The sequence below is a fragment of the Chelmon rostratus genome, chromosome 20, assembly GCF_017976325.1.
Source record: "Chelmon rostratus isolate fCheRos1 chromosome 20, fCheRos1.pri, whole genome shotgun sequence".
In the NCBI taxonomy this organism is placed as follows: Eukaryota; Metazoa; Chordata; class Actinopteri; order Chaetodontiformes; family Chaetodontidae; genus Chelmon; species Chelmon rostratus.
This window is the reverse complement of record NC_055677.1, coordinates 10,137,384-10,268,121: the sequence shown is the minus strand read 5'-3', so window position 1 is coordinate 10,268,121 and position 130,738 is coordinate 10,137,384. Positions and strand designations below refer to the sequence as shown.

Here is a 130,738-nt window from a genome sequence, read left to right as displayed (position 1 = left end):
ATATAAATATGTGAAGTAAAAGTAAACAAATAAACAACCATACACCCTTAAAAACTAAAGAATAAACCATGAAAGGTGAGCCAACATGAAATCTGCAAAACTATTTAGAAAAATGATTGATCTTTTTTGTCAGGATTTTCCAAATTTTATTCCATAATACCAAAGTGAAACGATTTTTTGATGAAAGAGAAAGTGAGAATGATTTTTTTTGTTTGTTTGTTTTTTTTTTTTTGCATCACACCTGGGACTTGATTTTATTGAACTACAGCATCTGAATAAATCAGCTGCAAAAACTGTGTGTAGTTCTTGGGAACTCTGGGGAAAGCACTCCTGGAAATCGTTGCTCTTCACTGTGCTCAGCTAAACTTTCATTCAAAGCACAGAAGCAGAACACTTCCGCCTTTTAAAAGAGACTTTGTAGAGTACGACAGAGCGAGTGGGGCTGTTGTAAAGGTTTCCTGCGGACTAACACTTCTTAGCCTCTCCATTTCCCACTCCACATCCCTGTTCCAAAACCACAAACTGAGCCATAATTTCATCCTTTTTGTCAGCAGGTGAACCTCACTGTCATGTGGCTAATGTCTTAGCCTTAAAATAAGACAGTCATTATTTTTGTGCTGCCGTCTAACTTACACAGCTAAATCCATGAATAAAACATATTTTTATGAAAGAGCCGCTGAAGTTCACCTATGCAAAGTGTAAAAGTCGTGGTGGGTCACTAATGACATCCTTGTGGGCGCTTTAGGACTAGTTTGGCTATTTTAAGAGAGACTGTTGTGTCTGTGATGATTCATGGCCATGTGTTCTCTGTGACTTTGCATTTCGTTATTGTTGTGGGTGCTGCTGATGTTTCAGCCAGCTGGGTCGGGCTGTTTTATGTGGAGACGGGGAGGTCAGACACACAGTTAGCTGCAGGGGAGAGAAAAAACAGCTGGGCGAAAACGGGACGCCGCCTGCGGCTGGAGAAAGGCCAGGCACCCCTCATGTCTGCCTTGGTATGTGTGTGAGCGCACATGCGATCGTGCCACGGTTCACGCATGAATATTTGTCTTCATTTGTACATGGTTAGACACAGTTTTTAATCTAATTTGCATGTAACCTCTGTTCTGTTCCTCGCCGCTGACGTCTGCCTGGCTTTGGGAATGAGATGGCAGCCGCTGGTTAGAGGAAACCTCCTCGGCTACACATCAGGTACTCATTAAGTGTCCAGTAGAAGCACTGTCTTTCCTGATTTAGCTGACAGATCAACAGCATAAGAGGAAATGAGAGCAAAACAGAGCCCAAGGGAATCTGGTAAAAGGCAAAGGTTAAAAAAAAAACTGAGATAACAAAAGAGGGGCGTTGTGCAACAGAGGAACAATTTCCTCTCTGGGACTGAGTGAAAAGGAGATTGTTAGCTTTTAACGATCGACTTAGGTTGCTCTCACACTCTTTACATTGTACAAGCGCACAGACACACTTCTCTCAACTGGGAAGCATTGTGGAACGAAAGTCATGTATTTGTGCTCATCGATTAAACATTGCTCCCCGGGGTCTTTCAATCTGCAGATTTAATTAACAAGTTTCACAGGACTAACAGACAGCAGGGGCCTGCAGCTGGGAGAGCGAGAGTGGATTACAGCGGCGGGGAGAAGCAGAATATGAAAGAAACGGAAGGTGTGGGAGACAAAAAGGCAGTTGGTATGAGAAATGGACGGAGCCTTGGGAAACAGAAAAGAAAGGACACTGAGCTAAAGAAGTTTTAGATTAAAGTGGGAAAAAGTACGAGTACAAACTACTGAAGGGGTGTTTCAAATTCAGTAGCGTGCAACAGTCGCGCACTTAGTTAATCATTAGACATTATGGGAAATGCACTTAATCACTTTCTTGCCCAGAGATGAGAAGACCACTCAAACTGTATTTTATATATGAGGCTACAGCCAGGAGCTGATTAGCTTAGCATAAAGACTGGGAAAAGGGGAAAGCGTGGCAAATCCACAGATTAAAATAGATACTGTATATTCATGAGTGAGCTAACAATATACAATATAATAACAATATATCTTTTCTAGGTCATTAGTGAACATAGAGGTGACCTTAGAGGTGACCTTTGGAGCCAGGCTAGCTATTATCCCCTGTTTCCAGTCTTCATAATAAGCTAATTTGTTGGCTGTGGCTAGCGTACACATATAAGAGTGGTATCAATCTTTTTATCTAACATTCCGCGAGGAGGTGAATAAGCGTGTTTCCAAAAATGTCAACTATTTCTTTAAGTCCAGTCTTGATTCCAAATATATATACAGGCTACAATCGGTAAGAGGACCACGGGAGCTGAGGGAAACTGAGCTATCTGTCCTACACTTAAATGATTCAGAGAAAAAGTTTTCAGCGACGATTTCTTGACGATCAGTTAGATGAGATGATTGATAACAACTCTCACATCTGTAGCGTTAATATCCAGCTAAAGCCAAGCACTGGATTGATATCAATCCCATGCCTGTATGCTAAATATGCTATATAAGAGGCTAGGAACCCATTCCCAGGCAATGAGTGGAGACTCCAGGAGGTTACTGTTCCCAACCAAGAAATAGACTGGCACATAATCCCCTGTAAAACACCGTATTCTTTGTATGAATCAAACAAACGAGATATAACAGCTCTATTAGTGAGCTAACATGTTGATGTATTTTGTTACGTTTGAGCTAGCTTGCTGTTTTCCAATGCTAAGCTAACAGCCTCTTGGCTGTAGCTTCATATTTAGCCTATAGTTATGAGAGTGGTATCAATCTTCTAATCTGACTCTCAGCAAGAAAACAATTTCACAATTGTTGGACTATTCCTTTAAGTCTAATCTCAATTCCAGCTACATGTGGACTGCAGGAGCATTGTGCAGGGAGAGGTCAATATCGCTTCGCAGTAGCCACCACCTGTGCATCATCACCAGCCAATCAATACGTGAGAGCCTGACACAAATGGACAGAGCGCACATGATTGGAAAGCCGAACAAGCTGGATGTGGAACAATTAAGAAATGTTGACATAAGAGAAGGCAATAAATGAGGAAGAAATTAAGGTTTGTACGTGGAACCAGTTACATATGGCTCTCCGACTCTGTATCCTGATGCTGGAGTCACATGTGCACACCCCTCACAGAGAGTAAAAAGGGGGGCAGGGGAAAACTGAAACTGAGAGCAAGCAGGGTAGATAGCCGAGAGGTCTACCCTCACCACCTTGTGAGGGTGTGATAAAAAAACTAGACAGACTCTGGGGTCTGGAGAGGAATCCTGGTCAAGTCTTCCTTCCCAAAGCAGCAGCAGCCTGTTTAAAATGGATGAGGAGCTTGAAGACGAAGTGTGCAATTATAAGTCATTATGGCAGCACAGGTCGAAACGTGATGCAATTATACAATATTTAATGCTGCATATACTTTGACCTCTATATGAAGAAATATAATCAACAAGCCTTTACGTGACCAGCTCTCTGTTTCTCTTGCTTCATATACAAGCAGACCCAATTTTCCTCACGCACCACTCACGCAGCAAGTCGCTCCCTGTCATCCCTGCCAAGGTGGTAGGGAGGTCTCACTTTAATTGCCCAACAGATTGACAGAATAAGGGGAGCCCAGGTGCTGAGGGTCCAGAGTGAGAAAGGTGTGACCATGCATACAATGCATCACTTATGCATGCCAACACCAGATTGAATGTGTGCCTCCAGTTAAAGAGCACAGCTTATCTGTAAGTGCAATTTGCAAGATACAGTACATCCCACAGATTGAAATAATCATTTCATTTCGTAATTTCCTCCAGAATTACTGGTTTATCGGGGGAGATCCAGGAGCTTATGTTTTGAGGGAGTTTAACGCATTCAGCTGCCTCCCGGTAAGAATGGAGAGGGGACTGGTCCTCAGGTGAATCCTAATAGGTGCAATGGGGCTGTTCTGCCTCTATCTTTGTCTCCCACATCCCCTCTGCTCATTAACTCCAAGAGCAGCTCCTCGGTCAAGACCTGGCTTGCAGATAATAATCACACAGTCGCATTGTAATGGTAATTCTAAAGAGTGCAGCATTTGCCCTTTAATCTCTTCCACGGGAGAGGATCTAGAGAAATGCTGAAAAGGAGCACTTAGCCTGAAGAGGTTGACTGCACATTGACTGCTACACAACGCTTCAAGTGTGACTGGGTGTGAACTATTTCTGTGTGCCGGCATTTGACTAGGTGCGTGCATGTAAATGTGCAAACTGGGTGTGACAGTTTCTCAGTTTTTCGGGCGATGCCTCAGTGCAAAGCTCTGAACTGACTGCTCACACAGCGCATACAATGAACTACAGATGGAGGTCTTCATGCTGCACAAATGTTAGAACGTTTGCCACAAGCTGTTCTTGTTTCATCTCAGCAGCTCTGATAGATAAAGAACAGCATTGTTTCAAGCTTCTTGATATTAAAGGTATCTTAATGAAGTACTTCACTTTGAAATGACCCTTTTCCGTCTTATTTACTGACAATCTGCATTACCAATCATCTAGAACTAATTATATTTAATCACGCTGAATAGTTTCCTCAAATCCTCAGCACTACTTACGTATGTTAGTCCCGAAACCCATGAACGACTATCTCCTCTCGAGGCCTCCATTCCTGCTTTTGTTACCACCTTATCACAGGAGTGAGATAAGTACAGCAGGGAATTCGTGAAGGAGATATGAGGGGGCAGGGGGCGGGACCACACCTTTCAAGAGTTCATTGGCAATACAGCGTTCAGGCGTCACCTGTGCAGGAGCATGTGGTATTTGCATGCTATGTCAGGGTACCCGGACTGCTGCTGCTGAAGATAAACCCCCACAAAGTCGTTTTGTTTTAAAACAAACTAGGGTGAGAATAACCATAAAAAAGCAGATGATTTAAAGACAACAACTTATTTTAATTTTAATATAATTTTAATTTATTTCGTCTAACCATTACAGTGTTTTTATTTTTGTCATAGATATCTTTCATTCTTTTCTTGACAGAAATAGGCTTCCGTACAAATGAGATGTCTAGTTTCCTATGACTGAATATTACTGAATATATGTCTGAATTTCACTACTTTTAGGCCAACAAAAAAATAAAATAAGTGTGTTCTGTTTGTTTGAAAACAATCTTTACACCGCAAAGACAATCCCTTTAAAAAACAGCCTTCAAATTGGGCCCCACTTGTCGACGTTCGTGCAGTCGCTGGGTGGTGGGAATTATTGAGTGTGACACATCAATGGCTGATTGATGCCTTATTTTTTCCCACCGTTACTCTGGGAGCTCTGCCTCTGATTGGCTAGTATTAACTGCCTCCGTTAGTTATATGTAATCATTACATTTCGCTCAACCAGGGATGCTGCCCTCTCAGGCAAGATCCACGCCTCCTCTCTCTCTTTGTCTCACACATACACACAAACACGCACACACATCCTTTATTTTATACACTTGTGGGGACTTCACATTGACTTAGAGGCATTTTCTAGAAACTTACCCTAACCTTTACCATAACCACGTCTTGCCTTACCCCAGCCTTGATGTAAACCTAACCTTAACCCCACCTTAACCCAAGTCTTCACCCTAAAGTTTAATGAGTAACATTATGGGGTCCAGCATTTTGGTCCCCCAATCTTACAAAAATGACCTGATTATGTCTGAATGAAACCTTCCAATGCTCAAGGCCATCAGCTTTACCTGGATTATACATATTTTTCACTTTATGTAGTCCAGTGCGAATGTGTGGGATATGCGTTATTGCTCTCTCTAATTGGTTGACAAAGGGCCTTAACTACCAACCTGGCCACATTTGGCATTCATTAGCAATCTAATGAAATTAAATTGTCACCGGGGCAACTGCACACACACAGATTTATGTGCGCACACACACACACACGCACACACACACACTGCACTGACTTAAATCCATTCCCTGACCTGTCCTAACCATTACCACTACATGACTAACCATACCCCTTAACCTAGAGCCAAATCGTTTTATGACTAAAGGAATAATTCAACATTTTGGTAGAAGATTGATACCACTCTTTCAGCCTTTATTGAATATGAAGATAGAGCCAGCAGCCAGTTAGCTTAGCTTAGACTAATCACAATCCACCTACCAGCACCTGCAAAGATCACTTATACCTTGTTCATGTTATTTGGACTCTAATTAAGAGGAAGCGAGTCAGAAAAAAAATTACACGTCAGCTTCTGATTTGTAATTCTGAATTGGAGATATTGGAAAGATATAAAGTTAACAGACCGCTAGCAACAAGGATGAAAATTCAAGTCTCCTCACGGTTCCCACACTGTTTTTCCCATTTTTATTTTTATTATTATTTTTACACTATTTTTTTTAAACACATGGAGTACAATGTGTTTATTTGTCAGCTTTTGTGTTGCTGGAATTTGGATTTTGTTTGCATCAGACAGAACCAAGCTAGCTGTTTCCCTCTGTTTCCAGTCTTAATGCTAAGCTAAGCTAAGCTAAGTGTCTGCTGGCTGTGGCTACATATTGATATTATTGACTATACTTCACATGTTACATCTTGTGCAGTCAAAATGCTCCAATTAATTTCCCCCCACTGCAGGATTGGATCCCTCCCAACACCTGACCTATGAACCTCAAAATGGCATCAAATTAACAGTAACAATGTTGACGACAGGGAGTGACAACGAGGGGAGGATGATTATCATGCTGCTTTGACACACTGGTGGGAGGAAACAAGTGGGAGGCTTTGGTTGAAGGGGAGAGGGACAGACTGAATGTCATTTAAGGCGTGTCGCCACCCCTGTCTATAATCAGCATCTTTATCCATCATCATTAGGAACTGCTAAAGACTGCAAGTGTCCATCACATCTGGTTGTCCACCCACTGAAACCTGAACTGAACCTCCCATATCCGTGAAGACAAGGGGAAGATGGAGGAGCAGACTTGCTATTTCTGCAGGAACTGGAGTGGTGGCACGTTTGGTCATCAACTTATCTATGCCTTGCGTGTTTTGCCTCCTCGGTCACGTGTAGAAACTAGAGACTATAGAAGCTAAAAGTTGAAGAGCGAAAAAACAGGAGTCAGACCACGTCTTGAGCAATTAAACAATAAGCAGCCATCACTCATGCGAGCGCCCTCTTCCCTCTGAAGCCCGCTGATAAACATGCAAGCGCTGCTTCACATTCATCTGTCCCTTCCTCTGATGTGCCATCCCTGAGTAGCAGGGTGAGCGGTGCAGCTAAGCCCTCCCTCTGCCTTTCACTCATGGTTGGGCCCCTTCATTTTCAAACCTCTCTGCTCACTTCGAGCTGATTACACATGTTCCATCATGTCCTCCTCATAAATGCGCACAGACGTGAAGAAGGAAAGAACCTGTTTGTGCTTGCACAGACATGCACTTATCAGACTCATGCATGCCACGCAAGTAATGTATCCCCAAAGCTCGTGTATCTATCCATTCAGGCGTATATACATATACAAATGCTGCACAGCACAGCAGCAAGAGGTAGCAAGCACAGTTAGTACCAACTCGCTCTCACTACTCACAACTTTATCACATGTGGACGCTTGGTCAGGAGCGTTAGCCTCATTTTCGTAGACTTCTATAGACAGCCTGTTGCCTCTCCCAACGCATCAAAAGACAAAGCAGAAAGAGCAAGAAAAGTCTGCCTATGGAGGAGGTCGGGGAGGCTGAGTGGGTCAAGCATTTTGTACCCAGGAGACCGGGGTTTGTGTCCCACGTGAAACCAAAAATGAAGGTTGATTTATTTTGTAAGTGAAGTAACTTAACGCACCGAATTTAATGCACATAACGAACATGCTTATTTTAAGTGAAACACAATCTTTTCCTAAACCTAAACGAGTAGTTTTGTTGCCTAAACCTAACCAAGGTGTGATTGTTTCAACGGCGTTAACCACATGTTTACTGTAGTTCTTTGTAAGCTCCATTTTGAAAGCATGAAAGTGTAAGTGCATGTTGAAAATTGACCCCGAAGGCAACCCAGTGCCTTAAAAAATGATGCTAAGGGGTTCTGAGTGAGCGTCAGATCGTTGGTTCTCAAACCTCCTTCAGGTAGCAAACCAACAAACCCTTGTCCTCCTACACCAAGTAAACTTTTAATATGCCTTTAACAATATTAGAGAAATTTTCAACACAAGACACGAGGCTCCACCACCACACTGAGCGCAAACCCAAGAGCAAAACAACTTCCTCATAATTTGATCCTGACTGACACATTCTCTTGATTAGCATTACCCGTTTTTCCATTTCCTGCTTGTCAAAAAAATTACTTTACATTTTTCTACGTAAGTTGAATCTCGCTAACATGAAAGCGCTCTTGTTTGTCATCATTCACACATTAATGAGATTCATTCAGCTTTAGTTCTGCTCCATATTTTCCCACATCATTCACACGCCCCCCCGTGATGCCAGCAATCCCCCATCGGTGTGGCCCACCCTTTGTGTTAGAAGTTGAAATGAAATGAAATTGATTTCGATCTACATTCATGGTCCCCTGAAGATGAATTTTAATGTTTTTGGGGGCTGATGAATCTTTTCTCTTGCCACCAGAAGGACAAAATTTCCACTGTTAGCTATATCAAATTTATGGCACTCCAGAGACCCCATAAACAAGGAAGAAAATTATTATGTATATTATGTAATTAAGTGGACTTGTATAAAGAAAGCAAAATATATCAATTTCTAGAGAGCACCATAAGAATCTATATATTAAAAAATGACTGAACATTGACCTTATAACCAGTAAAGAAGTCTTTTTAGCTTTATTCAAGCAATGAATTGAAAAATGTGATCTGTAATAAACTGGATTCTTGTCTTTCAGTCTGACTGCTTTGGGGTAAACTTGAAAGACAAAAAGATCTGATCACATTGAACAACACTTAGCTTCACGAGGAGGATGTAGATGTGTGAACTTTGAACAGTCGGTACCCAACAATGAAAATCTACAATAGTGGGCGAGTGCTGTGACCCTGCACCCGTGTGCTGACATTGTGAAAAAGATCACATCTGTAATTTCGTAATATTTTCCTATATTTTCTTAGAGAGAACCATGTGATTTATTAGTAATTATAGGGGGAAAAAACAACACAAATTCATCATTCATTTATTATTTGAAAACCTGTTTTCCCTATAATTATTGTCATTCTATATCTCTTTCCAGCCTAATTTCTTGGAAATTCGTTAAAAAAATAGATGTTTTGGAAACTAGTTGAAATATTCTCACTACGCTCTCTGACTAAATCTCATACTTACTAAATCACATAATTTTAGATACCGGATAAGCTCATGGAGGTCGTGCATCACCTTCAGGTTAAAGTGTCGACTTAGTGCGCAAGATGTCTTTTAAGGTAAAAAGCAGATTGCCTAGAATTTGGTTGAGCACATTCATGCTCCCAAAGTTGTTTTTAATGACCCGCTAACCTTTCCTCTAGCAGCATCTGAGGACAAATGATACATTTTCTTCAGCCTCACTGCTGATAAGAATGCACAATATCATCAGTGCGTTTGATCATCGAGCTGCTTCATATTATTGAAAGTAATGAACATTGCATCCTCTGGAGGTCTATAGAGTGGCTCTGGGCCTTTGGGGTTTTAGGCGTATATGCAGTTCATTTACAGTAAGAGGGGAAAATAATTATTATGTCTGAAAGACTGGATGTAATCTAGAGGCACATGTGCATCCTAAAGTGCATCTTTCATGAAATTCAAATTAAATTAAATTCAAGCAAGGAACAGAAGAGCAAGCACCTCATCTGATCACCATGGAGCCTCAGCGTCAGTTTGTTTACGTCTCACGATCACAGCCCTGTAAATCACATGTATGCTAGTCTCTACGTCGTATTAAATATTGATTTCAGCTGCATGAAGACAGAGGAGTTTTTCAGAGAAGGAATACATAAATTAATGCTCTGGGATAGTAATGTTTGCCTTATGATGATGGATCCATAAATACAGACATGCACACACACACACACACCTGGTGCGTCATTATCAAAAGTAGTCTCAATGGAAACAAGGCAGAGTCGACGCTAAGTGTCAGGGGAGCAGGTGTTTATGCATCTCAGAGATATAGGCGTGCTTGAGATGTAGGCAGAGAAAGACCGATCCCCCCTTTCTTCTCATCCCTGCGGCTATTGAGCTATCCTCAATCCATCTTCATTTTTTTACTCCTACAGCCATCTTTGATCCTTGCTTTTTCAGTTCATTTCATTCTGTTTTGGCTTTATTCCTTCCTGCTCAGCTCCCCCGTGGACCCTTATCTTGTTGTGCTTTTCTCTCCAGATTCATCCTCCTGGGGTGTCATTGTTGCACCTCTTTTATGCCTCTAAATCTCGCCCTTCATAATATCCTGTTTTCTCAGCTTGGCTCCTCTCGTGCTCCACTTTTATCCACCGTACGTATCTCTCGGTGTCTCCCATCACCAGCAAACATTAAAACACACTCATGCATACATGAGCTGTGTAGTACTGTATGTGTATTGATAGATGATTGCAAGCCTGGAAAGCATTTCATCTTTTTTTATTATTATTTACAAGACACTGCAGTAAATGTTCTGTCCACGACAGACCTGCCTGCCACCTGGTTTACAATCCTGCTTGATTGGTTATGATGGCCTCTGCCATCATTAGAACAGCCAGCAGGCTGCTCTAAGTCAGAGGAAGGTTTGCCAATAAACAATCCCTTTAAAAAACACTGAAAATGTTTCTACTGTGCATTACATCAATATCTCACATTTTTAATTCTAATGAATCCACACTGAGCACAATGCCTCCACATCAATATATATGACAATCTTCAAAATGATTGTGAGTCTTGGCAGGGACCAATACAGTTCCTCCAGCACCATTCAAGTGAACACCCTTGAAATTTGATTTGTGCATGCACTGGTGTGTAACTGATGGTCGTTATGAAGGAGGGCGTGAGTGGGGGAGGTGAGTAACATCAGTTAATCCACACAGCGCGCTCAAGATGAAGTGGCCCGCAGCTCGACGATCAATTTGCCAGCCTTAAAGCAGCTACAAGGAACTTTGATTCTGTGCCGATTTTGACGGTACCTAAGGAAAAACGCTTCCCAGAACGAGCACTGCATTTCCCATGAGCATCACCGCCTTGTGCCGTAGAGATTCACGTCAGGCTCCTATGTCATTCTATTCTATTTCTCAATAGGAACCTGCTCACTATACATTAACCCCTATTTATCTTATCTTAGAAAAAGCCAGGCTTCTCGCCGATGGTCTTATTCGCTCATGTAGGTCGTATAGAGGCATCAGTATTAAAGTGAGATCATTTCATAACTGGTTAAAAAGTCCTTGTAGCTGCTTTAATGCACCACTGTTGTGCCAAAGAGCTTCGAAACTTACCTCGATTGGAACGAGCAGTACTTATACTGTACAAGACATATTCACAAGACAGTTCAACACCTTGTGCTGTCATTAAGACTGTATGCATGTGAAAATGTAAGTCTTATCTGAGGAGTAATACTGTTGAAAAGGACTCTCGGCTCTGCTGAGAAACAAAAGTTTGAGTCTGTTTAGGAGTAAAAATCCTCTTTTGTTTGATTTATTGCACACCAGCATCTGTTCTTTTTTCTTGCCTCACCTTGCTGTTATTGTAAAACTCCTGCACACAAACGCAGGTTTGTGTCCCATGACCATGACCAGTGCACAGCTGTGGTCACTGCTACCACATGCACCACGACGGAGTTGTAGCATGAGTGCACAGCCTCATTTCCATTTTAATTTCCTGGCACTCCGTCCCCCTCAGCAGCTGAGGATCTTGATGAAGGCCCGTCTGAACTCGATGTTGAAGGTGGTGTAGATAACAGGGTTTAGGGCACTGTTGACATAGCCCAGCCAGGTGAAAGCACTGTAAAGCCCGGGAGGCACGTAGCATGTCCTGCAGTGGGTGTTCAGAATGTGAGTCACAAAGAAAGGCAGCCAGCAGATGAGAAACACCCCTGGAGCAGCCAGACAGCAGAGACATATGGAGAGAGGAGGAAACCAAGAACACAAGAGCAAAACTGTAAGGAATGGATTAAACAGTGTCTCCTGTAGCATAAGCTGCAAATGCTAGCATGCTCGGCTAACTAGCTTACTACAAACAGCTTGTGACCAGGTAATACTTCTAAAGTTAGCTAATAATGTATGCAACATTAATATGTAATTCCGTATTAAATGTAGTCATTAGCTATATTAATTATTATGTGGGGTTATAGGTGAAAACCCATTTGCATATAGAAAGCAGAATAAACAGTGTGTCTGCTCTTAATATAAGCTATAAATGCTAGCATGCTCAGCTAACTTGCCAACGACAGTAACCGAGGGTTACTTCCAAAGCCAACAACTGGCTAATGATGTATAATAATTAATGTACATTATCTCAATGTGGAGTTACGTTCAACGTTTACGGAGGTTTTTAGCCAAACTTGTTACCCAAAATTTCCTAAAATCATTGTAAAAGTAAACATCATTTTTTGAGTATAAATCTAACCTGTGTCGTTAGAATAAATAACACTGCAAAATCAATTTTTTAATTAATTATTCTGTACTATAATACTAAGCCTAACCAGCTCTACCCTGTAATACATGAACAAAGTTGATTCTTTATATCATCTTCTAATGTTATCATTAACTGGTGAGGATGCTGCCTTTGTACTTAGCTTTAGCGTTAGTTTTAAGGCAGTTTAACGTGTGCAGCTATTTTGGTATGTCAAATTATGGCAAATCTACTGTTATCTTTGAAAACTGCGTGTGTTGTGCTAGAATAAAAAAAGCTTGATAAGCATGGCCACTGGCTTAGTGAAGGGTCAATTAATACAACTTTCCCAATTAACCTGTACTTTGTGTGGTATTCATATGCAATACTTGAAATCACATAATATACCAAGCAGCAGCCAACAGGTCGTAATGTATTATGTATAAATGACCGCAGCACAGTTGAAACACTCATTAAATTTGAGCACTATAATTGGGGTTACAACATCAGAGCAAAGCAGTGGTCAGTTGGCTGAAAAGCAGATGGGAACTGGGCCACGCTGAGATGATTTTCTACAGTATGTGTGTGCCACAGTTGTCACTGATGTCGCTGTAGTGAAATCAGACACCTCTGATTACATTTTTGTCAGCGAGACGTATGCTGTGCCAGAGCTAACTTGTCCAGGCTTCTAGCAACCTGGCTGATAATTGGAGCGTGTGGAAGCTGTGTCAGGAGCTTCAGCGTGTGTCTGGACACATGCTGTGAACCCAAAGCCAGCCAGACATTTTTTTTTCTGACATGCATCTTGATTTATTGTGCCTCTGCAAAATATGCAGAAAATGCACACGGAGTAAGCAAATGTGCTGGTGCCATCGTGGGCAGGCGAGAACGCAGTACAGGTGACCAGGTGCATTTGGCAGAAAACTCAGGAAAAATAAAAATGGACTAAGTAGCCCTGTCGTATATTGCATCTGTAAATGTGCATGTATGAAGTGTTACCATGACCTTTACATTTTCATTTCCTCATCTTATCCCACTTAAGACAGTCTCCACTCACCAAGCACAATGGCCAGCATCTGAGTGGCCTTTTTCTCCCGTGCGTGCATGCTCCTGAATCGTGGATTGTTGTTATGAGAATGAGGCACCGGCCGCAGTGACGTGTGTGTTCGTCCATTGGACAGATCCTTCACCTCGCAGCTCATCCTGACAGGAGGCTGTCCATGCTGGCTGTTCCCCTCCGCCTCCTCCTCCTCCCCTCGCTCCTGCTCCAGATCCAGCTCGGTGCGACCGCAGGAGGCGTGGCTGATGCTGCAGCAGTTGTGTGTGTCCACTTGGGGCAGCACAGAGTTCTCCACAGGTCCCGTCTTTGGCCGTTTGCGCCACAGGCACCCTGACAGCAGGCTGGGCTTGGAGGTATCTGAGGGCTCTACACCCTGCTGTCCGGACAAAAGAGAGGTGATTATTGGCAAATTGTGCAGTGAGAGAGATACAGTGCAATCAGCACAAACGTTGAATTATATGCGATCATATTTAATGTGATAAAATGTCATGTCATTAAAGCTGCAGTAATTACTATGTTTATATAAACAATGGATCCACTGTGAAAGGTGTCAGCTGTAGGGACGAACCAGCATCAGAATTATCCGTGTTTCCATCTTACTGTTTCCTTTTGTCTGACCTCCATCTTTCACATTTTGGTTTACTGTCACTAACTCCAACAAGAAGCAAAGTCCAGCAGAAAAATCTCTGATAAGCCTACAGTGCTGCATGCTACCTGATGAGCATCAAAAGGGAGACAAAGTTAGCGGCTACCTGGTGATTCATAATTTAGCATAAAGTGAGAGCTGAGAGTGAGGAGTTGGCAAACTGGTCAAGGAGTGAATAATGGACTTGTCAGGTGTAAATAGTTAACTGTTGGCTAACTTGTCTGCCACAATTTTGAAAAGGTGATGTTGTGTCAATGATGTCTTGTCAGCTTGGTCTACTGGCCCCAATTTTCAAAAACATCATTGCTGCTTTAACGTTTGAATTAGATCACAGTTCACTGCTCTACCTCTACAGATTAGTTTTATTTTATCCTGTTTTTAACCTCGTGTGGAAAATGTTTGAAGCTGAGTGGTACTCCAGTAAGCCAACAAAGTGGTGAGTAGGGCTCAGAACGTTGGAGTTAATGGCTAAAAGTGGTGGCAAAGCTCTTCCTCCACTCTGAGTTTTTAAATCGCAGATACACAATTAGTATTCAGCGCACATTAATGCAGCTGCAGCACATGTGCATCACCTGTGAATGCAATATTTACATTTTTATAGTTTATTGACCTCTCTTACCAGCAAATACTTCCACTTTTTGAAACATTAACAAATACAGCTGCAGTGAGTAATAACAAGCATCAGTTTTCAGTATTGTGCAATATGGCCAGAAACATGAAATCTTCAGTCTTCTCTCACTCACACACTCATCTCATCACATATTCTCCGCAGGGGAAAAATTACACATTGTTATTCCCGCTGCATTTGAACAAGTCTGTGGATTACGCAGGTGCTGCAGTGCGTCACCCACAGACTTTGCTCAGCTGACTATTGACCAGGTGACAAGAAGCCACTTGCCAGAATCACAATTTCCAGCTCCTTCTCAGACCTCTGGGCAGCAACTACACAGCGGACCGGAACGGAAATCCCAAGCGTGCATGAACATGTGCACGGACACGCTCGCATGAAAATGTCAAAACAGAACGGCCTCGCGTGCCACCATGTCACAATATGGCAACACGGTCAATACAGAGAGCTAGTCAAGCATTGGGGTGCACTGCGTTCAGCAAAACTGGAGCACTGCAAAAAAAAAAAAAAAATCAATTGAAGAATCTCACGGTTGTGTTGGATCTCTGGTTGAAAAGAACACCTACCACTTTAATCCGTATAGGTGACAGGTCTTGCTTTGCCTTGGGAGTCTCCTCTTGTAGACAAGTCTCCTAGGGGAGCAGAGGGAAGTTCAAGATTGAAAATATTATCTCAGCACACATCCCCCATCAAGCTACAGGTGCAGAATGTGTTCTGCATTCCACCTGGAGACACACTGATTCATCTCTATTCAACTCACAGGATGTATTTATTAAGCTTCAAACAAATCTCGCTCAGTGTCACAGAGAAACTACATCAAGGGAATGAGGATTCACTTCTGTTATATTTTCAGTCACTTTCACCACTGAAGTAAACACTGTGCGACTCAATTAAAGGTCAGACATAAAGATAGCCGCATTTGAAAGCAGAAAAAAACTGAAAGCCTCCAACTTCATATCATATGTTCCTTCAGTTGACTGAGTCAGAGCCCTATTATGTTATTTCAAAACATTTTTCCATTATAATTCTCTCAGCCTGAACTCCTCCAGGGCTTTTATCTTACAACGGGTGTCTCCACTCACGGATGAGATCCCAAACTGGGGCTCAACCACAACCAATTATCTGTAACCTGCTGTTAAAATAGAGGACTTCACTGTGGATTTGTGTGCACTGAAGGGGAAAAATGGAGTGGAATGAATCCAGCCACATTACACTGGAAGCCCCTGGATATGCCAAAGCCGGTCAAGCTACTGACTTGAATTATCAACGTCTTTTAATACACAATATTTTAAAAATAGGGTAGATGCACAGCTCGTGACCTGATGTCTCCTTGCCCGCGGTGAAAAGATAAAGCCATCATTTGTATGATAGATCTAACTAGGGCAAATATTAGAGTGATGGATGTGATCAAAGAACTGACAGCTGGTTGAAAACTAAATTCGGATCTATCTATCTATCTATCTATCTATCTATCTATCTATCTATCTATCTATCTATCTATCTATCTAAAACACATCTTAAAACAATTCTTTCTTTAGCTGTCTTGATTTAAGTTTTATTTTGTGATCACATATTTACGTATGTATTGTTTGTATTTCTCTCTTCTGTTATTTTCCTCTAACACTGGTATGTTGCTGTGCTAATGAGCTTGAAGTTCCTGATTAAATGTACTATTTCGAGCCATTTTGATTAGGAACAGCTTCAGTTTTACAGCCTGGTCAGCTGATTAAGAACCGTGCGATACATTTACATTTCACCTTTGACCTGTGATCATCTGAAAGGCTGCTGCAATACATTTACAGAGCAGCCTCACGAAAAGTCATTTACTCTCGTATTAGGGCAAAATTATATTCCTGAGATTCTTCTGATGACTCCTCTGACCACATTTACCTGTGACTTATAAAAATGCATGCCCATGAGAAAAACAGCTTCTTCTTGGCCAATTTTACTCAGAGTTTCTGACAGCAGCTGTATTTTTATACTTTAATTGAACCAGTTATGAGGCTTTGCAGGAGGTTTTGCTGGCGAGGTATGTGCACGTAAAAGGAAAAGGAAAGGCGAGCGCGTCCAACAGAAAAGGTGCCACGTAAAGGTGAAATGTAATTTGCAAGTCGTTTTGAGTATGCATAATGTGAGCAAATGTGAATGTGGCAGGGAGACTGTATCTACATGAGAAATATAAGGATGGTGCAAGGAGAAAAACTTGGGGCTACAAAGAAGCAGCTTATTAGGAGCTAAAGAAAATGTCAGCACTATTCTGAGCCTGGCCACTATGGATTTGTGACTCTACATCATCAAACCTAGAGGGATTGATAATGGTGGATAATGGTATTTATCTTGGTCTGTAGATGACTGGATAACTAATAATTAATTGTAAATAATGGCTTTTTAAGGTTAAAAAACATCTATTAAAGTGTTTTAGATATCAGTTATACGCTGTTAAGTCAACTTTGATTGCCGGGATGTCAAAACTCTCTCTGGTTGTTGAGTGATCAATAGTCAAGCCATTAATAAGTCTGTAACAGAGGCGAGAGATGATGATGCTTTCAGGGAAAGCGTGGCAGACAGAGCAAAATAGAGTTTTCAAAACTTCTAGTGTGACTATGTCGTTTGTTTTTATTTAGTCATTTATTTTGGGTCTTTTCTTATAAAAATATGAAGCTATTTTTTATTAATCACAGAGGTTGAGAAAATTCATGGTCCTGAAGAAACCTTTCAGATAAATCAGATAAAGTCATAGTGACTAGATCATTTGTTAATGGTGAGAAATAGGAATTCATGATACATCCTGCATTATTTCATGCATTAAATAAATTAAGTACATGATCTGTACCCTGGTTATAAAATGTTACCAAATGTACAACTGTGTCAGAAAATAAACTTTAATAGGCCTGTAGATCCACTTACTGCGTACTTACAAGCTACCTGTTAAAGTACACCTGATATGCCCACTTGTTTGAGTGTGTTTCCAATATCGGGCTTTCCTCTCAGCGTCTCGATATGTAAACTGTTGTGCAATTCAGGAAATCCAGACACACACGGTATTAGCTTTTTCGCCATTTTGGCTTCTGTTCCTGCCTTTCTGCCTCATTTCTACTCGACACGCAGGCATTCGTCAGAAGCTTTGCTCGACATAGTGAAAAGCCAACACCAAAAAATGAAGTGTCTCACCACAGAGGGTGGAGTTAAGCCTGGCTGCACCTTTCCGCTGGCCTGGCCGAAGGTGATCCTCTTCCGCCTCATCCTGAGGAAGACGTAGATGCGAATGTAGACCAGCAGAGTGACAATAAACGGCAGGTAGAAGGACACCACCGAGGAATAGATAACAAAGTCGGGGTTGGAGATGGAGCACACCATGGGGTCATCTGAGTCAAAAAGGAAATATCATCATGCAAAACACTCTCAAAATCACAGGATAATAAAAGAGACAGTCGGTGTGATTTACAGCCAACCTCTGACCCTGACGCATGCTCTCCATTTTGAAAATGACCTCGATGGCTTGTCCTCTTTCATATTCTGCATTAAAACTGAATTGCACGCTGCTGCACACATACACCCACTGCTGTACGGTGGAGGGGTGATTGATTTGATGATAATTGCACCATAAATTCAGGATAGGAGGCCATTTGACATGATAATGATAGTATATAGACTAATCATTCAATGAAAATTCTAGTGTTATACATATCCATCAAGTGCGCTAATAGTGCTGTAAATTGGAGCTTGAGAAGAATGACGTGCTCTGACCACAGCTGATAAACGCACGCTGCATGTGAATGGCATGAACAAACTGAAGTGATTTGCTTCTCCCTGGATGTTCCCCTGGATCAATTCCACAGATCTCAATACACAGAGAGATTTCTAACCACTCTCAGTTTCTAATTATGTAGCCATTTTGTTTGGTACTTATACTGTATTTGTCTCGTCAAGCTGCCTTTTTCATTTCGATTCTTTTGAGGGATGTTGAAGGATTCTGGATGTGATGTGAACCCACTGGTCCCTCCTTCCAATACTGATGCCTGTTGACAAAACAGTGGGATTCCTGCAATCACCATCCATTGTTATGCATTGATTGTAAGTGGACTCCACCAAATGCCTGTATCTCTGTGAGTAGCTTTACATTGTGTCAGACTAATGCGCTTCATTGTGTGCGTGCAGTCATGCGTCTGTGCTGCTGGGTTTTTAAATTAAAAGGCGACTAGTGATGTCTCCCGCATTTTTGAGTCCATTTATTGTTCGGTGGATGATTCTTCTCGTTCCCACGTCACACTGGCCAAATACAGAAGATGTGATTTTGTCAGCAGAGCAAATTTTCAATTATGTAGAGCATAAATAATCCCGTGGGCACGCCTCAAAGAGAGACTTGTGGTATATGACACCATCTCTGCCCCTACAGCAACTTCATTTAACCAGAATTCAATGCATGCATTATTCAAAAATTAAACATTGACATTGCCTTCATGCAACATCTGCGACTGGAGAGCCACAGTTAACCTTGGAGTCAAAGCATTTAAATAGCTTAATAAAGTATAAATTTGCTTCTTCTGTTGCGTTACGCACTAATGGTCCCAGCCTGGTACACGCACATGTCTTTCAAACTCAGCGGCTCCAGTTTGTATGTGAAGTTTGAAGTGTCAGTTCTCATCATTATTTTCTCAGACTTGACAAAGCTGACAGTCACAGGAGACATTACACAACACGATCAGAGGTTGGGTGCTGCAGTACTCTTCACGACTAGCAAATTGACTTGTGCTAAATTGGTGGAGTGCACCTTTAAATCCCAATTTAATTGGGATTAAATTCCTGCTCTGCGTTCTATTCTGCATTCTGGCCGACTTGAATCTTCGCTATGATGCATCTATAAAGAAAGACCTATTCAAAGTGTTGTCGACCTGACCTGTGGTGTTGAAACCAAACAGCAGGGGACAGGAGACAGCGAAGGCCAGGACCCACACGGTGGCAATCATCACAAAAACTCTCTTCCTGGAGCGATGGGTGGTGTTGTACAGGACGGGCATCACCACTGCAGTGTACCTGCACACACACACGCACACACAAATTAGAGTCCGTCAAGCTTTGAAAATGTGTGCACAGGGGATCGGTGGTGACATTTGAGTGAAGAGAAAAGTGCTGAAATAGTCGTGTACAGTAAAAGGGAATAATTAGAGGTGGAAAAAAAGCATGAAAAGAACTGGTCTTTGGGGATGCCAAGAAATGCACTGCTGAGAGAAAGCGGATAACATAAAGACCAACAATGGAGCAGCAAAGCAGGCATTTCTATTTCAAAACAATTTGGGTATTCAGCAATAAACCTAGTGGAGCTTTGATTTAAGAGTTAATCAGCACACTATATGCCAAGAGTGTATAATGAGCCCGGGAAAACTGGGTTCAGCAGTGGCTCAGATGCAGCATCCAATTATGCTGGACCCCAACCCAAAATGGATGTGATGTTATGTTGTTTAGAGCCAGATAACTGCCATGATTGTTTATCCTCATCAGACTAATTACACTGGTCCCTCTCTGGGCAAAACACAGGGCGAAACCCGGAGCACAGGCGTTCACTAAAAATACTCTTCTCTCCCTGCGTTACTCTCTTTACCCTCCCGTCATGTTGTTGTCTGGTTGAATAAAAGCAGAAACGAGAGAGTGGAGAGGTAAAACATAATTTACATGATTTATTGATCAAGTGCTGCTTTAAGTTATACTTTTAGTTGAGGATGAAAACAAGGCTCCTCAGCTCCGAGTCACCCCTCAAAATATGACCTATGCTGTAAATACTCTCGCAAAGACACTTCACCTTCAAGTTTGATGCAAAAACTTCTTTTTTTGGTGTATTTATGCTGCGTCTGAGTCGCCTGGTCTGACGTTTCCTTTTAACTGGAGACAAATCTTCCCTGCTATCACAGCAGCGATAGCTATGAACTTATAAATAAACAATGCTGTCAAAAAAGGTAGGTAGGCGGGTGTATTATAAACTATCAGTGACAGAAAGCCCCTGGTGCTTCTCTTTGCTTTAGCACCTCACAGAGCGGGTGATACTGTAGCAGTGTTGTGGACTCATCTAATCATCAATCACTGACAGCCACAAGCCTCCAAAAGGCTTCAGCCCTTAGTAGCAAATGATGTACCGTATGCAACAAACGCTGCAGGCCAAATGTGTTACCAGACATGTAACAGTACATTAAGTCTTACTGTACACGACTACGACATGATTAACCTGTTTGCGGGCCCCATTTCTTCATTGTGTGTGTACCGTGTTGCCTTTAAGTTCCCATTAAGACCCAGTCTTGGCTGCAGTTTTTTTTCATGTGTGTGTATTAATAAATGTGTGGCAATTTAAGATGCAATAACACAACATTCATCATCACCTTTTAAGTACAAACAGCTTCTTATTTACACATCCAGCTCCTGGAGTAGGTGCGTTTCTATCTGATATTAACTCTCCTTTTGCTCTGTTTTTTGTCACCACCAACTCCTGAGGAATATGTTTGGCTCGTTAGGTGCTAAATGTTCCTCTGTGTTCACCAGCTAGTCTCCAGCTATGTCTGTTTGCCGTTTGTGTACAGAGAGTTTTTAAGAGGTTTTTCATTGAAAACAGCTGCCTGCTACAGCCAAAAACAGTGCCATGAGAGTGAGGACAGTGGATCAAACAGTTAGGTTGTGGGCTGGACAGCTGAACGAGCTATAAAGCTCTGTAAAGCTGAGGGGAGGTGCAGATTCAGGTGATAATTCTCCATAGGTTCATCACTACGAGTGACCCCTTTCACATATTGTCACATTGTTTTCACACTGTCATTTGATAAATTGGAATAATAAGGTGTTAAAATGAGCATTTCACATTCTATATGGCATATAATCAGACCACCCATTTCTTCTAGTACTGAAGAGGTGCAAATCCGTTTGCAAATTTGCAATTAATCAAATTACCTAAAATCAGTAAATGCACAGTAAACCAGTGATTTCTGGGGCTCCTGTGAAGCTGTTGCTTTGCCCTGTTGGCAATTGAGCTTTGTACATGACGACACCAGCATCTTATGCTTCTATTGGAAAACAAGAGGAGGACTCGGTCCTGCACACATGCTGGACAAATACATTCCCAGAACACCTGAGGTCGTGCTGTAGTGCTTTATTGATTCTGCATAGTTGAACTCTTGAGGCCTGCGGGTTGAAAGTTCAAAGCCTCTTGAGAGCCATTAAATATTCACTGTGATACAAGAAGAAAACTGAGCAAATAAATAATGTAAACACTAGATTCACATCTACAGGAAAGGTTCAACCTGATGGCAAAGCACAGCTCCTCCTGCGTTAATGCAGACAAATGCGCAGCAATTAGAAGTAAACATATCCGAGAAGCAGTTGTTGAACAGCCAATCAAAAACACACAGTTTACACAAAATCTCTTCTTTCATGTGCCTTCCTCACTGCCTCTCATTCTGTCACCCGCTGACACACACAATACATGCATTTATCAAGAGGATGTATCCAAATGGGGAAAATAGCGTCTTTCTCCAGGAAGTTTTGAAATTTCTATGAGGTGAGCTGTACAGAAGAATATAATATATAATAAGACCTTGAAATATGGAAATCTCACACGGATGACATTTATTCTCGAGATGTCGTGGCAACATCTGTAGTCACACACAACAACTGCAGCAAGACGGTAAACAGACACCCATCCCCACGCACACGCTGCACACTCACCTGTCAATGCTGATAGCACACAGGTTGAGGATACTGGCGGTGCACATCATCACATCCAGCGTGACAAAGATGTTACAGTAGAGCCGGCTGAAAAGCCAGGCGCCGCCGACCACCTGCACAGGACAGACAGGCATATTAACAATGCTCACGTTTCTCTTCCCCTTCTTCACCGTGAAGTGTGAAACACCTATCGGGTGCACACATGAGCGCACACACTCGCACATGTGACAGAAAGGCAAGCTGGAAGAACACTACCACATTCACCCATGTATATTACATTTAAGCATTTCTGCTAAAAGGGATATTCATTAGGCAAAATTTATGCATGAAGCAGCAAATATGTTCAACATACAGCACTTGAAGGGTTCATTTGGAAAAACAGTTATCTCCGCTTTGATTTATTTTCCTAAATCACGTTTTTTTTATTGTCCACTCCGGGGAATATCAATTGTTTCCATAAGATATGTTGTTTTTCACTTTTCCTAAATCAGATTTTTTTTATTGCACAATCAAAGAAAGATCAATCAAACTGGTGTTGGTTTATTCAGCTTAAGAATGGCTTTTATCTGTTTTTGCAAATGAGCTCTTCACAGGTGCTCGACATGGTAAAGTGTTTCGTGACGGACAACAAACATAATGTTGTTAACAGGAGCAGAATCAAGTGAGCGTGTCAATCTAATTGTCCTCAAGAGAGTTTACAACTCTCAGAGAGGACATTAACCCCAAGATAAAACAATGACACCCACAACCATCCCCTCCACCTCCACCCCTCACCCCCAGCAGAGTCCTGCTCAGACCGACAGGCTTTCACTTAGGCTCCATAATGCCTGGCAATAACTGTCTGACAAAGATAAATGGGATCCAGCCTCCATCGCCTGAGTACTGAATCTCTTAAATCCGAGCTGGGAATATACACCTACCTACACAGAGAGGCGGCAGGGACACATGGGAATATGCACACACACACACACACACACACACACACACACACACACACACACGACATAAATAGACAGCAATCTCTCTCTCATAGACCAGAGTTGAAAGCAACACATTTGTTTTTTTATGGATACTAATGTGGAAACATTTATTACTCTGCTCATTTACAAACTTAAGCTAAGCTCCCCACAACATGCCTAACCTTAACACAAATCCCAATGATAACCTAACCTCAGCCCAGACCCATTTATAGTAATTCCTCTTTTAAAACAGCTCTCCACCAATTTTACACATAAAAATCAGTTTACTTGTCATGGTTTGTGGCGCTCAGCATGTGGAAACAGCTGCATAATGTCTTCTGTGGCTCTGCAGGAGCTTTGTCAAGTCTGAGGAAATGAACCAGCTGATGTCACTGGCACATCATCAGGGTTGCTTCGTTTTGCCTGACACGAATCGGGGGCATTCAATTTGAAGGATGCGGACGTTGAGCAGGCAGGGATGGTGTAATCAAATATACTGTTCACTTACATTGTGGCAAGTGTAGTAACCAGCATTTTGGGACCCAGACTAGCACTGTGCCCAGATTCCATACTCCATACTAATTCTAAGCACGTTTTGGGTTTATGGCATATTCACATATACTTTAAAAAGTTAGGACTTATTAACAAATGCTGGATTAATGAGTGTGGTGTTGATGCACGCTATTGATCCCCAATGCACTGTGCAAAACAAATGGAGGAGCTGCTCTGCAAAAAATGTAAACAAATTGCAGGCAGTGGTGAGATAGAAACCTTAGAAAACAAAAAAAGGTAAAGTGTGATGATTTATTTATGTACCTACTGCAGAAACAGTAGTCTACGGCAATTAGTGTAGTATATGTAAACTGCATGCAATTAGTTTGTAGCATAGAATTGGGACAGTGTAGGGATAATAATCATGATACTGCTGCTACATGCATTTTTAAACTCTCTTGCAAATCTTTAACTTTATGGAAGCTTAGTGCTAAATTCCCACAGTAGCTCTTTAATTGCAATCCGTAACCCACTTTCCAACCCAAAACTAGACGTTTGGTCTTCTCAATTATAGAAACATTAATACATTATATACAGTCCGTCGCATGTACACAGTATGTACTCGGTCACCCCCACAGAGACTGAGAGGAAAAGACTGAGGCAAATATGTGGGAACATATTGAATTGTGTGCACATTGTGGGAATATGGTGATGCCTCTGCAGACACTTCACATTGACTGTGTATGAATGTATGTGATCAATTTTGTCACAGCGGTGAAGTGTTGTAAATGTCTCAGTAAAAAGACACAGCAGGGGCAGCAATTGTTAGGACACTGGGGCAGGAGATATTGGATTGTTAGAGGGAGAGAACCTATGTTTCCACTGCTTTCCATTAAGAAAAAAATTGCAGGATGTTTTGGGTTAAATCATGAGGAAACAGCTGGAGATCATAGTGAACTTTAGTTTTGAGACTACTAAGTACATTTGTATCATGTAATGCTGTGTTTTCTGTCAGATCTTACTGTATTTCAAATAATAAAACTGATCAAATCTGGACCTGAAAGAGGAGTATGGAGCTGTGTCTGTAGCCACGCTTTTGCTGAGGGAGAGCAACATCATTTAGGATGACTTGTGGAAACCTAGTGCTCAGTCACTGCTGCCAGTGCAAACACTTCCCTTAAGTACAAGTCATATATCAACTGCACCATCCAGGGATTAGATGGCTTGCTCAAGGGCACGTATTTAGTACCTATGGTAGAGAGAGATACTCAGTCACTGTGCCATGACTCGCCTGCAGAAGCAAACCAGCAACCCTCTGGTCACAACAAGCTAATCCCCCTGTCCTTCAGATTAGAGCTCACAGGGTGATGGAGCTCGCAGTGCCAGTGTTGGGAGTTGTAAATCTCTCTCCCCCCGACTCTGAGCTAATATGGTTTTTCCCAGCCTTATCCAAGATATTCCTGGCCATTACATTCCTGCTACATTAATGCATATTGTTCCTTTGTGTCGTGCTATCTTTTAAAGATCTTTTCCTTGTTGGATTGAAAATCTCCCCTTTGAATCTGAAATGAAAAATGTAGCACATGCTCTTACAGCATGACTGCTCGCATGGAAGTCAAACTCATGACTGAATCCCGCTGAGGTTCCTGGCTACCTTAATTTACCTGTCACAGGATATAATCATCTTTACTTTGTCTGCTTCTGCTCACTGAGTGTCTTGAAAACATTCTCTGTGGTGGAGCTGCCGTTGAAGCTCCTGCACACTGTGAGAAATATGGCTTTCTGCTGACAGAGAGCAAACTTCAGGCAGCAGGGTGGCTCCGTGTTAAAGTAAACTGGACTTCAACCAGATGATTTTTAGATCTCATGTGGGCAAACACCATCCCTTGAGAAATACACTCTGCAGCCCCAAGCTTTGAGGATGCTTTTCCACACACACACACACAGGCCTGTAGACGGCTCTGCAGTTCATTTTCAGTGTGCAGTGCATTACTTTGATGAAAAGCAGATGCCTGCAGGTCATGTGCGCCGTTACAATTAATGGAGCTACTGAACAGCAAGTGACACAAGGATGGAAGCTGAGAATATTAACAATTAGCAGACGAACTATGCCACACTTGAATAATCTGTTAAGCGCGAATGAACATTAACAGCAACAGTAAAAACAACAATAAAGAGCAATTTGTCTCCACAGAGGTTTGACAAAAATGAAATTCACAGGTTTTTTTGTAATTTGAAGCTCAGCCAGCTACCCAAAACAGATGAAGTCATTATTTGTTAATATTCAATATGTTCCTCAGCATTAATGCATAATCTACATGAATAGTGAAGCACTACCTAACTGCCTTTCATCATCATTAGTCTCTCCCTATCACCCACACAGTTTTCACCACGTAATAAGCTCCAAATGACACTCATCCTTTCTCTCCTGACTCCAGCTCCTTTTCTCGGTGCAAAAGTCCACTTTGTCTCCATCACAACTTCCTGTCCTTTTTTCCTCTCCTCTCTTCCCCTCTGCAGTGTCAGCTCCTCGCTCACTGCCAAGCATCTGCATCTCTTCCACATCCTCTGTACTCTCCTCTTTCTTACTCTTCTTTGCTTCAGAGCTCTAGATCAGTGCTTTCCAACCAGGGGCACTTGTAACACAATCAGTAGGCAACTTCTGCAGCTGCTACCAGGGTGTAGCCTAAGCAGAATAATTGAGGGTGTGATTAAAAACCAGATTCACATACTTTTCTTTAGGGGAGAAAATAGCCTAAACATCCAATTAGGACTGCAAATAGTGTGATGCTGATCTTCAGTGAATTTACCACCATAATTACCAGTAAACTGCCAGCTGTAATACCTTAAGGCCAAGTTTTACAAAAGAGATTGCATGAAAAACAGTTAGCGAGAAAGCAGACAAGTCACAATTATTTGCAACTAATGCATAAACTTGTGAAAAAAATCATCAAAAGTGATGGTTAAATAATTCATATAATTACCTCAAATTAAAGGATAAACAGTTGAAATAATTGGCAAAAAATAAATTGTTAAAATAGATAACTAAAAGTCAGGATAAAATGCATAGCATAGCTTAGTTATGCATGACTAGCCTTTTTTTAATGTTCACTTAGCATAACATAAGCTAATCCTATCATGAACTAATGTATCACTCCTTTCCCTCTGTGGAGAGCTTCTTTTTCTATGGGCATTTGTCTTTTGTGTGTAGTTTATATATTTCTGATGATAAACGATTGACAGATGACAGTTGACAAATGACTGGCAACATTGATAAAAACAGCTAGTAAGTGATCCTCCAAAAAATGGCGGCGCTGCCCCAGAATGCTCAGTAATTCTCATTCCCTATTGATTCCCGTTCAGATATTTAGCTAAGGGATAAACAGTTGAAATATTAAACTAATGGATAAACAGTTGAATTAATTAGCTAATGGATAAAAAGTTAAAATATTTAGCTAATCGATAAACAGTTGACTGAGTCAGCTAATTGATAAACAGTTGAATTAGTTAGCTAATAGATAAACAGTATATACTATTAGCTAAATTGACGGATGAATGGTTGAAATAGTTACCAAAAAGTAACAAATGAATGACTGAAAAAGTAGCTAACTGATGAATGGTTGAAATATTCAGTTAATGGATAAACAGTTTAACGTGTTTGCTAAAATTTATGGAGGAATGGTTGAAATAGTTATCTTATGTTAACTAGCTTAAATTACTAAAAGTAATGGCTAAACAGTTCAAACAGTTATCTGACAGTAATGATCAAACAGTTGAAAGGCGTTAAATTAGCTAAAAGTAAAATATAAATAGTTGAAACAGCTAAAAGTAATGATTGGAATGTCTTAAAGTAGGCTAGTGCATAAATTGCTTGATCTCCAAGTGTTGGTGGAAATGCAAACTTGACGAAACCAACCTAAACACCAGCAATTCAACTATTTGAAAAAGGATTATTCTAACAATATCCAATTGTATGTTGTGGTACTTAACATCCACTTTGAAATAAATTGAAATGAACGAAATGAAATGTGATGTACCCCCGTTCGTCAGGCAAGAGGATGGGGACCTCTAGTCCGGATCAATCACACTGGAGTTTTATAAATACAGACACCCTGACCTCCTCACCTCCAGGTACACAGCCCAAGGCATGACCAGCGATGCCACCAGCAGGTCGGCCACAGCCAGGCTGACCACCAGGTAGTTAGTGGTCGTTTGGAGGGAACGCTCCCTGAGCACAGCCAGACACACCAGCACGTTTCCAAACACGATGGCCAGGATGAGCAGGGAGTACAGCATGGCGTAGTAGTTACGTTCATCCTGCCCCCATGCCTCTGAGCTCTCATTCCTCTCGTCCCATCCGAGACCGTCTGATTCGTTCCAGGGCCTCTCTGCACTGCTGAACATCGCCATGGAGGCGTCCCGGTGGCATGGGAGGTGAGATGTTTGGCAGACCTGCCAAAGGAAAAGAGCATAGTTTGGTGTTAACCCATCCAGCATGTGCTCCAACTCCCTCTGACAGACACACTGTAAGATTTCTCACGTCTCATTAGTCAGATGAACTTGCAGCAGACTGGCCATCAGATGATGGTGGTGGGATGATTTCAGGTGAGAGGACTACTGGGAAGCATCTGGCTCCTAGCAACAGTTGTCAGACGAACAGATAAATAAAACTGAAAGCTGAAATGCATCCCAGCAGTGGTGCACATCAGTCTTGTTAGCTCTATGCGAGCACACGTGGTGCACTTTTCCTGAATGAAAAATTGAAGCACATATTGATGCCTCCTCAGGATACAGCTCACTGGCTCCCATAAAGACAGCCTGCATAGAGACTCAGCAGAACTGCATGCTCTTAACAGCAACTTCATTGATAGTGTAATCACTTTATGACTATTCCAGTCAGCCCTTCATATGAATCCCCTCCTGTAAATGCTTTTCATAAAACAGCAACAGAAACTGCAAAGCAGAAATGGGGACTTTAATGAGGGGCTGGAAGTGTGCCTTTGAGTGGTGTCGGTAAGGTTAGCTCATCAGGGAGGAGTAATAAGTCAGTGCAGCCACCCTGAGAGGTCCGGCTGGCTCTGGTGCCGGGCTCTGCTCCTTGCACTCCATCCTCCCTCTCATTTATTCCCAATCCTCCCCATCTGGCCCTAATCCAAACACCAGTGCTGTGGTGATGCTCACACCTGTGCCTAGATGTTAAAACAAACTGATCCGTCTTACTCAGCTCCTCCCTCCCCTTTCTGTGACAGAAACAGGGAGAAAGACACGGGGAAGCTGGGGCCATTTTTAGATCTGGCTCAAACCCAGGAAGCTTTTAAAGATTTCCTCAGTCTATAATTCCTCTCAGTTCCTCTGTGGCTCCGGTATCATATGGTTGCCCACTAGAGAATCTGAAGAAGCAAAGAAACAACAGCCACTGATACCTCACAATCACCTTGAAAACTCCTAATGGGAGTGCAACACTGAGATTATGGCAAAATTAAATGTGACAGGTCATGAGGAATAAAGCCACACACACACACACATTTTTAGTATGAGGGCACTGACAGCCTACAAGGTCGCACAGTGCTCCAGTGAATGGCTTTCTTATACTTGTAGATCAAGTGCTAATTGAAACTGATTTTCCCTCCTCATTCTTTGGTTCCCCAGACCTCCCTAACATATTAACTACCACCTGATCCTGCTCACTTGGTCTCAGTGTGCAGGACTGTGACCTGCTGCGAGTGTGTGTGAAATGGCACTGGACCCTTGACATGCACGCGCGCGCATGTACTTAGTTACATTATCAGAATATAAATAGTAAAATAATTGCGGGTACCATAACTGCTGGTTATGCAGACAGAGACGACCCAACTGACAGCTACTGATTTATTATAGCAGCCAGGGTATATTAATTTGCGGGAGTCATACTTTAATGATAAAATTCAATTAAAGCTCGTGATAGCACACCTTATCAGGCTTCACAATTACGCTTCCAGAAAGATTGGGGTCAAACCCACTTGCAAAAGGGAATAACTACGCAAAAAACGAGTTTCACATATGGTCACACATCAGAGCACACGCTGAATGAAACCATTAACAGACAAAGCAGCAGATAAGAATTTAATTGACGGCACAAAAACATGGAGCAGAAACAAGGAACGCATTTCAAAAATGGAGTTTAATGCTGCTCCACTTGCTTTTTTCCCCAAACAAAGTGAACAGACTTACATACCTGTTAAGTGTTTACCAGTGAAGAATTCATCAGATGCCATCGAGGAAAAGCACCATCCGTGCAGAGGTAAAAGTTATCCTGTCGTCGCGTCCAGGTCCGCGAGGAGAGCGGGAGGAGCGCGCGGTGCCATTGAGCACACGCGAATGTGAACATGGTGAGCTCTCACAGATGAACCCGCGGCGCACTCGCGTACTTCCCCCACAGCTAAGTTGCTCCGTGACGCCAGGTAACACGCAGTGAGACTTTTTTTTCTTTTTTTAATTATCATTCTTCTTTTTGCAGCCACACCGGAGGCGCGCGCGCGTGCCGGAGACGTCAGGTGTCTCCGTTTGCGCGTTTAGTGATGCGGTGGCGAAAGAAAATGACCTTAACCACAAGCCTATTACAACAACAACAACAAAAAAGCCATTTGTAATTATAGTATATCCTTTTTACTTCAGTATTTCGTTGAAATAATGATACAAATGCTTCAGTTGTGCTACAATCCTGTCCCATGGCTGTGTTCTTCAGCGTGACCCTGAACCAGTCTGGGTCGTGCTTTGCTGGAAGTGACATTCGGCATAAAAATAGCCTAATGTTGGCCTCATAAAATGGGACCAGTAAGATCTACAGAGCGTAAATTAGGTCAGTCTGGGTCCACGCATGAAAAAAAATGTATAGACAGACTCGCCATTGTGGCTCTGGCACCCTATGAGTCCCTTTCCAACCCCCTTTCACACTACATGCACACACACGTAGGCTGCAGATAAAAAGTACCTGGAATAGCTTGTCTTATATCTCACATTCCCAGCCGTGGCGCATTGTGCTATGGCATTCTCGGATAAGAGGAATAAACCCTGAAGGAGCAGCCTCACAACAAATAAATGAGATCTGGACCAAACCAATGTGAAGTGTCAGGAGAGATGGGTTTTTGTTTTTTTGTTATTTTCTCTATGAATCAGTCCAATCTTATTGTCAAAATTAGAGAAACAGGACCCTCTGTGGCACTTAGTTGTAATGTATGGGTGGTGTCGCTCTCTACATTAATCTGCCAGTTGGGAGGTAGATGAAGACCACATAGCTCATCTTTGCACATATTATTATACTTAAATGGCTGCAGATGCACAGCCTCACATTACAAAGCCTCCCATAAAGTGCATTGAGGTTGATGGCCAGTTTAATGTAACCGCAGCAGCTGACAAACTGCACCAGCTGATCATTTTTCACTACCGACCTGCAGTCAGTTTGTATTTTTACTAATGTAAAAAGTGTCCAAATGCCCTTGGTGCTCGTTGGAAATTTGACCTATCCTTCTTCTCTACAGCAGCAAGCTGGCAAATATCTCCCGTGCTGCGCAGAACTGAAGAGAATCCTAATACACGCTGGAGCTGGCGTGATTACATACATCTGAAACTTGACAGAAGTGATGGTGTGAGATATTCACAGCACGCTGAATTTTGACTTTGGACGACATTACAGTGCAGTGGTTTCTCTGCTCAAACAGAACATGTCCAATAAATCCAGATTTCCCATGCAGTCCATTTATGCAATAGTCAGGACAATTAATCTTAGTCTCTCCCACATGACTGGCAACCACTTGAAGTGTATAGTTTTTCTGGCAGGGCTTTTTCCTCACTGACGTAGTGATTTATTATATAGACTAAAACATGAAAAAAATAAAGGTGATTTTGAACAGAAGCACCTCCAAACTCCTTTCACTGAGAGGATCAACTCATCATTACAACCCTTTCGCTTCCGTCACGCACGCAAGCACGCACGCATGCACGCACACACACACACACTTTTGCAAATAGCCCCGATAATAGGGTAGAAAGGTGAGGAATGAAGTGGGATCTGAATGAAGTGGGATCTGCTTTCCCTCTGAATGAGGGATGTAGGGACCTTGTGCGGTTGGGCTCTTGGCAGCTGCTCTCAGAGCTGTTACTCATAGGATCTATACCTGTCTAGACCAGGACCAGTGTGAAGGTCAGGCCTGAGAGGGCATTCTCCAATAATGATTAAGGACGGAAATGGAAATAAATGTTTTCAGAGATGGTTGACTTTTTGCTGCCATCTACTGGCTCAGAGATTGAAATGCTTTTATCCAACACAAAGCAGGTGTCGAGTGTGCATGTATGAGCGTGGAAACAGTGGAAAGGTCATAAAACATCTTACACTCATAAGAGTCTGTGTGTATATTTTTTAAAAATCCTTGAATTTTGAGTGTGCAGTCAGTAAACATGGTAAGTATAAATCAGCTAAGCGTGTTGATTTCTTGTACGCTCAGGGCTAAAACAGTTTAATATATCACATCACTGCAGCTAATGATTGTTTTTATTATTGATTCATCTAATTCCTTTCTAGATGACAGAAAACACAGAAAAATGTCCTTCATGATGTATCTGACCAAATGCTCATACCCCGAACATGTGTGCATTACTATCATAAAGTACACAGAAAAGCAGTAAATCGTCACAATGAAGAAGCAAAAACCAGAGAACTTTTGAATTTTTTGCTTGGAAAGCGACTGAAGTAATGTAACAATTATCAGAATATTTGTTGATTAGGATGATTTGGAGCTCTAAAACACAGTGCACACAATACTGTATACAATTAGTAAGGAATTGGAAACTGCAACTATGTCCCAAACCCCAGTGGTTAAAGCACACTGTTGTTTTTTTTAGATCCTAACTACAAAAGCCAAAAGGTGTACAAAGCCATGTTGAAATCTTCATATAATTTAATCATCTCAAGCACTTTCACATTCATCAGTTTGTCCTGAATCACATGTCTTCACACAGGATAAAAAGAATACACAGCAGGTAAACCTTGTCGACAGGGCTGAATCAGTAGCAAAAATAATGTAACATGGCAAAGAAGTGGTGTTTAGCTGTGAAGAAACAGAATCTGAATTGTAACTTATTAACAGTCCATATGACAGAAAACTGTAACTGAGTGTTGCTCAAGAGTAACAGGTGTGTAATCTTTCATTTATATTCTGCAGTTTTGTATTAGCTCTGTTTTTAATTAAGATGTGCAACTAAAGTGCAGAATTCAGATTCATTTGCCTTCTCGCTCTGCCCACTCACTGTAGCCTCCTTTATAATGTCTCGCCCTGAGAAAAAAGAAGCAGATAGGGGAGAGCTTAGTTTCGAGTCGCTTTTGTTTGTTTTTCTACTAAAAGGTCATCCGGTGTTCCACAAACCAAAGCAGCATCCGAGGACACTGGACTCCAGCCGCAGCAGGACTGATTAATAATTAAATAACAACACACGAAATGTGCCATTTACAGTGCTGGCCAGGTCCGCTGCAGCCCATTGTATGGTTTAGCAGGGTCTGCATTATCTAACATGACTGACATTTCATTAAATTTGTTTGGATTTTCATGCAGAGAGTTAAACAGTGGAGTCACATTTGTTTGCTCTTTAGGTAATAACTGCCCTCTCAGTTTGAAGCTCACCGGAAATGGGTCATGTAATAGCTGGACTACTGGATGGACATGTTTCATGTGTGTATGCAGGTGCATCTGCTGTTATTTACTTGCTAAATCCCAGCTGACGGGCGATGTCCAGCGCTGTGGAGCTCCTCTTGCCGCTTCTGCAGTGAAACACGATGTTGTCATCATTCTTCCCCGGAGCCCTCGCTTCAAATTTCTGCTGAAAGCGCTCTGGGGACAGCCTCAGAGACTCCTCCAGGTTGCCCACTGATATTCAAACACAGTATGAAAGAAAGTACCCACAGAAAGCCACCCTTTTCGCACTTTGTACATGTGTGAGCACTTACGTGGGATGTTGACAGCATCTGGAATGTGTCCAGCCTGGTACTCCTCAGGATTTCTCACATCGAACAGCTGGACATCATGGTTGGACAGCATGGTCTTCAGCTGCGAGTAGCTCACCACCGAAGCTGAGGTGGAAACATGAGGGACAACATTTTCAGATGAAGTTAAAATTCAATCCTTTTCACTGATGCCTGTAAAAACCTATGAACTCACCATCCATTATGATAGTAACCTGTGTTAATTTAGTGCTGCTCAGTGCTGCTGTTTTCTGCTGTGAGGATAAACTAGAGCTTTCCCTGCTGACGGAGCATTGTTGTCAGTTTGAAACAAAAATGCCAGAGTCAACCAAACTCTCTGTTTCACACAGTCACATGAAAAACACTGGATTCTTCAGTGAATTTGGTCTGACAATGCTGCCAGCAGCAGGGGAAGGAGTACTCAGATTATTTACTTAAGTAAAAGTACAAACCCAGGGTAAAAATATTCTATATGCATTCATTTTTTTACTTAAAAGTACCAAAAGTAAAAGTACTTATTATGCAGAATGGCCCTGTTGTGTTGTATTCGTGTGCACATCACTTTAAAGTTGCAACGGATACAGGTTAGGGCTGGACGATATGGCAAAAAAAAATAAAATAATAATAATTACATCTTATTATGGTGATTTTGATATTGTGAGTTTGAGTCATAACTTTAGGGAATGGTGATTTTTGCATTTCATTTCCAGTTAAAAAACAAAACAAAAACAATGATGATGTGATTGTTGCTGCTTTATGTACCAGACAAACATGTTTCCTTTATCACCTCTATCAATAAACTGCAGCTGGGGATAATTTCAATTTCTTTATAATGTAGCAATGCACCTGCAGGGGTCAATCAAGTCTCATCTCACCCTGTAATATCACATCATTATTTATTTGGTGTTTATTTTCAGTGTTATTAATCTCCATCTGCAAAGTAAGTTAAATGATCAAATAACTGGAGTAAGAAAGTATTATATTTGCCTCTGAATTGTAGTGAAGTAGAAGCATAAAGTAGCAGAAAATGAAAAATACTCAAGTAAAGTAAAAGTAGTGAACCTCAAAATTATACTCAAGTACAGTGTGTGAGTGAGTGCGGTTAACTTCCACCAGTGGCAGGCAGCGTTATCACAGGCAGCCTCTCGTAATGCTTTAAACGGCTGCAGTAATGAGGTTATATGATTTTATTCTAACAATGAAAACGACATTTCACCACTATAATAAAGAATATTATGACCCTCAGTAGATTAAGAATTCACGATAAAGTCTGCGGCACGCAGACCAGCAGGATTATGACAGGGCCATAAAGGTGATCCGTGGATACAGCTGTCTGTACGCCAGGAAATACACATGTGTGTCTTTTTACCGCTGTCGGATGCTTCTCCGCATGTAGGACTTGAGGTCGTAAAAGCCCGAAAAACTGAACCGAAGGCCGGTGAAGACCTGCGGCTCGCTTCCGCAACAACCTGGCAGACGCTCCGTGACAGCGCGAAGGACAGCATGACGAGCACCAGACCGCCGTGCAGACCCGAGCGAACTGAAGTCATGCTGCACGGCCGCTGCTGCTGCACGCTCCCAGGCGTCTGTCCTCTTCTTCTGCTTTACAAATATCCCACGATCACAGATGCATCTGCCGCCATCTCCAGGTTGGAAAAGGTTGAACGACCTCGGTGGCAGGACGGAATTTTAAACATTGGATTGAAGATTAGATTAGATTAAATTTGATTAGAAACCATGAATCAAGCATGCACCTTGCCCACTAATAACAGGATGCGTTCACAAGAATCATTAGGTGGTCCTATTGGGAGTAGGTATGAGATTATTTCATCATTTTCATTATGATTAAATTGAACACTTTAATTATATGCCCTTTGAACACTTTATGTTACTTGCTTAGGCCTATATATTTCCTTATCCATCCATCCTTATACATACAGTATATAGTGACTGCCTAGCATGTGAGTCATTTTTAAAACCAATCCAAACCAACCAAATGTTTCGGCCCTTAAATCAAATTAAATTATTTAGAAATTAAAATAATATGCATTTTCACTCTTTATTCCCTTGGTTAGTCCAACCTATTATGCTGACTTCAGCATCAAAATGAAAAATACAAAAAGAGGATGGCTGCAACACTTAAAGTCCAAACTTCATTCAGAAGGACCAGAATCTCAATCAGCATTTTAAATACCTGTTTTCTTTGTTGACCCAGCGAGTTTTCTCATTGCTCTGTACTTTGCTCTGCTAGCACCAAAAATGCAAATTCACATATCTTCTTGTCACTTCAACAATAACCCAACAACTCCTCCATCCTGTCTTACGCACTATAAAGGACATCTGTCAGGTTATGGAAATGTCAGGTATTGTCTCTCCACTCTTGTGGCCTTGTAAAGATGTGAAGGTAGATTGTTACTAAGAACTGGTCTATCACACATTCTGGTGCAGACTTCCATCCACATCAGACTTTGGCAGCAGCTCAGAAAACGACGCTGTCAGACACTGCTTGCAGGAGTTGCAGCTGTTTAACTTTCTGCAAACTTCTGTTTTTCCATTTCGTGGCGACCTGAGATTTGCTGGAAAACGACGTGTCTTTACAGTCTTGGTTCACATCTTAAATCCGATTTGAGTGCCCACAACCTCCTTGGGTTTGTGCATTTCAGCTGCTATCAGCTGGGAGTCGAGCAGCAGACTTCACAAGATTCCCCAAAGGCTTCGGCTTGTGCAGTTTTGTCTGTGGAAAGTTAGTTTGTCATCAAACAAAGCCCACAGACATTTGGATGATTTAGCACTTTCCAGGCTCATGCTGCTCAGATCTCTGTACAAATATAGTTTAGCGTTAGAAGTCTTCACAAACTTCATGAGCTGTCTTTGCTTTGAAGAGTAAAGTAATATATCAGCCTCTTTCACCTGTTGAGTTTCTCAAGGGAGTGCAAGGCTTCACCGTGAGCTTCCTGACTCATATACTCCCACATTCTCTATTGCGTACTATAATCTAGGCTCCATTCATTTGGCCTTTTCTAGATCAGCAATACAAAGAATATTTGTTTCTCTCTTTTTTGACTACATTACATGCATTCATCTCTTTGGCAGCCTCTCAGTCTCCAGAATTGTCGGTGAAAAACCTCTTCCATCACCACCCACCACCCCCAGATGGAGGAATAATGCATGTAGCTTCATTTACTGTTCCCCGGGGGTAGTCCTGCCCAGTCTGATGGCATAATTCAGCCATTGTGAGGGAATATATTTGGTGCAGCCTCATTATCACTGCTGAACCTAACACGTTAAAGCATCTCTTCACTGACCCTTGAGATTTCCACTCACACAATACAGCAGCAACATTCTGCAAAGTCTTCACAAACAGAGCAGCCTTGTTTCTAACTGCCTACACACTTCCACTTCTGAAAGCTGCCAGTATCATGTCTGTAAAGTGTAACTGCTGAAACACATGTTTTAGCCTGGGTCTTGCAGCCTGCTTGCTTTGCTGCTGTGCACCAGGTACAGTGTGAGCTACCTAGGGGGTACATTGCCGCTGCTGCTGCTGCTGCTGCTACACAGGTTATGCATATTTTTCTGCTTTTTTCCAGACCTTTCTTTTGCTTGTGGTGCTGCTGTAACAGACTCCAGCCAGTACAATATTTACCTTTGAGATTAAAAAGAGATGAGGAACATACATAATCAAACAAGGAAGGACACTGAAACTGAAGTCCTGTCTCCCAACTTTTCAGCACTAAGCCAAAGAAGGACTAAAAAAACTGAGTCTCAAGCCATGTTGACAGCTTTGTCAGGCTTTAACAGCATTAAATATTAATGTTAACATAGTCACAACAGCAACATGCTGACGTTTAGCTGGTACGTATAATGTTCACCATCATAGTTTAGCGTGTTAGCATGCTAACATTAGCTAAACACAAAGTGCAGCTTGAGGGGAATGTCATTAGTTTTTAAGGTATTTGTTATAAAAAAATGTATTGGATGAATTAAAATTTTAAAACCATGGTGGTGCTGGAGGTGAGATGACAGGATCATCAAAATCATAGGATTAATCATCTGAGAGACATGGATGTCTGTGCAAAATTTTGTGCCAGTCGACAAGAAGATGTTGAGATATTGCACAGGATGATGGTGATAATGGAGGCACTAGAGAAAAGGTCAGTATGGCACAACCTCTGGGGACCAATGCTGTCTGCATAGCATATGGCAATCCATCCAATAGTTGATGAAAGTATTTCAATAGAAACTAAATTGTCAACTTTGTGGTGGTGCTAGAAAAAAAGTTGTGGTATCACTAAAGTTAGTAGGATTTATCCTCCAGGGAACATGGATGTCTGTACCTGATTTCACGGAACACATCCAGTAGTTATTGACATATTTCAGTCTGGACCAAAGTAGGAGAACCACCAACAGACCCCATCCCCAGAGACTTGCTGCTAGCATGGCTACAGAACATTAAATAAAGCTGTCTGAGGAGGAAACATTAATGTTTTGTTGAACTTACTGCAATTTACTGATTGATCCACTTAAATTAGGATTAGGATGTGTATTACATCTGAATCTCTTAAAGAGCCTGGATGTGTCACTTTTGTCCACCAGATGTCCTCATTGGGTTTCCCATTTTCCCATTTGAATTTGAAAGTATCTATCTCTCTTCATTTGCCTGCGTGCTTGAGGCTGAATGTAATTGTGTGATTTATATGCACAGTAAACAAGGCTCACCCCCAATCTTGTCGGTCAAGATTGAATTAATTGCTCGAAAACTGGAAAGCCAGGTTGCATGGGTGGTTACACTCAGGAAATACAGAGTCGGACCCAAATGCAGAGAGAGGAAAAGCAGCAGGGTAAATGAGGTGATTGCAGGGTAGGTGGGAATGGCAGAATAAGGAGTGGAGGTAGAGAAGTCTGGCAAGAGTCAGAGAGTGACAGTACTGATTGCCTTCTAAGCCAGGTGGGTGTAAGGTTAAGTGAGAAAAGACGATCAGATCCAAATCAGTGTCTTACTCAGGACACTTAAATATGGTGACTGAAGGAGCTAGGATGAAATTGCCAACCCTGTGACGAGTGTGTGACCTGCTTTACCTCCTGAGCATAGTTCACTTGTAACTACAGCCGTCAAATAGGTGTGCTTGAGTATAAAATACAACAGTAATCATAAAGTATCTGAAAATTGTACTTGAATACAATGGTTTAATACATATATGTAGTTACTTTCCACCACTGCAAGTGCAGGAAATTAAGTGCATATGTGTGCGCCCACCACAGCTCTGGGCGATGTAACAGCAAGTCAAAAAAAGGAAGTAAAAATCTAATTCTTATGATAGAAACTTAATCTAATCATTCAGGGTCACAAATCGCTTTCATGAATCTGTGGCAAGTTTTTAGCGTTGTATTCCTGCTGCAGTATGTACTGATTTTCCAGTCCAACCAGTCCATGTGGACAAGTCATATCACCTCAACACCGTTGAATAAGATTACCACTTACGCTAACTGACTACCGATAAACTATCGCTCGTCCATGTCAAAACAATACACCACTTGATTCAATACAAATGTAATGCTTACGCCTTATTTTGACTCGTTTTTATCTATCTAAATGATTGCTCCAGATCTCGCGAGAATGTCTTGCTGAGACAGAGACTTCATAGGTTTCGAACAAAGTCAATTTTCTCCTGATTTGTGAGCGAGAAAAATATTATTTTAGTTTTAGAGTGTTCAGAAGATATGTATGCTTGTTAAATATGGGTCCAATTTGTACTTCGGTGACTCTCAAGGCGAAATAATGGGTCATAATCTGTAGTCACGTCCACTTCTCGCATTGGAGTGAAGGAACTCAGGACCGGCTGCCACGATCCTGAAGGGGCGGGTCACTGGCGACCCCCACGTGACACAAATACAGGAAATGACTCTTAAGGGCGCTGTCCTGTTTCTGAACAGCACATCACAACACAGCCACGCCTCGGACTAACTCACATCGTTTGTAAAGCGGGCAAAGCAGAGAAATGTATTCATTCATAATTCTTATATTACAAACAACTTTACCTTTCCAGTTCAGCCAAAATATATAGAAATAATTTCTATGGGGATTCACATCTCATAAACTTCACTTGTTCTGTCAGTCGGTTTGCGACGTCATTTAAAAACAGCACCCCCCCCCCACATCGATGGTATAATCCAACACACAGAGTCATATGACGCCCTGACTCAACTAGAATGCCTCACTGTCAGACAGTCGGTTAAATCTCTCTTTTCGCTACTTCTCAGCAAGAAAAGCCGTCACAATGCCGATGATGTGTGGTGGGACTGCCCTGCCATCTGAAGCCGACGAAAAGATTCAGAAAATCTGTGAGAGCGTAAGTACAAAAAATGGATATTATCATTTCATCTTGATTTTCTTCCCCCGAACAATGCACACATAGTAACAAGGGCCCGTGTTTCACTTTGTTTTGATCTTACTATCATATCATTGTGACTCAGGTAAAGTCCCATGCAGAGCAAAAAGCAGGGAAGACTTATGATGTTTTCACAGCCAAGACCTACACGACGCAGCTTGTGGCGGGGACCAACTACTTCGTCAAGGTAATTTCAATGTTTAATGCTAAGTATGTTTTTAAAGTCCCAACAACTTGTCATATACATGTTTGCAGTGTGGACACACACCAATCCATCTGAATGCCAACTATGTCTTATCAAGTTAGCAGAAAATCCGTGCTGTGTTTACAACTTGTTTCTAAAAAAAATGCAGGTTTAAACATCCCCTGAGACTCTACTTTTTCTTCCTTGCAGGTCTATGTCGGGGGAGACGATCACGTTCACCTCCGTATTCACGAAAAGCTCCCATGTTATGGAGGAGACATTGAGCTGAGTGATATGCAGCATGGCAAGAGCCAGGAGGACCCAATTGGGTACTTCTAATGAGATCCCAAACCAAGCCAAGCCAAGCCCCAATACCTACAGGCTGCAGTCTCATTATAACTAGTTATTATCAAATTATCCTGGATCATTATACAGAACAGAGTTGCCATTCCTAACATGTAACAATATACTGTGTTGGTACTGTAGAAAATGATGTTTGGAGGATGTCAAAAATGGAACAATTTTGTACAAAATGGATTAATAAAGTAATCTGATTTTTTGTGATTCTGTTAGGTGTTGCTTTTCTTTCTATGGTATCTGATTTGTAAACTAGCTTCAGGCCAGGGCGTATGTCTTCAGAAAATTGAAGTTTTTCCACAGATGCAAAGAAGGCAAACAGAAGCGTAATCTTTGTGTGGCAGCTGTTGACGTGGCTCCAGGTTCTTGAGTGATTCAATGGATTTTAAGATTACACAGTTGCTTCTATGTTGAAAATCAGATGATCCACTCTGGCACAGTATTTTACATAGATTGTATTGTTTCCCGTTAATACATCTCTTTTCATATTTCATCACACAGCTATCATTTGCACATTGATCAGTCAAGTTTGTGGTTCACCTCCAGTGCAGTGGGTGTGATTCCTAAGTGTGTGTTCATCTTATTTAACCGTTCAATCAAAATGCAGGAATGTACAGATGCTATGTGACTCATGCAAATGTCTTCAAGGTGGGATGTTCTTGACTGCTCAGTGCACATGCAAACAAATACATTTGGTGCCTGAGATAAAGTTTAATGTGTCACTTATGAAGCCTGAAGCCTTACAAAAAATTACAACTAATTAAATGTACCTTTATAATACAGTGTTTGGTTACAAGAATAATAATTTTTTAAATAATATGCATTCTTATTTTAAGATGTTAACTGTACATGGGAAATGAATAAGCAATAAGGTGTTAAATGTATGTCACTTGTCATGTTTTAATCAGGAGAGACAAGTGAATGCAGTAAAGATATCCGTTTATTATAAGATGATATGTGATAATTTAGTCTTGACAGAAAGTCTTTGGTGCTTAGATGCAACAGGAGATCAACAATCCCCCACAAATGCAGACTTCTAAATGACAGTGTATTTTCTCTTTGACAATTCTGGTCTAATCATTGTAACAGCAAAACAATGCAGCGTTTTAGTGAACAAACACACAAAAAGTCTGCATTTTTCTGATTACTTTTTAACTTCTGTGGCGGAACAATGAAAATATTCCACTTTAGAGGTAATTTAATTTAATAAACTCACTACATAATCTGGACAATTGCACAGCGAAACATCTGATTCAAGACAATTGCCCCAAGCCAGACCAAACCCTGCACGCAGCACAATGAGAAATGTTAGAAATGTTGAAACTGGTGACTGTACCACTGTAACCACATTTCAAGACCTGAAGTAACGAGGTTGCGTGTCAGCTGTGTTTTTTAAACCATGGACTTCACATGTCAGTCACATCCCCGTCTCATCTTGTGACTACGGTTCCTCTTTGTTAAACTGCATTATTTTTGTTCCCATTAACAGATTAAATAACTTGATATTAGTCATCTGGCCCTGTAGTCCTTTGTTGCTATTTTAGCTCTATGATGTCTCACCTTTGAAAACTCATGTAACACAGTCACTTCTGTCACAGTGCTTATAAATGTGACACATTTTCTTTAAACTCTTTTTCCATTAAGTCCTCACATTAATCTGTTTTTGCCCTATAGATACTGACAAATGCCTTTTAGAGGGGAATAAGGATTTACATCTTGTTTCTGGCATTTAAATGAAATGCCAAGGGTACTGAAACTAAAACGGGATAGAACACCATAGATGAAACATATTTATTGCAGAGTTTATTAATCTGCACTACCTCTGTTAAATAAACCACTGAACTGAAAGGAAATAAGGAACATATTGTAACAATAATGACTGTAATCAGGAAATAAGTGACAAACATTGTAAAATAGGCACAGATTTTCTAGATACGGCTACAGGAAATTGTGAGCAATAATCTTTGCCTTTCAACCCTGCCATGTTTAGCTTTAACATCCCAATGCACTATTTTAACTTAAACAACAATAAATATTCTAATATACTACTAAGACTTTCTCCAGTCTGTTTCTCATCCGCTCCAATTTGGCGTTTGGCTCCCTCCAGTGTCCAAACCAGGAATCACATTATTGCGCTCCTCTCCATCAGTGCTTCACCTTATGAAGTTGGGTTCGTGTAGACTCGTCGTATTTTAAAGTGTGTATTCAGTTACTTTTATTTCTACACTGTTAAACTGTCACTAGATGGCGCTGATGGTACATTTGGTTGATGTTTTAAAACCATACAACTTTGACACAGCTGCACCACCTGGGGTCGGTTAGCAAACACTGGGACTGCGGCGATATGCATGCAGGTTTGGTCTTCGTCTGTTACTTGAGGTGGATTTTCAATTGCATACATCATTACATTTGTTGATTTTAATCTGGTAAAACTGATCTGTGGGTTAGGGAGCAGTAACTTTGTTCAGGAGAAAACAAATGGAGACTTGATTGAAGTCTTATGGAAACATTACTGCCGACACTGTTTTTTAGAAGCACACTCCAGGTAGCAAAAGGTCATCTTAGTTGAACAGGAGAAAATGTTTACAAGTTAGTTTACTTGTGTATTACACAAGTGTATTACTTCATATAACAAAGGCCTGCTTTCATGATGAACTGCTGGTACATTTGGCATCAGAATAATTCCAATCTTTGATTTTTGTCTTGAAAGCAGAATCAACCTACAGAATAGACTTGAGATAGATGTACACATTAATGTTTACTCTTCTCTGCTTACTCTTTTCAGCCTTTATGTTAAACAAATGCTCATGCTAAATATATCATGGCTACACATGCTGCCCACATGTCCTGTCTGAGATGCTGGAAAGTCCTGTTGAAGGCTATACAGGTCCAGTATAAAAAGGCAACTGCACTTGGACTCATTGAGACAAATGCAACTCAGACTTTACTTGCTGCTGAATTTAAAACTTTCCAGTAAATATCTGTCTGGTGGTAAATTGTAATAGATGTTTTCCTGCTTGATAAACAGACCTAAAGAACTCATGGATGTGTGTGTGTGTGTGTGTGTGTGTGTGTGTCTTGGAGATTGTGTCCTGCCATTCACCCAGCATGTTTCACCAGTGTTTGTTAGAAACAGTATTTGGAGGAACTGCAGTAAGTGACCTGCTCCGACGGTAGCTCATAACCTCCACCACATGGGGCTAATGTGGCCAACAGTGTTTGTCTCGGCTGCTGTATATTATTTTTTAAGAAATATTAAACCAGGAAGTCATTCACTTAATGTGTTTTGGAGTGTATAACACCATCGTTATGCCCTGAAAAGGGGAGATATGAATAAAGACGCTCCGACACAATGCTCCCTCCCTGACAGCTTCATTAAGAAGGAGGCATCGTGGCCGAGACCTCCCCCTTCCGTCATGTGCAGGAATAACCAATCAACGTCAAGCATCATCTCTCAAAAAGGTCGATCATAAATCGATCAATCAATCAATTAATTCATATATATTATACCTTTAATTAGATATTTATGCAGTCATTTCAGTTTTATTAATTATTTTATTAATTCTTTAAAGTAATAATTTGTTTGCTTCAGGATTTATTGATAATTGAGACATTTTTCATCCTGTATGCACTGAGAAGCTGTGACAACTGAAGAAGTTATAAATCCATTAATGATAATGATGCTGTTGCTGGTTCAACAGTGGGGCCTTGCCAGCAGGATTCAAACCTTCAGATTTTCTCCTGGGGAGAATACCACCACATGGTGTCACTGATGAAGGACGATGTTTCCACTTGCCATCAGTTTGGTGCCTCTGTGTCTCCTCCCTTTCCACATTTTGTAAGAGGCATTCTGGTTGCCAGCTAAAACAACTACATAATTTAAATGTCTTCTCACGTGAGTTATCTATGTCTGACAGTTGTTTTATTTGGCACAAAACACATTTTTATGGAATTAAGACATAAAAAAAACTTTTGAGCTCAGATTACACAAACCGGGAAACACTGTCTCAATGTCAGTTTCGTCTGGCAGGTGCCTGGAGGCGGAAAAAAAACAACATTTTTTTTAGATTAAAATGAATGTGCAGAATGTAATCTGAGGAGGAAGTTTCGCTGACACTGACTGAAGTCCTGTTTCCCTGCTCTCCTTTTTTTTTTATTTTTTTTTTTATTAAACCTTTATTTTACCAGGAAAATCGTCCTGGCCAAGTGGCAGCACAAGTTACAAAGTTAAAAATTTCAATTTGATTATAAAAACAATTCAATTAAAACAAGTACAAATCAGGGAGTCAGTCTCAAGTGTTCTCATTTTGGAATTAAAATTGCTCAATGGAATCAGTTCTGTTAGTTTCATGTCCTTTTGCAGCTTATTCCATGAGGTAGGAGCAGAGAAAACAAAGGCCTTTTTTCCCTGCTCTGTGCAATAAGGCGGAACAGAGAGCAGCAGTTGGTCATTGGAGCGCAGATCATAAGAGTTAACGCTCCTTAGCATGATGAGGCTGCAGATGTAGGATGGCAGTAGTCCAAGTATTGCTTTGTATATGAAGGTGTACCAGTGAATCAACCTCCTGGTAGCGAGTGAGGGCCATTGTACTCAGGAGTATAGTTCACAGTGATGGGTTAGAGCCCTACAGTTAGTAATGAACCTCAGGGAAGCATGATAAACAGAATCAATCTTATTCAGACATTGAGCTGAAGCATTCATATACAACAGATCTCCATAATCTAAAATGGGTACAAGAGTTGCAGACACAAGGCGCTTCTTGACATTAAAAGAAACACAGAATTTATTTTTAAATAAGAAACCCAGTTTCAGTTTAAATTTCTTAACAAGATTTTCAATGTGAGCTTTGAATGTAAGGGTGTCATCAAGCAGAATACCAAGATATTTATACAGATGTACCACCGCAATTTCATTTCCCTCAAGGGTAAATACTGTGGGGATGTTTATCAGCCCTTTTCTTGGCTTTGAGAACAACATTTGTTTAGTCTTACCAGCATTGAGTACTAGTTTTAGCTGTAGAAATTTGTACTGGATCTCATTAAAAGCCTTCTGCAGTGATTCAACAGCATTGGTAGGGGATGAACCATAGCAGTAAATTATGGTGTCATCGGCATAAAAATGCATATTAGCATCAGACACATTTCGTCCCACATCATTAATGTACATAATAAATAAGAGGGGGCCTAAAACAGAACCTTGTGGCACCCCCTTGTGTACACTAACAAATTCAGAGCACAAGCCATCATATTTGATACACTGGCTCCTGCCACTTAAATAATTTGTGAACCAGGAAACTACATGGTCTGAGAGACCAAAACTGGAAAGCCTTTCCCTAAGAACCGCATGATCCACGGTGTCAAAAGCCTTTGACAGGTCAATGAAGAGAGCTGCACAGTACTGTTTTTTTTATCAAGGGCAACAAGTATGTCGTTGATTACTTTTGTGACAGCAGTGATAGTACTGTGCTTCTTCCTAAAACCTGATTGCAGCCTTGAGAGAAGGTTGTTTGTGTATAAAAAATCTTTGAGTTGCTCACACACCAGTGATTCGAGAATTTTTGACAGGACACACAAATTAGAAATTGGCCTGTAATTGGTTAAAATTGCTGGGTCGCCTCCTTTTAAAAGAGGAATAACAAAGGCTGACTTCCAAACTGAAGGTAGCGCTTTGCTTTCAATGGATAAGTTAAAAAGTGTTGTGATGGGCTGTGCAATAAAATCTGCAGCCATTTTTACAAAGTAAGGCTCTACAAAATCTGGCCCGGGAGGTTTACTATGGTTCAAAGTTTTAAGGGCCTTGCTTAACTTGCTGCACGGTAAAAGGTGCAAATGTAAAAGGTTTCCCAGGAAGTGTTTCTGAGCTTATATTGTGAGGCACCGGAACAGCTCTTGTGGATTCAAAGATAGACCCAGATGACACAAAATGCTTATTAAAACAATTTAAAATCTCAGTTTTATCGTACACTGGGGATGAGTCATTTAAAATAGATGAAGGGAGAGCCTGGGGGCTTTTGTTAAAGATAAAGACTCAGACAGCATCTGAGATGTTACAGGCCCAAGCTAGTGAGCTTGTTTGCTCTGGCTCCTAGCAGGCCCAAGCCAGCTAGTTCTGGCTAGCAGGTGCAACAGGGCAGGCCCAGGATAGCCAGGTTTGCCCCCTCAGCTCCAGGGGGATGTTATAGGCCCAAGCTAGTTGGCTTAGCTGTAGGTGTTGTAGCAGTGGCAGGCCCCAGGCCCAGGATCCAGGCAGATGCAGCTTGCCCAAGCCAGCCAGCTCAGGCTTCGGGGGGATACAGCAGGCCCAAGCTAGTTGGCTCGGCCCAGGGTGGATGCAGGAGACTCAGGTGGATGCAGGAGGCCTAAGGCGGTTGGTCCAGGCTCCAGGTGGATGCAGGCCCAAGCTGGTAGGCTCGGCTCCGCAGCTCCTGGGTGATGTTGGTGGATCAAGGAAAATTAACTAGCCGTAGCAGGCCTCCCAGCCCAAGTTCCACATAGATGTAGCAGGCCCAAGCCAGCTAGATCCAGCTGTGTCAAGCTCAAGCTGCAAGCTAGTTAGCTCAGCTCCAGAAGGACTCAGAGGAGGTAGCACTGATGATATACTTTTAAAAGTCATTAGACTCATTAAAAGTCCATGGTTCCCCTGTCAGTCTGTGGAGTGGTGGAACAACTGAAATACAGACATTGTGATCCCTGAAGGTTTTGCACTGACTCAAGAATTTAAGAGAGTGGATTCATTGCATGTGGAAGAGATAAACAGTCAGCTGGTCACTTCAGTCAGGCCTTTTTCCAAAGGCCCACAAGACTGCTGTTATTAAACCTCTTCTAAAAAAAGCCTTTTTTCAGCAACTTAACTCTTTCCTGGTGCAAAACAATTTCTTTAATGTTGTTCAGATCGGATTTCGACCACACGACAGCACTGAGGCTGCACTTGTTAAAGTTTCAACTGACATCATCTGAGCAGTGATGCATAAAAAATTTCAGGTTTGTCATGACTGGATCTGAGTGCTGCATTGGACAGTTGACCATGGGATACTGCTCCACAGACTAGAAAATGGTTGGGACTCTCTGGCACTGTGCCAAATTGGTTGAAATTGTATTTACAGGATTGCAACAATTTTGTGTCAATTGGTAATCGTGAACCTGAACGAACCAAGATCACACATGGAGTTCCTCAGGGGTCCATTCTCGGGCCTCTTCTTTTGAACATCTGCTTGCTCAGGTTATGGAATCTCCAATCATACTTCTGCAGATGACAGACAACTCAGCATTAACAGTGTCACCACATGACTGGAGTCTTTTACATTTGCTAAATTGCAGAATTTTCTACAGATGAACACAGAAAAAAGTAAAACGATTGTTTTGGCCGCAAACAAGAAAGATTAAGTCAAGACAGAAATCCTGGTGTCGTTTTGGACTTGGACCTAAAGATCAACAGACTGATTTTGGCTCTGATTCTGTTCTGATTTGAAACTACACTCATATATATTGTTGGGCATCTTATAAAGTTTTGGTATGTTTTGTGCAAAAATATTAATTTGTAAAGTAACTAAAGCTGTCAGATAAATTCAATGAAGCAAAAAAGTGCAACATTTCTCTCTGAAATATAGCGAAGTAGAGGAAGAAAGTGGCATGAACAGTCAGTGCTTGGGAAAATGTACTCAGTTATAGTCCACCACTGAACTGACATATTCTTCAATGGTTAACAAACTGTCATCAAAATTTACAATTCCAAAACCTCCTTGTGTTTTGAGTTCTGATTGCACAAACCAGGAAAGACTTTCTTTGTGTCAGTTTCATCTGACAAGAGGAAAAAACATTTGATAGGCCGACATACTTGTTAAAGTGAATGTTATCTAACAAAGAAGTTCATTGACACTGACTAAAGTCCTGTTTCCCTGTTGCCCTCCTAAAAGCCTCATATAAACTGCTCTGCTCTTTTATCTTATAATTCTTACACACAATAAATCATGTTCCTTTATAATGATGGTAACTGGTGAGGAATCAGATATTCAGTGTTGAGAGGGAGAAAGTTGAATGCTTCATTTTGAGAGGGAACATTTTGAATAAAGCAACAGAAAACTCTGATGTTCAGATGGACAGACTTCTTGTCTACAGACATGAGGAGTTTTTGATTGCATCCAACATCATTCTGTTTTATTTGAAAGTGGTCAAAAGGCTGCTTGGACTGTGAAGAAACGACTTTGTTGAGAGAGAAATTTGTTCGGTATTCAAACATTTGTTTGGACATCAGCATACTGCTCAGTATCAGCCCCTCTGTGGAGGGTTTAACAGGTCACCACACTTGACCAGGATAAAATGGATGTCCTGCCTTCATGGTGCACGCATTCAGCATCAGAACAAGACTGATCTTTGAATTTTATGTCTGGATGACCAATGATAAGATTTAAAACATGCATGTTTTTGAAAATGTAACATGTAAATTAGAAATCTGGATATGAATTAATAGCATCAGATCAAATCTAACCAATCATGTGAGGGTTGTGGTTACAATTGCTGCTCCACCCAGCATGTGGTGGGGCCAGCTTTCAGGTGTGTCCAGGCGGGGTTACTCTGTATAAATACATGTGCATTTGATAAACAACTGAAACACTTGAGACACATAAAAGCAGACAGTTGACTTCTCTGTTAACTTCAACAGACCTTGTGACAATGGCTTGCATTGTTGGAGGATTTGGTGAGACATTGACAGCCACTGAGGAAACCCAGAAGATTTGTGACCAGGTGAGCTTCAGTCTGCCTTCATTCTTCATGACCTCCACACGCTAATCTGTGGTCTGCATTTCACTCTTGATTTACATCACATTTTATTTCACACACAGGTGAAGCCTCAAGTGGAGGAAAGGACAAGCAAAATATATGTGGAATTCAGAGCAGTTAAATACAGGCTTCAGATTGTGGCTGGAGAAAACTTCCTCGTCAAGGTAATTGATAAGTAAAAGTGCAATTTTTCAAATCGATGTGCAATTCTCAATTTCCATGTGCAATTTAAAAAAACCCTTGTGCAATTTTGCAATATTTTTTATTAGCAATATTTTTTATAGTCTTTTTGTACAAAATGTACATATATATAGCCAACTTTTTAGTTTGTATTTCTTGTATTTCTATTGGCTTTGCTATTGCTATTTCTGTTGTTTGCTGCCTGTTGTCATTTATATTGATTCTCCTTTGTGTTGTCATAGTCCTTTTGTCATGTCCTGTTTTATTTTGAAGGTTCATGTTAGGCTTCTTCTTTGCTTTGCTTCCTGTGTTTTCCCACCTTTGTGATTGTCTGATCTGTTTCACCTGTGTGTCATTAGTTGTACTTCCTTGTGTATTTAAGTCCATGTCTTCCCCTCAGTCTTTGTCAGGTCATTGTCTGTGAAATCTTGTCATAGCCCCATACCACTAGTAAGTGTTTTTCCTTGTGTTGTCTTGTTCATGTCCCTGCCATGTATCCTGTAAGTGTGTTTCTAGAATAGTCTTTGTCTTTAGCCCTGACACGTTCCATGTAAGCGTCTTCAGTGTTGTCTGTTTCCTCGCCATGAGTTCAAGTAAGTGTTTGTCCTCTGTCCTCTAGTGTTGTCAGTGTTTGTTTGTCATGCCACTGTTCGTGTAATTGTTCTTTAGTGTCTTAGTCAAGCCACGTTCCTTGTTAGTGATTTTCTAGGGTAGTCTTTGAGCCATGCCATGTTCGTCGTGTTTCTCTGTGTTGTCTTCGTTCCCTGTCTTATGCACATCTATCCATGTGAGTGTTTATCGTAGTTCCCTGTATTTTGGATTTTGGTTTCCTTTTAGTTTAATAAATTGTTAACTATAAACCAGTGCCCCCTCGTGTCTGCATCTGGGTTCAACCGTTGTTCCCTTGAAACCCCACATTCCTGACAGAAGAAACATAACATGAACCTTCAAAATAAAACGGGACGTGACAAAAGAAGTATGACAAAGGAGAATCAACATAAAACAGGCGTGCCAAGCACGGATCATGACACCTGTAACACCCTAATTGCCCCAGCAGAGGATTAATAAAGTTTTATCTTATCTTAATTTACATTGTAAAATTATTTATTTGAGAAGCAAGTCAGAAAGCCTCAGATATATTCTGGATTGAATGAATTGTAACATCCAGGTGAGTCATTCAAAATCCCTCCTCACAGCTCAACAACACAAGATGAAGATATTAAGATATTCAAATTTCTTCTCTTTTTCCTGCAGGTTCATATTGGAGGAGTGAACTACATTCATCTGTTTGTCTTCCGGGCGCTTCCGTGTAATGGAGGAGGTGTTGAGCTGAGTGGTGTACAACAGCACAAAACCAAGGACGACCCCCTCGAACCTTTCAACAATTAAATACGTACAAGCTGCAGTCTCATGTGAAAATGTTCTGCTTCTTTAGACTGAAATGATTCTCCACAAAATTTCTTTATAATGTAAAAAAATGATTTTGAATGTATTAACACTTAGAGGTCAAGATATTTGGTGTTTGGAAGGAGTTGAATGCACCACTTTCTAAAGACATAATAAAGCATAGAGTGAAAAAATTCTCGTGATTCTTTCTATGGGGTGTGTGATTTCTAGAAAAGATACTGTCTTGGCTGGCAGAAATGGTAAGAAATGACTTTAAAATGTAGGACTGAGTTGAATTCACCACTTTCTTAAGAAATAGTACAGAAAGCATAAAAAGTTGACATATATTTCTGAGTTTTGCCTCATTTAGCTCTTCAGCTTTATTCTATGACAAATTGAACCATTCATGAGAAACACAACTTTCTATGCAATTAAGACAAGTTAGCTTAGATTAATCAGGCTCACCAATCATGTGATGCCCATCCAGTTCAGCACTACAAATTCAAAATGAAATCAACGAACCATCAACATGTATTGGTATTTATCCCAGCTCTTAGTCATTAGACAGTACCAGGAGGTAAACACCACATCCAGCGGAGCCTGATGGGAATGTCTCTACATCTAAAAGCTCACGATGAAAGCTGATTTTGGCTCTTCAAAAAAAAGTCTGAACTGGATACCTCAGTAATATGATGATCACCAGCCCATATCAAACCTACCTTTTTTAGGAAAGAATTGAAAAGTTTTTTCTTTCCTGCAACTTAACACTTTCCTGGTGCAAAACAATTTCTTTAATGTTGTTCAGACCGGATTTCGACCACACGACAGCACTGAGCACTGAAAAAAACAAAATACAAAATATAAGTAGACTAAATATATGTACATATTATACAAGCAAAATGAAATTTGACCATATAAAAGAAAAATAAGGTATGTAGAAAAAAATATATAAAAAATAGCTATTGCCTTTGCTATTGTTATTTCTATTGCTTGCTGCCTTTAACACCCTAATTGCCCCAGCAGAGGATTAATAACGTTTTATCTTATCTTTATTGATATTGTAAAATTATTTGAGAAGCAAGTCAGAAAGCCTCAGATATATTATGGATTGTAATGAATTGTAACATCCAGGTGAGTCATTCAACATCACTCCTCACAGCTCAACAACACAAGATCAAGATGAAGATATTTATTAGGTGGTCAAATTTTTTCTGCAGGTTCATGTTGGAGAAGTGAACTACATTCATCTGTTTTTTCTTCCGGGCGCTTGCGTGTAATAGAGGAGGTCTTGACCTGAGGGCTGTACAGCAGCAGAAAGCCAAAGATGACCCCCTCGAACCTTTCAACAATTAAATACATACAGGCTGCAGTCTCACGTGAAAATGTTCTGCTTCTTTATTCTGAAATGATTCTCCACAAAATTTCTTTATAATGCAGAAATTCTGATTTTGAATGTATTAACACTTAAAGATCAAGATATTTGGTGTTTGGAAGGAACGAGTTGAATGCACCACTTTCTAAAGAAATAATAAAGCATAAAGAGTGAAAAAATTCTTGTGTGATTCTTTCTTTGTGCTGTGTGATTTCTAGAAGAGATACTGTCTTGGTTGGCAGAAATGGTTAGAAATAACTTTAAAATGTAAATGAATGACTTGAGTTTACACACTGACATTGATTGATTTCACAACTTCATTGTGACCAAATCACATGAGTCAAAAACCATCTGGTGTTGTGAGATCTGATCACACAGACCAGGAAACATTTTCTTTTTCTCAGTGCCTAGAGAAGGAAACATTTTTCTAACATACTTGTGAGATTAGAAAAGGAAATACACTAAAACTGCCTGCCAGCTTGAATTACACAAAAACAAACAAGACTAACAACATCAAGAGTCTACAGCAGGCATCTCAAACCGGTTCCATAAAGGGCCGCGTGGCTGCAGGTTTTCATTCCAACCCAGGAGGAGCACATCAGGCCAACCAATCAACATCAAGGGATCACTTAGTTATCAGCTGAAGACTGAGATCAGCTGATTAATTGATTCCAGCCTGGTGTGCTCCTCCTTGGTTGGAATGAAAACTTGCAGCCACGCGGCCCTTTATGGAACCGGTTTGAGATGCCTGGTCTACAGTCATGCTAGCAGCTCTTTGAGGCTGGCAGTGGGGATTTGAGCTAAATGCTCAAGTCAGCCTGCTAACATGCTCACACTGAGGTCATCATCCATCCATTCATTCAAATCAAATTGGTTGAAATCGTATTTAGAGGGCAGCAACAATTTTGTGTCAACAATTTTGTTAAATGTAGTGAAGCAAAGAGTGAAATCTCTCTGAAATATATGCACCCAGCAGAAAGAGGTCCTCATGCAGAAAGACAAACAGATCAGCAGGGCCACCAAGAAAAGACGAGCTCGAACCAATGCTTACATCGTCACCTTGGCCCAGCTGACTGACGCAGAGTCGGCTCTAAATCAGAGCAAAGTGACCTGCGAAGAACTACGAGAGTGGCTGGCAGCAAAAGACCGAAGCCACCAGAAGGAGCTCTCTGAGAGAGAGGAGAGCTTTAGAAAGGAGCTCTCAGACGACAGAGACAGGTGCAAAGAGGAGCTGTCAAGACTGTCAGAGAGTTGGGCCAGAAGAGCAGAGCAGTGGGAAAAAGAAAAGAAAGAGCTGGAACAGATGCTGCTGGTCAAAGACAAAATATGGGCCCACGAAGAGGCAGCAAGGAACGAAGACATCCAACACCTGACACAAGAAAACATCCAACTCACAACGAAGAAGAAGACAAAGAAGAAGAGCTGCAGGAGGTCATTTTTTGAAATTTGATGACCTTCCCTATCATAAATTACCTTTAGATTTTTTTTCAACAACAAAATGAAATGTAACTCCAAAGAACGAATCATTTCGATAAAATAAACAAATTTAAACTAAACCCAACACAAAATGAAAGTTTTAAGATGAGATTTAAGAGAAGCCAGAGATTTTCATCGTGTTGAGGATCTGATAGCAGAAGCCCATCACCCTCAGTCATAAACCGAGACCTGTGAGGAAGCAGCATTTCTGCAAAGGCCCACAAATAAAGCAGAAATAGTCACTAAAAGGTGATGTAAACTGTAAATTGACTGGCTGTTGGAGGCATACAGCCATGAGGCGGCAATTCCAAGTTTGTTCTGTTGTGATCAGCACAGAACCCGATATGGGAAGCTTCAAGATGGGCTTCCCTGTGGGTTGAAATACACGATAACTGAGGAATTTCATTTATTTTCCTTTTCTTTAATATAACAGCTCCTAATTGTCACATAATTATTCATGGACGGACCTGTGGTGATGATGAAATCTCTTTTTAAAACTAGGAGGAATTGTACTCAGTTAAGAGTAGAAAGTGTGTGTTACATACGGAAGCAAATAAAATATTATTTTAACAATAATAATGGTAATAAAAAATGATTGCCTCATATGGCTTTTCACTGTATTGTATAATGAACTAACTGGCATACCAAGCTCAACACTGTATATCATAACATTGGGCAGCGCATGTGTCTAGTTTTAAAAAGCTTTGTGTCTGTTTTGTGTTTTGTGCAGTGAGCAGACAAAAAAATATCACTGAGAATTCAGCCTGCTGCTCCAATTATGGAAAAGTCATTGAGCTTCAACAACATCTGAAGGGACTGGTATGCACCCAACGATGGATATGCAAAAGAAATGCAGTGAGAAAAGAGTGAGACTACAAAAAAAAAAAGAAAATTACAAAACACAAACTAGCACTTTGTTTTGAATCCTTGAAAGATGAAGAAATATTCCAGGTGATTACTGCTGGGGGCAAAATGGTGCTCCTGGGATTGACAGAACAAAGGCTGATATGTGCACAAGAACAGTCTGCGTCAGAATTAGCAGAGTGTATTAGAGATCAACAGATATGGGTGTTTCAGTACCGATACTGATTCTTAGTAGTTACAGAGGCCGATAATTGATATTTGGAGCCGAAATTCATTTGCAGTAAAAGTGTAAAAATTGGTGAAAAAACGTTGAATAATACAAACACTGAACTTGGTTTAAATGCTTAAAGCATGTTTATTTAACCGAATAAATAGAAAACGAATAGCTCCAGAAGTGCATGGAGTTCCTAGAGTCAGAAGCATCTCTTATAAAGTTGAATAAAAACTTAAATAGCTACCTGAAATGTTTCCACAGTAAATACAGTAACATTTAAATATAACTGAAATGACTTCTCTCTGTTTTAAGTTCAAACACAATGAAAAGTACATGGAGTTAACAAGCTCAGCAGTAACTCTTGTAAAGTAAAATAAAAACTGATGTAATCGCTCCCTGAATTTTATACACAGCAAATAAAGAAAATGTATGAAATGTGAAGAAACGGTCTTTTCTCTGATAAATACCTTTCGTTTAACTCCGTGTCCGGGGCCGCACTCCGTGTGTCTGATACAGAAGTTATCGGCCAAGCAGAAGCCCTCTTTGCAGCGGCAGACCCTTTTGCTGACCGCCGTACACTCCTTCTCCACCTCCTGGTTCTCATAGCAGAAGTTGTTGCAGTACAGACACCTGGGCAGGTAGTTCCACGGCTCGGTGTAGAGTTCGCCTTTGCACGGTGAGCACCTGGTGGCCGTGGCGGCTGTGCAGTGCGCGGCCATGTGCGTGCTGGGTGGACATTTGGCACAGATGAGTGCTCCCCGGTGGACGGGTCCTGGCGCTCGTAGGTAGGAACGGATTCCGCTACCGGACCGGATTTTGACCACACGACAGCACTGAGGCTGCACTTGTTAAAGTTTCAACTGACATCATCTGAGTAGTGATGCATCAAAAAATTCAGGTGTGTCACGACTGGATCTGAGTGCTGCATACGACAGTTGACCATGAGATACTGCTCCACAGACTAGAAAATGACTGGGACTCTCTGGCACTGTGCCAAATTGGTTGAAATTGTATTTACAGGATTGCAACAATTTTGTGTCAATTGGTAATCGTGAACCTGAACAAACCAAAATCACACATGGAGTTCCTCAGGGGTCCATTCTCGGGCCTCATCTTTTCAACATCTACTTGCTCAGGTTATGGAATCTCCTACCATGCTTCTGCAGATGACAGACAACTCAGCATTAACAGTGTCACCACATGACTGGAGTCTTTTACATTTGCTGAATAAGTGCATTGAACAAATTAATAAGTGGATGTGTCAGAATTTTCTACAGATGAACAGAAAAAATTAAAACAATTGTTTTGCCCCCAAACAAGAAAGATTAAAAGTCAGTGTTCACCTTGAATCCATGACACTAAAATCTACAAATCAAGACAGAACTCCTGCCACATAAAGCAGTGTTTAGTTTCTACACTCCCCACCTGAGGAACAAGCTTCCTGAATACCTGTCTGCTAAAAATCAGCTCATTTAAATGAGGGCTTAGAACATTTAATGCAGCTTTCCAGAAAAATTAATCCAAAGCTTCTTTTTAATCAATGTATTTGCTTGCTTTTGTTTTCATTGTCTTTTAAATGCATTTTTTTATCTTTAACTATTTGCTTGTTTTTGCTTTTTTGTTTTTATTGTCATTTAAATCATGTACTAAAGCACTTTGAATTGCCTTGTGTCTGAATTACCTCACCTGGAAGTGACTCCTCAAGACTCACAAATGACTCATATCACAGACAACCTGTGTCACTTGAAAACATTTCATTGTCTTTTTAAAAAAAACTTTTTGTACAATGTTTCCCATTAAAGAAGCACACAGGTGATTGTTTTACAGCTGTGGTAATGCAACACAAGAATCACAATGGAATATAGTACGTGTGATGGACAAGAGGTCACAGTGGTCTGGATGGTGAACAGCCTGCAGTCAGGACTCAGCAGCAGGTCACAGTTTCAGCTCCAGTCTGGATTTCAACCTCGTTAGATGCAGCTCCTTTCATCAGGTGGGGCTTCACTTCACCTTCGGAGGTGTGTAGTGGATTCTGCACCTTTCCTTGAAAATCTGAACAAAGGAAAGCAGGAATAAGTAACATACGACAAAAACAGATTATTTATGCGTGATTATAGATCATTATGGACAAATTGCTGATGTGACTATACCTTCAGACTTCTGTCATTGACGACTTCTTCAACATTCAGCTCTGATTGCATAAGCTTTAACTGGAGACAAGGAAGGAACAAAATGCATTATGTAATGTACTATTTTCACTCAAATATGATGACAGAATAATTTTAGAAATATATCATAAGGAGAAGCGGCTTGTGATCGGAAGGTCGCTGGTTCAATTCTCCCACCGGACTGGCAGAAAAATTTGGGTGTGGTGGAGTCCCCCCCCCCCCTATTTGGGGAACAATGTTCTGCTTACTCATGATAGCCCACTAATGCTTTTATTTCAACTACTTTCTAGTCTGCAGTGAGTTTGATGGATTATTCTGAATAGCTGGGTCACTGAATCTGGACATCCACAGTGCTGCTGAACATTCAAGGAGTAAACATTTCATCCCCATGGCAGAAAGGGTGCAGGGGTGGATATCTCAGAACTTGGGCACATAAACTACAACTATCTGCACGACAGGGTGAGAAAAATGTTTTTGTGATTTCTGTGAACTGAGCCTAAACCTCTTCAAATGACAGATGTCTTTCAGCTGCAGATGGACCTACTTGGCTGGCTCAGATGTTACAGCTTGCTAATGTTTGGAGCCCTCTAGTGTTACAGAAAGGACTTACTTTCGTCTGCTCCTTTCTGAGCTGTTTGATGAGCGCCAGGTTTTCGCTGTCTTTTGCTCTTTCTTCACGCAGTTGTCCCACCACCTCAGATGTTTGGGCTATACAGGACTTGATAGCTTTGTCTCTGCTCAGATGGGCCTCCATCAGCTGTGGAATACATGAGGTCATTGCTGGAGAGCAACTGCTGCAGTACATGAAGAAGCTAGGGGGTAACACTTTGGAAGTTTCACCACAGCCCAAAACACAGAGACATTTGTTTGGTCGTCACACTCACAGATTCATAGAGTTGTTTGCATGTTTGTGTGGCATCCACTTTTCCTGAGAAGGAGACAGTGGGCACTGTGGTGTTCAGGGCATGGACAATGCGGTCGTCTATAGTGCGCATCACCTTCAGCACCTCCTGAGGAACACATAGTGGGGCAAAGGGACATCCAGCATCTTTAGTTCTACTAAAACCATTAAAGCATTGATGATGATTTGAAGGTCACAAAAAAATGAACATTATACTGCAATACGTTTTTTAACTAATTTGATATTATCAGTGCACCTGGCATCTTAGTATCAGAATTGGAACTGATGACTTTTTCATCATTAACTGAGAGTTTCAACAATGGAGGGACTGTTCTTCTGTCAGCACCTCCGAAGGGTTAGGGTTATATCTGTTTGAGTATATATATTTTTTTTTGGGAGAAAAAAAATAAGTCAAAACTCTGATTCCAGATTCTTAAATGAGAATATTTCTCTTTACTCCTCTGTGACAGTAAACTGAATATCTTTGGGTTGTGGACAAAGCAAGACATTCATCTTGGGCTTTGGGAAACACTGATGGACATTTTTCACCATTTCCTGACATTTTATTGACCAAACAACTAATTGATAAATTGACAAAATAATCGATAGATAATTAGTTTCAAGCAATGTTTTCGACATCTTTGCATTAAGTCACTCACGTTTTTCAATGCAAATGCAAATTAAAGTTCATACAGAAGGCGACATAAAACAGTGGTTCTGAAACGTTTTGGCGTGTGGGCCCTTAAAATGAAGCACTGCCTACGTGCGACCACTCATTACAAGAGTTTTGAGTAAAGTAGGCCAGTTGGCAGTTGGTTTGCAAGTTTGATGCATCTAAAGTGGTGCTAATTGACTGTCCGAAGACAATTCAACACATGAAGTTCACATGCAGGAATCTGGAGACCTGTGACTGTGACTTTTAAACCATACATGTATGCTGCCCTTTTTCAGTCCTCCTGATGCTACCTGACTCCTTGAACTCTTGTAGAGCACACAGTATGAGCACTAGTGATCAGGAGGGTCACTCATCGACTGTCTTACATCGAAAATAAACGAGACAACAAGTGAACTACCAAAAAGTTATGATTCGGATAGCTGCCATCCCCTGAAAAATTAGCACGGATTGATTAAGCCTTCGTTAAAATTACCTGAAACATTGAGAAGTCCTCACAGTTTAAAGTTCCACCGGGCGCCGCCATAGTGGACTGATGGGTCCTCTCCAGACACAACGCGAGGTGTCTGTTCAAGAGAGTGCCTGAGTGAAACCCAGCTCGGTAAAGCCAAATATATAACCATATGATATTATATTTAGCACAATCATTAGTAATAGTATCTTGGAAAAACTTAAAAGTCAATATCTCTATTTAAATAAACGTGCCACACCTAACTAATTAGATACAAAATAGTTACATAATTTGTGATGAAACGTTCCGGTGTTGTGTCAAAGGCTGTTCCTCATCCATTTACTTTCCCCCGCACTTTCCCCTAAGTTTATATCCCAACCAGCAATATTTGTGGTGCCTGTCCATAACAATACCTTAACGCGATGTACAAAATGACTCTTACCACGGAGGGTAAACACTAACCGAGGGGGAAAAGGGGATATGTATTATTTCTGATCAGGCATAGGGCACAGACTCCCATGCTTCTGTTACGACGTCCTGTTGGGCAGTTGGCGAAGGCTCATCCAGTTGACTTTCAGCAGTAGACGTGCGACTGGCGGTGTTGTTGCCGAGTTTAATGGCTTGATAGACACCTGATTTACTTTAAAAGAAAACATGAATTTCGTCAGAACTCGCCTTTCTATTGGCAACTTTCTAGGTTCGTATGATTAAATTTCTTGAATTTCTGTGTTGCTTTCGAATAATAATTGACGGGCACCGTCTCTATTCGTAAGTAACCATTAAATTATCAACTTTTGAGATAGAAACTCTCTATATTACTGACCTAGGTTAACGTATGAGATATATTTATCTCTTGTGTTTCAGTTGTTACGTGGCTAAATGTGCGTGACTCGACAGGTAACCTGGGTTATGGTGATAGCTAACTTACTGTTCCTGTATTGTGAAATTTGTATTTCGTGTTCAGGTTTAATCACCACATAAAAAGCCCCATCACAATGCTCAGACGTAGCGAACGTTTTATGATTATACGATATTTTTAGGTTTAGCTTACCTGACACACCTCCGTCTTGTTATGGAAGTAGTCAGCACATTGGCTCTGCCCTTGTGATTGTACTGCTTGTACATCTTATGACGTATCTTGTGAGAACTTCTTCATTTTATTCCTAAATTTGGTTTTGTGACATTTTATGTGAAATATTTAGTCGATCAATCGACAACAGAAAAATATTCAGCAGCGGCTCCAGCCTGTCAGTTGTGAGGATTTTCTGCTTTTCTTTGTCTTATGTGACCGTAAACTGAACCTCCATTGATTTTTGGACAAAACAAGCAACTTCAGGAAGTCACACTGGGTTTTAGGAAATTGAAATGGGCGTGTGTCTTAGTTTTAATTCATTTTATAGACCAAGTGATTAATTGAAAATGTACTCGTTAGGCTAACCAATATGTTGAATAATTATGATCTCCTCCTAGATCCAATGCATTCATGTTTTCTGCTTTTTATATCCATCCATCATCCATCCATCTCAACAGGCCAGAGGTGCAGACGGGTCACTGAAACATGGAGCCACAGAGGGATGTGCAGTAAACCACAGGAGGCCAAAGCAGAGCCAGCAGTTCCAGCACACGGTAGAGTTTTGGATCACAACCAGATTCTCTTGTCTCTTTTTCTTTGTCTCATACATGCATGACACCACAAAAGATCGAGTTCAGAAATTTACCATCACTCATTTACTCTTTTCACCTGCAATGCATAATACTGGAAATATGATGGCTCAAGCCAATCTTGTTTGTAATAATACATAAATGACATCTAAATTGAGTTATTCTCCAAACTATATTCAAGTAGTCGACTTCTCATAACAAGTCAAAGAGATGAAATTTCCTGAGGCTTTTGTATGTCATAGGTCACTTGTTGTTGCCATAGCGAGTGTGTGAAGGTTTTCATTAGTTCCCAAAGGGAGGAAGGACACAGGAAGTGGGACTACAGTCTGGGGTGATGGAGCTAATCACTGAGGCTTGTGAAACTGAACTTCTCTGCATTCCTTGTTTTTTGTTCAAGATCTGGATTTGTGCACTTAAAACTCTGTTTGTTTGTCCTTTCATACAGCACCTCGCCCCAGTTTCAAAGTCCCAGGCTACAAACCCTCAGAGATGGACAAGAGGTTTCTGATATGGTCGGGACGCTTTAAGACAGTGGACCAGATACCAGAGTTTGTGTCGTAAGTAGCGTCTTCCTGTTTGTACCAGACCTCCCTGCACACTTGCATCTGATTGGCTCTTTGCGTGATTTAGTTAAGATACATCACAAGAACAGAGCTAACTAAGTAGATGAGCATTGGTGCTACTGCAGGAAGCTGATGTTCCAAGACGGCTGCGCTTCAAACAAGGCGTCTGTTTGTAGCCTGAGGTAATTAATGTGGTTCCTGACATCAGGGTGGAGATCATATCTGATCTGCTGCTCTGATAAAAGACCCGATTGTCACGCATACAAACTGCAGACCTCCCACCTCCTTCACTCACAATGAACCAAGGCTCAGAATTAAAAGAAAACTGTCATAATTAATTTTGACATAAGAGACTGAGAATGAAACCTAAACATTGATGTGTTCTGTATTTAAACATGTGGCCACCCTGACGCTTGTTTGTACACCTGCCTTTGCCACAGGTTTGAGATGATTGATGCTGCCAGAAACAAAGTCAGAGTGAAAGCCTGCTATGTGATGATGGCCGCCACAATAGGGGGCTGCCTAGTGATGGTTTTCCTGGGCAAAAAGGTGAGTGACAATAGATGACCACATTATGTTTTGCATGCATTGTTTTTCTCCAGCATCTGTTAACAAAATTAAAATTAAATGGCTTGCAACAATGTGAAAGAGAAGTTTTTGTCTTTGCTTTTTGTGTGTAACTTTGTCTTAGTTGTTATATAAACAAAACCTATAAAAACTATAACTATATAAAAAAAATCTTAAATGTTACTTTCATTTATGTATTCTAGGGTAAATATAAATATCATGTGGAACATCTTTCAGATCTTACCTGTAATTTTTCTCATTGTGACGCAGGCTGCAGGCAGGCATGAGTCCCTGACAGCTCAAAACATGGAGAGGAAAGCTAGATGGAGGGAGGAAGCACGGAAAGAGAGAGAAGCTGCTGCTGCCCTATCTGAGAAGGCTCAGTGATGGAGGACAACTAATCCCTACACAACCATGTTATTTTCCCAAATATTTGGCCAACAGTGTCTCACAGATTGAGAGTTCCACTGCCACCCCACAGAGCAACCGAAAGATATCACAACGGTTAATACTTAGTCGTATTTTGGACCTTAAATGTATAGATTATTTGAACAATTTTGAAACCCAATGGAAGATTTTATCTTTTCAGTGATTGTATTGAAGTTATAAACTGGCACGTTTGACTAAATATGTTTGTGGTGGTAGCATTTGGTCACCAGAGGAGAGTGGAAACCTGAGTATAATGTAACCTGGCTCCGAAATGGAGGTTTTAGGATTTTTATAACTAATTCTTTGCATTTACTACACAGCACAATAATGATTTTCAGATCTGTTTAACAGATGCACTAATTTTAATTTTCCACTGGGATTAAAAAAAGTTCTATCAGTGCTTCTAGTAAACCTTCAACACATACCTCTTAATCTCTGCAACATAAATGCCTTAGGTAACCCTCCTTTTCAAATTTGCCTCAGAGGCAATAGTCTTTTGTGTGTATCCGCCTTGTCCTCAAGGATTTCAAATAATCTCCAATCTTCTGAACAGAACATTAAGAAGTGGATCAGGCATGATTCATTTGTACAATGGTCTGTCCTGCCCTGATACTAATGTAATTTGACTCATTTGCTCATCTGATGTGACATTATGTTTGTATATAGTGAACACCAAAAATATCAAATCAATAAAGTTATTCTTGAGAATTCCTGTCTGATTTAATGACCTGATCCTCAAGTCTGAAGCCAAAGTCATTTTTCACTATTTATAGACAAAATACTTTGCAGATGAAATGATAATGAAAATAAGCCTTACACAAAAGTACTACCATTGTTTTTTTTCAAGGTTCATCCTGGATACTAACTACAATAAAACTGATTCACTTACACTTGTGTTTCATGAAACAGCTTTTATGCAAATGGCATAACGAGACAGCTGCACAAACTCAGTACAACAAACAGTAATTAACATGTAGAGCTGGTCATCTCTTGCAGAGATTTTGACAAAAGTAAGCAATGTAAAGAGGACTTGGTAACAAACATTCAGTTCTGCTAACTAAGGTGATCACCAGTATTTTCAAGTTTTAATCTGGATTTTTGTTGAAGTTATCTGGAAGGATTTCTGTAGAATAAAGAGTATGGCACCATCAGCAACATGACAGATGCTAACCCCAACAACAACTAAAATAAAAAAAAAGTTATAAAAAAAAGACTATCAGACCCAATAGCTGATATATGTGCCGATGATTTGGCATGATCAGTATTGGAATGTACTACCTGAACATGGGTTGGAAAGTCATGTTGTAGACTGCTCAAAGCCAATTTTCCAAAAGACTCATTAACTTTGTCACAATAAAGTTCTTCTAGTTTTGATGAGGCAGCATGATAAACTGATTGTAATTAGTGTGCTAACAGTTTCAGTCAACAATCTGCTAGAGTCCCTTTGTGGGATGGGTAAACAGTGAAGTTCATCGTAATCCTTGTCATACCAGAAGGGGACCGAGGATTGAGACCATATCTCTTTACACCTCACTTCCTGAGGAGGGAAACGCCGTGTCATCAACAAATTAAATAGTTAATGTAAAAACTACGGTATATTCTCAATGAGCAGGCGTCAGTCCTGAACTAAAGTGCTGCAAATGAAATGAAATTATGGTAAGATAATAAAAATCCCCACTGGTCTGCTGCTGGACAGATTCCAGAGTTAAATAGTCTATTTTGTCATGTCCAAGTCTGTCCAATTGTCTCAGTGCCAGGGAAGACTCCAATTCCCATGGTTCCATGGGGTTATTCACATCACACCAGACGCGGGAGGCAGTCTAAACTCTTCAGGATGGAGCCTGTGCAGGTGGACAGTCCCGTTACTGGATAAAGGTATGCATGATATGAGATCCAGGAGGGACCGCAAGCAGCCTGGTTTGTCACTGACAAGCTCCATCCCTCAGCGACACAGTCAAGTTCTTAATTTGTCCATCTGTGGTCACTCATCCAATGGCCGGAGAAAGGAGGTGAGGGAATTCATCCTCCACTTTTGAGTCGATTAAGTGCCTTTTCGTAGAGGTCAGTTGAGTCCTTGGGTTGGGACTGGCCACATGGCCCCGCTGTGGGCAGTTCAGTCCAAACAACCACAGTCTAATGTGGTCGACGTCTCATAGTCAGTCCAGTGTTTAGGTTAGATCATTCTTCTCTATGTGTGTGTGTGTGTGTGTGGGAGGGGGTGGGGGTAAAAATCACGTCCACGTTTGTCTGTCTTGCTAGTCATTAATGCTTTAATCAGACAAGCAGTGCAGTCCTACAAACTCCCGCTTAATCAGATATGGGGATCCTATGGCAACACGGAGAGGTGCTTTTTATTTAGGATGAGCTGAGGAGGAAATCCAAAAACTAAGACCGGGGCGGTGTTATGCGGACAATCTGCTAGGAGGAGACGCCGGGGCCTGGGCAGGTCGGTGGGGTTCAGGCGCAGAGGTGAGCTCAGCGCAAGACAGAATGATGAGTGAAACCTTCACAAACTGGCTGACAAGACTGCAGAACTTGACCCACGTTGGACGTATGCACACACACGTGCTCCCGTAATGTTAAATTTTTCATAATCATGAAAATGATTAAATCAACCTCTCTGACAATGAGAAGGGAAAGGAGGAGGGGAGCCGAGGGTTGTCGTAACCCTTTATTGTGGCAGTGGGCAGAGTGAGAGAAATGAGCAGAGGTGAGGATGAAGGTGGAGCACGGAGGGAGGGAGGGAGGCATTATAGCTGGAAGCCTTCCATCGGGGCCTCGCACTGCTGAAAGAGGAACTGCTGCTGCTGCAGATCGACGGCGGGAGCCAGAGACGGGTCCTCGTCTTCAGTGTTGAAGTAGCGCTCGATCAGGTCGAAGGCTTTCTGGTAGATTTCCTGGTTCTCGTGGCCCTGCAGGAACTCCAACTTGTCAAGACCTGAGAAGAAGGGAGGAATGTAGTGCTGGAATGATCAGTCGATTGATTGTTGGCATGTAATTAACTGCCAGCAAATAAAATAAGGGATTAACGGTTCGTTTAAATATTGCATTGTAATATTGTTCAAATAACATGTGCATGGTTAGCCTATATGAATATGTTTGGATACACTGGGCAAAATTAGAATTGCTGAACTGTGAGTGTTATCATTTTAACTGTGTGTAGGCGTACACTTACCATAGGCCTCTTCAATGAGTGCACAGTAAGGGTTGATGCCTCCTCCCCTCTTGGCCTCCAGCTCTCCCAGTCGCAGGATGTTCTCCAGGCCATTCAGAGCCACCTGAACTATTTTGGAGTCCATAAGTGTGAGCAGGTCACAAAGAGGTTTTATACAGCCGAGTTCCACAAGGTGACTGCAGAGACAGAACACAACTTTTATTACTCATTCAAAGCACACACTTCTTATCTTTGGCTTACCAGCGGATACAAAGCATAAATCAATTCGCCACACCCGCAACAAAAAAACACCACGGTCACTACTACATCAGCTGAAAAAAGGTTGCCCTTTTGCATTGAAGGATTTGTACTGGTAACCCTAACCCACTTTTGTGAGCATTGATTCTGATTGGTAGAGCTAAATGCTCAGACTATTATTTCTGCTCTTAAAATGTCAACCATTTAAAAGCAAAAAGCCGCAGTTCAATGGATGTGAGACCTTTTATATAGTACTGTACACACTGGCTGTACACTGTATGATAAGCTGCATCAGTGGTCTTACCTAATTTGCTCTGCAGAGCCCCCAGAGGTGGCATTGGTGATAGCCCAGGCTGCCTCCTTCCTTGTGCGAAACTCTGCCACCTGCAGGATAGTGATGAGAGGAGGCAGCAGACCTGCATCTATCACCATCTACAAAGAGGGAAAAACAGTCAATTAGACGAGGAAATGCTCGTCACCTTTTCAAAACTCTGAAAAAAAAAAAAAAACTTTCCAGATTATTCTATGGGATGCCACGCTGACATACGCGCACACAAACCTGTATTTGTGCTCGGTTCCCTGCAGTGATGTTGGAGATTGTCCAGCAGGCTTCCTTCTTGATGGACTCCTTGGGGCTACTCAGGAGGTGAAATAGGGACTGCAGCGCTGAACAGTTCAAAATCACCTATGCAATCATACAAATTACACACAAAGTCAGAAATATTTATTTCTAAGTATTCCATTTTCTTCTGGACAAGTATAATTGTGCCTATGTATAAGATGAAATTACCTGTGTCTGCAAATCATCTCCAGTGACTATGTTCCCAACAGCTCGCAGTGCAGGAGATACCACCTTATAATCAGAGTGCCTGGAACAAAGCAGGATTGTAATGTATGATGACTCAGATGTTGACAACATGGAAATGTTTCATGACGGCAGCAATGTTAAGGTTTTCTTTCTGCTGTAGCATCTTAATGGTGAATTTATGGTATTTTCCACATGAAACACGATAGGGACTTCCTGAAGTTTAGTGTATTCTCTCCTGACTTTTTCAATTTGTCACAGCTGGTAATGCAACCCAAACCTTAAATACTGTCTGGGGATGTACACAACACACCCACATCTGGACAGTCACACCCAATGTAGTGGTGACACACAGTACACCGGGGACATTCTGTTACCATGAAACCATAGCTCTTCTCGGACAATAATTATTTTAGTTGTGTAATCTTTTAGAATTTTATGTAGACATTATGTGTTTAAAGCCTTACATCAGTAATTCCACCAGCCTGCGACAGACTCCGGAGTCAATAACGGCCTGGATTTTGTCATTGGGGCCATCAGATAGATAGGAGAGTGCCCAGCATGCATCAGCTAGGATGTCTGTGTCATTGACGAACAGCAGCCAAGACAGCACACTGAGACATGGCGACACCTGGGGGGGACGTGGTGAGATGTTAGTGTTGAATTCAGTGCCACTGTTTTCCAGGTGAAATAAAAGCAACCTCATACAGCTTGTGACCTTACAGCTTGTGACCTTGTGAAAGTGAGATATGATGTACTTTCACAGTGAGAGTTGTACTGTTTATCTGTACTGTACGTTTATCCAGGCAAATTACCTTAGTGAAGTCCGGAGGTGGGTTCTTTCCTCTACACAGGTTTGAGAGCGCCCACACTGCATTCCTCATCATGGTAAGACGATTTTGTTTGGCCAACAACCTGCAACAAGGAGTTTTACCAAGCATGTTTTACCAAGGACACAGGATTAAATTTGACTTTATTTTTAAGTGTAATAGGAAGATTTAGGAGGAAGACAACGTGACTTTGAGTTGCTACTTACTGCACCAGGGAAGGCAGGATGTTGCAGTCTATGACAAAGTCTCTGCATTCTGTGCTATCTCCTGCTATGTTCCCCAGCGCCCACACTGCCTGAAGGGCAAAGTAAATATTCCGGTCGGCCAATAAATACAATTTTATTTTATGTACAATACTCAATGACATGTTTATTGAATGCGGCAGGTTAACTACATATATGTTGTTGTTTACACATAAGTTATTATGGAGAAACACAATAAGAGAAGTGTCAGTGGGAGGACAATTGGCTAACAGAGGGGAAATGATGCATGTCCGAATCCTCCCTACCTGTTCCTGTACGTCTTCAAAATCTGAGCTAAGCATCTCAATGAAAATGGGCACGGCTCCGGCCTGGATCACCACCCGTGTCTGGTGGGATGTACCTGATGCAATGTTGGTCAACACCCATGCAGCCTCAAACTAAAACAAAATATATTCTTTTATTACATAGTGATCACTCAGGTTAGATATTAACTGTTAAATATGAAAAAAATTTCTCTAACTGTACCAGACACACAACACATACAGTATTTGACATGTATTGCTAGCGCTGGCAAAGTTCATAACAAACAAGAACACAGCAAGAAAATAAAGCAGCTTCAAGCCTCCCCATCTTGGTCAGCTTGTGCACACATGCTGCGTTACAAAGACACACTGGGGAAGCATACCTGCAACGTGCAGTTTTCTCTCCTCTTCAGAAACTCAACAAACCGCTCCACCACCCCTGCAGTGGCAATGACTTCATCAATGGGTGGGTTGGGTTCTGTGTGAGACAAACGGTAGAAGTGAACAATACGACAAAAAAAGTATGTAGCTATACTTATCTTGATCAATAGATAAAAATATGTACTCAAGTATTCAGAATTATATGATTAAATGTGCCTTTCATGGGCAACCTGAATTTTCCTTTATAAAATATATGCACGAAAAAACATAGAATATCGCATACTGAGGGCATGAAATTGTCATCAAGCCATAGCAAAAAAAAAGAAAAAAGAAGAAAACAGAAAAACAACAACAAAAATAAACGTACATAGGCGGGTGTCACTGTCATGAACAAAGAAGAACAGCATCCATGAGGAAATATAGCCATCTACAGCACCCCTTACCTTTAGAAAGGAGTTTCCTAAAGCGCTGAGTGCCTATTAGCTGTTGCTCAGGAGAACTGGAGAAGATCATCTGAGTCATATCTTCAGAGATCACCCCACCCTGTTACAGCACAAAGACGCAGATTTGATAAGGCACAGATGAAATGCTGTTGCATCCAACTTCATACATGAGGTGAATGTAGATGGATTGCTGGATTATTTTTATGAGGATCACCAAGTGGCTTGATTAGTGTTTCTCTTCCTACCATGAGTGGGTCCATATTGTTAGCCTGGGACTCCAGGTAGCCACTGTCAGCCATCCCATCGTCCTCTGGAATGCCATCATCTTCCACTGTGGCAACATTCCTCCTCTTAAAAAGCTGCAATAGAATAATTTTGAAATACATGATTTTTGTGTTTCTTAATATATTTCCTCTTCATCGTTACATTACAGGGAACACAGTATGGATTCAAGTTTATACCCTAACAACAGCAACACATGCAGGACATATTTTGTTTATCATTAAAGCTGCTTATGTTTAACAGTGATCTGTAAAGAGTGGTCACAGTGCCTTTAATTTACCTGAAAGACTATTCTACTTCCACGAAAATGTATATTAAGTAGAACTCATCCTCTGCTGAGGAGGTCTAAATGACTTCCACTACACTTTGTTCACCTGTTCATCCTTCTTCTGTTTGCGGAGCTGTAGGCCTTCCTCTTCCCTCCTTCTTCTCATTTCATCTGTGTTGAGGGACTTGTTCTTGTAGCTCTTGAGTCGTGCATTGTCCTTACCCTGACTCATTGTGCAGCCTAGAAAGATGCACAAATGTTTTTTAGACAGATTTAGATAAAGCTGGGAAAAAAAATCTTTGAATCTCCACAATTTGGAGCTGAATGCTGCACTGATAGATGACAAAATACTATTTTACCACAAACTGTATAACAATGCATGTATGTATGTATCTTTAGCCAAGCACATTCTTGTTACTGCGAGTACCCTTCATCAGACTTCTGCATAAATCAAATATAAGGCCTACTAAGACAATCACTGACTAAGGTAGCTACGTTGGTATCGAAACTTCAGCTGTAGTTTACATAACTAAATAGGGCACCATTCCTCTCAGAAATCATAGTTCAACAAATGGGGGCATCTAAGGATACTAGCTAGCTGGTTAGCTTTCTGTGCCTTAACACTGCGTGATTAAAAAGCAGTCAAACATATCATTATCTAATTGCCCAGCGTGCTGTTTCTACTTATCGATTCACAATTCAGCAAACCACAAAACAATATTAAATTAGTAAAGCACAGGTCCAAAGGGAAGGCTCCACTTAGTCAGCTAGCTAGCTAGCTAGCTAATGTCATAACCGTTGTTAGCACAATATAGCCTACCGCCGAAAGCTAGATAGCTGGCTAACGGCGGTTAGCTGAATTAGCTTACTTTAGCTCTGAAAGGCAACCTTAACGTTAACTAGCTCAAGCGACAGCCCGACATTTTCCAAATATTGCTGACATGTAGAATTAAATTAGCTTCTGGTTACGAAGTGTTAGTATATATAGACTACTAAATACATGTAATTACTGTTAACTGACCTGTCAAATTGGGCTCGTAATCCCCTTATTCGCTAGGCCACCGTTAGTACAGCCGTCGCCGGTATGGTACTGCGCATGCGTAGTATTATACGCATCCCTCCCCCTCCCACACACACAGAAACACACAAAACGTCCCCCGCACCCCACCCCACCCACGCGACGCCTCTGCTTTGTAAATATGTAGAAAAAGCGCCTCCACCGTCCATATACGGTAAAACATATCGTACACTTACTGTAAATGTAATATCATGTCAGGGGATAACACGTAGCCATGCTGGAGCCGTGCATTCTGAAAAGGACTGAGCATCCGTCGGCCCCTCAGTTCTACACATGAGCAGACTGCAGGCGACAGGTTCGAGTCTGGGTATTGTGACACTTCCAACAGTTTGGAAGATGCAGTTTTTAAGTGGACTAGACGCTCCGGCGCCAGCGGTCATTAGCTGGACGCATCTGTGCAGCTTCACAGACAACAAACAAACAGATACAACACGCATCATATGAATCATTATCATTGTTATCATCATCATTTTTTCATTAACATCATCATATAGCCAATCTCGAAAACAATCTACTAACATATTTACAACAGACAGATGAGGTATGGTATTTAGGTGACACGTTTAATTGTTCAGGAAAGAAGGTAAGGAATATATAAAGAACAATGACAATATTAGTAATAATCATCATATCATCTTCTGTTTCACATGATCTATAGTCTTGAAAACAATAGTCACAGCAAACAGATGAGATGATAAAAGATCACTGCAAAAACACAAAGGTAATACAAGCACACAAAATAATCTAAAAAATATTCAATTAGACTAATTTACATAAAATGTCACACATAAAAACTTCTCTACTCTCTTTGGTAATATAACTTTTCGATTACTTTTATCACTTATAATTAATTACATTTACACATTTGCATTCATGCATCGGCTTCAACAACTTTTATGCTGGGGTTCTGGAGTGTGTGTGCATGTGTGTGTGTGCGTGTGTGTGTGTGTGTGTTGGGTTGGACGGGGGTCAGGTTTTAGTGCAGGTGCTGACAATCAGTAGTCAGATAATGCATGAACTCTTTGTGACCCTTCATCACTGATGCCGCACCACTGATGGAGTTTCCTGTACTGCTTGCAGATGTTCCTGTACTGCTTTCCTGATGGAAGCGGTACAAACAGTCTGTGGCCCGGATGGCTGGGGTCTGTGGCAATGGACCTTGCCCTCTTCCTGACCCGGCCTTCATATATAGAGTCTAGGTCAGGAAGGGGGCAGCCCACGATGCCCCTGTGCAGTTTTAACCACCCGTGCCAGTTGTTTCCTCTCCTGTGCCGTGCAGCTGCCATACCACACTGTCACACTAAGGCAGAGGATGCTTTCAATCGTGGCCCTGTAAAAGTTGAAGAGCAACTGAGAGGAGAGTCCAGCCCGTTTCAGTTTCCTGAGGAAGAAGAGCCTTTGTTGTGCCTTCTTCACCGGGCGGGAGGTGTTCATGGACCAGGAGAGATCAGATGTGATGTGGAGGCCCAGGAACATGATGTTGTCCACACGCTCCACCACTTCTCCGTCCATGAGGAGGGGGGCGTGATCCGCCTTTCTGGACCTCCTGAAATCCACAATGACCTCCTTGGTCTTCCCTGTGTTTAGCACCAGGTTGGGTCACATTGTTATTTGAGATGAGACCCACTACTGTAGTGTTGTCCGCAAACTTCACAACTGTGTTGGTGGGGTGGATGGCAGCACAGTCGTGAGTAAACAGGGTGAAGAGGGCTGGGCTGAACAAGGCATGTTACCCCTTTACACACAGACACACACACACACACACACACACACACCATGAAACCACAACTTCAAAGAATGTCTTTGTTAGTTTCCCTTTATTTTGTTGTAAGTTATTATTTGAGCTGTTTAAAGAACATCCCATAGGCTGTGTATTGATCCATCTATAATAATGTCATAGCAATACCTGTCAGCCCAATGCAATGTTTGGTTGTTTCTCATTAATGAGCATTTGAACTGGAGAAAATAATGAACACAATAAGATCTGTGGCAGTTAGCATTAGTGCAGCTATTGGCTTAATTTCCTGATCATTTGGGTCATAATAACGCCACGCGAGGGCCATTCAGTTCAAACTGCAAGGTTCTGACATGAAAGAAAATCCTTCAAACTGCACAGCAGGAGGATTTTTTTCTTGCAGACACCTGTCATCGATCTGCAAACAGCCTATTAGGATCCATACATTGTTGCACTCTAACGCCTTTTTTCACACGTCCTTATATACAAGACGCTCCCCGACAAACGCGCAAACTCTGCGCAATTTTCTCCTCCAAAAATGACAACAACGCAAAAAGGAGTCGGGGTCCAGGGCGCCCTCCTCTCTGACGGGGACTGCTTTGACATGTGGCACGACTACATGAACCTGGCTGGACTGCTGAAGGAGCTGTGCGCCAGCCGTGAGGGGGACCATGAGGACACCTTGTGGCCAGAGAGAGACGCAGCAGCGGACCCGTGGGGCCACATTCGAACCTCCGGGCGGAAGGGATGCAAGAACTCCGCAGAGACCAGCAGCCTGTCGGACACCAGCTCCAGCGGGACTCCCTCAGGCTTCTGCCGCTTCTGCAGGCAGAACGGGGAGACTGCAAGGGTGTACCAGTCACACCAACTGAAGTCAGACGACGGGAAAGTCATCTGCCCCATCCTGTGGAGGTACACCTGCCCAGTCTGTGAAGCCACCGGGGACCACGCTCACACACGCCGGTACTGCCCGCAGGCGCAGCGGCGGAAGGAGGCTGCGACGGAGCTGCCAATGTCCGGGTTCTGGTAGGCAAGCTGATGGAGGACACTGAGAGACTGATTACACTGAGAAGACTGTACATAATTCCCAGAAAATGTTTTGGCCTTGTGTTCATGTTTACATGTGCGTTCTCAAGCTGTTTGTAGTTGATGTTTGACTTTGTTTATTATGTGTTACGGTCACTCTGCTGCAGACAGTCTGTGGTTTCATCACCAGCCTGTCCAGCCTTAAAAGATAAAACATGTTATCAAACACTCGAAAACTCAGGTGTCAAAAACGGACATTTTGGAAAGTGCAAAAAAGTGGTTTCTTGTTTACATTCTGAAGAATAAATGGGAAAAGTTAGAAGTACTTTCATGTTGTTGTAACATTGTTTGCTTTGAGGTTGAAACATGGAGGAAACTGAATCACTTCAGCTACAAGTTCAATTTCTGTTATCAGATCGCTGGAATATATTTTTGAAAGATGTTTTCAAAAAATGATATCCTATTAATATCAGTATTAATATAGATTATCAGTATTAATACTGATATTAATTTGCAAATCTACTAGTTTCAAATAAATGAACGAAAAGCCATTTTTTAAATAAAACGTGAGTAGAATCATTGTGAAAAAGTACACATGAGTGAATTTACCACAAAAAAAAAAAAAACATAAACAGGCTACTGTACCCTAGCCTTAGCACACAGTAAATTAATTGAGGTGAGATGTGCAGTAACAGGTACAATTAGTCATAACTTTCAGTCTAAATTTCATAAGACTGCACAAACTACTTTGATTGGATGAATAATGACCCTTTTTAGAGAGTTATAGATCCTATCTCATTGGATCATAATAACAGCAGCAGTACCTCAAAATTGAACGTAGACACAAAGGTATACCACTGAAAATTCTGGACTGCAACAGGAAGTCAATTAGAATAATTTTGATAAGATGCAATAAATTAATCAAATTAATCACTAATGTATAATCAGAAAAGCAGGGGTGGATCTAGACGTGAGTCATCGCTACTGTGTGGGTAAATATATTGTTGTGAAGGAGTGTCCTTAATGTGATATATTAGCCATGACAAGATTATTTTTTTTCTGTTTGCAGGTGTAGTGTGTAACATTTCATATAGGTCTGCGGATTCGAAGTTGTTATGAATGAAAGAGCAAACTCTCACCTGCTGGGCCTCAACCTGCTGTGACTGGGCGATAAAGACCTGTTACCCAACACGACCACGGGGGGCAAAGTCCAGCTTTTGTAAATGTTCATAATTAAGGGAATCACCAATCAAAAGGTCACACAAGGTTTCGCCACACGTTCGTTTGGTCAGTCCCTTTGAAATCAAAGAGGAAATCTTCAAACGTTTCAAGCATGAACACGTGTTGAGGGGCCATAAACACCTCAGAGTTACACAAGTGGCTCTTTGGTGCAATAAAAGCCCCTCCTCAACAGTTGTCTTTGTGTGGCTTTCATCCAACACAGCACGATAAAGGTACGTCAAAAGCTTCTTCAGTCATGCTTGTATTAGTGCCAACTGAACTTAGGAGTAAGATTCCACACGGTATGTCCTAACTTATTAGCATCTATGTCTAAATGCTCACTGTTGTTTTACCTTTTAATATGTGCTTTAAATTGGAATCGTTGTGTTTTTAGAGGAGCTGACTTATCCACAATGGCGACACACAACATTAGCCTTCTGATTGCCATACTGCTGGCATTTCTTTTCTTCATCATCACTATGGCATTCAGTGCTCTGGCAGGGCCGGGAATGTGTAAGTTTTCATGCTCTATTTATGCACATTATTTTGTAATATAACATTCAGTTATTTAATATAATATTGTATTATATTGACCTTTTAAGTGTGTCAAGATCAGTTTTTTTTACAAGAGTTTTGCTGTCTAGCTGTGTGGATTTTCCGTCATTTTTAAAATTTGTGTTCCTCAGATCCATTTTTGGAGTCCACCGGGAATATTTCAGATGAGTTTGCTACACAGATCACACCCTCAGGGTGGACCTTCACCATCTGGTCAATCATTTACATCTTTCTTGCTTTAGTGTTGGTCTACATCTTATCCTGCATCATTAGGAAGTATGTTTTTTTTTTCTGACATTCATTCACTGATAAATAAAAGTTGTATTTGGCTCGTTTTATTCTGAACATGTACCTCTGTGATTTTTCTCTTAAGGAATGCCTATGGTTACGTCTACTGCAGCCCTGCTATTTTGCCACATGGATTTTTTGTGGCTTGGTGCCTGAATCTGGGCCTAAACACTGGATGGTTGTTCCTGTGGGACAGAAGGTGAGATGGGATCTTTTCTTCCTCCATTTTCAACCAAAATCAGTCTGCAATTTATGCCATAGGTTTGAGAAACTGTCTTCAGCTAACAATTGGCTTTAAGCGTGTTGGCTCAAGAGGATGATTGAGCCTATGACACTGACACACTAAAGGGTTTTGTTCATGTGTGCAATATGGTTTTGTGGTGAATGTGTGCAAAAATGGACCTGACTTCATGGGAAAAATTAGGAAACACACACACATGTTGCGGGATAGCACCAAGACTAAAATACTTTCTCTAATATTTTTCATCCCTATCAAAGGTTGATGTCTGCTGCACTGGCTTTCCTCATCTTGATCGCGACGACTAACTACATTGTGATATTCTTCTCCTGCCACGGTCTCCACAGCTATGGAGCCTGGCTCAACAAATACCACAGAGTAGACCTGTGGCTCCACCGTGTGTTGGTCAGTGGGGAAACTCAATCGCAAGTTCATGTTTAACATCTTTTGTGGCAAAATATATCCAGCATGTGTCTCTGCCTGTACGTCTTTTCTGTCTCTGCGACAGGTGCAGAATGGTGTTGCCATATATGCAACATGGACAACCATTGCGACCCTGCTTAACCTGACCATCGTGCTGACCACTGATGCTAGCATGTCCCAGACGGACGCTGCTACCATCGCACTCTCTGTTCTGACTGTGGTGTTGTTTGTGTGGTGAGTGCAAAGCTGAGGAAAGAAAGTCCGCCATACTTGAAATAAGTTAATTTAAAAAAGCTAATTTGCTGGCTCTCTCCCAGGTTTATCCTGGAAAACTCTGTCCTCGACAAACACGTGAGGTACATTCTCTCCATTTACCCCGTCGTGATCTGGGCACTGATAGGAGTATTCACAAAAAACTATGATGCTGCAGCTCCCACTCGCAATAACATCTTCACTGGTGAGGAACTTAAACAAACATCTTGACGTCATGATCTGGTTTTCTTTGGTTTGTTATTTCCTGTTGATTTCCTGACTGATTTAAAATAGTGCCACTATCCAGCCCCAGGCGGTTTGACCGAGGTTCACTAATTTATTTAAATCGGTGACAAACCAAAATCGAGTCAAGTCCAGGGAAAAATAGAGCAAAAGGCCAAAATCTCAGGAAGCACAGAGAGACACTCACAGAAAGCAGGGATGCATGACACAAGAGCTAAGAGGACAAACTGGCAAGGAATGAGGAGAACACACAGACTTTAATAGACTGGGACGAAGATAAATGAGGCACAGGTGAAAACAAATGAGATGGGGGGGGCGGGACACGTGTAAAGCAAAAGGTGACACATGAGGAAAACTTTCAATATAAAACAGGAAACAACAAAACCAAACAAACACTTAATCAATCTCCATTACATCACTTGCCAACAGGAAATTACATATCAATTACATATATTTGCATGATGGGACAGAAAGCTGCACATTAATGATATTTTCTTTGCACTTCAGCTGCTCTGTTGGCTGCAGCCTGTGCCTTTTTTGTGGCGCGGGTAGCTCTGGTCATCTGGAAGAACGTCAAAAAGCCACTTTACAAAGATGCCAGCCCAGAGCTCATGTCTCCGATGGAGATCGCTGAGAAGCAGAGGAGGATATTCAAGTGAGAATGTTGAACGAATGCTTTTATGACAAACCTTTCTGTATCAATGCAGTATTGTTTCTGTATGAGATGTATTTCTAAATGCTTTGTATCCATTGTAACCAATGAGTTTTGCCTTGGGGACACATGGTGACGCCGGTCAAAATAAGTGTGATATGATGCTGAAGGCGTCTCATGTAATTAACTGTGAGCACGTTGTGTACTCAAACTGCACTCAGACAGATATGAGACACAATAACGTGCATATTTAATTCAAAATGGTGGTTCATGCCTTTTGTTTTTTTTTATAAACTGTTAAAAATAAATATTGACAAATACTACGACAGTACAATAATGTCCTTTGTAGGTCTTTTGAGATGCAGTAATTCATGATAATGGAGAAATAAATAATGTTTGAATAACATTATTAACAATAATGTATAATTATAAAGGATGGGTGATGGGGCTGATCACTGTGTATCATGTTTATCTAAATTTCAGTTCAACTTTCAGCTGTACTGTACATAGGTGGTTCTTTTCCTATAAAATGCAATGTTTGTATGTGCTTTCCTGACTTTCTGTGTTCGGCACCTGCAGCCACACTCTCTGTCCAGACACCCTCCTGCTTCCTCTCTGCTTTGCTTATTGAAATAAGCATCATTCAAGTCATGTCATACTTCCATTATGCTTGCCAGGCAAGATAAATGATTCGTCACTGACCTCTCCTAAAACATGGACCCACCCATTTATGTGGTAAAAATGGGTGTGGTGTTCTGTTAACAGGCTGCAATTGACCTAAAATATGTCACACTGAAATGAAACTAGCATGAAACAGAACATATTAGTTTATACAAGGAAAAAAATGTTTAAAAATGTTTAAATAACGCAGATTTAGAATAAATAGTTAATTTAAACACAAGATACTTGTGCTCAAAAAGAGGATTCATTCTCAGTGAAGAACCTTGGAGCTCTAATCTGCCTCTATACCTGCCAAAGAGCAGTGATTCCTAACACGTCTCTGGGGGTCATCAGGTGGATGCTAGCTCCCCTCTGCTCAGATTCTGTCTTTAAATCTGCATACTTAGTCTTCTTCCTTTCATAAGCTGCCTCCACTGAATTTTCCCAAGGGACTGTTAACTCAATAAAATACACAGTCTTTTTACTCATGGACCATAAGACAATGTCCGGCCTCAGATTACTATAAACTATTTCCTGGGGCACAACTAGCTTTCCTCCCAAGTCGACCTGCATTTGCCAATCATCAGCCCCTACCAGGCAGCCACCTACCTGCTTTCTCCCTGACTTAGCAGCTCTATTTTTCTCCCCCTCTCGAACAAACTGCACATCTAACCTCTCCTTTCTAGAACTTCCAGAATTCACCTGCTTCCTTCTCTCTTCAATGCCTGCGGCTAAGCTTCTCAGCACCTGATTATGCCGCCATGTATACCGGCCTTGTGATAAGCTAATTCTACAACCTGACAAAATGTGCTTTAAACTTGCAGAAAGAAAGAAATAAATCAAAAATACATAAAGACAAGTTTAAAGAAGTTGGTGTTGAGCCGCTTTTTAAAGGCATCCACAGTCTCCAAAGATGCCAAAAATCCAAAGGGAGAGAGTTCAAAGTTTAGGAGCCACACCTTTAAAAAAGCGCACCTTCTTTAACTGTTGACGTCATTAATAAAATGATATGAGTGATTGGTCGAAGTTGGACCAGGTCTATTCCAATCTGCGTCAGTTAGTGTTGATAGTCTGCAAATAGAGGTACATTTGATGAAGTACTATAATTTAGTACTTGAGGTAATTTGTACTTTTTAGCCCCACTGCAGTTATCTGACAAACTTACCACCCAGTGCTCAATGAAAATTGTTGTTGTTTCATCCTAACAAGTCTGAAACATTTCAAAGCCGATGCGCCACTTTGCTGCTCCTCTTAACTCACAGTTAACTGGGTCATTTTGAGGTTTGGACTGCTGGTCCGACAAAACGAGACATTTGAGACGTCGCTTTGAGCTCTGTTTAATTGTGACAATAATATATAAATAAAATAGCTTAATCAAGAAAATAACCAGCAGGTTGATTGATGATGAAAATAATCATTAGTTGCTAACAGTTAAAAATTAGCTCCACCTGAACCAACCGCACAAGAGAAACACTGCTTAAGCATTAATACATGAGTAGTAATAATCTAATAGCATACTATGTAATAGCAAATATACAGTATATCATTACGTGTAGTTTATACATACATCAATAACATTTTCATTGCAGGGTCTTAAAGAGTACTTTTACAGTGTGGTGTCAGTACTTTTACTTTAGTAAAGAATCTGAATAAAATCTGAACACGACTCTTGTGTATTTATTAGTTGAATGACATCCATGATAGTCAGATAAAGGTTTGTGCTATTCATTCAGGTGTCATCTATGATTGTGTTATATAACATAACCGCTGATCATAAGTTGTCAGTTTGCTTTATGATGCGCTGAACTGTTGCAGAAATACAGAGAAGATAAGAAGTACATGTAATGGTTGGAGTGGTCGTAAATCTCTGCGTCTTACACAACTCTTCCCATAAAACACACAGCAAACTGTCCTTTGCACGCTTACTCTGACTCTTCACGCTGAGAAAGGTACGTCTCATTTGTCTTCATCGTGTCGCCCCTCTCTGTGTTTTACTATCCTGGAAGAAGCTCAGCATGCAGCAGGGGCACATGGTAGTACTTTTAAAACTTAAGTCCACTTCAGTTTTTGAAAGTTGTATTCTGGAAAAAATTGGTTAAGAATTACTTTTTTTTTCTTTTTATTGTGACACTCTTCAGAAAAGGTTGCAAGGAAGCTGCTGAGTTATTGCAATTATACAACATGGTAGAAATACCTTAATGACCTTTGTACCAGGGACAAACATTTGCTGGAGGCAAAACTTTATCCTTTCATTCAGTATAAAATACCACAATTGATTGAATGTACCAAAAAATGAATCTGTGAATGGGGAACTACACCCCATATAGTCATTGTAATTCTTTCATTTATCTTCTTGAAATAAGCTCTATGTAGTTAAGTACATGTGTTTTAACTAAAAAAAAAAGCTATTTTCAAAATTAATTTTCCTTTTTTTCAGTAGACCACAATGGGAGAACATAATTCTGGACGTCTTGCCGCTGTAGTGGTGTCTTTTGCCGCTTATGTGATAAGTTTGATGTTCAATGCGCTGTCTGTTGTTGGACTCCGTAAGTCTTTGTCAGCCATCTTTCTCTTGTGTTTAGTTTCTTTTTTGCTTAACTTGTAAGTGACGCTAAGTAACATTGTGAACAGGCACTTTAAGATTGAAAAATCACAAATATTAGTTTAACGTGTTCCATTCCTCTCCGTTCTCACCCATCATTTGCATTTTTTTCTTCCTAGCTCCTTTTGGTACCACAACAGCCAATGTGTCGGCTGTGTTCGACACCCAGATCACACCTTCAGGATGGACTTTTAACATCTGGAGTGTCATCTATGTCTGGCTGACAGCAATGATTATCTACATCTTCAGTGGAATTTGCAGAAGGTTGAGGCCAACCCTTTGTATTTTCTATCTTAAAATACTCTAAACCTGCACTGAATAGGCAGGCATATAGCCATTCGCGCCTTTGTAATCCCTTTTTATGATACCAGATATGAAGCAAGTTTGGTTGTCAGAAACTGTGAAAGCTACAGATTTTTTTTTTTTTTTTTTTGTCTACAGTGACAACCACTGTTCAGGGGACATCTACATTTTCTCCGACTCACAGATGAACTGTGGTTCTTTCTTCTTGTAGGAATGGATACGGCTTTGTATACTGCAGCCCTGCTGTGTTGCCTTATGGATTCTTCATTAGCTGGTGCCTCAACATGTGTTTCAATATCAGCTGGCTGGTTGTTTGGGACAGGGGGTAAGTGTTTCCATTGTGAGCTTTTAATTGGCTAGTGTTGACGTAATTGGTTAGTGTCTCATTTCATGTTTTACTGCAACCTCACTCAATCTGTCATAGAAAGAATTCCAAAAAGCAACATAAAATGAGTGTTTTTCTGCTGTTCTTGTGCCTCACTAAAGAGTGATGATTGCTGCACTGGTTTTCCTCATCCTGGTCATCTGCACAAACTACTCCATGGTATTCTTCACCTGCCATGGACTTCATATTTATGGACCCTGGCTGCAGAAATACCACAAAGTAGACTTGTGGCTCCTCCGTGTGCTGGTTAGTCTGACAAATAGTCAGTATTTGCATCATATGTTAAGATTTTAATCTTGCATGATGCAGGTTACATGAGTCTATTTACATGTGGTTAATTTAAACTGGTGTGACAATGTGTCAATGTTTAAAGCACTGCAAGCTAAAGTAGAAACCTCTTTCACACCATATTTGCAGGTTCAGAATGGTGTGATGATATACACAACATGGACAACCATTGCAACACTAATCAACCTGACCATTGTACTGACCTATGATGCAAAGATGTCCCCAGAGGATGCTGCCACCATCTCGTACTCTTGTTTGGCTGTTGTGCTGCTGGTGTGGTAGGTGATTTTCACTCAGAAAATACTTATTAGAGAAGTAATTGCAGGGGGAAAAAAAATCCTCAGCGAGATTCTGAAGCAATGTGTTTGTGCTGCGTGTTTCACAGGTTTGTTGTGGAAAACCTTGCCCTTGACAAACACGTGCGGTACATCCTCGTCACCTACCCTGTTGTGATCTGGGCCCTGTCTGGAAACCTGGACAAGAACTTCAATGCTAATGCACTCAGCCTCAATGGCGTCTTTATTGGTAAGACACTAAAGAGAACTCCATATTACTAATATGAGAGAAATGTAATGATAATCTCTATAATCTACTACAAAGTGTCAGAATGATTTCCTGACACTTAAAGACAATATTCATGGAAAATAATGAAGCACAGCTATAGTGATTTTTATGCAAATGATTTGGCAAATTTAATTAGAGTACATATAAAAAGTGGCCCCACTTTTGTGAAATTTTACCATTGTAAGAGAAAATACTATAATGCTACCTCCTGTACAAAAATGCATCTGGGTTTGTGCTTAAATCTAAAATGCATGACTCTTGTGCATCTGTTTAAAAATTGTACTAACTAGATTTTCCTCTCTTAGCTGTGCTGCTGGCTATAGCCTGTGCACTGTTTGTCGTTCGGATTATTTTGGTGGTTTGGAGACACTTCCATGAGCCGCTGTACACAGATGTCAGCCCTGAAGCCCTGGAGCCCAAGACGGTTGCTGGGAAGCAGAAAAAGATATTTCGATAAACATCTGTCTGAAGTAAAATACTGAGACTTGATGTCAAAGAAAGTAGTTGTGCTGTTCTTTGGTATCTTTGTTGATAAGCACAAGGACAAATGTTTCATTTTATAACTTTAATGAATTTGATAATGAAAAGCATTACTTTTTTCGACTTTGGCTGGCTTCTCTTTGAACCTTTTATGGTTCTTTTGTGATACATCGAGGTACTGTATGGTGTTTTGAGCAAATGCCAACTTGTGTTTATTCCCATGCTAACTCTGGTTTTCTGACGTATCTATTTTGAATAAAATATTTGTGCAATTTAACATGCATGACACCAAGTGTTTTAACAGGTCAGCAGTGTGGCTTATTTTATCATATAAGAACAAGAATGGCACAATTCAAGTAGACATGTGTTCCTACTTCAAAAGTCTAAAAATTATGGACATTATGGTTTAAGATCTTTTCTGGCATAAAGGTTAAGTCAAGGCTCCAAGTTGATTATGCAACACAGTAAAAAAATGGGGGTTGAGGACTTCCTGGGGAAAATAACAGAAAAAACTTCAATGGTCTTAATATCATACATTTTCAAGTATATGTTTAATTTTCTGCAACCTCAATACCTCTTCGGTTGTGAGCGGTAACATGAAATCAACTTTGGTTATGTTTAGCCATGATTAACCTGTAGGGGGCGGGAGCGCAATGCGCTAACTGTAGCTCTCTCACTCTGCCGCAAAATATAATGTAGAAGAAGAACATCCGCTTTGAAGGGTTTTTTTTTGGTTCCTGCGTACGGTCTGTCAGGAAGCACGTCCACAGTAATCCAAGATTTTGCTCACCAGCAACAACCTCCTTCGGTCAGATAGCCACGTTTATTCCATATATTTATTATACTCAAGTTTATGTTGGGGTTTTAAGACATAAATTGTGGATTATTGTCCGTCAATTACGTACAATCGTTATGCCTGAGAGGTAAAACTCAGGGAATAAAAGATGGACCTTTCATTGAGTGCGCGGGTCAGCTACAAATTGTTAACAGCGCGATTGTTTAGCTTGGGTCGCCCTGTAGTAAACAGTCGTCTAGCATTTTCGTTAACAGACAGACATACCTAGCTAACATAAATGGAGACAAAGTACCCTACCTTGGTAAGTTAAGGTCTTCTTTTGTGTTTCTCTATTATGTTGTGCTCCTGCGGAAAGAGGGCCGAACAACCATGTAACGTTGACGCTCACCAAAACCGAGAGGGGAAGGGGCTGTAACGTTAACATACACTCAGCTGCGAGTTGGCTAAATACAAACAAGCTAGCTAGCTAGTACCAGTACAACAGCCACTGAATATTTCCAGTCTTCATGGACATGTTTCTGGTGAAGCTGTTTGTGATTCTGTTGATTTATATTGTGCAAGTTAATGGTGTTTCTAATATTTACCCATCCTGTGTGTAAGAATAAGGGTTGTTGCATTAAATGTTAACGTTATACTAGAGTGATTTTAGCTTTGTGTGTCTTCAACTGACAACCTCCTGTGGTATTCAAATGATGTTAACTGGTAGCTAATGTTCCCAAATGAACAAAGTATCCAAATTACGTGGACACAGTTATAAACTAACTTTCTAACTTTGTCTGTTCAGAGGAGACCAAAGAGGAAACTCTGCTACTTTACAAACAAGGAAAGGTACGTTTGAAAGTGTTTAAAACAGTTTTCAGTATTCATGTGCTCTGTGAGTGAACCTTTCTCTAAAGCCACAAACTGCAGATCTGAAACCTGGGTTGTATGTTGTGCACCTTATCTTGTTTCTAACATGGGGGTTGCAATGCAAATTTAATTGACATGTCATGCTCAATGACAATAAAGAATCTTGAATCTGTGAACTGTCACAGACCAAGTTGGTAGACCAAAGAGAGGTCAGAATAACAGGACGATACTGAAGCACTAATAGAAGAGAATTTAATATTTAACATGACCATTTCAACAAACTGCAGTAACGACATAACATGTCAGCATAGCACTACCTAATATTAACTTATGCAAAATGTTGAAATGAATGATAAAACAGTATTCAAGCAGGTGTGATGCAGCTGGGACTCATTTTGTTAGCCAGCCAGAAAACTCTTTACTTCATGAAAATTAAATGATTTACGTTAATGAAACTAATATAATAACAAAATGGACAAAGTTCGTTAACTACATGTGTGCACTGTATTTGTATAACCGTGCTTAGGGATGCACGATAACTGTTTTTTAAAACTGATACCAATAACCGATAACTTTCAGCTCCTAAAGGCCGATACCGATAACACACACATATACCTAACATCATGACATCAATACCACGAACAAAACGAAAAACAGTTTTGACTATTTATTTTTCCAATGAAAAACTATTGGTAAGCCTCTCAAACATGTTCTTAAAGCTATCAAAAAAACCTATTTAATATCTCACATCAATTTAAATAAGGTGCATTACTTACTGATATAAAAATGATACAAATACATGCATCGGGATTACAAACTGAAAAAGTGTATTCCAGAAGTTTACAAAAAATAAATATACATAAAAAATTAATGCACTGGCACAAGTTAGATTCAAACATTTCTATTTAAACAAACTGAAAAAGTGCATTCCTCAATGATAACAAAAATAATGCACAGTGCATATTGTACTGACAGAAGTTAGAAGACGGCACTCTTAAATACTCAATTCTGATTGGTCAATCGCGAAAATTCAGCGGTGTTCCTAACAGTCAGACTAAAGGGGCAATCCCTTAATGTACCAAGCTCAATAACAAATCACCAGCTGATTTGAGTGGCATAATATGGAGCATTTTCCGTACATTATTTTTAATTTGTTTGGAGAGGACCAAACACTTGGCTGGAGAATGATGTCCCCAGCAAAAAAGACAGAAAAGTAAAGAACAACGCTGGACCGACTGGAGGAGCGATATTAAGACACAAAAGACTTGAGGACGCAGAGATTGACCAGATTGAAGCCGACAGACACGAAAAAAACACCAAAAGAATTATCGGGGCTGTTCGTCATGATATCGGACTTATCGGAATGACGTCATAATTTCTTGTTATCGGCCCGATAATTATCGTGCATCCCTACAAACGATGATTTTAATATCTCACAATGATACAATTAGAAATGACCTTCGCACAGTGACATCACACAGTGACATCAGAGATAACACAGTGACATCACAGTGACGTCACACGGTGACATCACACGCTGTGACATCACACACTGACATCACATCCCACGGTGACATCACACGCTGTGACATCACACACTGACATCACACAGTGACATCAGAGATAACACAGTGACATCACAGTGACATCACACGGTGACATCACACACGCTGTGACATCACACCCCACGGTGACATCACACACTGTGACATCACACGCTGTGACATCACACAATATCTCACAATGATATAATTAGAAATGACCATCGCACAGTGACATCACACAGTGACATCAGAGATAACACAGTGACATCACAGTGACGTCACACGGTGACGTCTCACGGTGACATCACACACTGACATCACATCACACGCTGTGACATCACACGCTGTGACATCACACGCTGTGACATCACACACGGTGACATCACACACTGACGTCACATCACGGTGACATCACACACTGACGTCACATCACACACTGACATCACACACTGACATCACACACTGACATCACACACTGACATCACACTGTGACAGCTGGCCAAAACAACAACAAACGGCTGCGCGTCCACGAGTAAACGGCAACTGGTGGTGTTCTTGTGGACAATGTTGAATGATGACAACAGAGGAGGAATGCCTCTGTTGCTCAGAGTGGGACTTGCGGCCAGGAGATACGCGTTTGTTGTTGTTTGGCCAGCTGTTCCTCTCTCTGCCTCCGCATCCTCCTTTCAACGAGCTCCTCATCCGTGTACTCCGACTCAAAACGGTAAGGACGTCCATCGTAAACAAAGTCATCGTCCACCACCTCAGAGTCGGAAAAATATTCATCCATTTTGTGAAAAATAACAGTCGCAAACTACAGCTAAACTTGTGGCTGGTGGCTCGCAGCGCGCGTCGCTCGAAAATGGCATCATCCACGTTAGAGGTAGTTTCCTTGAGACGCTGTATATTGATAACATGCCACCACGGGCTCAGAGGGGAATAGCGCCAGCATATCACAACAAAATATTAGAATATGAACGAGTTTCGCCGCAGATTATGTGTTTATAGAGGCTACTCACGGATGCCCCGATTACTTGCATTATACGGATATAAGCGCCGCTCCTCTAGGGCAAATTTCTTCAAAACGACTCCAAATGCCACCAAAGTTGTCTGGGTGTCTAAATGGTCGTATTTAATGCTACAAATAAAGTCCAGGTTGTAAAAAACGAAAGTTATCCTTTAATGTACCAAGCTCAATAACAAATCGCCAGCTGATTTGAGTGGCATAATATGGAGCATTTTCCGTACATTATTTTTAATTTGTTTGGAGAGGACCAAACACTTGGCTGGAGAATGATGTCCCCAGCAAAAAAGACGAGAAAAGTAAAAAACAACGCTGGACCGACAGGAGGAGCGATATTAAGACACAAAAGACTTGAGGACGCAGAGATTGACCAGATTGAAGCCGACAGACACGAAAAAAACACCAAGAGAAACACAGCATAGACGATCGGTCTGCTAAAAGACTGCTGAGTGGAGACAAAACTGGAGACAGATTTTTTTAATGTCTGACGCTGAAAGCAGAAATCAGCTGATGCAGGACTTTTATCCATCAGTCCGAAAAAAAAGCGGTAAACCAAACTCTGTCTCCAGCTACGTCTCTCTCAGGTCTGGGATATCCCGTCACTTCTCCACATTTGACATGATTTCGCTGAATATCTGTAAAGAAATCAGTTTTCCTGCCTGCCGGCCTGCGCACAGTGACAGGCGGTTGCTACGCAATGTACGTGTTTACTTTCAGAGCCGCTGCGCAGTGAGAGCGGTGACAGGCGAGAGTAGACTCATTTTAAATCAATAAAATATGTTTTAATCACTATTTTGTGTCACACTATTGAATGCTTTAGTAATAAGCCGTGTTCTAAGCGGGATAACGTCTAGTGAGCAGTTTCCTACGGGGAGCGTCGCGTCGGGCTTCTATGTCATCCTGAAGGAAGATACATGATCCCTTACTTAGTCTTGTCTATGTAAACCAACTGAAAAAAGGGCAGTCCATAGTAAGTCAAGCACCATCGCGTCCATGATTAAATCTTCAATAACCTGTGCCCGTGGGTCATCTTTGGCAAATTTCTCGGACTTTTCGAAAGCCTCGCCGACACGTAAGTCCCGTTGGCCTCTTTGCGGCTGGCTTGCTAACGTTAGCGTCTTTAGCAGGCCGGCCGTCCTCATACGCTTTCCAAACTCCGTCAAAGCGGTGGTTATGTTTCAGGTGACTGATTTGGTATTAAAGCTTGTGCCATTTCTCACTCCTAGTGGAACTCCCTTGGAACATTTGTTATGAATAACCAGCGAACTGTCTCCATCGGAAACTTTGAAGAGGTCTGAACTCTGTTTTCATAAGCACGCTGTGCCGCATGCTGCATTCAAGGGTAACATACATTCCCCCGTTCCCTCGTTTGCCAGTCGTTCTTTTGGCCTATTTAAGTTCATGTTTCTATTTTTTGTGTGTAACATGTGAAAAAATACTGCGAATGTTAATTCAAGTCAGCAACTAGCAAAATTATGACCGAGTTAACTAGTTGTTTTCTGGCATGAGGGGGTATTCTTGATTTTTCCCAGTGAGGAAGAGTTTTTCTGATTATGCTAACGTCACTTGAACGCAGCATTCACTGCAGGCCATTCGGGTCTCATAGTGGGAGCGAGGCACTGCCGTGCTGACAAAAACACATACGTTATCGGGGCTGTTCGTCATGATATCGGACTTATCGGAATGACATCATAATTTCCTGGCCGATACCTATCGGCCCGATAATTATCGTGCATCCCTAACCGTGCTGTCAGAAATGGTTAATAACATTGAGTTTGTTGTATGAAACCAACATGTGTTTGTCCAGTTATTTATCTGTTTGTGTCTGTGCATTGAGTGTTGTGCTCAAAAAGAAACCTAAACTGAATGAATGATGAAATGCTACTTTCCCTTCTTCTGGGTCAGTGTGTGGCTATCACAAGATTTGAATTTTTTGGGTGTAATCCCTCTAATTTATAAAATATTTTATGTTTAATGCAGATGTAATAGTGTTATAATTAGAGTTGGAACAATGAATTGATTAGTTGTCAACTGATAAATTAATCAGCAACTATTTTGATAAACGATTAATTGGTTTAAGTAATTTTTTAAGAAAAAGTTTAAATTCTCTGATTTAAGATTCTTAAATGTGCATGTTTTTTAGTGTCTTTACTCCTCTATGACATTGAACTGAATATCTTTGAGTTGTGTACAAAAAAAGACATTTGAGGATGTCATCTTAGGCTTTTGGAAATAGTGATCAACATTTTTCACCATTTTCTGACATTTTATAGACCAAAAGAGTAACTGATTAATCAAGAAAATGATCTAGAGATTAAGTGCCAATGAAAATAATTGTCAGTTGCTGCCCTGGTTGAGATGTTTGCCTTTACCTTTGGTATTAACCTGCCATTTGTGTTTTCAGTTCATCTAAACAATGGACACCAACACTGGCATTGGGAGACATTGATAAGATTTTTGATGACTTGGGTGAGTTGAGTGTGTGAACTTCAATGTTTTGCAGTTCGTTTTGCATTTTCATCATATTAATTTACTGTATGCTTCGCTATTCTTTCCAGATTCATCCTCGCAAAGTAATGATGATGACCTACTTCAGCCATCTACTGGGACAAACCAGAGTGAGGAAGAGGCTCTGCCAGGCCCACAGGAAGGACCCCTAACGGATAAACTTCCAAGATGTCACACGGTAATGAACAGAAAGTTGTTACAGGGACTTCTGCTACTATAACAAATACTGTAAGTAGTCAAAAGCTCTCTTGCTCCAGTGTTGGATAACAAAGATGACGCATCTTAAATATCAGAGAGGCACTCTTTTTCTTTATGTATTTATTTGTTTTGCCACTGATAAGTAGCTGTTTTCTGTTGTTATGTCCTCTATTGGCAAAGGGCTGTTTAGCCAGCAGTGCTTGTTTTTAGGCTCAGCAGCTCTTGTACATCCATTTAGGGCTGTACCGAAAAGTGGGAAACTTCATTCATAATGCAGACAGATTGTTCAGATTCTAAATCAACATTTGATAGACTGTAAGATTGTCTTTTTTTGCATTTAAGTGGAGAGTATTGAGATTTTTATTGCAACTTCAGCAATATGTGCTGACTTAACTTTGAAACACTCATTGGAGCAGTATATGTTGTACAACCCTACATCTATTCATGGGTATTGTGCTATTTACCTTTCTTGAATAAGGAAATCTTTGGCACCTTAAGATTTGTAGAGCCTCTGAATGTATGTTTTGTTACTCTTAAGGTTCCTGAAGATGATGTCCTGCATCCTGCAACAAGGTCACCCAGTACTAATCTAGGCATTGGTAAGAGAGTCAAACCTGTATTTTACAGAGAAAATACTTGGCCATTCTAAATTTACACACATATGTTTGGTCACTTGTCTTGTCTAGAAATGTTGTTCTTGTTAAAGAGTGTTGCTTTTCCATGTTGCAGATTTGGACTCCCCGTTCAAAGCCCATAGGCCAGTGAAGACATCCAGCCCTATTGAAGAGCGCTTGCTTGTGGAAGGTGTAGAAGAGCTGAACAATGGAAAAGACAGAGTTGTGGCTCCGATTCTCTTTGCCTGTGAAGATGCAGGACAAGAAGAGGCAAACACAGAGCCTATACTCACCCAGAAACCCCAAGACGATGGGCATGTTGCTGAAGCGTAAGTCATTATTAATGCCTCATGACGTGTTGTAAATAAGCTGTTTGAAATTAATTCTTACCATGATTTGTCTGGCAGGCTTGTTTGTATAAAGCGTACAATTTTAATGTCAACAGTGATGTCAGGAGTCAGAATATTTTCAATCATTAATTTACAGTACGTTTCTTTCAACTGTCCTTTCTGAAGTGATGCGTCTGATCTGGATACTCATCCAGGCAAGATTTCTTTAAGCAAACCCAAGATGTCCAGTCATACAGACAAAGTGATTTTAATACACAAGTGACCATTAAAGTACATGCAGGGCCCATTTGGCGTTTTAATATTTCATTTTCATTTTTCTGGTTCCTGTGCTCATTACTTAGATGTTTGCCTTTTTAGATTTTGTACTTAATGTGCGTGTGGTGTATATTTACTTCTTTCTTAAGCAAAGAGAGACATCCAGTAAAAGACAAAACACCCAAGAAAACTGAAACCGCTTATTTGGAGGGCAAAAGAAAAGCACCAAGGTAAGAAGTAATGGCTATTCAATGTATACTTACAGTAAGTTTTGTGCTTTCACTTTAGATACAATGACATATATGGATATACTTGTGATAAGTGAACATCAGCTAATAATATATGATATACCTGAAGGTTCAATTTGGATCCATATCACAGGTAGTTTTCTACCCATTTCATAATTTTTGTAATAGTTGGTATAAAATATCTAATATCCTGCTCCTGCATGGAAACAGCACAGTCATAACCAGAAGTACAGATAACTCAGAAATGTCTTTCTAGCAGTATAACAATTATAATGCCACAAATCCTAAAAAAAGAAAAAAAAAGAGCTTTGCTGGAGATCTCATATTGCACACCCCTAGTGAAAAGTAATTTGTGTGAATAGCAGTTGCACAGAATGTAATGTTTTTGTGTTGTGTTTGTAATTTGTCAGGATCTGGTTAGTTTAAACTGTTTATTTTGTGACTTCTATGTGATTTCAATGAATTAGCACTATTTTAAGCTTAGATTTGGTAATTCTCACGCATGGTTCTCTTATTGACAGCTGGAAATTTGAAAAAAGATGATATTTTCTTTTTTCTTGAGTCTACAATAACTGGTGTATTTAATGTAATTTTATTTATTCAAAGAAAATAATTTCAAATCCACTGATTGGTTGTGGCGTTCAGAGGGCCAATGAAGCAGCACAGTATTGTGATTTTTTTTTTTTTTAAATTTAACATAAGAACTTACTTGAGTCAGTTCTGTTTTTTCTTTTTGTTTATTCCCAGGCAAGAAAACACAGACCCACCCATGTCAGCAGTGAGACAGGAGCCTGAAGTTGCAGCTCCTAAGGAAAAGTCAGAAAGTGTTGACAGGCAGCCATCTGTGGAAGTGTCCAACCGTGTGGGAAAAGATATGACGACTTTTCTGCAGAAGCTTAGAGAAGCTGGGCAGCCCAAACCTGCATCGTGAGTAGAGATAAGAGTACACCTTATTAATTTGTTGCTGTGATGTGTTCCTGCTGTTCACAAAGTAATGGCTCTTGTACTTAACATAAAATAATGCGTAATTAATTTAATATTTGTTTTTAAGTTCCAGGAACTGTCTGTCACTGGTGAAAGTACCCACTCCTCCTGAGCCAGAGGATGATTTCCTGATTCTGGAGGATGATACACCTCTATGGATTTCCATCTCAAGTAAAACTGCCACCAGTAGGAGACAGAGACGGAGCAAAACTTCCAGCACCGACAAAGACAGCTCAACAGACAAGGGGGCGAAGGATAGCCCACTAGAGGCTGCACAAGAACAGCAAGAATCTGAACAGGCAGATGGCACACTGGCAAGTCAGACCGTCAATCAGAAAATGAAGAAGATCAAAGGGAAAGCAAAAAAGAATGAGGTGACTGAGCCTGGAAATAATATGGATGAATTGTGCAGTCCTGAGGACCCTCCTGCAGGTGATTTAATGGAACAAGAGAAACCAAACAAAAAGAAACAACGACTCAAAAAGGTGCCATCTAAAGAAAGCGACAAGGCAGAGGAACAGCCTAAAGACACGGTTAGCAGGGAAACAGATGAAGAAAAACCCTCTGTGAAAATGGACAAGAAAGCTCAGAAATCCTCTGACAGGAAGAGATCAAAGTCTTCAAAAGATGAGAATGGAAATGCCAAGACGAACAGGGTTAAGTCATTAAAGAAGGCCGGAAAAGTGACGCAGGCGTCTGGTGCAGTAAAGGAGATGCCGTATGTTGAGGCTGCGAGGGGACAAAGTGAGGAGCAGGCAGGTGCTGAACACCTCAGTTCTCTTTCAGGTAACTGGCTGTCCTTTATTTATTTCTTTTTGGTTCCCAATTAGTTTCCAGAGTGGTTCCAAGTTTTCCTGTGGTCCACACCAAATAACAATAACATAGAAAATGCATGAAAAATAAAAATAATAAGTTGCAATAGGAACATGTAATTAAAACAAATTATTCAAGTAAATAACAATGAAAATGAATATTTCTCTCAGAGTTTCAGTGTAAAATGGATGCGTTATGTTCAGCATCTCATTAATATATATACCACATGTTACATGTTTTTTATTTCTCCCCACAGACAAAGAACTCATGAATTCGGAAGCACAAATGAATGCAAAAAATCAACGAAACAGACTACCAGTTGTGTCTGAAGAGACTTCTTCTGAAGACAGTCAGATTCTTGGGAAAAGGAGAAGGAAGCAGACTGGAGAGTGGTGGTTGAGCTGCACTCAGAGCACAGAGGAAACAAAGGTTACAGAGAGCCAGCCTTCAGTGAAGAAGTCCAAGCAGAGCAACAAAGTGGCCAGCGCAGCAGTGCCACCACCTGTAAAGTCCAAGAAGGGCAGAGTTTTAAAGAGAAGAAATCAGACACATCCTGCACCCTCAGCCAGCCAGGACACAAATAAAGGCAAGAAAACCAAATGGCACAAAAACAGAAATAAAAGAGGAGATGCACCAGACAAGAAAGCATCAGAACAAGTATTTGATGTGCTTGAGGAGGGGCAGACTGAAGAGCAGCAGCAGGAGGACCAGGACCTGGATTCTGTACAGTCAAGCCCTTTAGACCTTACACACAGAGACCACAGCCATAACTCTGGTAAGGTCAACAGCGTTAAATGTACTCCATCACCGGTAAAAGTTCGCCATTTAAATTCCTACTTAAGTATATGTACACAAGAATTATCAACAACATGTGCTTGAACAGTAAAGTACTGCTGGCAAACGGCCCCTGTGACTGAATAATTACTAGATATGACAGTTAAACTGTTAATACTGTTGCATCATTGTGCATTTTTACCTCTTTCAGCCTCATACAAATATCTAAATGGAACCATCTGGAAAGTTTAAATGTCTCTTTGGTGTATCAGTTATAAGCCAGATTTGGGAGCCACTGGTTTGATCTATAACAGTGCATTGTAATTTCTAGGTCTATTGTGTGTCTAATGTAAAAGCTTAATCTGCAAAGCACCCAGTAACTAAAACTGCCTCTGCAATTTAGTGGAGCCAAAGTATGAAAAAAGTGCACCTTTTAAGTACAATTCTAAGGCACTTGTACTTTATATTGTATAGTATAAATAATAGTAGTTATAGTATAGTGTAGTATAAGTATAGAATTTGAATTAATGTTCTTGGTTACATTGCACCACTGGTTAAGTTCAGGGTTTGTTTACACTCATGTTTCAACATTTTAAGTTACAGCTGAATTCTGTTTTCAGTTCTGTGTGAGGTATAAATAATACCTTTATACCAACCAATAAGCTTTGATTTTTTTTTTTACAGGGGATCTGGTATTTCAAAGAGTATACCATCATGTACCTAATGATAAAATGTCCATCACTCCGGCGCCGGACTCTCCCAGAGGATCTCGGGAGCAGCTCAGGGCAGCAGTACAGGAGAAACGGAGGAGGAAACCTCCCAGTGACTGGTGGATGGTTGATGGCATGTCTATGGATGTGGACAGCATCTCCTCACAGCCTCAGAAGCAAGAGCCCAAACCTCGCAAGGAAAGAAAAAAGCGATCTAAGCAGAATATTTCTCCCTCATCAAAACCACTAGGGGGAGCTCCTGTGCCTCCTCCGTTGTCAGCTCCAAGGACTGTCAAACGCTCTCTGGCCACATTTAAAGACATTTTCACTTCAGCCACAGAGACCCCGACTGTGATCAGCAGCAGAGAAGCCGGTCAGAATAACAGCCGTAAAGTCACAGCACGTCCTGCTGTAGACATCACTGTTACTGACCCAACAACACTCTGCAAGGCTGATGTTCTCAGTACAGATGCTGGTGAATCCTACAGCCCTCCCAACCATGAGGCCCCACAGGACCACGACTGTCAGTCAGATGACATGTAAGGGGAAGTCCAAATGTTGACACCCTTAACCTTTCCCTCCTATTGTCTTTAAAAGTCATGTTTTTTTTAAACATTTTTTGGCAGGTCAAGAGCACTCAGAAGTGGACCATCCTCCATGATTGAGCTGCAACAGAACGAGGGGAGTGAAGACTTGAGTATGTACACATTTATCCTTATCCCCCTAAAAATACACATTTTGTGATGGGAACACACATTTCACATGAGTCCTTTGATCAAGTATTGTTAATAAGGAATAAACATTGATATACTACAAGTACACTTTAATAGATCAAGAATAAAAATGTAAAGAATTAAGTGATTTCAGGCGTCAACACTGGCTTTCCCTCTCACTTTCACGAAGAAGTAGACCAAAATCTCTGGCACAGTATGAGAGCACAACAATGTTCATGTAAATGGAGGGTTGTAACGCAGGAGTGGGAACAGCAGAAGCTCAAATATAATGTTCATTGAGAGAGAAATGTCAGTGTGAGCTCAGTCTTGGATGGACGCCATGTTTGACTGCAAAATGTGTGTCACCACACTGCAGTGTTGACACTGTGCCCCTTCACCTTCTGTGAGGAATTAAAAATGTAGCAGCCAGGCCTTTGACCTCTGGATATGTAGCTCACCAGGTGAAACAGCTCCCTCTACTGGATCTATGGTTAACCTCGACCGACTTGAATGACAATAGTTGTTCTTCGTTTCATTGTCTGTGTGCTAAATAGTGAAAACTGTGCATTTCTGATACCATCCTTTTTTTAAAAAATGATTGAATTCTACTTTTGTCTTTGCTTTGTTCCAGATCTGCCATCATCCACAGTCCACGCTGTTCTGTCTGCATCAGATCTGTGTGCTCCTCCTCTCAAACCACTGATCTTACATCCGAAGGATAAGGCCAACCTCACAGAGTGGTTTAGGAGTCTCTGGTCTACCACTGTCGACAGTAAGAAAATATAATGTCAAAAGCCACTGTTTTAAAGCATTTATAGATGGATTTGCAGAGACTTTATCGTGTGTATACTTTCTGGAGGTGCACAATTTTAACGTGGCCCCAGAAGAAAAGTGTGTCATATTCTCTGTCAGTGTTATTTAGATTCCCTTTTCCTTTTTTGTATGCAAGTCTTTCAAGACACTCTGTGACTGAACCATAATCATATCAATGGTTTTGGTAAAAAAAAAGAATAAAATTTAATTTGTAAGTGAAATCGTAGCAAACCAGGAAGTAAGGCAAGGACAGTGTGTATGTCTAAGATAAAATGCAAAGTAATCTTAATCACACGGATACAGCTTATGATTTCTGTAATACATCGTTTCATATCTCAGCTGTCGAGTTTAATTAGATTTTGCGTTTTATCTGTGCTTACAACATATTTTTAATCAAAACTTTCTGTTATCATCATGTAATTCTTACGAAAGGGTATAAAACATGAGTAATTGTCGGCCAATAATTCTGTAATAATGCTGTTTAATATCGTCGCAGACGGCCCTGAGATCGCTCCAGACCAATTTGATTGGTACTTCCATCAAGGCAGAGCTCTCGGCTTCCAGGTGGACCTGAACTGTGGCTCCATCTGTAATGGAAAAATCCTGCTGGGCTCCTACATGAAGAAGCCTCTGTGGGTGGATCACAGCGCCACAACAGTCAGTACACGTCTCACTCTTACTTCTCATGTGATTGTGCTGTTGTTTTTGTCATGTCTCCCTCTCTGTCCTCTTGTTCACCAGAGATCTTGAAATCCAGCATTTTATTATTCATGTCTTTATTGTTCTTTTTTTTTTTTTTAAAGGTTTTTAATTTACTAACAAGCTCTGTGAGTGTGACCATCAACGGCCGTGTGTCCCGCTACCATCCAGGACAATCCTATATGGTGCCATGTGGTAAGAATATGACATTATTACATTTATTTAGGCAGAGTGAATATGCTCAGTTGTATTTCATTAAATTACTTCTTCTCCTTAAGGGAGTTGGGACGTTTAAAAATACACATTCACAAATGATGACAGACCTTTAAGTGGTGATTTTGCAGATTTAGATGTATATCTCTGAAAATGAATAGTGCTTGTTTTTTTTGTTTTTTTACTGATGTGACTGTTCTGTTCACACAGGCCATGCTTACAGCATCCAGAACATCACAGCACAGCCTGCAGTTCTGTACTTCACCAGAATATTTGCAGAAAGTTCAGACTAAAGTCACCTTGAATGGCGGCTGAAGAAGCAGCCACAAGTTCTGAAAAACACGACCAAACGCCCAAATGTTTAAAAAAAGACTTGGATATGTGAAATTATTTCTGTTTTTAAACCGACTTTAAATGTAGCTGATTTGAGTTTTGATTGAGCTTATTTCACCATTAGCTACATGTGCTTGTAATGTTAAAATTCTCACAGACAGTGCTTTGTAAATAAAGTTTTGTGTTTTTTGTACTTGGCCGTTTCCTATGATGACAACTTGTGTGTTGATTTAAAAACAAATTGCCAACACATTTTATTGCTAATTAATCTGGAACAAACTCCATTAAAGAGTTTATTTGTAAAGTTCAACAGGACATGCATTGTTTCTGAAACATTTTTTTCTTGTTATCAGTAGAATGTGCTTTAAAGTAGAAGTGCTTGTTATGCCGAATGGCCCTTGGTCAGTGTTATGTTGTGTCTACATTCTATTTTTGGATTATTATTATTATTACAGATGCATTAAGATATAGTAAAAAGTACAGTATTTTCCTCTGAACTGTAGTGGAGTGGAAGGACAGCAGAAATGTCCCTCAGTGCTGGTGTAAAAGTGCCAAAGCTACTTTCCAAAGTGTAAAACATGAAAATGTCATTTATCACTGTCATGCTTTAAAAGTCTGAAGTATGAATGAAGGCCTTTCACCAGAGCTCCAGGCTCAGGAGCACTAATGATGCTCGCTTTGTGGACTGACACTGATGTTTGCTGGTCGACAGTGAAGGACCATCAGCGGAAAAAACCCGGTCATGACAGATTCTTTTAAACGTGCGCAGCATCTTCAGAGCCATTACTATCAGTCTCTGTCCTACTCTCCTTTGGAAATGAATATCATACTCAAGCACATTACTGACAGTCATTTTCCACACAACAACATAAAAATCATCCTGTCGTTGCTTCTGTGTGCTCGTACATAAGCGAAGAAAAGTTGTATAAAACCTTTTGTGGCTGCAGATGAAGCTGCATGAAATCTGTTGGTTGGAGCTAAGTTTGAAACTGAAAAAAATATATATATCTGAGGTTGCAGAGAGCAGTGGCGGACTCAGGCTGTTTGAAGGTTGGGGTGGAGAAAACAAAAAGGCACCTGCTGCATGTAAGGATACATTTATGGTCCATTCATTCTTCTAGGATATAGGACAGCCTATATGTCGCTGCGTTGCTTTTACTCCACTGGAGGGCATCTAAAAGCACACTGCATCATGTTTTCTTCACTGGAAGGGCACTGCATTCCATCGTCTACACTGCAAGGGCAACTTCAGACAAACCTTTCAGTTAAGAAATAATACCACCCCATTTAGTGAGAATACATCAGCAGAGGTAAGCACCGGTTTAAAAGATTATCAAACGACAAAACTCTTTGGCAAGTACACATGTAGATATGGAAATAGAATGATTGTTAAAGTGCTATAAATAATGAGACATCTATTGTATTTATAGTGAAGTTAATTCTGCAATAATTTATCTGTATACTGTTAAGAATAATAAGCAGCATAAATTAGCAAAGGAAATAACCCAAAACTATAATGTTGATAGTAACTAAGGCTATTCAGTAAGCATGAAATTGATATTAAAAATCGTGTTAATCTATGGTAAGCAGGGGTTTGTCAGGAGTGTTTTAAGACAAAGACTTTGACTCACACAGCAGAAACACTGGCAGACTCCCAGCGGCACAGCACACGTCCTCTGGTGGGCATTAAGTCATACCCACTGTTCTGTCATGAAACATTCACTGACCTACTTCATGAAGTCTGGATGAGGTCTCTGCATGTGGATCTGCTGTCTTCTCATCCTGCCATGCAGCTGAATAGTTCAGATACACTGATACCAGCGTTTCTGAAACAAGAACCTTGGGATTGCTCTCTAATTCTTGAATAAGCTTTAACCCTTTGTGCACTGACTGAGCTGTTGCTTAATGACAGCACAAAGACAGAGTGTCCTCTCCACAGCAGAGCTTCTACACCCCGCCAGTCTGATAATTTATCAGTTTTGATTGTCTGGTTTTAGCCGTGCATGGTGCAGCAGCAGTCTGGCTTGCCTCTGGGCAGGATCTCCTTCAGAGAAGTGGATGCTGCTTCCTCCAGCAGAGTACGCACTGGGCCGACCTCCCGGGTCTTCAATTATGAACCATGTCTGTGACCAAATGTGCTGCCTGTAACACATCTGTGCAGTGAAATGGCTGGGATGCATATTCTGCCCTGTGTTCCTGTGAAAGAAAAGGAGAGGGAGCGAATTGGTTGTCAAAGATTTCGAGCACAGAACGTTTTCAGATGAAGGTGTTGGATTGTCACTTGTTTGGTGTGTTTTAGTGATACTCGAAACATGCCACCTGGCGGGTGAGTAATCGGCGTGCAGGGCCTTAAAGGTTACACTGCATCCCAATCAGGGAAGTTTGCAGTCAAAACAGCCCCCGCACACAAACATGCTGGACTGCATAGGAGGAAGCAGGGTCAGCGATGGTGGTGGGTTTTCTAATCCTCAGGTTCAGCCTCTGTGTTTCCTCATTTTACTAACCAGATGAAATTGTGTTAAATGGAGTTTTTAAAAATGGCATTTTTGCAGTTCATTAAGGAATTTGACAAAACAAGTTGCTGTTTTTTTCAATTTCATGGTATTGTTGACAGGAAGAATCATAAAAGCTAATGTTCGCCTTATCCTTTATTGATAGCGCTTATTTTAATGACTGTAGTTTAACCTGAAGAGGGTCTTAGCTTCTTCAGTGCCGTGGATCTTAGCAAATACAGTCTAGTAAGTGTGACAAGCTAACGTTACGGCCCTGCGACACACAACTTCAACGCACTTCTCCCTGAATGTGCATATTTATGCATGAAAAGAAGCGAACTTGCTACTTTAAAACATAAACTCACTACACTTTTAATTCTTTCCCGCGGAAAGTCCAGAAGATAAAGGTAAAATAAAATGCTTGCGATGATTCCAGCGATAACCTCATTTCCCTTTTTAGGAAGGTGTGTAAAAAGTCATCAGGATGCAATGAATGTCTGCACAACATTTTGTGCTAGTCCATGTAGTAAATGATATTTCACTCTGGAGAGAGCACCTGATTGGTCAACGCCCAGGAACAATTCTGACGTGCTAGTCTTTTTGTCGGGGCGTCGCGGGGCGTCCCAAAGTCGTGAAGCATGTCACACAACACGGGTAAAGACGCCCGATTCTTGCTCCCAACAGCCACGAGGTCAGTAATTGGTCGGCCACGACAAAATCCTCTCAAAATCAGGCGGAATCCGGCGTGATGAATCCTATCCTTGCGTGAGTTTGAGCGGTGAGACAGTCGCTGAATAACACATTCCTGAGAGTCACCCTCACATGGAGTGTAGTCTTATCCCTACACTTTCTCACCCGCGTCGCCGTCCCTTAATTCGTCTGATTTAAGTGGATCAGAAACGCCGATGACTTATTTAACCACCAGAAATACTCGTACCTTCCTGGTCGTATTTCTCCTGGGATCAACAGGTATTCAAGAAGCTTCGTTACAGATGTCAATTTGTGACAGTGGCGGCACTGTTTTTGTTTTAATCTCCAGGGATATCTCTCTTCACATCATGCATCCCCCTTCTGCAGAGTAGTGAGTGAGTGCACTGGAGTGTGTGTGTGTTTGATACATACTTCAATCACATTTTTTTTTTAGTGCACATAAGCCTCTTAGGCTCAGTAAATGTTTTCATCGCAAATAACGAATAAGACTCTCTGCATTGTCATCCTGAAGAAGCAGTAAGCGACAATGTCACCTGGCTGCCAGGGAACCTATTCAATTAGCATATTAAATACAAAGTATTTGCCTTCGCTGAGCCATGCATGCCACGAATTCATTTCTTCACACAAAGGCTCTGCAGGTTTTCTGTGATTAATCTGTGTCTCACTTCTTGGAACGGACTCCGAGCATTGAGTATGGCTTCCTCCCTTTGTTCGAGCTGGCTCTGAACGTTTGTTCGGCACATTCATATAATTATTGAAAGCCATTATTATTTTTTAAAGGAGGCATTTGTGAAATTTTTACACGCAAATATGAGCCCTGAATTCAACAGCAAACAGCAGAAAGAGCTGATTACATATGACTGAATAAACCTCTGCACTGCTGACGATCTCACTGATTAATAATCCACGTTATACTGAAGAGTTCATTCCCATAAACAGGCAATAAATGATACACACATCCATTGTGCAATGTGGAAATACACAGAGGAAGCACAAAAACACCATTCATATCAGAAGAAAGCGAATTGTTTACTGCATGACGTTTTGAAAGACTGTTTCCATGCTGTGATATTGTTTACATGTTTTATGTCTTCAACTATGAGCTTGTTTTGCGTCTGACCGGGAAAATCTGCACGAGCCCATTTGGGTTATGCATCACATCTGTTGCGGCCATTAGTGTTTGGAGCAAGCTGTTGAGTTTGCACAACAAGGAAGAATGAAGCAACGATAACCCCAATGCACAACACCAACGGTGATGGGAAGGAAGGTCTGGATTACCAGCTGGGCAAAGTGGGGCCCGGGGTCCCAGAGGGTCTGTGTAGCAACTACTTTGCGGTAATTTGATCAAATGCAAATTTGTTTAGTAGCATGGATCCCTCAGGTGCAAAATGAATTGAAATGGTATCGTGGTTTAAATACATTTCAAATGATATCGTTTATTATTTCTGCATTATTCTTAAGCAAAGTGATGTGTAGTCATATCACAAACAAGCTCATGCGCAGCAAACCTGGGGCAGCAGCGGTGGAACACTGGGTGGTTTCTGGGTAAAATGGTGCAGGAGGAATAAATGCGGTCCCACATAAGGGGTTAATGAAGCCCTGGCACAGGTAAGTGCTGACCACGGCTGTTTTATCTCTTTGATTCATGACTGCACGGTGGGACGTCGTGTGCTCCCTTTGGCTCATGGCACAAAGTCTGTGTTGATTAATTGCTGGAGAAAATGTGATTTGATTTAAAGTTGGGAAAACAGGCCCGTAGATGCACCTGTTGGCTCATGCTGGACAGACACAAGGAGGACAGAGAGACGAAAGTACCGTGGCGCATAAGGCTAATTTATGATGCTTCAGTTGTGTGGAGAACAAAGACGACATTCGGACAGGGTTCCTGAGAAAATTGACTGGAGTGAAAACCAACAGCAACATTATTAACTTCAGTTAAGTCCAGACACTTTTATTTGACTTCACCAAACACAGCAGAATGAACTGAGCTGTGTTCGTCTGCATCAGAGCAGCGCTTAATAAATGTTTGAAAAGTGCACTTAGCGGATGACACACAGTTTGACCCACGCTTTGTAGAACTTCGCCACTTTTCGGCTTTTATTTCAGGGGCATGGAGCTGAGGAGAAGGTGATGGGGTCGTAACTGGGTGGCCTTGCTAATTAATTGTAAAATAGTCTTTTTACGTAGATGACTGACAGGATAATAACACAACGGCAACAATGTAGTCAGTGTGATACGGTCTGGGTCAGACGGTTCACTGGTCATTTGAGCAAAAAGTCAAAGCATGAGCTCAGACTGAAAGTTTACAATAACTGAGTTGTTTGCAATTGAGATGAGGTGTACAGATGCTTTCACTTTGTGCAGCGGTTCTCAAAAATGTTCACTTTTCTAAAGGATAAATCATGTAATTATACATAAAAGTTTTTTTAATAGAAGTTTCATGCAATATTGCAGCACTAACAATTATCTCTCTCTGGACCATTATAAATTCAAATCTATGTCAATATTTCACTTAATGACATCCACCCACACTCCTCTGATGCACTTATGATTACACAGAGGATGGACTCTGAAAGGAAAAGCACACAGGTGTGATTCATGTTGGACCATGGGTTTCTCTTGAGAATGTACCAGAACGAATGGTTTGAGGAGCGGCACAGCACATGTTCAGGGTTACGTCCTGGGGAGGCTTCTGGGAGCAAAAACAGCGGCAGAGCTTCCAGTGACAGCTGGTTTGGTAGCTTCAACCCAGCATGTTCTGAATTTTCACTTGAAAGGGAAATTAATAAGCCAAAAATTACGGGTGTCCACGCTTGTTTTCTTCCCCTTGTTGAACGGAAAATGGTTGATTTAGGGAAAAGTCATTTTTTATCAGAGTGAAGTGATGTTACACACACTCCGTCCTGGATGGTTTGCTCAGTATTGAATTCAGTGTGTCTCCAGCCAGATGCACCTAACTGCCTGTGGGCTTCCCGGGCTCTGAGATATAAAGCTGCAGACGGGGGAAATATAAATACACATGTGCCGCTGGCTGCTGGCTGGACGTTATATGGGAATTCAAAGAAAAATAACACATTTCTCTGACTCTCTAATAACACCTTTAAGCTTTCCTGAACATCCAAGACATAAAAAAACAGGGCTGCTGGGTTGGAAATGCTGAGGTCAAATTACATAAATTAACAAATCAAATACAGAAAAATATAACAACATCAAAAAATAATCAAATCACATGAAATAATCTGTATTTCATGTGATTTGATTATTTTTTGATAAAAACTGAAGAAAACTAACTAATAAAGAAGTGGATAAAACTAGAATAAATATGTACCCCAAGCACTCAACAAAATGAACACAATCTAAAATGTTTTATTAGATTACAAGAAATTAAATATCTAAATGAATACATTAATGAATAAAACACTAGGAGACATCGAAGCTGAAATGAGCTGAAATCTAGCAAACGCACCATACACTCGTAGAAAGCATTTTTTTTTTGTCTTTCCGGTGGTTTAATTGCAGCTGTCCAACAGAACTTTATTTCTCACTCTCTTAACTTTTTTTGTGGGTTGCCAGAGGAAAAAAGTCTTTAAAGTGAGATTTGAGAGAGTCAGTGTCACAGAGAGGAAAGAAAAAACACAGAGAAACAGATTAATTGGTGTTTTTCTGCTTCAGCAGTTTTCAGCCATGTGCCACTGAGAACCCAGGGATTTTAGTCCAATCAAAAACCAACTGATTCAGAGTCTAACGGCTGAGACCATGTGCCATCTGAGCGTCTGTTTCTTTCATTGAAAGCAATTAAAGTGAACTGTTCTGGTGGCGTGTAGCCATGACATCCCAGATTCAGTTTGGCCTCGGAGCACTGCCGCATGTTATCACCTCACTCATTGTCAGCGTTCCTGTTCCTCTTTGCTTTCATGATCCCTTGAAGCAGAAATACCCCAAAGTCACCTTAAAAAAAAGGTTCTCCCTGTGACGCAAATGACGCAATCACAAAAGAAACTGTGAAAAAGGTCTGAGACGTAGATAACACGTATACAGTATGAATTATTAAAGCAACAGAATCTAACACTGTCTAACACTGTCATGGCCTCATAGACATGGCCTGCACAATATAGTGCAATCTAATGTAGCTCTGCAATAAATGTGACACTTCTAAGCTTTAATTGTTCTCACTTTGTTACAGACGTACTGATTCAAGTCAAATGTCATTTTTGAGGCTGCAGTTTTCAGTGTTGTATTGGATTATATTCCACCGCACTGCAAATGTTAGGGACTGTATGACAATAATGTGTCAGTTTTGAGAAGCAACATAGACACAAATCTTAAGTTATGATTGATTTAACTTTCTTATTTGTCTTTTGTGGACATTTTCTGCTCGTGATCAACTTACACCACCATTTCAACAAATATCTGAGCATTTTCACAACATAACGTGCAGCGTGAAGGAGTGAATGTCTGTGGAGTCCCCTCCTCCCCTGCACGGTGGCTCGAACGCTGACAATGTCATCGAACAGTGATTTAGTGAATAATCATGTTAGCGGCATGCATGGTCCGCCACGTGAAGCAGGATCCCTCCCCCTGCGTCCGACCATTCATCTTACACTGAGACAGGCCTGAAAAAAAACACATCAGTAAATTCGGGGAGGGGGTGTGGAGAGTCATGACACAAAGTAGATCCGAGCAGGATGAGGCACCGGCTCGGACACGTCCGGCCGTAAATCCAGAAAAACAATCTCTCATGCTATAAAGCTCTACAACTACATCATCAGTAGAAGCTGCCAGTGGCTATTTTCTGTGAGAAATGCCTCCCGAGGAATATGGCAATAATAATCATTTAGACGGTGGCACAAGGTCAAAAGCTGCGATTGGAGAGAGAGACGTGTCTGGGCTTAATTCATCGACAGAGATAGATAAATGAAAAGCCTTTATATTTCAATTCATATTTACAATGTAAGTAAAAAAGAAAAAGTCTGCAAGGAGAAACAGGCCACATTTCAATTATCTGCTTTTAAAATTTCATTTATGAGCCACATCTATTCAAGGATGAACACAATTTACCTCATTCTTCAGTGAAAGCTTATTGAAACTGCCAGTCAACACTCAGATGGTGTTAACTTCCACTCAAATAACCTCACCAGATAAACGGACGTGCAGGTCGTCTGTGCGAGCGCGTTACTGTGACCCGTATTTCGCTTACTGCTCGGTGGTGACCTCTAGTGGCCATAGTAATTATGTGGAAAGGAGGAGGTTATGAAGAAAGGTGGGGTGGATGGGTGGGGTCAAGCACAGGACTTATATGTACGTTAAAGAATGTAAATAAATATATATACTGAATGGAATAATGTAAGTTAATACAGTTAACTAATCAACTTATTTCTGCCCAAACCTTCATTTTGTCCTAAATCTAACCAAGTACTTCTGGGGCAGCTCACCGGGTGGGGCATGAACCCTGTGTACCAAAGGCCGTGTCCATACTGCAGGAGCCTGGGTTAGATTTTGACCTGCAGCCCTTTGCTGCATGTCGTCCCCCCTCTACACTCTGCCACTATCAATAAAGGCAAAAGAATCCTAACCAAGTCTAATTGGAATTTGCATATTTGTTGTTGCTAACCTGACCGAGTTGTGCATAAGTGATGCTCAGGGGGGTATTGAGGGCGCCATAGTTTGAAGCCTAGTTTTAAAAAATGAAAGGATCTATCTGTGACCTGTTTTTTGGTCGGAACGTATTGAGAGACGGACGAACACGTTTGCCGTTTGTGGTCTTTCGCGAACTTTAAGAAGAAAGTCTCATCCCTGAATCAAATATTCACATTTGGGATTTTTTGAAGACTTTTTTCCAGCCATCCCACCCGTGTTCCTAGACAGGATGTTCACAGGTGGAAACTGAGGACAGGAGAGTCACGTTAAGGTTTATTTCTGGCTCCAATCAAAGCCGAGCAGCTGGCGTCCTGTGGAGGGATGTTGTGTCAGGAGGCTCGTCGGCGGCTGTTAAAGGGGGACTGCCCTCTCTTTCTGTTGTGCTCATAAAGCCGCCAATTAGTCTGAAAGCTCTGTGGATCTTCCCTCTTTCACCTTGTGAATGTGACATTTGGAGCCGGGTGTAATGGCGTTGAAAAGCAGCCAGCGGTCTCTGAAATCCATCTGTGGTCTGAGGGAGTAAATTAATCTCAAGCAGATACTGACTCAGCTCTCTCAGGTACCTCTACCCCTCATCTGCACTGATTCAGAGCCTGAGATAACAGACAATAGAGTTTATAAAAGATTTGTGCTGTTAGGAGCAAGAAAACTGTCCCTGCTCTGCTTTTAATGGTTTATGACGGAGACTTTGAGAGAAACAGTAAAGACGCGTTTAAAGAAAAATCTTCAGATTCGTACGCACTGTTCTCGATCATCAGTCTGTGTTTGTGCCTTCAGTTATGTTATGATATAGTGTTGCAATTTACTCCCACTTTCTCTCAGCCAGTCTAGCGATTTCCTTTTTTTTTGCCCAAAAAAATGACTTTTGACAACCACCAATGATGGCTGTCAACTGTGTGCTAAAGGTTTTGGGCAAGAGTGAGTTTTTTTCTTTCAGAGTCGGACTTCATGCTCTTGAATGCACCATATCCTGCTGCTGGGCTCCGTCATGGCCCGTTGATGCCGCCGTCACATGTTGATTCCTCTGAGCCGTCTGAGGGACCGGCTGCCGTGCCTGAATTTAACTGGTGATATTTCAGATATCTGGCAATATTTCTGTTTCGAAGCTTGATTTTAAACTGCAATGGAAACCTGTTCGCATGATTCACCAAGATTTTGGTGATCAGAAGCCAAAGGTCACTGTGACCTCACAAAACATATTTTTGGGCATGACTCAAGATTTTCTACGCTAATTATGACGAAATTTCACACGAGTGTCTCATAGCATAAAATGATGAATGATGACATGTTGCATCCAAAAGGTCGACCTCTCTGTGACATCATAATGTTCTGCACAAAAACTTTTCTTGCCAACAAGCATTGAGGAGTCTCTGCTGAGAGTCTCCTTTTGAGTAAAGATCAATTGCAAGCACTTGTTTAGATGACTGGCATGTCATATAGCCAATGAAATTCCGAAAACGAGGACACGCTGCTTCAGTGGGTAATTTACAGCTAAATAAAAGAATTCAGTACAAATATGGATATTAGACAGGGTTTGATATGATAAATATAGTAAATGGTCCAATATATAGAGCATAAACATGATTATAGATACCCAAAATATGAATATAGATGACCTAAATATGGATGCCTGAATATAAGAATAGAGAGAGATAAATCTAATAAATGTCCTTTTTTGGATAATGGCTAAAGATACCATTAGAAAAATGGTGTTTTCAGCTAATAAATTTCAGGATCAGTGTGTTCAAACTTCTATTACTCAACACCTGTAGCACTTAGAGTGATTTCTGATTTCATTTTACTCTGGGTCTGCCTTGGATAGGTGTTTTAGGATAATTTTACAGGGATGATAAGAGGTTAAGCTAACCTAGCTCTCATTACAAACACACATTCGTTTGCCTCACGAATAACGGCAATTCACTGCTTTCTTTGATGTCGCAGAAATTGTGACTGTGTCATTGCCCCATTGCCTCCACTCTTACGTGCCATTACATGCTTACACTCTGCATTTCAGCACATCAAAGCAGTGTCTGATAAAAGGCGACATAGTTTTGCCACAATTTCCAACAAAGGCAGCAGCCGATAATACAAAGGGGGCCCACCTTTGAGTTAGACAGGCAGGGAAAGCCAGAACAGGCAGAGAGTTTTGCAACAGGGCCACAGAGGCTGATGGGCATACAACCTCCAAAAAGGGCATCAAGGCCAGAAAGAGGCTGAAATTCCCCGCTGATTGTGTAGATCTCCTGGGCTGCCAGGCTGAAAATGTGTGCGAAGCATTCACGTTGTGCAATTTGTTGCTTCTTTGCAGCAGCATCCTTATTTGAGGCATTGTCTGCTGTCATGGCTACAGCTTTGTGTTCTCTCAGATTCAGCTTCACTGGTCAAGCAGGCAAACACATACAAGGAACATTATATTTTTTGCAGCAGGAAAAATCCGCTTCAGAGGGTTATTCCAATTTCTTCATGACCAGGACTGAACCTTGTGTAATTTCAGCGGACCTCTGTGTGTGTAGTGTGTGGTAAGCTGTGTGAAAAGGGTAAATGACACTCTTAGCAGTAACTGTATGGGAGGCTCCTCCCTTGGGTGCTCTTACAGCTGTGGTCCTTAAGTGAACAGCACACAGTAAATGTGCAGAACTGTGAAGGAAATCATTGCTGTGGCTGAGGCTGCCAGCTGATGTTTGGTACTTTAATCAATTGTAACGCCAGCATACTCCAGGACATTATTTTTGTTTTACAAACTTATCTGCTTTTTGGTTTGAAGGCCACCTCCAGAAGGATATCGACCAAAAGTCCCAAGTTTTTGTGTAGTTACTTGTTGTGAATCTGGTTTTGTGAAGTAAATGTCAGGAATTGTTATTTTACTCACCTCAATGATCCAGGTTTGAAGATAGACTAGCATTTTATATTACACTTACATTATGGTTTGCAGTAATGATGTTATCGCTGCTATTGCCTCAGCATAACCTGGTCTCTATGGCAACATTGGCATGCTTTGTGATTGGTTTGTTAAGTTTATATTCCAAAATGCAAAAGTCACTTTGTAGCATTAGTGAGTGTACGATGATGTTGTGTTCATAACATGATGGTTTATGTTGGTGGTTTTAATTTTTTGTGCTGGTTTATAGACTGAACCATTAGTGAGGTGGCTGATTGAGGTCTTGCCCCCTCTACTGAATACCTGTAGCAGCAAAATGCCCAGATTTTGCCAGAGTTTTGGAGAAGAACTGAATGCTAAATATTATAAATGACCAGAAATTTGTTCCAAGGCTTCCCTATCTCTTATACAACTCCTATAATAAACATGTTGCTCTATTTTCATTATAACAATAACAGCTTGTAAAGAGGAGGGTCAGTGGTAAGTGCCAACATATACAGTGGTCCAGAGCTGAGAGCAGTAAATGCACATCCTCTTGTGTGACCACAATTGAAGTGACAGGTATCTCAAGCAATCTTCCAGCCCTCAGGTTAAGCTAGTGAGGGGGGGGCTAGTTGATGATAGCAATGATGAGTGGCAGGCATGTGCTGACTCAGAGGCCTGGTCACTGCCTTCCTATTGCACAGTGAGAAATGCATTTTATCTGAGATGCTCAGAAGTGTCTGCATGTTCTTCGGTGGACTGGATCCTGCTGGACACCTGTCGTGTAAGCAGGAGTGAAGCGGTGGCTGGAAATTTGATGGAAAGCTGATAAAGCAGTTTCATTCAGAGCCAGCATCCAAAGCTGCGCAAGTTAATACCCTGTCCCACTCTGTAAACTCTGCCATGTACTGTGAGTTGACAGTATAAACTAAATGAAGGGTGGGGGGGAGGAGATAGTGTTGGCTGTAGCTCTGTCATCTTGCTTTTCTTTATTCAAATGCTGCTCCTGCTGCCTTTTCAAAGAAATGCAGAGCCTGATGGACGGACACCTCTGAGTTTCAATTAAATTAATCTAGCTGGCAGAGGGTTCGTCTGTTGGATTAAAACCAAGTAGAAGATGTAACTCCAAGGTTTAATAGAGTCAAATAATTTAAAAGTTCAGTCGAAGATACTGAACAGTTGTGACGCATGTGGGAAGGAAAACACCAGAAACAAGCTCAGCGGATGAGGACGAGGTTAAAGGATTTAAGCAGTCTGCTGTGCTTAGAATCCATTCTGTGGCACCAAAACAGTATTGATCTGTGATGTAATCAGGATAATCCAATTTTTATGAAGATGAAAGACCAGTGTGTGTGATCACACACAGCACCAAGACAAAACAATGGGGCTGCACAGCACCAAACAATGCATTTGCATAAGTGAGGATACTGTTATCAGCAAGCTGCTGTATCTCTAGTTCGACATTTACTGATAAAACGAGTTATATTCTTTACCTTTATGATTTCATTGCTTTACAATCATGCTCTGAACAGTTCATAAAAGCATATAAATGTCAAAAACTGAGTAAGCTATGGCGAGTGCCTTAATCACAAAATTGATTTATCTATTTTTTTTCACATTGATTTTCTTTGCTGGAGAGGAGAGGTGAGGCGTGGTGTGCTCAGGAGGTGTTGGAGTAATTTGGAGGAGAGTTTATTTACTGGATCAGATGAACCCTTTAATCCAGTCTCTCTCGTTAAGGCAACATGCCGCCAAGGCCTCAGTCACCAACCTCGCAGGCACTAATTCAATACACTCAGCTGGCATGAATGTGGCGAAACCCTGGTATGATAAAAATTCATCTTCTCATATAATTTGTTTGCTTTTAGACGCAGGGCTGCAGTATCAGCCCTTTGACTCAGATGAATACAAATCATCTTTAGATATTTTTCAAGGCGGACTTAATCACATTAAACTGCCATTTTCCCATGTGATTGCTTACATTTCACCAGCATGAAAACGACATGCTCCTGTATAAGTATATACATGTATAATGTGATTTTATCTCACGTTACTGTTCAAAAATAGCATTGGCTTAAATGTGAATGTTTCACATGTATAATGGTGCTTAACGTGTAATAAATAACACATGGATCATGTGTAAATAAAGTAAAGTGATTAATTTAGACAGACATTTATTTATTGATTTTCTGATCCTGCCATTTCACTGTAAAGCGTCTCCCAGCATGCATCAGGCAGGGAAACTCCCTGGACACGTTGCTGCTGTATAGCAGCTCATATGTGAACAGATCAAGCAACTGCCTGATTTTGATTCTCAGGATCAAAACTGTGACTGACGGCACTGCAGCTACAGGCAAACGCAGGCAAGGTTCATTTTCAGGTCAGAGAGTATAACTGTTTCTGTATTCGCTGAGCCTTTAGCTCGCACCAGCTGTCCGTGGCCGGGGCTCAACACGCCTGCAGTTGAAATTGTGAGTGTTTTTATTTATTTTTTTCCGTTTGTTCCCTCAGACAGCCTGCAATGACCCGGTACTCCCGGCGGTGATGTAATTACACCAGACAATCCCATAAGCATATTGTGTCATCTCTGCTCAAAACAGAAGAACACTTGACTCTAAAATTGCAGAACATCATCCGGTCCGACAGAAGATGGCATGCTCTCATCCAGCACTTATGGATGCAGATACATACCGCTAGAGGTAATCCACTCTGCTGGCCTGGTACTGAAGAGGGTGCAATAGCAGCAAAGTCCTGGGTTCCAATTTGAGCACAGCAGCGTTTCCACTCATTCTCCGACTGAATCATGAAGCGTTCTGCCATAGACCGGACACCTTCACGCCATTAAAAAGCAGAATTCATGTCGATGATTTGACGCTGGAGGCTGTGCATGACTGATGCCTGGGCTGTTGAGAAAAACAGGAAAAAGACATTAGAGCAGTTCAGGATTGATCTCTTTTGTCTGTCTTTAAGGGGAATGATACAGCCACAAACCGAGACTGTGATGAGCTGGATGGTTGACTCAGATTTGTGCCTCACTTAAGTTTAAGGAACAACAAACAAAAAATAATCATGTTTTTTTCACAGACATTGAACTGAAGAATAAAGAACAAAAAGATTCACAACCAAGACAAGAATGCTAACCCTAGCATGCTAACATGCTTACAGAGACAATGCTTAGATGTTGATCTAGCAGGTACTATATAATGTTTGCCATGTTTATTAGTGTGTTAGCATGCTAACATTTGCTTATTTTGCTTATTCACACGAACCACGAAGTACAGCTGAGGCTTGTGGGAATTGCAGGCATTTAGTCATAAAGGAAAGCAAATAACTGACCTGATGGGGGCGCTTGCAAGAGCTAAGTGATTGCAATTACAGGGTGGCATGAATGTCTTTACTCAGTTTCACAGCAGTCCATCCAATAGCTGTTGAGGTGTGTCTGGACCACAGTGGTGGACCAACCACATTGCTCAAATAAGATCACAATTAAATTGGATCACGATCTAAAAGTAAGATTTATTTTAAAAATATGATTACACTTTAATATGAATGTTAACGTTTCATCGTGGATGGCAGTCATAAATACTTTTCAAACTTTTTTTTATCATATTTTGCTGCGTTGGTTTCTGCTCAAACCTCAACTGGTTTTCAGTATGAAACAATCACAGTGAGACAAAGAGCCAATTTTAGATGAACTGAAGCAGACCAGCACTGACTGATGGAGACGGTCTCAAAATGCCAATACGTGTGTCTCAGGGGTGCTCCTGCGTCGGCTGTTCATCTTCAGGTATTGTACGTGTCAGGCCGAACTTTCAGAGTGAATCCAGATCCAGATTTATTGTTTCAGTTAAAAAGTCCTTTAACTTTATATTTTATGAGGCCTCTGTCGAGTCATTTTTCTTCTCGTCTCAGTTCTCTGCTGGTCCGCTGCTCCAAGACAACTCTGTCGCCTCCCTGCACTTCAGAAGATGTGACTCACCGGTGGAGCTGGAGCGGTGGAGGCCACTGTCTGACTCTGAGCGCCTGGACACAGAAGCACATGCAGTTAACGGTTACGAAGACGTATAATTGTGTTTTTTTATCTTGGCAGGTGAATGAGAGAGAGTCGAAAGCTGCTCACACCGATGTGACAGAACTGGACAATAATGTTACCATTTTCACTGTCTCTGACGATTGAAGGCTGTTGAACAAAGACTCTTAGCAAAATGAGTCTTATTCAGCGGGGATGAGGTGGATACATTTCTTTTTGATGCCCAAGGCAGCTCTTCAGGTGTCCTTGCAGAGTGTGTTCAGCACACACCCTCCTGCCAGCATGAACGCACTTTGAACTGTACCTGCAGATTATTGGGCCATTAAAAATGAAGGCAACATTTAGCAGCAGAAGAAATGCAACACAATGTTTTACAGTTATCAGGCCAGTATATAAAGGATTGGACTAATCCAATTTTTTACCTGATAAAAGTTATGAGATCACTAGTTATTACAGTTCATCCTGAGGGGGATATGAATGTGTGCTCCAAGTTTTATGGCAAGATATTTCATTCAAAACCACAAATGGTGCTTGACAAAAAGGCAGGGGATCACTGCATTTAGGTCTTGTCCTCCGTGGGCCATAAACGTCTGGCCAAAGTATCATTGCAATCCATCCAATAGTTCAATTTCATTCTGGATCCAAGTGGCTCAATCCATGGTGTCACTGGCATAGCAAAAAAAAATCAGCGATTGGACTGATATGGGGCGTCCCTGCAGCCATTTGTTTCAGGTTGGCGGTGGTCTGTGCGTCTGTTTAGAAAGCCCCCTAAACGGCTTCCTGCGAAAGTACTCTGGGCACGATCAGCTGGGAGAAGAACAGGAACACATTGGCGATTGGCGGGATTGTGGGGCCTGAAGATGGCTTGGGATCCCCTGGGAAGGGGAGGATAAGGCTTTGCCTGGTGTCAACATGACCTCGACACAGATAAATGCTTGAAATGGGTTTATGAATGGGTATCCTTATCATTTAGTCGATGGCCACTAAAAGCGTCTCACTGGCATCATTTGTGATAATATGTTTACTTCTTAACTCATGAATGATTGGCTGTGAGGATTTGCGAGCATCAGTGACATTAGACCTACTTTCCACTGCCCCACTTCACTTTTTTTCTGGACATTTTGAAACCTCGGGTACTTGAATTACGTTTGAAGGCCACAACCATTTTACACTCCAGAAACACAATAATTGCATTGGGGTGTAAGGTGAGGCCTCAGTGTGAAATAGCATTCTGCCAAACTAATTTCCCCTTTGGGAGGTGTGAATGAGGAGCAGCTCTCCGTCAAAGATGGACTCATCAGTACCTGGAGGAAATGATGACTTCTGTTGGAGGAGGATACAGTGACACTAACAGAACAATCGCTTTGCTCCCACGACGAAGGCGTCATTTTCAAACCCTTCAACCAAGTGACAGATAGTTTAACCTGATCAGGACAGTGTTAAGGCATTTTAACTTGTACTGATTGCAGATCAATCTCATGGTGTCTAAGTCTAATCACTGAATCATTGCGTTAATGAAAAGCTTGTTCTTTCTGTCCGTCAGCATCGGCTGCCTGTCAATCACAATGGTTCCGTGATTGCTAAGTACAAAATTGGGCCTTTCTGACAGGCTTGAGGTCTGTTTGTCCTCGACGAGATACTACAGTCCTCTATTCAGGTTCAAGTCACCGCTGACTGTGCTCCTGTGTTTTGTCACTTTGGGATCACATCTTAAAGCCCCCCTCCGGGCAAAAATGTGCTTTTCTTCCCTGCAGTTGCATGTTTAAGCTTCGCTGTGCAGAATGATGTATGAGCTGTTTCCACATTCGTCTGCTGAAAGTGGGAACGTTTCTCTGCTTAATTGGAAATCAGATCTTTACGAGGCGGGCCTAAGAGCAGGATTTGTGACATCGCAAATATTTGGAAGCCAATCCTGGTCCAATATCCAGTTTGCACAAGAGTGACGTGGAGACCTGAAGCCTCCAGTGCACAAACACTGAGAACGGACTCTACAGTAAAGCAGGAGACATCTCGTGTCCCGCAGTTAAACTCGTGGAATGAAAAATATTTGCATATTTAAAGATTTTAAATGAGGGAGAAGGAGTTGGTGCCACTTTAAGGTTTTCCTTCTGCAAAAATCATGTCTGACACACATTAGGCACTTTATGCATGCTTAAATTCATGTGTGGAGGGGACGATTGAAATAAAAAAGGAGAGTGTTCAGACCAGTGGTGAAAGAAATATTCACACCCCAAAGTTAAAGTTATCCACTTTTTTTGTCTTCGCCATAAGTTAAAGTCAGAGGTGTAAAGTAGCATGAAATTCAAATACAAATACTTCAGAATTGTATTTAAGCGCAGTACTTGAGTAAATGTACTTGGTTACTAGTGACTCTTTGTGTTTGGTCAGGCAGCAGAAAGAAGCAGAGACAGACACAGATGAGAACGTATAGCTGGAATATAAAAGATGACAGCCTGCTATACCACAGCTGGCAGGCTGCTCTTCCATACCTCAGTGCAGAGAAAATCAGGTTGCCTGTCACCATGCTGTACCTCCATTATGATGCACCATGTATATCATATTTTCACTTTTCTGTTGTTCCAGCAGCTTGCAGCAATGTTTAACACATCTCCATCAGAAAGAGCACAGAAGCCAAGCCAAAGTGCAAACCACCCTTTAAAACATGGCGAGCCTTTAAGCAAAGAGAGCTTATCCTAAGCCTCCAGACCACACTGAACGCTGGAAAAATCGAGGTTTGGCACTCAGACACAAACACATGCCTCCATTACTGACATCCAAGCAGCCTCCCGTAGTAAATAACTCCCAACAAATCAGTTGCTGCACCTGCCACAGAGGCAACTGCCTTTAGCATGTAAATTTAGCATGTCTATGGAAATATATTTTCTAAACCGAACAACAACAGAGGTACAAAGTCCATATACAGCAGGAAGGGAAAAGGCTTTCATGTAACATATTTGCCCTCCAGAAATGTTAGTGTATTTCTTACGTTGTGAGTCACTAGACTGTTCTTTTGGCTGTGAGCATCACCCAGAGGGCAGCCTGGCCACTGGAGCAATTGCTTTAATTGCGTAAGGTGCAGGAAGTGGCCCCTTCAGTTTGATTACAACAGCACAGACAAAACCGTATTGATGCAACAATTTGCTGAAAACTGTGTTTAACCTGATCTTCGGATTGATCTTGGGTGTTTTTCCCTGATCTTCGGACAGATGAAGTGAAAAAAGCCCGAGGCTGCGAGCCCCACATGATCCTTCTTCTTCTTCTCCCTTTTTCTTGTGTTCAATAAGCTGTTATCCCCAGCCAGCCAAAGCGCCTGCGGTCCAAATTAGACCGGAGGGCCAGATGAATGGAGACGTGATTGACAGCAATAGTTACAATATTTACAATCTGTCACAATGTGGAGGTGCATCAGGTTAGTCGTATCTTTGAGAGGAACATTGTAAAAAGCAGTCTTGGTATACAGCAGCTTGCTCCTGATGTTTGCTTCAGACTGTATTGATTCACATGTGGTCTGACGTCGTGTTGTTGCTGCGATCGCTGCCCTCGATTGCGTCTCCGCTGTGCAGCCAAACAACCAATGAAAAACTGGCGGCAGACTTCCCATTCTTTCCCTCTTTTTTTTCATTCAAAGTGAATTTTCTCTAATCAATTTTTGCTGCCATGTACATGATCTGAATCAGCAATGGCATATTCATGATTCCCCATTGTTTGCAGACAACAAAAGGATGCTTCTAATGTAAAACGTATTTGTGTTGACCAAAAAGCACAGGTGTAGAAACTCACTTCCAATTTCCTCTTGCTCTATTCACAGTGACCAAGTTCAGTTGGCAGACGTCCTGCCAACGTATGCTTTTGAATCACAAGCCGACAATAGCGCGCACGCATTTTTGAAGCTAATGCTCTCACCTTCCCCTTGAGGGTTTTTTTAATGGAGGCAGAAAAGATATGATGCTTGGTGCCTTGATAAACAACAGCCGCAGTGGTGGGAGGATTATTGGAAAATCATTGTGAGGACACAATAACGGGGTTGTAATGGTGACAGTCAATTGTCCTGCTCTATTGTTTAAAACACACCTAAACGAAATGTGGATCCGCTCGGAGGGCGAAATCTTAAACACGTTAATGTTTTATATTACATTTTATGTGAAAGCCTGTCATGCCTACAAAGCCACCTTCACACATTAACATGGCTGACTCGCTCAGATAGGAACTGGCAGACGGAATGAGGCGAGAATAAAGGGAAGGTGATTTAATATTTGATAAGAAATTCACTGATAGTCATCAAAATTGAAAGAGATGAAATCAAGATTCTCATGGAAGGGATTTACAGAGTCCCACTTGCTCCGCTCTGTAACTTTCTACACTCTTTTAAGAAGCGGTTCATAATTTAACCTTTGTATTGTTCCCATGTGCTACATGAATGGGATCCCAAAATGGTTCAATACAGTATTCTTTAAAAGGATTAAAAAGTTAGTTTAGTTCACAGAAAAAAAACTTGGATTCAATAATAAAAATAAACATTATTATTAATCACTATGATGAATCCAAATCATTTTGAAGACCTAAAGAGCAGCAGAATGTTGGTTAACAACAACAATGACACACAGGCAAATGCATAAATTGATTAAATACAAATCAAATATGCTCATAAAATCTATAATGATTGCTGATTTACATTTAATGGCTTCTGTAGGCCGCACAAACATATATGGCATATTTGTAGTTTGATTCTTTTACTGTGAAATGTTGTAGAAATTGGCGGAGACGTGTGACGTGTGTACAATGAAAGTCAAGCGGCCATAGAAAGAGAGGGATATTTTTCAAATCTGAAGTTAGATAATGATAGGGTTAGCTAATGTTATGCTAACTAAATGCTAACAAAACATCAGTCTTTTCTGGGATAGCAATGGTTAAACCAAGTGAATGTTGCTTTCAATCCATGACCACAGATTGTTAGCAAAATGTCAGAGCTGGAGTCTGACCTACTCGTTCCTCCAGTCTCTCAGACCACGAGGAACAGTTTATAAATTCTGCTTGTTAATAATTTAGTGCTTTGATTTTTTATCATCCACCTCTTCAGTGTGGACACATCCGGACACCGTTATAGCTCCACTTTCATTCACTAGCAGAGGTTAACTTCAGTCGAAATCCTTCAAGGAGGGTTCTTTAGCTTTCCGTGGTCTGCTAGCATAATACATCACTCTCCTGGATGTAAAGGTCAAATCTGTTTCAAATGCAGCTGGGTAAAAGAAACTACATACAGTATCATCTAATGACTGAGAAAATTGTCTCTTTCAACAAAAAAAGGCTTAAACTATTTGAAAGGAAGGAGGTATGTTAGTTCCTGCTGTCGGACAATTTCTAGAAATTTAATGGCATGGCTATTTACACACAAAAATTAAAATAAATAAAAATGTGTTCATTAAACATAAGATAATGTCATTTTATCCAAGCTTTGCATCCATGATTGCTAAACAGTGGAACCGAAGTACATTCAAGGTCGACTCAGAAGGCCTACAGCCATGCTAACAGCTCTGTGAGTTCGAGACATAGTGCTGCTTTAAGCTAAATGCTAATATCAGCATGCTAACATGCTTACAATGAGAATACTGACATGCTAATAAGCAGGTATGATGTTTACCATTTTCACCATCTTCATTTGATGTGTTAACATTTGCTAATTAGTGCTTAATGCAAAGTACAACCAACGCTGATGTGAATGCTAGCTAGTTTGTTAGTTTTGCAGGTAAAACAAAGTATTGGACCAATCAAAAATTGGACCTGATGGTGGTACTACATTAAAGGTGAAGGGTCCCCAAAGTTATTACCATTCATTCTGAGAGGGAACATGTATTTTTGTGACAGATTTCAGGCCAATCCATCCAATAGTTGTGGAGACATTTCACTCAAAACCAAAAATATCAACCTCATGGTGGCAGTAGATAAGTCAGAGCCTTGCCAAAGTCATTAGGTTTCATACTCTGTGTAACTATATCTGTACCAAATTTCATGCCAATCCATCCAATAGTTGCTAACGTGGTGGACCAACTGAGCGACATTACAATCCCTAGTGGCTAAAACTGTGTCAAAGTCCTGTAGAAAAACACCATCTGAATGGACTGATGAATATATTGTCAGATAATGTAATCACATCACTTATATTATTTGGTCGTCTTTATTTTTATTAAAGGTTTCATACGTTTTAACTGGTGATGAAATAATAACTGAGCTAATGTTCAACGTTTTCATGTCCCCAAGCAAGAATATTACATGCTCTGTGGTGTAATAATGTGACCTGAAATCATGTGGTTGCTTCAATGATTTCGCAGCAGCATTTTTATTAAGAGTACATTGTGCCTTTATTGTTTAATTTATCACTGGTCATGTACACCGCAGCGTGCTCTGATCCCCACAATCATATTATTACCAGGGTGTTGCAGCACACAGATACATGAGAATAGAAGGCATTGTGGAAAAAAGAAAGGCAGCATGATAGCGTTCGTGCTCAATTTAGACTTGTACTGTGAAGTGCGGCCACACAATGAAAATAACATGTTCTTTGTGTTTGCCTTTTTGTTGTGTTATGCCGGTTTGTGCAAAACATATTTTCCACGGATAATAATGGTTGGGCTCACGCAGAGAAATGCCTCACAGGGTGAACTCGGCCTGCCACAGAGACTAAAGATGAAGCTGTGATGTCAGGTCGGCTGCGACTGGAGGTCGATCAGCTGTGACACTGACAGCGTAAGCGTGGGGCTGTGGTTGGAGAAGATGGAGGGGATGGATGTCTGATGCTGCAGCCATTAATCCAGGATGGATGACGAGTGAGGCCGCAGAGGCGTCGTGCAGGGGACAGAGGGGCTGTAGAGGTCCTGTGAGGGCCTGTAGATCATTTCATGTGCCTTTCGTTGACCCAATAAAGCCAACTTGTTGTCACCTGTCACCACCTTTCTCCACTCTCAATCTGAGTCAAAGTCACATAAACTGACATTCACAGTTGAGCAAAGTGGCGGACATGAATTCTGTCTTCTCTCAGTATGGTGCTTTGTTGGTGACTGATATAGTTTTCCATGACATCCTCATCTTTATGCATTAGCATTATGAGGGGATGCACCAGTGCAATTTGAGTAATGCGCTTTTTATCATGCAAAGCAAGCAGCTGCTCAGTGGACTCCTCTCTATATATTTGAAGCCAAGTGAGGTCAAGCAGAACTTCATTTATCGCAGGATGATGAGGAGGTTGATTCAGCATTGAAAACAATATTAACACACAACAACAAAAAGACACTGGAGCTAATCAAATACAACATATAATTAGAAGTAAAGTAAGTAAAATATGGTGTACTACTAAAATTAAAGCAAAGCAATTATTTACCGAGTGTGGTTGGGCGGTTGGGCTGATGTTACTTGTCACTGCTTGAGTTTAGCAGTGAAGTGGCCGAGGGTATGGAGGAGCGTTTGTATCTGCAGGTATTTGAAGCAGCAGCCTGAAGGTTTGAAACTGGAGGTGCTGTCAGACAGGATGGATTCTGCTTTTTTTACGACTGCTGAGACAAACTAGATATTTCTTCAACGCCAAGGCCTCAACGAATCACATGGTGTGTTTTCCCAAGGAACTTTTGCCCCTTTCTCCGCCCCACCATTCTGTACAAAATACACGAACACCCAGAAAATAGAACTCTTTTGCTTCTGGAACGACAGCATGCTGGCTAAAATAAAACACATGCAATGGGCCAATGTAGCAGGATCTCTGTGTTAAAGGGGCAACTGAATGTAAACGTAACAAAAAACTTCTACAGCAGTGATAGGCACCTGACTGGAGAGTTAGCGCCATCTGGTGCTTATCTCCTGAACTGCTAATATTAGCATGTAGTGAATGGAAACACACATAAATTCAGATTTTCTGAAGGTTCAGATTATATTTGAATGGAAACCTGGCTTCACCTGGGGCTTTTCCATCCACCTGTTTTGACCTACTAGAGTCATGAATGCACCCTCTTCTGCAATGGTTTCTAATAATAGCAATATAATCATAATGAACTTTATTTATTTAGCGCTTTTCTTAACAAAATAATTTGTTCTTTTGTTGTAGCAGATTTCCAGAAAATTCCCTTAGAATTTGCACCACACTTGGATGCAAACCTGGTCACTGACATCACCAAAGAGGAGCCACGGCCAAAGAGGAGCCACGGGTTACACAGCAGTTAATTAGTGGTCCCGTTACTCACAGCATCCGCCTCAAACCACATCAGTCCATCATTGGCAGCCTGACGGGCTTGTTAGCAGTCTGCCTCCTCGGACACGCGGTGTGGAGTTGTGAATGGGCGGAGGGGGGGGCGGGTACAGTCAGGCAGATGCGGCTCTCCGGCTGGAGGAGCGCGCAGAGAAAGGCGCAGTCCGGCAGCGCGGCAGCGGCGGCGGCGGCGGGGCTTACCTCACACATCTGAGCGCACAGACACAGTCTCGCTTTCTTCACGCACACCTTTCAAGATTTACCAAGGAGTTTCTGCCACTACCGAGGAATAAGAAAAGTCCAAAACCCACAAGGACAGAATGGATGCTTCCCAGCTGCTCCTCCTAACGCTGCTCTTCGGATATCTGCCAAAAGTAAGTAGGCTGTTCTTCACTTCACTGCCAGTAATTTTCCTTTTATTGTTGAAAGGAAAACTGTCTTTCACGGTTTATAGCCAAGAGTCTGTTCACTAAACCCAATTCTAACCCACATAAAATTAGTTTTCAGCCACAGACATAACATTTTCATTAAATCCACCTACTTTGCGCGGCAGCAGCGAGATAAACCTTCTCACATCCAAATTTAGATGAGTTTGGAAATCATGATCTATCTATCTATCATGTAAAGTATTTACCCCCTTTTGATAAAAATTGAAACCTTGAATTGTTCAAGAAACAATGTATTTCCTTGTGAATTTGAATATTCTGGCCTTTTCCACCTGTTTTACTGTGCTTTTATTTTCCTCCTGGATGTGCTGCTCAGACACCTGACTGAGAGAATTCAGAAATATATTTCATCCCATTGTCTGCAGCTGAGTCAGTGCTGGTGAAGGGGAAGTTTCTTCAATAGCTGGCAACAACAGCAGCGTGTGCTGCACCGCCGACACATCATGTCAAGTGACCTGAGAGGTGAAATTAATTCAGATCAGACCGTTCAGACTGGGGTCAGAGTGCCACAGATCAGATGTGGATCCGATTAGTGACCACAAAATGACGCCAGCCAAAATCAGAACTGAAATAGTTTGATTAAGGGTCTCTTTTTTTTTTTTTTGGCTTAATATTGTCATTAAAAACCAGATCTGTGTCTGAATTTGGCCACTTTTACCTGAAATCTGAAGCCTTTATATGTGAAACTTTGATTTCTTGCTGTTTCTGATATGTCAAAGCTAGTAAAGATTTCAGTCTCAATGATAATCTATGAATTAGTCCGAAGTCTTTTTAATTGGAAAGAAGTATATTCACATTATTACTGAAGGTAACGCTGCTGCCATTTAACACACACAACTGTAGATCAGCATCCGGTGAATACATCAAAGCGCACACTATTACTGACACCTCATTAACAATGTGTCATAACTATGAACCGCTTGCTCCATGAGGACATGTGCAGTTACTTCAGGGTTTTTCAATAGACAGTATATTTGTAATCTCTCTGGGTTTAGATAATTGGAGGGAAAGCCTTTGAGCCACTTAATAATAAGTCACCTTTCAATAGCGTAGTGCTTTGCTGCAGAGAAGCTCTTTAACTGTGGAGTGTGCACATGGGTGCTAGATGTATAGGCTTTTCTGCGTCTGTGTTTTCAATTACTCAGAACTCTGATGATGTATTCTGGGACTTAAATGAACAATCTTGAAAGGACTTTGAGTTTAGGCCAAACTGCATGGCCCTTAAACTGCAATCACCAGCACCACCTGGTCGCATGATAAGAAAATCTGCTCTGGGTTGCCTTGGGAATTTGGTTTTTTCATCAGGCTTGTAAAGACTAAGTGTCATTTGCAGTTATGTCTTAGTTATCAGGGATTTTTTTTTTTTGTATTAAATGTCAAAAGTGATCTGCTGTTTCTCTCGCTGCACACACCTCCTGACAGGGATTTACTTGTGCACCTTATCTCTGACAGGTATCTCTGTAATTTCAGTTATCAGGTCTGTCAGTGCTTTTTGGTACAGTTTCAGAAATATGGGAAAGAAAATTGACAAAAGAAGTCTGATTCTAAGAAGCTTAAGATTTCTGATTATGATCATGTTTATGTCTTTGGGTGGATTTTAGTCAATTGGGACTCAGCATGGCCTCCTTTAATGCCCGTCAGTGGAACTCTTTTCAGGCAGAATAGACTGCGAACATCTAAGTGACTGGGTGAAAATGTCTTCCCCCTCACCCCTGATAACTCTCACATGTCTGGCCCACCCGAGGATTTAAGAGATCAACCAGATACGTCATTTGTTGACATATTTTAGTGGCTCTTATAGGCTCCAGTGTGGAAAACATTTGACAGTTTGCTGGTGTGCGCCCGGCGTGCTATATCCGTGTCCTTTCCACAATCCAGGCGGCGGCTTCACAATAACATACCCTGACATGTTTCATCAAAATATCTAGTGAGGAAATGTGGTGTTGAGGGGAGCGCAGAAAATCCCATAAGTGGCTAAAAAGTGCATGAAAGTGGCTGGATGTCACCATTATCAGTTTAACACAATGCAGGTGTGGGAAGAAGACAGAAGAAGAGCATGGAGGATGAGTGATAATGACTTCTCCTTCCTGCCTCTTTGCAAACACAAAACCATCTGACAGAAACCAAAAGAAACATTTTAAAACACATCAATCAGTTAGATTCCTCGATTAATATGTAAAGGAATGGTTCGACATTTTCAAAAATGTGCTTATTGGCTTTGCTGCCTGGATCAATACCACTCTCATGTCTGTATAATTAAATAGAGCTGCATCATTAGCTTTCTGATTAGCTGACAGTAGCTTAGTGAGGACTCACAGCGTGTGTCCTGTAGGTTGCACTTGCAATAGTTTGCCTTAAAACTGAAGAAAGGTCGGAAACATTTTGGTTGTATGTAAATCAGGCGCTAGGAAACATTGGTAGCAAAAGAAATCAGATTTGTAAATTCAAAGTTAACATAGCATCACAAGCTGTAACATAACTTCCAGAAAGGCAGGTAGGCGCTCTACAAACTAATATTGTCAATCCTTTGGAAACATACTCTTTTAAATGCTCTTTTAAATGTGTTCTTTGTTTTATGTGTTTATCCTTATATGGAGAATTTCATAGTTATAATGTCGAACGTATGATTATGCTAACCTAGCTAACGTTATTCGGTCATTTAGCAAATGCTATTGCCCTGATTTTTTTTATTATGTTATGTTTGTGATTGTGTTTAAAAAAGTTAATGTGATTCTCAAACAGCGTTTTATCATTTGTCTGGTTAAATGTTTTGAACATATACCGCACAGTCTCTTTTTCTCTTCACTCTTTAAACGGGTCATATATTAGCATGCTAACGTTAGTCGGTTCAGTTGGCTATACTGGCAGTTACTTGGATATTTAATAACAGCTCTCTTCATAAGAACTAGTTAGTGTTTTGCAAACAGTTTTAAGTGAGTAATGTGTAAATCTCCACTTATTATGTTACACTTCCGTTATAACAAGGCTAGGTTTGGACACATACAGTGGTATGAAAAAGTATCTGAACCTTTTGGAATTTCTCGCATTTCTGCATAAAATCACCATCAAATGTGATCTGATCTTTGTCAAAATCACACAGATATATTTGAAATATTTTGTGGCCGCAGTAACTTCAACCAGACGCTTCCTGTAGCTGCAGATCAGTCTGGCACATCGATCAGGACTAATCTTGGCCCATTCTTCTTTACAAAACTGCTGTAGTTCAGTCAGATTCCTGGGATGTCTGGCATTAATCGCTGTCTTGAGGTCATGCCACAGCATCTCAATGGGGTTCAAGTCTGGACTTTGACTTGGCCACTCCAGAATGTGTATTTTGTTCTTCTGAAACCATTCTGAAGTTGATTTACTTCTGAGTTTTGGATCATTGTCTTGTTGCAGCATCCATCCTCTTTTTAGCATCAATTGTCTGACAGATGGCCTCAGGTTTTCCTGCAAAACATCCTGATAAACTTTTGAATTCATTTTTTCATTAATGATTGCAAGTTGTCCAGGCCCTGAGGCAGCAAAACAGCCCCAAACCATGATGCACCCTCCACCATGCTTCACGGTGGGGATGAGGTGTTGATGTTGGTGAGCTGTTCCATTTTTCCTCCACACATGACGTTGTGTGTTCCTCCCAAACAATTCAACTTTGGTTTCATCAGTCCACAAAATATTTTGCCAAAAATTCTGTGGAGTGTCCAAGTGCCTTTTTGCAAACATTAAACGAGCAACAATGTTTTTTTTAGACAGCAGTGACTTCCTCCGTGGACTCCTCCCATGAACACCATTCTTGGCCATTGTTTTACATATAGTTGATGTGTGGACAGAGATATTGGACTGTCCCAGTGATTTCTGTAAGTCTTTAGCAGACACTCTAGGGTTCTTTTTACCTCTCTGAGTATTCTACACTGAACTCTTGGCGTCATCTTTGGTGGACGGCCACTCCTTGGGAGAGAAGCAACAGTGCCAAACTCTCTCCATTTGTAGACAACTTCTCTGACTGTCGATTGATGAACATCCAGACTTTTAGAGATGGTTTTGTATCCTTTCCCAGCTTTATACAAATCAACAATTCTTGATCGCAGGTCTTCAGACAGCTCTTTTGAGCGAGCCATGGTGCACATCAGACAATGCTTCTCATCAAGACAATTCTTACCAGGTGTGTGTTTTATAGTGGGCAGGGCAGCTTTAAGCTACTCGTCAGTAATTGGGCACACACCTGACTTAAATTGTTTGGTAAAAATTGGTTTCAATTGCTCTTTAAGTCTCCTTAGGCAGAGGGTTCAGTTATTTATTCCTCCCCCTTCTGTCATTGTTTGCATGCTATCCTCATTAAAATATCAACACCTATAAATGTTTGGGTGGTTTTAGTTAAAGCAGACACTGTTTTTTCATCTGTGTGATTTTGACAAAGATCAGATCACATTTGATGGTGATTTTATGCAGAAATGTGAGAAATTCCAAAAGGTTCAGATACTTTTTCATACCACTGTAGCTGTACCACAAGCTATTGGAAGTCAAAGCACCCAGAGAGAAAGCACAGTTTGTGCATAGATTAAACAAACAAGACAAAACTTGTCAGTTAGTGAGTTTTATTTGTGCTTGCATATTTTTTAACTATGGACAGAGCCAGGCTAGCTGTTTCCGCTCCCTTCTGGTCTTAGGTTAAATTGATTATAATGATAATTAAAAAGCAAAGAAGCACATTTTCCAAAATGTCAAACTGTTTCTTCAAGCCATTCGGAAGATGCTATTATCCAGAGCAATTTCCAGATCTGCTCAGTATTACACACTTGCTGCTCAGACTGATGTCAGCCCCAGCAGCTTTCAGCACGATCCAAAAACATTTCCTGTGTTCATGTCAGTTTGGCCGGAAAAGTATTTAATCTTTAAATCCTGTCCAATGCACACACTTTGCTTAGCGGCTAATCAACCCCAAGTCAAACGACTTGAGGCTGAGGCGCGAGAGGCGTGTGAAGTAGGCGTTGTTCTCCAGTGAAGTGCAGGATGAGGATTAACACATTATACAGCACGTTTCTCCTGTAATTTTCCTGTCGGCTCTCCTCGTTCTGTATTTGATCGTTATCTTGTACTCAGAGAGGGCAAGACCAGCGGCTGTTTGAAATGACAGCAGTCACTACAGTCTTGGAGCAACAGCCCAGCAGCCCTAATGAGCTCTGTGCTAACAAGCTATCAGAGCTGGCAGACATTTATGTGATGTTTTGCTCATGGAGACACTGTGTATGTTTGTGTCCCTAAACCTTTGCAGAGGTCCATTTTTCATCTGCATAGTTTGGGATTTTGATTCATTGCCCTCTACAGTAATCTCAATGTATCGGAAAGATGTGGTTATTAGTTTTCAACATTTCTAATTGGCAGGAACTTAATATTTGTCTTCAGCATTTTGAGCTTTTGAGCTATCAGGACCCTTCCCCTGGTCTTTCGTATCTTCATAGATTAGGACATGTACCACAAATTCAGCCACTCTCCCGTAAATCACATACTCTGAACTCCAATGATTATTTTGTTATGATTAGTCTCCTTTTTTGTGTACCCAGGCTCTATTCACAATATACAGGATTATAGATGAACTAATAAACTACCTCCATGCAATGAAGGGAGCTTGATCCCAGCAGCCTACAGCACAAATCCATGCACACATTCCAGTATCATGTCTGTCCCCCCTGCTCCGATGAGGGACTTTGTTCCCGTTTTTCTACTGTTTATGCAGCATTAATGGTTAACACCAGGTTTGTTGCCAGTGGTTTGCATTTCCCAAAAGCAAGAAGAAACCAAAACAGTGCACCACTTTCACATGAAATTAAACTGAAAACCTGGCTTGTTAGCTAGTTTTAAGTTTGGAGGAGGCCCACAGCCCGCTTAATTTTAAGATTTTTGATTTAAGTGTTCGTCGGAAGCTGTTTTCACAGCAGGCATGTTGAGTTGTAGAGGGCAAAGCACAGGTGTGAATAATAATGAAAATGATGGCTGCATTCTATTCAGCAACCCAGCAAGCCATGACAGTGTGACGGTGAGTCAGCATGCATAATAGCAGGAACCTACAACTAAGCAGAATGCAAAATGGAATGAATGTTAATTTACTTCGTTACACTTTACACCTGTGCTTTTCCTACTGTGACTTGTCAAAATGTCTCCAGCAAAAGAACGTTTTTTTTTTTCTTTTAGGGTCATATGTGGTATGATAAAGCTTAAAATAAAGTATTATTATTAAGTACACATGGAAAGACACTATTATTTATGTGGTATCCTGTTTCTGGCTACTTGATGAATGTAATCCCAATATTCACTCTCTTTTTATCTCTGTTTTTGGTCTCTTGCTGCTGACATCAAATTCAGAATAAGCATACATTTACAAAAAGTTATTGAGGTATAACATATTGTCTTTGTACTGTTTTCACTTGGCTATATGCCTAAAAGGATTAGCAAGCTATCATGGTCTGTTTTAGATATGTTTTACACAGCGTCACAACTCAGTATTTTTCATAATTAATTATAGAAAGGCAGGGTTTACAGAGTAGTCCACACTTATTCTGTTATGGCCTATAAGCAGCTTTAAATTTGCTTTGACCCCCGTTATGTTTTACTACTCTGTAGAGCATCTCTGAATTGGGGAGAATCCGCTTTAGTTCATAGAATATGTCCATGTGAGCACAAAAAACCTGGTCTTGAAGCAATGTCCATCCACAAATCTGACCCACAAGATGGGGGAATAATGCAGGGCTTTTCAAATCCCTTAATAAATTTGCAATCAGCTGAATTACCAAAAATCTGGGGCTCATGTGGCACATGGATCAGTTGTCCACCTTGATCAGTTAGAATAATCCAGCCGTAGATAATACGATCATTTTATCATTCTGTCACAAGGGAGAGAGTTTTGTGATAGACAATACACAATAGTGGCACACAGGCCAATGCAACAAACATTTTATCTTTTGCATACATTTGGCATATTGTGATTTAAACTGATCGAGGAATATTGGTATTAATGGTGTAGTAGGTCTTAGTAGTTCTAATTAATCATACTTGTAGTTAAAAATTGTAACAGTAGCTCTACTCTCTCCTAAGATTACAGCACTGATGTTGAATTATGTTGCACACAGACAAAAGTCACTGTTGTACAGGGTGTAGAATATTATATCCTGTGTTTCACTCTGAAAGGCTTTTTGATTCAAATCCTCCATTAATCAATTTCATGCTTATCAAAAATAAGGTTAAATAGCGGTCTGACCGACATGAGATTTCCTCCTTCATCCAAGTTGCTCTGCACAGATAATGTTAGCAATTTAATCTCCTGCCTCCAGGCCGGTGCTGCTGCTATTACTTAGGGATGTTGGATTTTCTGCTGTAATTGGCTGCAGGCAAAAACTCCTGTGAGCAAAGTTCTGTGGATTGTGATGTGTCTGTGGATTGTGATGTGTCAGGACGACCTCAACTGTGGGGGGTGGGGGTGGGGGGGTGGTGGTTGTTAATAACATGGCGTTATTACATAGTTTGTGCTGTACTGTATGAGCTGCCGTTTTTCATATTTTCCATGAAGCTAGAGGTAGCTGTTGCCGTCAATGCGGTGTTATTGCGACGCTCATAAGTTGAGAGTAACTTCATTTAGATAACCATAAAAATATTAATGTTAGTTTAATTTAACAGTACTCATCTGTAGTTTACGTACAGGCACAATGGACCATGGCTGGCTTCCAGACTAGCTGTGATGTTTGAAAATCATGTTCGTACACAGCCAGGGTGAGCACAGACAAACAGCAGATGAATGTGTCAGACTCTGCACATGCATCATCCAACACAGTGAAGCTCAAGTGTACAAGAGTGGTAGTATCAAAAAAAGAATGATACTACTCCCCATGAGACCCTCCTCAACAAAAAAAATGGTACCATTTCCTGTTTGGTCATCTCTAAAATGACCCACTTCAATTATGGTTCTTGTCTGTCAAGAACCATAATTGAAGTGTTTTTTTGCACCGCACCCAACCAAACATTAACCGGTGTTGGCTGATCTGCAAACAGTCATAAGAATAACTTTTGTAATGGTGATAATGGCTTTGGAAGGCAATGACAAACAATGTAACTCGTCAGTTAGTTTGGAGGACTTTTTTGATTATTCTGGATCTATCACACTGTGAGCCTCAGTGCTCAAATTGGATTTATTGCTCGGGTCAGATTTTTTTTGTTTGGCTGTTCACATTATTTTTTCAGTGTGGCCAATGCCAGATTAAAGTGTGAACTGGTCACGGTCCAGAACTGACCTGCATGCACAAAAGAACAATAGCCCGGCATATGACGCAAGAAACATGCTGTCATACTGAAGTAAGCATGGAGCCTACTGAAGTCAGAGTTTACAGTTTCATCTATAAGTCAATGTGCAGTGGAAGCCAGTGAATTCAGGTGCAGATGATAAGGAGGATGAGGAGAACAAGGACAAAATTGTCAAGGTGTACTTTTAACTACATCTGTCAGCAAGTCTCGTGGCATCACACTCATCAATGGCACCTGGTTGGCATCAGGTTCAAGTGACATAAATTCCAATATGATGTTCAAACTGAGGTTGCAATTGCAAAAGAAAAATCATGTATCTGGTTTAGGACCACATATGAAAGTGGTCCAAATCAGACTTGACTCCAGACTGGATTCCATGTGATCTGTGCTGTTCACACTGTCAAGATTCACGTATGAGAAGTCGGAACGTGGCCATAGACTGCGCCGGTTTTCATCGGCTTTGCCATTTTCTACAAACAAAATCAAATGAAATCAGAATAATTTGAAAAATCCAAGAGCTACATAAAATTCTGCACATTATGGCTTTAAGTAGACCATCAGAAAGAATCTGTAAAGACTTCTAATTGTTTTCCTCGTCTTTGATGGCAGTAGCCCGTCAGGCCAGGCAGATGTTGTGTACCTACTCCTAGTTTAAATGACGAACACAGCTTACCTCTGAGTTTGTTCCACCTCAGTACATTGAGTCATTACACTACTATGCATATGAGAAACATTAAGTCCAGATGCGTGGCTCTGATAGGTGTCCTTCGTGAGGAATGACAGTTTGGTGTGTTTGTCTCGTCTGAGGTGAGCAGTGGACTACAGGCTGCTCTTTGCAACAGTGTCAGATGAACTGAAGGCTCAACACTGCACTAAACAGGCTGTTTTATGGATGATTAATGAGGATCATTTCATATTTGACAGCACCTGGGTGGTGGAGGGTCATCAAACAGACATATAAAGACATCTATAAGGTCCAATTGAGAGCATAAGCTGTGCACTTGCAGATTATGTGCTCAGTGCTGCGTCACTCCTGACCTTTACTGCCTTGAGTCTTGTAAGCATTGTAGCTTTGGTAACCGGGTGCAGCTCTTGCCCGGGAGTTCATGAATACATGTCGACTTCTTCTCCC

The 130,738-nt window shown here is 41.0% G+C and overlaps 11 protein-coding genes across 11 annotated transcripts; 7 read left to right on the top strand and 4 right to left on the bottom strand.

The window, feature by feature from the left end:
* Positions 1-11,629: 11,629 nt before the first annotated feature.
* drd3 (dopamine receptor D3) lies at positions 11,630-30,222 on the bottom strand. Its single transcript, XM_041961392.1, has 8 exons — positions 30,167-30,222; positions 28,078-28,404; positions 22,502-22,614; positions 19,698-19,834; positions 17,972-18,165; positions 15,367-15,432; positions 13,524-13,899; positions 11,630-11,948 (listed from the first exon to the last, which is right to left on the bottom strand). Exons 2-8 carry the CDS (start codon positions 28,360-28,362, stop codon positions 11,752-11,754), a joined length of 1,368 nt encoding a protein of 455 aa, XP_041817326.1. The 5' UTR covers positions 28,363-28,404; positions 30,167-30,222; the 3' UTR covers positions 11,630-11,751.
* Positions 30,223-32,730: 2,508 nt separating this feature from the next.
* On the bottom strand, positions 32,731-35,463 carry si:ch211-161h7.8 (thiosulfate:glutathione sulfurtransferase). Its single transcript, XM_041961853.1, has 4 exons — positions 35,313-35,463; positions 33,929-34,051; positions 33,686-33,848; positions 32,731-33,260 (listed from the first exon to the last, which is right to left on the bottom strand). Exons 1-4 carry the CDS (start codon positions 35,446-35,448, stop codon positions 33,206-33,208), a joined length of 477 nt encoding a protein of 158 aa, XP_041817787.1. The 5' UTR covers positions 35,449-35,463; the 3' UTR covers positions 32,731-33,205.
* A 4,670-nt stretch (positions 35,464-40,133) lies between these two features.
* On the top strand, positions 40,134-41,077 carry LOC121623986 (cystatin-B-like). The gene is made up of 3 exons (XM_041961553.1): positions 40,134-40,290; positions 40,415-40,516; positions 40,724-41,077. Exons 1-3 carry the CDS (start codon positions 40,219-40,221, stop codon positions 40,850-40,852), a joined length of 303 nt encoding a protein of 100 aa, XP_041817487.1. The 5' UTR covers positions 40,134-40,218; the 3' UTR covers positions 40,853-41,077.
* Positions 41,078-49,489: 8,412 nt separating this feature from the next.
* LOC121624161 (cystatin-B-like) lies at positions 49,490-51,395 on the top strand. Its single transcript, XM_041961793.1, has 3 exons — positions 49,490-49,612; positions 49,711-49,812; positions 51,083-51,395. The coding sequence occupies exons 1-3, from the start codon at positions 49,541-49,543 to the stop codon at positions 51,215-51,217; spliced, it is 309 nt and encodes a 102-aa protein (XP_041817727.1). The 5' UTR covers positions 49,490-49,540; the 3' UTR covers positions 51,218-51,395.
* A 5,482-nt stretch (positions 51,396-56,877) lies between these two features.
* Positions 56,878-59,695, bottom strand: mix23 (mitochondrial matrix import factor 23). The gene is made up of 6 exons (XM_041961745.1): positions 59,620-59,695; positions 59,358-59,448; positions 58,193-58,318; positions 57,919-58,065; positions 57,291-57,350; positions 56,878-57,192 (listed from the first exon to the last, which is right to left on the bottom strand). Exons 1-6 carry the CDS (start codon positions 59,670-59,672, stop codon positions 57,142-57,144), a joined length of 528 nt encoding a protein of 175 aa, XP_041817679.1. The 5' UTR covers positions 59,673-59,695; the 3' UTR covers positions 56,878-57,141.
* Positions 59,696-59,875: 180 nt separating this feature from the next.
* Positions 59,876-63,262, top strand: fam162a (family with sequence similarity 162 member A). Its single transcript, XM_041961201.1, has 5 exons — positions 59,876-60,030; positions 60,864-60,959; positions 61,441-61,552; positions 61,999-62,107; positions 62,396-63,262. The coding sequence occupies exons 1-5, from the start codon at positions 59,988-59,990 to the stop codon at positions 62,510-62,512; spliced, it is 477 nt and encodes a 158-aa protein (XP_041817135.1). The 5' UTR covers positions 59,876-59,987; the 3' UTR covers positions 62,513-63,262.
* A 198-nt stretch (positions 63,263-63,460) lies between these two features.
* Positions 63,461-70,563, bottom strand: kpna1 (karyopherin alpha 1 (importin alpha 5)). Its single transcript, XM_041961200.1, has 14 exons — positions 70,502-70,563; positions 69,587-69,720; positions 69,176-69,289; positions 68,931-69,030; positions 68,490-68,584; positions 68,110-68,241; positions 67,808-67,896; positions 67,587-67,686; positions 67,239-67,402; positions 66,757-66,835; positions 66,526-66,651; positions 66,271-66,398; positions 65,730-65,905; positions 63,461-65,492 (listed from the first exon to the last, which is right to left on the bottom strand). Exons 2-14 carry the CDS (start codon positions 69,710-69,712, stop codon positions 65,305-65,307), a joined length of 1,617 nt encoding a protein of 538 aa, XP_041817134.1. The 5' UTR covers positions 69,713-69,720; positions 70,502-70,563; the 3' UTR covers positions 63,461-65,304.
* A 2,268-nt stretch (positions 70,564-72,831) lies between these two features.
* On the top strand, positions 72,832-73,323 carry LOC121624225 (nanos homolog 2-like). The gene has a single exon (XM_041961865.1). The coding sequence runs from the start codon at positions 72,832-72,834 to the stop codon at positions 73,321-73,323; it is 492 nt and encodes a 163-aa protein (XP_041817799.1).
* A 1,630-nt stretch (positions 73,324-74,953) lies between these two features.
* On the top strand, positions 74,954-77,198 carry LOC121624274. Its single transcript, XM_041961928.1, has 7 exons — positions 74,954-75,053; positions 75,227-75,371; positions 75,469-75,582; positions 75,882-76,026; positions 76,130-76,278; positions 76,362-76,501; positions 77,047-77,198. The coding sequence occupies exons 1-7, from the start codon at positions 74,954-74,956 to the stop codon at positions 77,196-77,198; spliced, it is 945 nt and encodes a 314-aa protein (XP_041817862.1).
* A 3,099-nt stretch (positions 77,199-80,297) lies between these two features.
* LOC121624273 lies at positions 80,298-82,450 on the top strand. The gene is made up of 7 exons (XM_041961927.1): positions 80,298-80,397; positions 80,573-80,717; positions 80,968-81,081; positions 81,243-81,387; positions 81,559-81,707; positions 81,815-81,954; positions 82,299-82,450. Exons 1-7 carry the CDS (start codon positions 80,298-80,300, stop codon positions 82,448-82,450), a joined length of 945 nt encoding a protein of 314 aa, XP_041817861.1.
* A 1,000-nt stretch (positions 82,451-83,450) lies between these two features.
* Positions 83,451-97,215, top strand: si:ch211-161h7.4. Its single transcript, XM_041961675.1, has 16 exons — positions 83,451-83,570; positions 84,054-84,097; positions 89,091-89,155; positions 89,245-89,372; positions 89,931-89,991; positions 90,122-90,335; positions 90,761-90,841; positions 91,607-91,786; positions 91,911-92,629; positions 92,913-93,431; positions 94,115-94,679; positions 94,767-94,837; positions 95,485-95,625; positions 96,163-96,323; positions 96,470-96,560; positions 96,789-97,215. Exons 1-16 carry the CDS (start codon positions 83,547-83,549, stop codon positions 96,869-96,871), a joined length of 3,147 nt encoding a protein of 1,048 aa, XP_041817609.1. The 5' UTR covers positions 83,451-83,546; the 3' UTR covers positions 96,872-97,215.
* The last annotated feature ends 33,523 nt before the right edge of the window (positions 97,216-130,738 follow it).

Coding starts and splice junctions, on each gene's coding strand:
- LOC121624161 (XM_041961793.1), top strand. CDS start 49,541: ATGGCTTGCATTGTTGGAGGATTTGGTGAGACATTGACAGCCACTGAG. Junction 49,613..49,710: donor CCCAGAAGATTTGTGACCAG/GTGAGCTTCAGT, acceptor TTTCACACACAG/GTGAAGCCTCAAGTGGAGGA. Junction 49,813..51,082: donor GAGAAAACTTCCTCGTCAAG/GTAATTGATAAG, acceptor TTTTTCCTGCAG/GTTCATATTGGAGGAGTGAA.
- LOC121624225 (XM_041961865.1), top strand. CDS start 72,832: ATGACAACAACGCAAAAAGGAGTCGGGGTCCAGGGCGCCCTCCTCTCT.
- LOC121623986 (XM_041961553.1), top strand. CDS start 40,219: ATGCCGATGATGTGTGGTGGGACTGCCCTGCCATCTGAAGCCGACGAA. Junction 40,291..40,414: donor TTCAGAAAATCTGTGAGAGC/GTAAGTACAAAA, acceptor ATTGTGACTCAG/GTAAAGTCCCATGCAGAGCA. Junction 40,517..40,723: donor GGACCAACTACTTCGTCAAG/GTAATTTCAATG, acceptor TCTTCCTTGCAG/GTCTATGTCGGGGGAGACGA.
- si:ch211-161h7.4 (XM_041961675.1), top strand. CDS start 83,547: ATGGAGACAAAGTACCCTACCTTG. Junction 89,373..89,930: donor AACTTCCAAGATGTCACACG/GTAATGAACAGA, acceptor GTTACTCTTAAG/GTTCCTGAAGATGATGTCCT. Junction 91,787..91,910: donor GGGCAGCCCAAACCTGCATC/GTGAGTAGAGAT, acceptor TTTGTTTTTAAG/TTCCAGGAACTGTCTGTCAC.
- fam162a (XM_041961201.1), top strand. CDS start 59,988: ATGAATTTCGTCAGAACTCGCCTTTCTATTGGCAACTTTCTAG. Junction 60,960..61,440: donor GCCAGCAGTTCCAGCACACG/GTAGAGTTTTGG, acceptor CCTTTCATACAG/CACCTCGCCCCAGTTTCAAA. Junction 61,553..61,998: donor CAGATACCAGAGTTTGTGTC/GTAAGTAGCGTC, acceptor CCTTTGCCACAG/GTTTGAGATGATTGATGCTG.
- kpna1 (XM_041961200.1), bottom strand. CDS start 69,712: ATGAGTCAGGGTAAGGACAATGCACGACTCAAGAGCTACAAGAACAAG. Junction 67,897..68,109: donor TTGAAGACGTACAGGAACAG/GTAGGGAGGATT, acceptor TTTGCCCTTCAG/GCAGTGTGGGCGCTGGGGAA. Junction 65,906..66,270: donor GGCTCTGCAGAGCAAATTAG/GTAAGACCACTG, acceptor CTGTCTCTGCAG/TCACCTTGTGGAACTCGGCT.
- LOC121624273 (XM_041961927.1), top strand. CDS start 80,298: ATGGGAGAACATAATTCTGGACGTCTTGCCGCTGTAGTGGTGTCTTTT. Junction 80,398..80,572: donor GCTGTCTGTTGTTGGACTCC/GTAAGTCTTTGT, acceptor TTTTCTTCCTAG/CTCCTTTTGGTACCACAACA. Junction 80,718..80,967: donor TTCAGTGGAATTTGCAGAAG/GTTGAGGCCAAC, acceptor TTCTTCTTGTAG/GAATGGATACGGCTTTGTAT.
- drd3 (XM_041961392.1), bottom strand. CDS start 28,362: ATGGCGATGTTCAGCAGTGCAGAGAGGCCCTGGAACGAATCAGACGGT. Junction 22,615..28,077: donor CTTGGGCTGTGTACCTGGAG/GTGAGGAGGTCA, acceptor TGTCCTGTGCAG/GTGGTCGGCGGCGCCTGGCT. Junction 18,166..19,697: donor GTTTGGTTTCAACACCACAG/GTCAGGTCGACA, acceptor TTTTTGACTCAG/ATGACCCCATGGTGTGCTCC.
- mix23 (XM_041961745.1), bottom strand. CDS start 59,672: ATGGATGAGGAACAGCCTTTGACACAACACCGGAACGTTTCATCACAA. Junction 57,351..57,918: donor TCAGAAAGGAGCAGACGAAA/GTAAGTCCTTTC, acceptor CCTTGTCTCCAG/TTAAAGCTTATGCAATCAGA. Junction 57,193..57,290: donor TCAATGACAGAAGTCTGAAG/GTATAGTCACAT, acceptor TCCTTTGTTCAG/ATTTTCAAGGAAAGGTGCAG.
- si:ch211-161h7.8 (XM_041961853.1), bottom strand. CDS start 35,448: ATGCTGTCCTTCGCGCTGTCACGGAGCGTCTGCCAGGTTGTTGCGGAA. Junction 34,052..35,312: donor CGGAGAAGCATCCGACAGCG/GTAAAAAGACAC, acceptor TTTCCACCTCAG/CTTCGGTGGTGAGCTACTCG. Junction 33,261..33,685: donor CGTCAGCTGGGATTTAGCAA/GTAAATAACAGC, acceptor CTTTTTTCTCAG/GGCGAGACATTATAAAGGAG.
- LOC121624274 (XM_041961928.1), top strand. CDS start 74,954: ATGGCGACACACAACATTAGCCTTCTGATTGCCATACTGCTGGCATTT. Junction 75,583..75,881: donor TTGTTCCTGTGGGACAGAAG/GTGAGATGGGAT, acceptor TCCCTATCAAAG/GTTGATGTCTGCTGCACTGG. Junction 76,027..76,129: donor TGTGGCTCCACCGTGTGTTG/GTCAGTGGGGAA, acceptor TCTCTGCGACAG/GTGCAGAATGGTGTTGCCAT.